This window comes from Leptodactylus fuscus, chromosome 3, assembly GCF_031893055.1.
Source record: "Leptodactylus fuscus isolate aLepFus1 chromosome 3, aLepFus1.hap2, whole genome shotgun sequence".
Taxonomy (NCBI): domain Eukaryota; kingdom Metazoa; phylum Chordata; class Amphibia; order Anura; family Leptodactylidae; genus Leptodactylus; species Leptodactylus fuscus.
This window is the reverse complement of record NC_134267.1, coordinates 103,417,561-103,542,100: the sequence shown is the minus strand read 5'-3', so window position 1 is coordinate 103,542,100 and position 124,540 is coordinate 103,417,561. Positions and strand designations below refer to the sequence as shown.

The window sequence follows — 124,540 nt, the reverse complement described above, 5'->3', positions numbered from 1 at the left end:
CCGTAGCAGTCATTGTGTATGTCCTATTTCAACTCAGATCTGCATCCAGAGGACGCAGATCTGAGTTGAAGACATACGCGGCTGAAGGAAGGAGCTGACACAGGTCAGCTCCTCGCTTTGCCGCTGCGTGCCTCTCTTGCTGACACATATGCGGCTGAAGCGAGGAGCTGACATTTGTCAGCTCCTCGCTTCGCCGCCGCCGCTGCTACTGGCTTGTAGACATGATGTGATGTGTGCACAAAAACTGGGCTGAAAAATTCGGCTTATACTCGATTATATACGCTACCTGGAAAAACAACATATTTGGAGAAAAATATCAGGAAAGAATAATAAATAAGTAGCCTAAAACTTGCTTAAGTGCATTTATATTCCTGCTTATTGCCTTTGTAAAGCGTTCTAACATTGTGTGATATGGGCATTGCTTCAAGGGCTTTTCATATTAAACAGCTATCCTTAGGGTACAATATATCATTAATATTAGAGCAGAGGTGGCCCAAGAACCAGCAAAAGTCATGTCTCTGGCAAAAACAGTGGGGCAAATTTGTCACACATTAAACACCATTTTACAACAGCATAGTATGCATAATAATAGGTGCAATCTTTGGTTCATCATTGTATTTATGCCTAAAATTGCAACTTTATCCTCATTTGCCTTGCCCCAGGGCGGGTTGTAGGAAATGACGGGAGAGGAGATGGTGTTTAACAGACAAACAAATTAAAGATTTGCAGCAAAAAACTTGTATAAATAATGGATATAAATTACACCAGCCCCTGACTGTTTCCGGTTTTAAGCTCTACCGTCTTATACTTTATGACTTGTTAGTATAGCTCGCCCAGTCACCCCATATCTATGCAGTAAGAATGTATCATTTTCCCTGTGTGGTACTTTTATTCTTGCAAAAATCCTCTTTTGCCAAAATTTTTCTAAACATACTTATTTTTTTTTATCATGGCAAATGTATTGTGCGGTTTGTTATGCTTATGAACATACCAATGTGTAGATATAAACTTTTACTGTCAATTGACTTTATAATTAATAAAAAAAAATATTCTTCAAAAATATTCCCTTTAATTTGTCTCATTAAGTATCATTAATTGTTCACTTGTATTTGACTATAAACCATTTTATTTGTGTGTTTATTTTTTGTATATTCTGTATGACCGTACATTGTTTATTTAGACGGAAGACGTCCTAACAGTGTTGACTTTATCACGGGATAACCCTGTTGATGGTTACTAAGTTTGTTGACGTCTGTATAAAATCAGGGCCCAGAGGACTGAAATGCTGACATCATCACATACAGTATTAACTTTGAAGACCTTTATAGTTACATTTACAGAGTTTAGCTGATGGCAACCTTAAAGCGACAACTGTGAGATAAATGCATATGTTGGACACAATCTCTCGCAGCACTGCTGGACTGAAGTTTATAACTGCTGGATATTAATTATGGGCAAGGACATTGAAGGGGTTGTGCAGGACTTTGCTCTCATATCATCATGCTGCAGCTCAGTTCCGTTCACTTTAATAGGATAGAGATGAGGCATTGCCATGTGATCAGTGGACATGTCACTTTCTGAGAAAAAGTAAGCAGCCATCTTTGTTAACGTGACACATTGCACTTTGTGTCAGTGGTAAGTTCTGGTCTATGTGTCTTGTCTTTAATCATGAAAAAATAGAAAGTTTGGTTAAAATTTTGGGGAAAAAAAATGCCATCTTCAAATTTTGAAATTGCATACCACTCAAATTACTTACTAAATATAATTTATCCTATCTCTGCTTTATGATGGCAACAAACTGTAATCATCCTTTCATTTATTTCTAGATATTATAAGGCCTACAAGTCGCAGTAATTTTCAAAAATATATCCAAAAATTTTTCAAGGGACCAGTTGAGTTCTTAAGGGTTTTTGAAAAACCTCTGTAATACGCTCCTAAATCGCCCCATTCTCAATATTACACTCGTGAAAGAAATAGCATTTAGGAAGTTTCTTAACCCTTTCAGCATTTCTCAGCAATTGAAATGCAAAGATTGAGAGTTCTCAGTAGTTGATACCTTTTTTAATGGCTAGCAAAAAATGATGACAGATTGCAAGCTTTTGGGAATGCCAAGTCCTTTCATCAGGCATGGTATAACACAATATCTGAAGGTAAGCATATTTATATAGGAATAGAGTGTTTGATGCACAATCCATGGAGAGCAGTACAAGCAAATAAACAGAATCATTTCAGTTCAATTGTACTGCTTCCCATCAATTGTGCGCCAAACCTTCCATTCCTGTATAACTGTGCTTGCCTTCAGATATTGTTATACCATGCCTGATGAAGGGACCTAGCAGTCCCAAAAGCTTGCAATCTGTCATCATTTTAGCTATTAAAAAAAGGTATCAACTACTGAAGGCTCTCAGTCTTTACATTTCATATCCACTGGCTAATACAGTACAAAGATATATTTTTTCTTATACAAAATGGAGGTGAAATTTCCATATTTCAACTTCTGTCACTATATTTAGCCCTAGAATTTACACATTCACAAGGGGTTTAATTCCACAATCTGTTATGCAATGTCTCCCAAACATGAAATTATCCCTCATGTGGGTCCAAACTAATAGATGGACACACAGTAGGATAAAGATAGGAAGGGGCGCTATGGGGATTTTGGAGGGCAAATTTTGTTAGAATCTGTTTCAGGCACCATGCTGCATTTGCAGAGCCTCTGAAGTACCAGAACAATGGAAATGCCCCCCCCAAATTACCTCATTTTAGAAACTAGACCTCTCAAGGAATTTATCAAGGGATATATTGAGCACTTTGACCCTACAGGTATTTTACAGATTTTTTTTTTTTTTTACCATTGAGACATGAATGTTGCTTATAGGAGGAAGCTACATATGCTGGATATAACAACAATATAACAACAATAAGAGGGGAAAAAGAAAATTATAGATGGCAAGTCAGTGACCTTTCCCTGTATTGTATTTATATTATCCCTGTTCTTGATTTTTTGGCTTCTTCTGTGGGCAATTTCTGTACAGGTCTGAAACCTTTATCGGAGTTTGATTGACAGCTGAAGGTAGAGTCAGATCAATACAAAAGTAACCATGCGCACTTAGAACATCATGTATTATATGTCTTTTAGTGTGTCAGATATGTTATAACAGTACATTTATATAAATGCCAACAATGGAAAGCTGACACAACAATTTCTGCAAGAATATGAAGAAAATATTATGGCAGGCTTTGATAATAGAGCCGTAACTAAACATCAAATAGAGTTCCTTGCAGTCAGCCACCCCAGGATTGCATCATTCTATCTATTGCCCGAAGGTTCAAAAGACTCTTGAACAACCTCCTGGAAGACCTATTGTAATTGCCCTGGGGTGCCTGACAGAAAACACTATGAAGATAACACAATAATCTTCACCGTTGCCACCTCTGTCTTGGTGAACTACTCGTCACCTGCAACATAGAGAGTTTGTATATGGTCATTAGGCATGACCTTGGCTGTACGGCAGTAGAGTATTGCAGGGAGAGAGGGGTCGGTTGGCGTCTTCAAGGTGGAAGGGGTTGGTAGGTCGGGGTTTTTCGGCGGTCGGGGGTGGGGGTGGGCCATGTCAAAAGTTTGCCATGGGGCCCGCCATTCCTAGTTACGCCACTGTACCTGTACCTGTGTTGTATTCTATTTTAGCGGTGGTTCTTGTTTTCAATTAACCCCTGAGGTTCCATTATCTTCATGGAAGAACATATAGGGTTTACTCTAGTCTAGAAGGTTTCAGAACACCATACCAAGCTCTTGACTAACCATTTATTGAGTCTTTTTTGGGGGTGTTGGCGTGGCCTTAGGCCAGTAGCCTCATCCCTGGCAGGCTTTTGGGTTGTTTTTGGCAAGCCTTGCATCCACTAGCCAGTATGTTTTTTTTTAACCTTATTTGTATTTTGGATAGATTTCTCTTGCAGCATTGAGGACACCCCCAGTGCTGTTTGAGCACTGGGGCCCACCCCCAGTGCTGCGAGAAAACTAATTTACATACTGACGAAAACTGGATTATATACTGAACGGCGGCGTGGAGAAGACATCGAAAGGTAGGAGAAGAATAGCCTTTCTTAAGGCTATTCCTATGTATTATCGAGAAAAAAAAGCATTTTAATGGTAGAATCTCTTTAAATAGAGAATTAAATTAATGTAGACCATATACTGTATGCAAACTGTAGAAGGTCAAATCCTGCCTACACCTCTATCAAGGTTCAAATATAAAGTAGAGAAAAAGTGATAGGGTCAGAAATATTAAAGAGGACCTTTCATCAGATTGGGCACAGGCAGTTCTATATACTTTGCGAAGGGTAGAAAAAAAGAGGATAATGGTCCGCAACACTCCAATCTTTAAAACTCGTAACTTTAATTCATCTTCTTAAAAAAATAGATACATAACACAAACGAAGTGGTAGAAAGAAAACATATAGAGTGAAGTAAAAACCGCTAACGCGTTTCGAGGTAGGTAGACCTCTTTATCATAGTTCTATATACTGCTGGAAAGCTGACAGTGTGCTGAATTCAGGCTTTCCCGATCTGTGCCCCGGGTAAAGCGCTATCAGTCCTGGTACCATAGCACTTTACAGTCAGAAGGGCGTTTCTGACAGTCAGTCAGGTACGTCCTTCTCCACAGCAGCGCCTATCACGCTGTACTGTGTGAGCAGGAAGGAATGCCCCTTCCCTCTGCTCACACAGCTCGTCCATAGACGAGTATTATCAGGAGGGGAGGGGGGTGTTCCTCCCCGCTCACACTGTACAGCGCGATAGGCGCTGCTGTGGAGAAGGACGTACCTGAGTGACTGTCAGAAATGGCCTTCTGACTGTAAAGCGCTACAGTACCAGGACCGATAGCGCTTTACCCGGGGCACAGATCGAGAAAGCCGATAGTGCGCTGAATTCAGCACACTGTCGGCTTTCCAGCAGTATATGGAACTGCCTGTGCCCAATCTGATGAAACGTCCTCTTTAAATAATATTTAACCAAATAAATAAAACTTCGCTTTTATTATTGCTCATAAAATCCAGGCAAGGTACACACAAGCACTCAAGTACTATCAAACAGTGAAGTGAAGTGAGTGTTATTGAAGAATTAGGACCATGTGTGGTGTACAGTTGTAAATACTACTCACAAGGACATAAAGCAAGGCCAACCTCATGTGACCCGTATATACAGTATATATCACTGAATCACACTTGCGGGCAAATAATACTATGTATACCATAAATTTTGCATGTTTTTGTACACTGATCATTGTGGTATTATATGTATTGCATCCTTAGTTCCATTTATTAATACACATCTTAAGAAAAGGTTAAATCTTCTAGGTGTCTTTGTTTTGTTGGAGTCTAACCAACACCGTGTTCACAAGCCTGGTGAAGATTCGCGTGGTGGCACTGCGTGATCAAGCTGGTAAAGAGGTCACCACTACAACCATTTCTGTATTCCTTAGAGCCCCCCCAGCGGATTCCCTTAGAAGGGGTGTTACCTGCCATATGCGGATGCGTGGGCAGCATAGTATAAACATGATATGAACCTATCCTAATTCATTTTCCTCCAAACAATAGAGTGATGAATGAATATTTATCTTTAACCTCTTCTCACACTATATATAATAGTATGTCATGGAGCAGGCTAATTTTCCACACTGTGGCTTAATATTATATCATGGTGTGAACTGTAAGAAACCGCTGAAACATGCTTGTAACACCTGTGGTTGGAGCTGAGCTCCGATTCCTGTTCTTAACCCCTTAGATGCCACGATCAAACATGACCACGGCATCTAAGGGATTTGTCTAGCAAACCGGTACTTGAATGCCATGGTACCCCTTCAGCGGCTTGTTCTGCTACTCTAGTTCTATCATCTTCAGTCCTTTTACTTCAGAGCATCTGAGAAAATTTAGACAAAAGATTAGGTTCACATTTAGGACATTTTCAAAATCAGGAAAAATAGCATAATAACTAGAGAGCTGATTTTTCACAATGCTGGGCATGATTTATCTGGAAATGAAAAAAACATATCTGCGAACATTACAATTTTCATTTTGCATCATCCACTGCATATTTCTTCTACCAATAAATTTTTTGAAGGATGAAGTTTCCAAAATGAGGTCACTTCTTAGCACCTTAGGGGCTATGCAAAAGCATGAGAAATTGATTCACATTCAGTGATGTTTCATTGGACAGGTTGATTTCACGGAAGTGTCAATGACTCTGAGTTACATTGTCTTCTTTAAATGTTCCCTTTATTTTTTTGAGTGGTGTATATTGTTAATGTAGTTATAAAGTGGCACATTTCAGTTTTGAAAAATGGGGCTTCGTCCTTGAGGTCAGGGCCCCACATAGAGAAAACACTGCGATTTGGCTGCGGTGTATTCCATCCACGTATTGCAGAAAAATAATTGCTGTGATTTCAAAAACGCCCACGTTTTTGTAAATCGCAACATGTCAATTATACCTACTGAAACGTTGGAGGGTTCCATATAGGTATAATAGAAGCAGAAAGTCCACAGAGTAAAATTCTGAAAACTTTCTGTGAAAAGCAATGTGGGAAAAACCGCAATACATTTCCACCACAGTTTTTCCCACAGCGCTTTTTGGCTGTGGCTCGCTACAATTTTGGATCGTATCCCTAAGTGGTTACAAAATATATCATCTCAATCAGTTCTCTACCACCCACTATACCTGTAATTGTTTTCTATTCACCACTTTTTCAGAAGGGTAATGGTTTCCAAAAATATTCATATTTGTTCACTGATCTTCCAGTAATATTCATTTAATTTATCAACACATTTCTTCTTATGCCAACCACATCTAATTTGTAACATCCCTGCATTTTCATGTTTATCTCATTGTTGGGTTTTATATTCTTAGGTCCTTGGCTGGATTATAATATATTGTGTTCTCATTACAATGATCTTCTTCAGCATTAAAATAATAATCCAGACTGTTTCCACTGATCCTATGTGTGTATATGTGGCCACCTAGTGGTTATGATGTGTATTGCAACCTGTCAAGGATTTTACTATTATGTCACAATATTTCAAATGTATTTGTGATAAAATGAATCCTTAACCAAATTCAAGCAATGGTAATGGTGGACACATCTGTTTGTTGTTGATAACCTAGTGCTGGTAAAGGGAAATGTTACTGATGATGCCAAAGTGGAAATTAAATATAAGATTTGTCATAACGTGAAGATACATGCAGCAACAAAAATGCTGATAAACAGTTGCAGAGATAGATTACGCTAGGTTCACACCTGCGTTCATGTCTCCGTTCTCTGGTTTCCGTCTTCTGCATGGCAGAAGACGGAAACCATAGACCGGGTCCGGCCGTGAGCGGCAGTGAGCGTTTTAGGCTCTCCGACGCGAAACCGGATTTTTTAATCCGGACACAGAGTAGTGCATGTCCGACTCTGTGTCCGGATTATAAAACCCGGTTTTGCGGCCGAGAGCGCAAAACGCTCACTGCCGCTCACGGCCGGACAGCTTTCTCACCCATTCAAATGAATGGGTGAGAAAATCTCCTGCAGGCTTCCGTCTCCTGCATCTGTTTTATGCAGGAAACGGAAACCTGCAATAAGGACAGATGAACGCTGATGTGAACGAGCCCTTAGCAGTAAGGTAGTGAGTGGTTGTAACAGGAACTAGTAATGGGTAAGTTGTATCGGAAATCATGGAAAAGACATCGGTCACTAGGTGCTGGTACAAGATGTTTCTGGTGCACAGGTACTTCTGGTGGCAGAGAATAAAGGTGATGACAGGGGTTGACTGTCATGTGGCTGTGAGGGTAGATACATATGCTTTCCAGCAGATGCTGTTAGGAAAATGGGTGATGAATTAGGTGAATTATGGGCTGGTGCGGCTTAAAACTGAAAACCGTGACAGTCAAAACTTACTGGAGCATGATACTGATGGCCAGTGACTTATGTGCATCATGAATTCCAACAGTAATATAGAACTTTTATTCCCAAATCCCATACTTTGTCAATCGCTGTACAGTACTCACCATACTTGTGAAGTTGACTGCTATTCAGTGTTTTTTTTATGTGATTGTGCAGTGATTTTTACATATTAACCGTTTATTATCCATGAAGCGGACTCACATTACTACTAGTATTGCACATATTTATTGTGATTATGTCGTCATCTATTTTTACAGAAAAAACTTTTTTTCTTTTCGTGCTTTTCCTTCACACATCTTGTGTATATTTTAACAGTTTGTATGGGTCCTATTTGTGCTGATTTTCCATGTTGTAATGTATCTCATGGCTTTCAGTACCACTGTTATGCCGATGACACCCAAATCTACATCTCTGGGCCAGACATTACCTCCCTGCTGGCCAGAATTCCAGATTGTTTAGCGGCCGTACCCTCCTTCCTCTCCTCCCGCTTTCTCAAACTCAACATGGAGAAAACAGAGTTTATCATCTTCAGCCCATCCTGTATGGCCCCTCCACCTGACCCATCTATCAAAGTTAATGGAACCACAATTACCCCTGTCCCACAGGCCCGATGCCTCGGGGTAACCCTGGACTCTGACCTATCCTTCAAGCCACATATTCAAGCCCTCAACACCTCCTGCCGCCTCCAGCTCAAGAACATCCACCGAATTCACCCCTTCCTCACCCAGGAAACTACCAAGGTGCTCGTCCAGGCCCTCATAATCTCCCGCTTAGACTACTGCAACACCCTTCTCCATGGACTCCCAGCAAACACCCTCGCCCCCCTCCAGTCCACCTTAAACTGCGCTGCTCGCTTAATCCACCTCACCCCCCGATCTTCATCAGCTGCTCCCCTCTGCCAGTCCCTCCACTGGCTACCTATAGCGAATTGAGTTCAAGCTACTAACGCTAACATACAAATCCATCCACAACCTATCCCCTCCATATATCTCTGAACTAATCTCCCGCTACCTGCCCACACATAACCTCAGATCCTCCAGTGATCTCCTACTCCGCTCTTCTCTCATCCACTCCTCACACAACCATCTCCAAGATTTCTCTCGTGCATCCCCCATACTCTGGAACTCCTTACCAAGACACAGAAGACTGATCCCCACAATCACAGGCTTCAAGAAGGCCCTGAAGACTCACCTATTCAGGAAGGCCTACAACCTCCAATAACACTATCACCGCACTGCCATCTGTACAGTCTCCCCCCTCTCCTTCTGTCTCTACCCCCCTTCCCTCATAGATTGTAAGCCCTCGTGGGCAGGGCCCTCTACCCCACTGTGCCAGTCAGTCATTGTTAGTATTATATCTACCTGTATATTCTAAGTATTGTATGTAACCCCCAACTTGTATGTAACCCCCAAATGTAAAGCACCATGGAATTAATGGTGCTATATATATAAATAAATAAATAATAATAATAATAATAATAATAATAATAATATGTAGATTATGAGCCCCATATAGGGATCACAATGTACTTTTTTCCCTATCCGTATGTCTTTTTGTAGAATAGGAGGAAATCCACGCAAACACGGGGAGAACATACAAACTCCTTGCAGACCCCAGGACTCCAGTGCTGAAAGGCTGCAGTGCTAACGTCTGAGCCACCATGTTGCCCCACGTTGTAATGTATTTATTGTGATATATGTAGTACATACATGCCCAGATCCGCGAGGCCCTTTTACAGAAGACTTCTAAACTCCTGTTGTATACTAAACGGCGATAATATGATAGAGCTAATAAACCTCATACTCTCCTGGCTCGCCAGCTACGTGATCAGCAAGAGAAGAACTCGGCCTATGCTTTGTGACGTCCCAATGGCGCGATCGTATATGATCCTGAGGAGATTGCCCGTTTGTTTTATGCCTATTATTCTAAGTTGTATTCCCTCCCAACGGACCTCCCAGCTGACCCCTCGGAACGCTCTGCGCTTCTTAGCGACTTCCTTAATTCCTGTAATTTGCCCACGCTCTCTTCTGCTGACCTAGCCTGCCGTAATAAGCCCATCACGGCTGACGAGATTTCTCAAATCCTCCAGGAGCTTCCTAATGGGAAGTCCCCCGGCCCAGATGGTCTTACATACCTGTATTACAAGGTATTTGGCACAGAACTGGTTCCACACCTTGTTTCATTATTTTCGGCTTTTATGGCGGGTGAGGCCATTCCGGACTCACTTTCTCACTCCTTTCTCATACTTATCCCAAAACCTGGAAAAGATCACCTCGATTGCCAAAACTATAGACCCATCTCACTTTTGAATGCCGATCTTAAGCTGTTTACCAAACTCTTTGCGTCCAGACTAAATGAATGCCTCCCTTCTTTGGTCCATAAAGATTAAGTGGGATTTGTCCCCTATCGCCAGGGTGGTGATAACACCAGAAGAACTATTGATCTTATTGATCTGACCTCGCGTTCTGCCTCGGAGCTCTTGGTACTCAGTTTGGATGCGGAAAAAGCGTTTGATCGGTTGGGCTGGCCATTTTTAATTCTAAACTCTGGCCTCTTATGGTTTTCAGGGGCCTTTCTTGTCGGCTATCAGGTGTCTTTATTCATCTCCTTCCGCTATGATTAAGCTCCCGCTTGCTAACTCCTCCCGTTCCACCTGGGTAATGGCACTAAACAGGGATGCTGGCTATCCCCTCTACTTTTTGAACCTTTGGCGGTTCCTATTCGGTTGTGTCCCGATATCTTGGGGGTTTGAGTTCGCGATCGAGAGTTTAAGCTTTCCTTATTTGCTGATGACATCCTTCTTACTCTTACTAATCTTCTTCTGTCTCCCTCCCTAACCTTCACACTCTCCTTTCTCGCTTCGGGCGTCTGTCTGGTTATAAGGTCAATACCTCTAAAATGGAGGTCCTACCGATCTGTGCTCCCCCTTACAGTATATATATAATGTTTTGCTCTCCTCCAGTTACACTTAGGGAGGGAGACTTGTGCCGCAGTTGGGACTAAGGGAAAACAGGTTATCTACATAACCAACCATTCCCTGTCGTCCCACCAGCGGTACAATATGGGGAGATAGAAAGTAATCCCCGTAGGGTGGGATTACTCAACCGAGCTTAACACTGTAAGGCCGAAAGCAGAGGCCTGTGCAGCCCAACTAGATAGCCTGTAGTACCTCACAAAGGTGGAGTCTGAGCTCCATGCCGCAGCAGCGCAAATCTGTTCCAGCGGCAAAGCGCATCTCTCAGCCCACGAGGTTGCCACTGACCTCGTGGAGTGCGCGGTTAGGAAGGCAGGCGGAGGAAGACCTTGGGAAAAAAAATGAAATCTTAATGGCCTCCTTCACCCACCTAAATATAGTGGGTTTAGAAACCCCCAGGCCTTTTCGCCTCCCCAGGAAATTTATGAGCAGGTTTTCTGCTCTTCTAGAAGAGCGGGTGCGCTCTATGTAAATTCTCAGGCATAATGATAGGTCCAACGAGTGAAATTTAACCTCTTTCGCCGTGGAGGGAGATGGATGAAAAACTGGTAATGTAACCAACTGGCACCTATTGGAGACGGAGGGTACCTTGGGCCTGAATCCAGGGAGGTACCTCAGTTGGACTCTATCCTCGGAGAAGATGGTATAAGGCTCTTAGGAACAGAACGCCTGCAAATCACCCACCCTCTTGACCGATGTTATGGCCAGGAGGAAAGCCACTTTATAGGTGAGGAACTTTAGTTTTGTGTCTTCTAGAGGCTCAAATGGTTTTTCACATAGTGCCGACAGGACCGTGCTGAGGTTCCACTTGTGGACGGGAGCAGTTACTGCTGGTCTCAACCTTCCAGAACCCTTCAAAAAACGTGCTTACTAGAGAGTATTGAGATAATCGCCTCCCCAGATAGAGGTTGCAGGGGGGCCGCTGTGGGGCATAATAGAGGTTACAGGGGCCACAGTGGACCTTTCAAGCTCTATTATGCCCCACAGTTGCACACCCATGAACTATTATTATACTCAGGGGTCTTTTCAGACCCCCGAGTATAGTAATCGGAGCCCCAGGGGAGATGAGGGAACATAATAAACAGTGTTACTCACCTCTCCAGGATCCGATGTTAAAGAGGACTTTTCATGGGTTAGGGCACAGGCAGTTCTATATACTGCTGGAAGGCCGACAGTGCGCTGAATTCAAAAAATCCCCAGACCCCCCGTTCCCCTGGGGGTATTCCATACCCCCCAGACCCCCCGGTAAGTAGGGCCCCACCAATGGTTGGTTATGTAGATAACCTATTTTCCCTTAGTCCCCACAGCGGCACAATATGGGGTATTTTCTGCCCCTGTGTGCTGGTAGGACAGGCGGAATTTTAATTAGCCAAGTTGAACACCTGGCTGGTCCCTATAAGAGGGCACCAAACCCCTCCCCCTACGTGTTAATACAAAGTAATATAGCCCGACAGCTTTACTCATAAGTATATACATATACACACGATAACGTTGTTATTATACATACAGTCCTATGAAAAAGTTTGGGCACCCCTATTAATCTTAATAATTTTTAGCTCTAAATATTTTGGTGTTTGCAGCAGCCATTTCAGTTTGATATATCTAATAACTGATGGACACAGTAATATTTCAGGATTGAAATGAGGTTTATTGTACTAACAGAAAATGTGCAATATGCATTAAACCAAAATTTGACCGATGCAAAAGTATGAGCACCTCAACAGAAAAGTGACATTAATATTTAGTAGATCCTCCTTTTGCAAAGATAACAGCCTCTAGTCACTTCCTGTAGCTTTTAATCAGTTCCTGGATCCTGGATGAAGGTATTTTGTACCATTCCTCTTTACAAAACAATTCAAGTTCAGTTCAGTTTGATGGTCGCCGAGCATGGACAGCCCGCTCTCAAATGATCTGAAAACAAAGATTGCTCAACATAGTTGTTCAGGGGAAGGATACAAAAAGTTGTCTCAGAGATTTAACCTGTCAGTTTCCACTGTGAGGAACATAGTAAGGAAATGGAAGACCACAGGGACAGTTCTTGTTAACTCCAGAAGTGGCAGGCCAAGAAATATGTCAGAAAGGCAGAGAAGAAGAATGGCGAGAACAGTCAAGGACAATCCACAGACCACCTCCAAAGAGCTGCAGCATCATTTTGCTGCAGATGGTGTCACTGTGCATCGGTCAACAATACAGCGCACTTTGCACAAGGAGAATCTGTATGGGAGAGTGATGAGAAAGAAGCCGTTTCTGCAAGCACGCCACAAATAGAGTCGCCTGAGGTATGCAAAAGCACATTAGGACAAGCCAGCTTCATTTTGGAAGAAGGTCCTGTGTACTGATGAAACAAAGATTGAGTTGTTTGGTCATACAAAAAGGCGTTATGCATGGCGTCCAAAAAAAACAGCATTCCAAGAAAAACACTTGCTACCCACTGTAAAATTTTGTGGAGGTTCCATCATGCTTTGGGGCTGTGTGACCAATGCCGGCACCAGGAATCTTGATAAAGTTGAGGGTCGCATTGCTTCCACTCAGTATCAGCAGATTCTTGAGAATAATGTTCATGAATCAGTGACGAAGTTGAAGTTATGCCAGGGATGGATATTTCAGCAAGACAATGATCCAAAACACTGCTCCAAATCGACTCAGGCATTCATGCAGAGGAACAATTACAATGTTCTGGAATGGCCATCCCAGTCCCCAGACCTGAATATCATTGAACATCTGTGGGATGATTTGAAGCGGGCTGTCCATGCTCGGCGACCATCAAACTGAACTGAACTTGAATTGTTTTGTAAAGAGGAATGGTCCAAAATACCTTCATCCAGGGTCCAGGAACTGATTAAAAGCTACAGGAAGCGACTAGAGGCTGTTATCTTTGCAAAAGGAGGATCTACTAAATATTAATGTCACTCTTCTGTTGAGGTGACCATACTTTTGCACCGGTCAAATTTTGGTTTAATGCATATTGCACATTTTCTGTTAGTACAATAAACCTCATTTCAATCCTGAAATATTACTGTGTCCATCAGTTATTAGATATATCAAACTGAAATGGCTGTTGCAAACACCAAAATATTTAGAACTAAAAATGATTAAGATTAATAGGGGTGCGCAAACTTTTTCATAGGACTGTATATACCCTGTTTCCCCAAAAATAAGACAGTGTCTTATATTAAATTTTGGTCCTAAAGACATGCTATGTCTTATTTTCAGGGGATGTCTTATGTGCTAAGATTGCGCAAAGATTGTATAAAGAAAAACATTGCAGCTGGCTGAACGCTGTGTGCGGTGCTCTAACAGTAGATACAACGTATTGCAGCGGTGTCAGCAGCCGGCATATCTGTGCACACATTGCGTACAGTGTTCAGCTGGCTGCAATGTTTTTCTTCATACAATCTTTGCGCAGAAAGATTATTACCATATTATTGGGGGATGTCTTACTTTGGGGGGGGTGCCTTATATTAGGCAATTCAACAAAACCTCTGCTATGTCTTACTTTTGGGGATGACTTATTTTCGGGGAAACAGGGTATGTACAGTATATATAATAAAATATCATGGAAGTCAATGGGAGTATTTTTACACGTGTATTTTGCCAAAATATACGCTCGTTTACTCCGTGTGAACAAGCCCTAACATCTCGGTGCTTTAGTTTTTTTTGCGAATGAGTTGTACAGACAGGATGTCACTAATGGACATCAAAGGTGATGTCCCGGGTCCTCCCCTTAGCTGAGGGCAACTTCCAAAAGAAAAGCCCCAGGGTGCCGCAGGGATGAGACTACGGCCACCGAGACAGGATCACATGGGATAGGTGAGTGTTGTTTTTTTAAATTTTTCACATTCCCCTGCTACCATAATAAAATATCCTGGACAACCCCTTTAAGGCTAAGGACCCACGTAGTGACCAGAGCAGAAAAAATGCAGAGGAAACGTATTACGTCATTTTCAAAGCATTTTTCAAAGCATTTTTGTTTTTCTCTGCGGTTATCCTTCCCTTATTAAATCTATAAGGAAAACGCTAGTGTTTCTGCAGGTAAATTTGACATGCTGCGTTTTTGAAAAAAAAAAACCAAAAAAAAAACTGCTTTTCTGCAGTGTATTTTTTACTGCAATGTGTGGATGGGATTAGCCAGAATCTCATTCACCTTGCTGGTACTGTAAAATGCAGTGTTTCTGCATTTCCGCAAAGTGGAGCCTAAGAAGGATGTTCCACATTATTAAGCAGGCCACAGGTTTCAAGAAATATGGGAAAGAAAAAAATCTCTCTGCTGTCGAAAAGCGTAAAATAGTGCAATGCCGTGGGTAAAATAGGAAATTTTTAGATATTTCATGAAAATGTAATCATGATCTTCGTTCTGTGAAGAGATTTGTGGCTGATTCAGATCACCGATGTGTTTCTGTAGATAAAGGTATAATGAGAGAGGTTTCTGCCAGGCAACTCATCGGATTAAGAGAATAGCTGCTAAAATATCATTACAAAGTAGCAAACAGGTATTTGTGCATATATGAATATGTAATTATATGTATAGAAACCAGTATTGGTAGTGCTGGATAGGCGAGGGGGACAGACTGCATCCTACCTCAGGACGAAATGCAAAATGTTCTGCAGCCATAAACTGAGAGGAAACCATATATGAAAATAATACCAAAAAGGGGGCACCCCCACTAAATAGGATAAAACGTAACCTTTATTTATAATGTTTTTTAAAAATTAAAATACCCCAACACAGTATTCGGCCCCTACAATTCTTGCAAAGGGCATATGTGTAAGTGTGTCTATCCACTCTACAGATTGAATAAGAGTGAATTAAATTGCTCCCAGACTCACAGGGTGTGTTTCTAACAAATGCTTTACACGTCTTCTTGTGACTGAGATTACACTTGCTGCACACTATATACTATATACCTCTCATCCTTATACCACTCAAATCCTTATTCACCAGCGTACAGCTTCAAATAGTATTGTGGGGTTAATACAAACGACACATTGTAATCAGTATTAACACTCTATAGACTGTCCTCTGGTTTGCTGGATGAGAGGTATATAGTATATAGTGTGCAGCAAGTGTAATCTCAGTCACAGGGAGACGTGTGAAGCATTTGTTAGAAACACACCCTGTGAGTCTGGGAGGAATTTAATTTACTCTTATTCAATCTGTAGAGTGGATAGACACACTTACACATATGCCCTTTGCAAGAATTGTAGGGGCCGAATACTGTGTTGGGGTATTTTCATTTTTAAAAAACATTATAAATAAAAGTTACGTTTTATCCTATTTAGTGGGGGTGCCCCCTTTTTGGTATTATTGTAAAATTGGTAACCCTTGATCCAGTGTGTTCGAAACCATATATGAAAGCTTATCTAGCCAGGGAACTCATTGTCCAACAAGACCATTTCAATGTTTCATGAAAACTCAGGTACCTTTTTATTCATAATTAATAAATATTTAATTCAAATAATCAAAAAAAGACGAAAGTATCCTTGCTTTCTGTAGTTTTCGGAAAAATTATTTGCAGGGAAATGTACTTCTGGCAACTGGAAAAGGTTTGTTCATTTATTTTTCTTTGATTTCCTTTCATCAGTTTTTCTCAGGAATGTTATTCCTATTTCTGTGACATCATCCCCCTTCAGTCTGTCTTGAACAAAAGTGACATCGGCTGGTAAATGAATCTATAAAAAACAAAAATTTTTTTTATTAATATTTAGTTATTCCAAAATTAAGGGTGCCTGTGCATGTAATGGAACTAAGAAGCAATAGCTATAAGAGTTTACTGCAAGCTTGCCCAGCATTGTAACCTACTTAGTAGCCACATAGCAAAGATATGTATACATATCTCACAACCGCAAGTAGCTTAAGCTGTTAGCCAGGTGGCACAAAATACAGCTATCTGTATGGATAGGCACCCTGAAGAAAAAATTACCATACATTGTCAGTTCATGGAATTTGACAGTGACGGTAAAGTGTTAGTAATTTGCTTTTAAGTTTCATCTTAAAGGTGCAATCCAGTTTATTTAAAAAATATATGGGCCAAATTACACTATGCATCAATGCAAAACACTTCCTAAAGTATATCCTGTTTAAGTTTAGCACCAATTATCTAATTTATTTTCACATCATTAACCACAGCTGTGACGTTTCATTTAGGGGTACACAGAGAATGGGAGCAGGGAGATGCATCATGGGAAATGTAGTTTGTTCACAGATCCACTGCACTTAAATAACAGTGGTACAAGGACCAGCAAGTAAAATAAAATCAAGAAAAGGCTGCACAAAGGAACAATAAGTATTTAGCACTGCTGTGGAAGTATTTGCAGATTATTTCTGGAGGCTGGATAACCCCTTTAAGTTAATATCAAACTGTGTGATGCTTCATTTTACCTATGAGGGTGATGTAAGAGATTTGATCTTTGGATGCCAGACTGTTCATAAACTACAGATGATTACTGGAAATCCCAGCAGTAGGAACACTGCAAATATCTTATTTTTAGGGAACCCTTTTAATAAAAATGAATTGTTCACGGCAGACTGGGGAGCTAAAGCAGTGCATTATACTATGCTTCCAGTTACTAGGTTTATAATATTCCTTATGATCTCTTTATACAATCTGGCTTTCTATCTCAGACCTTAATTTCTAACTGTTGGGGTGTAATGCCTTGGAGAAACCTGTAAAATATGCTAATCAAACACATTTATAATGTCATACAGAGAAGATACAGTATAATATTTAAGGCCAATGGTATTAAGAATGGTATTGGTACCATTTCCAGGGCTCCTCTTAGGACTCCGGTGAGAAGGTTACAGTAGCTCAAGGATGATCTGCCAGAGGGAAGCTCTTCAACAAAGTCAACTAGTGGATTTTTATCCAAAATGAGAGAAAATCCATTTCCGTTGTCATTGCCGCCAATTGTTGAAGGGGTGATCCCAAGGTACATCTTGAAGGCCACCTGTGTATAAAATAGTTCATATGATACACAAGGTACTATAGTAAACACAGTGAAGTCACAGTACAAAGATAATCGATTTAGTGAAATCACAGGAATTATTCAGTGGTGTAACAGAGAGATACTAAACATGATATCATAGTACGTATAAAAATGTCACCATACAATTCTGGCAAATGAAAGAGGAGCTTTCATGTCCTCAGAGATTGCGGTATTATATACCACCAGAAAGCTGACATTGTGCTGAATTCAGGGACTCTCTTCCTGGGATGAATTCAGTTTGATCCAAGTGGACTAGGGACATCAAGAATTGCTTCAGGCGGTTGGCCATAATTTTCATACAGGTCTTGAGGTCAATGTTTAGCAAAGATATTGGTCAACAACCCAAGACAGCGGATCTTTTTCTTCTTTGGGTATCAATGTAATCTTCACCTCTTGTTTGGGGAGCTTCTCACTCATCAGCAGAACAGTGCAATTTTGAGAAAGGTGGTGTAGGAGTTCTGCCTGAAAGACTTTGTAGTAATACAACGGAAAGCTATCAGGTCCAGGACTTTTCCCTTTGGGAAGCTGTTCATGACCTCCATGACATCGGTGAGAGAAACAGGTACTGTAAATGTGGACGTGCCATCAGTGGAAAGAGAGGGGAGCTGGAGACAATAAAGAGAGGCAACAGTCTTTTCTGATTTCTAGGCCAGTGTGAGAGAAAAGCAGGTAGCATCATAGTTGTACAAATCAGAGTAGTACAAGAGGAATGCAGATGGTGCCTGAGTTGTCCTTGATGACAGTGATACAGCATTTAGATTGGGCTTTACACAATATAGACAACATAAGTTTACTGCCTTCATCGCTATGACTGAGCGCCCACAACCTGGAGATGGAGATGGGGCGACACAGGTAGACGTACAAGCCACGGGAGAACAGACTGTGCCAGCACTGTGACCAGGGGGCCCTAGAAGACGAGACCCACTTCCTGCTACACTGCACCAAATACTCAGCTGTGAGGGCCGTCTACTACCAAAGACTCTCTGCCCACATCCCAGACTTCATATCTGCAGATGAGAAGAGGAAACTCTACATCCTACTGGGAGAAGAAGAGGCCACTGTGGAGATCGCTACCCAATACATGTCCAGCTGTCACCAAACTAGAGGAAGATGAGACGCACGGACTGTTATACCCCAAACCACCCACCCCACTCCACCTCCCCATATAGCGGTCACCAACTAAGAGGAAGATGAGACTCCATGGACTGTTATACTGTCCCACCCCACCTCACCTCCCCATATAGCGGTCACCAACTATGAGGAAGATGAGACTCCATGGACTGTCATACTCCAAATCAGCCACCACCCCCCACCCCACCCCCATACTCTCCCCCTCGACTCCAACTCCCCCCCCCCCCACACACACACTTTACTAGCTTTGGCAATGCCAAATATCCATTCGGATGTGCCAATAAAGCCTATTTGATTTGATTTGAATAGATCCAGTGGTGGAAGTGGAAAAATGCTTGGAAGTGCAAGCATTGATATGATTTTTAGTTCCTCTTGGAAACAGTAGAGTTCGGGTTGTGAGGAGATATTTATGCATTTCTGGATTCTCTCTGTGGATGCAATCTCTGAGAAGATTTTATCCAATGTGGCCTGTGTCTCTTTAATCATTTTGGTGGTGATAGAGATAAGGATTCCTCTGAGAATGGATTTGTGGGCTTCGAAGGTGAGTCTATGATCTCCATATGGTCTAATAGAGTTCTAATTCAGTTTCCAACACCAGTCTTCAGGTGGAAGTTGTTGCAGTGTTATGGTGGTCCACAACAGAATGTGGTCTGAGACAGTAATGTGTTCAATGCAGGATCTAGGGCTACAGTGTTGGCCAAAAGTATTGGCACCCCTGCAATTCTGTCAGATAATACTCATTTTCTTCCAGAAAATGATTGCAAGCACAAACTCTTTGGTATTAATATCTTCATTTATTTTGCTTGCAATGAAAAAACACAAAAGAGAATAAAAAAAAAAGTCAAATCATTGATCATTTTACACAAAACTCGAAAAATGGGCCGAACAAAAGCATTGGCACCCTCAGCCGAATACTTGGTAGCAGAACCTTTAGACAAAATAACTGCGAACAACCGCTTCCGATAACCATCAATGAGTTTCTTACAATGCTCTGCTGGAATTTTAGACCATTCTTCTCTGGCAAACTGCTCCAGGTTCCTGAGATGTGAAGGGGGCCTTCTCCAAACTGCCATTTTGAGATCTCTCCACAGGTGTTCTATGGGATTCAGGTCTGGACTCATTGTTGACCACTTTAGAAGTCTCCAGTGCTTTCTCTCAAACCATTTTCTAGTGGTTTTTGAAGTGTGTTTTGGGTCATTGTCCTGCTGGAAGACCCGTGACCTCTGAGGGAGACTCAGCTTTCTCACACTGGGCCCTACATTATGCTGCAAAATTTGTTGGTAGTCTTCAGACTTCATAATGCCATGCACACGGTCAAGCAGTCCAGTGCCAGAGGCAGCAAAGCAACCCCAAAACATCAGGGAACCTCCGCCATGTTTGACTGTAGGGACCGTGTTCTTTTCTTCATACCAGAGATTGGACTATATCTTTGCATCTACAGACTTATCTTCTTATACAGTGTTGGTCTTAAAACACGTTCACAATCAGCGTGTATAAAGCAGATCCCATTCATTTCAATGGGAGCTGGCATACGAGCGCTCCCCATTGAAATGAATGGGCTGCTTTTTTCTCTATGGGCCACTTCACACGGCGTAAGCACTCGACTCATTCCGAGCCGTAAACGCGAGCGCTTCTAAACAATTCCCATTCACTTCAGTGGGAGCGCTCGTAGAGAAAAAAGCAGCCCATTGATTTCAATGGGGAGCGCACGTATGCCGGCTCCCATTGAAATGAATGGGATCTTCTTTATACGTGCTGATTCTGAACATGTTCGTTCAGAATCAGTCAGCGTATCCGAAGTGTGAATGCACCCTAAGAGAGAACTCTGTAGAGGTACAATTTGGTGCTGGTGCCATCAAGGAATTTGGGTTCGGTAGACTATCCAGGTCTGAGTTCTCTGCTGCCTACCTATTACTAAGTTCCTCAGGTGCAAAAATGTGTGCCCTAATGGTGGATTGTGCGATTTCATCTTAAAGAACTTCTGTAGATCCACCTGAGCATTTCTGCCCCCAGGGGTGCCAGGAGGGTAAGTGTATTTATTTGTGCCGATTTTGCCTATTCTGGTTGGCTGTGGATCAGTGGAAGCCAACAGTTTAGCTCTAAGTTGGACTGAATTGCAGGCACTAGCCTCCCATCCAGTTCAGCGGTTAGTTTCTGCCCCCTATTTTTTACATTATTTTTATGTTTTTTTCTTCTTTTTGAATATCGGAGAAAATGAAAACAATACAGGAGGTAAAACGTGTGTTTTTCACAATTTTTCATGTTTTTTTTTTCATGTAACATTTTGAATGTAGTTTGTACATCCACCTGTGTTCGTGTGGGTTTTATCAGGCACTCCGGTTCCATCCCACATGCCAAAAATATACTGATAGGTAAAATAGTCATCCCGTAAAAACAAGTGACCCTTGTTTGTGGTTGAGCACCTAATTCCGCTACTTCACAATGCTTCCTTGCTTTATGTCCCTTGGTGAGAAAAGCACATTGCATTGTCATTTTTTTGTTATTTCCGTTTATTTTTTTATTTTCATACATTACAATCCCATAAGGTCATAATAGACATTTGGGGGACATTCTAATGTTTCTTGATGATTTCCCCTGTACATTGTGCTGATACAGTAGCTCCAGGTACAGAAGTGGTTAATTGTGTATCTGGGAGGAATGACAGATTTCTCTTCACTGGTAATAAAATAATTGTTAACACCTTTCCTATTATTATTATCATTATAATTACTGTATCCCTTTATCCCTTTGCATCACTTGGATTTTGGTGGGTGTAAACTTTAATCCCATGAAGTTTAGCCATATACTTTAAGGTCAGGTCATATGTTTGCATCCATCTGTTAGAGTAGAGCAAAGTGAGGTGATGCACACGCACAATGAAGTTTATTAATGATGTGGTGCATGAAGCCTATAATACTCATGACAACTCATAATCACTTATCCTGGCTCCATTATTCAATAACCATCACCTATTAGCCATATTAGTAAAACAACACACTCAACAAATTAAAAGTCAATATATATGCTATACAGCACATTTCATACATGCTTGTAGGATAGCTTTACTGTAAAATGACATCAGGTCTGCTTACTTGAAGACTTGACAAACAGGTTTTATGCTTTGAATTGCTTCTGTAGGAGAAGCATATATTACTTAAGGGCCGTCACTTTCCTACACATTTTAAACACCATGGATGTCTTGCGAAATTTCTTCAAGCTTTGTGCTGAAAAGAAATCTGCCATTGGTTATGGCTTTTTGACTCTTCTCACTGCCGGTGGACAGCAGTTGTTCTCTCTGGTGGTTTTCCAGTGTCCATGTACTGAAGATAACTTGATGTATGGATTTGTTTTTCTCTTTGCTCCTGCAATAGTTCTTATGATTATTAGTTATTTCCTCAGCAGCAGAACTTGGAAATTTTTTACAGGATGCTGTCTGAATCCGAAAAAGATGTGCCCTAACGGTTACCGTAGCCAAGGGCTGTATGTTTTTTTACAGCTGACACTGAATACTCTGATAGTTCCTGTCATGTGGATTTCTATAGCCCTCCTTCACGGATCTTTCTATACATGTGCAATGAGTGGCTGGCGGAACCCAGAGTATATGCAGTATCTCTGTAGGAATAAATCTGAAGGGTGCAAGACACAACTCTACAAAGTGACTTGTGGCAAAGCAGCAATGCCCTCCAATGATTCACAGGAAATCGTTCTGGTTCTCCAAGCCCAATCTCAGGTGTGTAATAGAAACTTTTTAACATTCTGTATATGTATCACAGTTTGGCTTCTGAATTTACTTGTTTTATGTAATTTTCTATAGGACTGCAGATAAAACTACTGCATTCTCCTATCTGAGCTTCTAACTTAGCTCTGCTTTATCTGAATCTCTGTCACAGTTCTATCATGCGGCATAGCTTGTTCTAGACAAAAGGCAGCGTATTTCAATCTGATTGCATTCATAGTCTGATAAGGCTTTCGGCATCTCTATGGTCTACGACATTAGGTTCTAGTAATTATAGAACTGGTAAGAGGAAGAGGTGCAACATATTCTTGTTTCCTTGTGAAGACATGACTAAGAAGATTCTCACTCCTGTCTCTTTTACTTTAATCTCTAACATCTCAGTTTACATTGACATGAAAGACTTGTCACACTATAAGATAATTAATAGGCAGAAGCTTTTGCTTCACTCATTACGTAGTACATACGTATCATTTCTAAGAAGATGGTTAAATTATTAGGTCCAGAAATTCAATGTGAATTTTTATAGGTTCAAACTTAACAGGATTTTCCAGGCAAAAAATGTTTGATGACCTGCCGTTGGGGATTCTGACACCTATGTCTTCAGGTCCTATTCCAATCAATAGAAGATGTGCTGCAGTAATCACTAACTGCTACTTCACGGTGGACAGCGCTGTCTGTTTCCAGATCTGTGCACTGTGTTTTAAACACATTGTTCAGTTTCAGACAAATATTGAGAGACAGATGTTATTATTTGTATAATGAAATGTTCTACAATTTTCAATATACTTTCTGTATCAATTCCTTACCAGGCAGATATCTGATTACTGTGCTGTGACTATAACAAGCCATGCACCTGTATGTGCATCACATGACCATGGACTGTAGATCACATGACCATGGACTATAGATCACATGACCATTGACTATAGATCACATGACCATGGACTGTAGATCACATAACCATGGACTATAGATCACATGACCATGGACTGTAGATCACATGACCATGGACTGTAGATCACATGACCATGGACTGTAGATCACATGACCATGGACTGTAGATCACATGACCATGGACTGTAGATCACATGACCATGGACTGTAGATCACATGACCATGGACTGTAGATCCCATGACCATGGACTGATTTTTATCCTTTTATCCACTGGGACAAAGCAGAATGAATGATATCAAACAGAGATCTAGAAGGCCATTAGGAATTGATACAGAAAGTATATTGCAAAATTGTACAATTTTTCATTATAGAAACAATAACATTTGTCTCTCAATATTGGGTTAAAGGGAGTGTATCATTGGGAATTTTAAATTTTAACTAAACCTATCTTAATGTAGCCTTTAGAAAGGCTATTGTAGGTATACCTGCTGTTTATTATTTATTATTATTTTATTATGCTTACTTATATAGCGCCATCACGTTCCGCAGCGCTTTACAGATATTGTCAGTCACTGTCCCATATAGGGCTCACAATCTACAGTCCCTATCAGTATGTCTTTTGGTGTGTGGGAGGAAACCAGAGTACCCGGAGGAAACCCACGCAAACATGGGTAGAACATACAAACTCCTTGCAAATATGTTGCCGATATGTTTATGAAAAAGCCGATTTCTTCTCATACAAATTAGTTTTGATGGAGCACAGGGGGTATTCTTACTCCTGCTATTGTAAGAAGGAAGTAAAGAATAGGTGGAGGCTTCTACTACAATCAAGAAGGGGGCAAGGATGCAGGTCCAGGCCAATGACGCAGAGGTGCTCAGAGCACAAGGGGAACACCTCCTGTGCTCCGTGAACACTAATTTATATAAGAAGAAACCATTTTTTTCATGAAAACAACAGCAACATAATTGAAACAAAAGGTATGCCTACAATTGCCTAAAGGTTACATAAAGATAGGTTTAGTTAAAATTAATAAATCCCAATGATAGACTCCTTTTAAAATTGTACAACTCTTAACTTTGCTATGGCTACTGAAATTCTCTGATTGGCAGGCTTCTGGATGACAAGCCTCCACCAACCTGATGTTAGGTGATAAAAATGTATTCCTGGAAAACTCATTTAAGGCTAAGGCCCCTTGTTGTGGAAAAACAGTGTTTTACCTGCTGTATAAACAATTGTGATATTTCAGTCCTCACAAGATACAATAGATTGATAATGTCACTCTAGTTCATTTCACCTTATCCAAGAATGTAGCACTACAGGTTTTGACATGTAAAATAATTCAGTTTCAGTGCTATAAAATGTGTCTAAACCGTGTTATTGATGCAAAAAAAAAAAATAGTCTGCCTCATTTCCGTGATATGTAGCATTCTGCCAAGGCTGGATTTATATACAGTGTGGTCTTAGGCAAAATTAGAAGTGGGTCCCCAAATGCTAAAATAGCATCAACACCACAATATTCACTCAATTGAGAAGGCATTGCAGCACTTCCAGTAGTATTACATAAATATATATATAGTTGTGTAATAATACCGCTATACCAGGGAGAATTATTACCACTAAACAGACAAATCCTGAATAAAACATTCTTGCAAATATCACTGGCACCAATAATACACAATATACAAGGCCCAGATAGCACACCACCTCCACACAATGACTACCACATAGTGACGCAAAGACAATAGTAGTGAACTACAAAGGAAATGCGCTACCATATGTACCCCAAAAAGTAATAGAGTATACTTCTATCCTCATAGAAATTGGATCAATAAAGCAAATTTAATTATACTTCCTTTCTGCTCCCAAAACAGTAACAACAACCCCCATATTGCCAATACACAATACAAATGACCACAGATTTATAAATAATAAAGCCCTTTATAAGTAAAAGCCCCCTTTGTAAATAATAGTTGCTGTTGCCACTTATCAGTATTATTTATAATGGGTACTATTTAGAAGGTAGCATTATTTATAAGCAGGGACTACTATTTACAAGGGGTCATTAATATTTAATGGAGGGATAATATTTCTTATTTATAAATAATAATTCCCCTTATAGATAATAGTCCCTGCTTAAAACTAACAATGCTCCTTAGAAATAGTAACTAGAGATGAGCGAACACTAAAATGTTCGAGGTTCGAAATTCGATTCGAACAGCCGCTCACTGTTCGAGTGTTCGAATGGGTTTCGAACCCCATTATAGTCTATGGGGAACATAAACTCGTTAAGGGGGAAACCCAAATTCGTGTCTGGAGGGTCACCAAGTCCACTATGACACCCCAGGAAATGATACCAACACCCTGGAATGACACTGGGACAGCAGCGGAAGCATGTCTGGGGGCATAAAAGTCACTTTATTTCATGGAAATCCCTGTCAGTTTGCGATTTTCGCAAGCTAACTTTTCCCCATAGAAATGCATTGGCCAGTGCTGATTGGCCAGAGTACGGAATTCGGCCAATCAGCGCTGGCTCTGCTGGAGGAGGCGGAGTCTAAGATCGCTCCACACCAGTCTCCATTCAGGTCCGACCTTAGACTCCGCCTCCTCCGGCAGAGCCAGCGCTGATTGGCCGAAGGCTGGCCAATGCATTCCTATGCGAATGCAGACTTAGCAGTGCTGAGTCAGTTTTGCTCAACTACACATCTGATGCACACTCGGCACTGCTACATCAGATGTAGCAATCTGATGTAGCAGAGCCGAGGGTGCACTAGAACCCCTGTGCAAACTCAGTTCACGCTAATAGAATGCATTGGCCAGCGCTGATTGGCCAATGCATTCTATTAGCCCGATGAAGTAGAGCTGAATGTGTGTGCTAAGCACACACATTCAGCACTGCTTCATCAAGCCAATACAATGCATTAGCCAGTGCTGATTGGCCAGAGTACGGAATTCGGCCAATCAGCGCTGGCCAATGCATTCTATTAGCCCGATGAAGTAGAGCTGAATGTGTGTGCTAAGCACACACATTCAGCACTGCTTCATCAAGCCAATACAATGCATTAGCCAGTGCTGATTGGCCAGAGTACGGAATTCGGCCAATCAGCGCTGGCCAATGCATTCTATTAGCCCGATGAAGTAGAGCTGAATGTGTGTGCTAAGCACACACATTCAGCACTGCTTCATCAAGCCAATACAATGCATTAGCCAGTGCTGATTGGCCAGAGTACGGAATTCGGCCAATCAGCGCTGGCTCTGCCGGAGGAGGCGGAGTCTAAGGTCGGACCTGAATGGAGACTGGTGTGGAGCGATCTTAGACTCCGCCTCCTCCAGCAGAGCCAGCGCTGATTGGTCGAGTTCCGTACTCTGGCCAATCAGCGCTGGCCAATGCATTCTATTAGCCCGATGAAGTAGAGCTGAATGTGTGTGCTTAGCACACACATTCAGCTCTACTTCATCAGGCTAATAGAATACATTGGCCAATCAGCGCTGGCCAATGCATTCTATTAGCTTGATGAAGCAGAGTGTGCACAAGGGTTCAAGCGCACCCTCGGCTCTGATGTAGCAGAGCTGAGGGTGCACAAGGGTTCAAGTGCACCCTCGGCTCTCCTACATCAGAGCCGAGGGTGCGCTTGAACCCTTGTGCAGCCTCGGCTCTGCTACATCAGAGCCGAGGGTGCGCTTGAACCCTTGTGCACACTCTGCTTCATCAAGCTAATAGAATGCATTGGCCAGCACTGATTGGCCAGAGTACGGAATTCGGCCAATCAGCGCTGGCCAATGCATCCCTATGGGAAAAAGTTTATCTCACAAAAATCACAATTACACACCCGATAGAGCCCCAAAAAGTTATTTTTAATAACATTCCCCCCTAAATAAAGGTTATCCCTAGCTATCCCTGCCTGTACAGCTATCCCTGTCTCATAGTCACAAAGTTCACATTCTCATATGACCCGGATTTGAAATCCACTATTCGTCTAAAATGGAGGTCACCTGATTTCGGCAGCCAATGACTTTTTCCAATTTTTTTCAATGCCCCCAGTGTCGTAGTTCCTGTCCCACCTCCCCTGCGCTGTTATTGGTGCAAAAAAGGCGCCAGGGAAGGTGGGAGGGGAATCGAATTTTGCCGCACTTTACCACGTGGTGTTCGATTCGATTCGAACATGGCGAACACCCTGATATCCGATCGAACATGTGTTCGATAGAACACTGTTCGCTCATCTCTAATAGTAACCCCTGCTTAGAAATAATAATAATGGGGCCGGTGCCATCGCGGGACTCACTCATGCCATTTGGTATATACTTTTCTGTGCCATATTATTTGTATTCATTGCTATACTATTGCCTTTCTAGTGTATTTGCTGGACATTTATGCGTATTTGATATGGGGGGGGTTTATATTACATAAGTGCTCGGCAGCAAATGCCCCGTTTTTCTATAAAAAGACAAAAACAATCTTATATTCACCCTACCACAATTCCCTGATGAGTGGATACCTTGCTTTTATAAATACACGCTTTAAGTGCCACTTATGTTGTTGTGTTATATCAATACCTACCACTGACCAATTCAAAAAAATAACTTTTACAATAACTTGATTTCTACTACCTATGCTCCAAAAATCCTTAACATAATCTTACAATGTGTCTGTGTTTTTTTTAACCAGGTTTGCTGATTTTTATTTTTCATCTTCTCTTGGAATAAAACTGCACTTCCTGAACAACCCCTTTAACTTTTATTAAAATTGTAATTGACCAATTTTTTTTAGATATTAAATAAAGCCAGGGCCAGTTTTAGACAAAAGTGGGACCCTGTGCAAAATGAAAAGTGGGGCCCATAGTCACATTCTGTTAATTCAATGTGCTGCAGTGCATGTCACTGATACTTATAGCGATGTTTCCAAGGTTTTTAACCCTTTCCCGACATCTACCGAACTAGTATGGCAGATGCTGAGTGTTTAAAGATAGGGGTCACTGGGGATCCAGATTTTATACAGCAGACACCCAGGGCTAATGCCCATGATCGGTGTCCTCACTGATTGCGGGAATTAACCCCTCAGGTGCTTCAGTGAAAGCTGACCAAGGTGCCATTTTAACGGTGGTGCATGGACGACGCCATTTCACTGGGGATCGCTGGCACCCTGAACAAGCTCCAGGGCTGGTGTCCCATTGCTATGGCAGCCGGGAGCCTTTTGAAGGCTCCCAGGCCTGTCATTCAATCTATGTAGCCTGCAATAGAAATGCCATTTTTTTTTTTGCAATGCATTGTAATACATTAGCATTGTAATGCATTGCTCTAGTGATCAGCCCCCCTGCTGTTCAAGACCCCTAAAATTTCAAGTCACAGAACAAGCGGACAGAAAAGTACTTCATGATCTACTTTCCTGTGTGTGTGTGACTCGTGCGGACACTGTGCGGAAAGCACACGGGCCCCATTATAGTCTATTGGGTCTGTGTGCTTTCATAAGCTCACTGTTTGTCAATGTGTTCAGTAGTCTGTTCGGGGGGGGGGGGTGTTGTGGGATCCCCATGCGGACTCCCCGAACGGATTACCGAACGCAGATGTGAACCAGGCCTTATACTTTATTCTCATTTTACTGTTACTTGAGCCTGCTGTTTTGTACTAATGCATGGAAATTTATTTAAGATTTTATCTACTGTCTGACAGTGTGCTGTTTTCTGGCAGCTTAAAAGCCAATAAACACATTTGAAACATAAATGAAAAATCATTGTTCACTACTTACCATAAGCTCTGACTGTGCAGTGTAGTGGAATTCTGCCTCCTGAGTTACAGTAATAGAGACTCCCATACTGTAGATTCCTGTAAGTGACTAAAAAGCTCCAGCAGCAGCAGCAGGTAGAACTACTGTGTTCTATTCCTTAGTATCCTCATCCAGCAGCAAGTTCCGCAATGCTGTGTCTATTATAATGAGTAGGATCCTTACAAGTAGTTACAGGAGAGTATAGCATGCATACCTAAAGCTGCTGAAGCTTTACAGTCAGTTGCTGCAGTGTGTACAGCATTGAGATCTGGGCTCCTGAAGTATTACAGTTCTAATCCACTGCATTGCCCAACTTTTAGCAAGTAGTGGAGCTTATAATGATTGTCATTTATTTGTGGGTACACTTTAAAAGGGTTATCCAAGGACTTAAAGTTAACTTATCTGGTACAGGTGTATATTGCAGCTGGACTTGGGGATTCTGTACTGTTTCCATGTCCTGGCCATGTGATCCTAGCCCCTGTCCCCCGAGTTGTTCTGCCTACCTCCCTCCTGTTTGTACAGGTAATTACCAATGCTATGTGGGCTCACTAACTATAATAGAGCCAGCCTCCCATACACAGGTACACAACATACATATGTATTACAGTGTGGAGGTCGGCCTGTAATTGACATCATAGGTAGACCTCAACTATGAAAGACATAATGAAAAAACGATTGTCTCATTTGGAAAAAGACCAGAGGAAGGAGATGGGGGCTGATTCCAATCACGTGACCATGAATCGGAGCCAGCCTATAACCCTTGGGTCCAGTTGTAACAAATGCTTAAACCAGCCAAGTTAATTTAACATCCCTGAATAACCCATTCCAGTGATTTCAGTGGAGACCTTCATCAATCCCAAATATTAATTTTAATCAATTCCAAATATTTAACATTAATAATAAATCTCCTGATATGTCACAGTGACTCAGAAGATGTGAAACTTTATTATGATGACCAGTGTGAACCAGCCTAGCTATTAAACATAATGTGTAACTTTATATGAATACCGTTCTCTTGAATTTTTCAGGTTATAGGTTGGTGCCTCATTGCTGTTCTGGCCTCAATTTCTCTTCTATGTACATGTTGGTCCAGTTGTAATTCTAAAGTAAGTTATATCCAAATGTCATTCTGGAGAATTTACGTTGAAAAAGAAAAAGAGAGGTTTGATCAACTGGCTAAAGAATATGCAAACAACCTTGCAGAAAGAAATCTTAGAAGTTTCTTTGAATGCAAAGAACCAGCAGAATTTGAGTTGCCCAATAACAAGGCTTGGGAAAAGATCTCTGAACTGTATACATTTAATCCAAATCATCAATACTATAGTACCCTGCACAAGTTTGTGGAACATGGCGACAATTTCAGTGGAAAAGAAGAAATGATGGACTTTGTAGATGCTGATGTATGATATACTTTGTGACAAAAGGGAATGGGCATTTACCTTGTATTCTGTACTGAAATATATTAGAAGAAATAATCAGATTGTTTTCCTTAGAAGCAGTGCCATTTAACTGAGGCAGAATACCAGTCTTAGAGAATTGTATTTTTCTGTTTGTAAATGTATTATTATTTTAATTACATAATCTTTATTGAGTCTTTCAAGTGTAAAAATGCTGCAATACATAATAGAACCTTTATTAATTTTATACAATGCAAACTCCTATCCTGAACTCATATCCACTTGACCATCCACTTATACAGCACTGTAAGTCTTACTATAGATTACAATTGGGATAAAAAGCTCTCTATCCACCTCCGACCCATTTAAAATATCCCAACAATAAAATCATAGTGCGGACTGGAATATTTTTTCTACTGCTCGACCTTTCGTCTCTCCCTGGAGTCCGGGATCATTCAGCCGTGCACCCTGAAGATTGGTGAGCCTATGTTTTAAATTTTCTCTTTTTTACAAATAAAATCATATGGTTGGTCCTCAACTCTATCTGCATTTAATCCCAATCCCAGTATTCTCACAGTCCTGATACATTTTGAGATATCTCCACAAAACGTGCGCAAGGTCTGCATCTCACACTTTACATTTCACACAGCAAGCCTCGCCATTTGCATAGAATGTATTGGGATTTTATGCAGCCTATCAATTCATTAATTGTGCATAAAATGTATTGACATAAAATCAATAAATCACATTTGCAAACATATATGTGGATGTATTCATATTTAATTAATATACAATTTGGCATCCACAACCAGGCCTATTAATTATGTCCCCACTTTTAAGGCATCCTAATAAGTAGCTGATACTGAATTTTATAGATGGATGCGAATAGAGTATTTTGGTAAGATCAAGAATGCCAACTTTCTCCTTTCAGCTTTACTTTATATCTAAGTGTACAATATTACAAACTCATGGACACGCCTAAAAATATCAGTATTTTAAACAGTTTGTAATAAATAATAAATGAGCCAATGTTTGTTTTCCAGGAGAAGCTTATGCAGGTTATTGTGCTCACAATTACTATCATTTACACTACAATATAAGTTTTCAGTGCAAAATCAAGTGTGCCCATTACATGTGTTGAATGTATGGTAAATACATTGTGTCATCCTTGTTCCAGCACTAGCTCATACAAGGCATGAAAAGTCAAAATCTTTGTTGCATGTGCATGCGTTTTTTATGCAAAAATTTATACTTTTTTTTCATTTTGTTGGTGGAGAGTGTTGGGAATTTAGGTAGGCTGCCTTGACTTGTCATATTTACTATATCCCTCTCTAGGAAACTGTCATGAGATGGTGTAGATTTTGTTTCTGGCATACAGGACATCTTCATGGTCTGCCATAATTGTTAGGCTGGAGCCTCTTAATAATTCTGGTGCATCTTATGCCAACGTTCAAATGGATTAAGACTATCAGACAAAACCGCCACTCTTAATAATATCGCCCCACTTTGCCTTGAAGAGAAGATCCATTTTATGGCGCCATATGAAGCATCACACAGCAGTAAATGAAGGGCCTTTTTTTTCTTATGGTCTACAGGTACTCCATTATAGACTTGCCAATAAACATGATGGATTCCACATCAGAAAGCCAGCAGACCTCATTGTTGTCAGTATTCTAGAATAAAACAGAAAAAACACAGTGCCACATAGCAGTAGCATAACTAGGAATGGCAGGGCCCCGTGGAAAGCTTTTGACATGTGCTCCCCCCCGACCGACACCAACGCCGAAGACCTCAACCGACCCCCTCCTACGCATTTCTGCACGCTCTATTATGCCCCATAGTGGCCCCTGCACACACTATTATGTTCCTCAGGGGCCCCTACACACAGTATTATCCCCCATAGTGGCCCCTGCATACAGTATTATGCCCCACTGTGGACACCCATAAACATTTATTATACTCTGGGGTCTTTTCCGACCCCAGATTATAATAATTGGAGACTGAGGGGGAGAAAAACATAAAAAAAGCATTGTTACTCACCTACCTCCCGGCTCTGTGGCAGTCCTCCGCTGTCAGCCTCTGCTATAGTCCATCTTCAATGACGTCAAACGTCACATGACCTGGGACGCAGGCCGGGGTCATGAGACGCCAGACGACTAGACCTGAAGCCTGCCTGGATCGTAGAGAGGTAAGTAACAGTGTTTTTTATGTTATCTTACCTCTCCCGGGCCTCGATCATTATACTCGGGGGTCTGAAAAGACCCCCGAGTATAATGATAGTGTTTGTGGGGCCCAAGGTGTCACTTACCCATCCCGGCCCAGCCAGGATGGGTAAGTAAATAGGGCCCGTTACCGGCTGGAGTAACTCCAGCCGGTAACAGCCTATTAAGGAAAAAAAAAAAATGCAGCTGTAGCGGCTGTCGCCGGGCCCCTAATGTCCCCGGCCCTGTGGCAGCTGCCTCTGCTGCTACGGCGGTAGTTACGCCACTGCCACATAGTGTGATACTGTAACACAGGGAATACTGTGTAGGAGTGAGCCGGGGAAAGGAGAGTGCAGGTAGACAATAAAAACAGTCACAATGGACTCTCACCTTGTTAAGTTGTGTATAGCCACAACAATGTTAAAGAACACTGTATTAGAATACTTTTATGGAGCTGCAGCAGAATCCTCAATCATCATGGAGTGGATCCAGACAAGCAGAGCATCACAAATCACCATAGATGCCTATATGCCATTTTGTATATACTTGCAAAAGATGGATCCCCTGAAATGCATAGTGTGAACTTGGACTGCAATAAAGGATCCCTTTGTGTGAGTGCAGATGACCTTCTCCTTTGGAATATAATTCCTTTGTTGACTTGTAGTCGGTGAGTCTCCCAGATATTATTAGTGTCTGTCATATCAGTGATTAGGCAGATGAGACACCTTCTAAATTTTCATTGTTTTGGCGCTATGAATTATAGAAATAACAATACAGGTGTAAACCTGGACAAAATGAACTCACCTTCATGCAGTAATGATGACTCTAACTGGCATAAGAAGTGTGAAAGAGTTACTAACATGGCTGCCTTTTATGACAATTTGTCCCTGGTGCCCTGCTCTTACCCAGTCAAAACCGCAGGACAGCTCAGATGAATGTGTTTCCTCACTTTTACTCTAACTTTGCTACATAGCCATCTCTTTGCTACATAGCCATCTCTTTGTTACATAGCCATCTCTTTGTCACATAGCCATCTTGACTGTAGACTAGCTTTGATTTAAAGGGTTTTGTCTGGAGACCTTTACATACATCATCACACATCATTTGTGAACTAAGTAGTATATTCAAACAATAATTTTCCAACAAGCTGTAACACAACATCAAAGAGTTACTTAACTGTGTTGTCATATTGAAGACCTGTAGATGAACAATGCATAGAATAAGCAAGTGCTGCATTAAGATAATGACATTGCTGATTACATAAAATAGAGTCTGAGGATATACGTAAGATTAACTTTATAGGTTAGGCGTTACCAAGTTGAATGACGTTGCAAAATGCTATTAAACAGTTAATCCTGGATACAAAAAATGTCATTTATGCTAGGCATCAAATAGACACCTGCAGCCATAAACCGATGTGGAAAAGACGACAGCAAAAACTCATCATATTTATACCTATACAGAAACCGCCAGCGTTTTAATAGGTATAACTGACATGCTGCAGTTTACAAAAACGCAACGGTTTTTGAAATTGCAGTTTTTCCATTTTGCCATTCACTTTGCAGGTACAGTATTTTTTGTTGTGGTGTTTGCTCCGTGGCCAAATGCTGCATATTCACAACATGGGGCTCCAGTTTTAAAGGGATTTGGGTTGAGATTTGTAAAACCATTCGTCATCAAAGTTTGTGTTGGATTGTACATTATTAGGGTCGGGATACTCATATTTAGAAGAAATCATGAAAGTATGGGACTTTTTATAACAATAACATTTTTCCCATGCTTCTGTCTCTAATATGGTAATTTAGTTAAGGGTCCGATTTACTGCTGAGATCCCCTGTTCATCAATTTTTACATAGTGAGCTGTTGTATAAATACTCATTTAGAAGCAAAAAAAAATCTAAAGGCTGCTGGTTATTCTGTGCCAAAAATTGCTCTTAGTGAATAGGTCCACCGTATAAAGCAATAATACATATATAAGGAGGCTGTATACAGTCAAAGATGGAGGTGCAAAGTGTTCACTGATAACGCTTGAAATTATGTTTTTGTTATATCTGTTTACTTATGCGCTTGCACTTTACTGTATTGCAATTTGCATTGCCTATGTATGTCACAGGAAGAGGTTGACTAAAACACATCTTAGACTACATTCAGAGTCTCTGTTTGGAGCCTCCAGTAAGGAGCCCGTCTAAAAATTGAGCACAAAAAAAAGGTTTATAAGCATGAGTTTTTCATCTGGCAATGTTGAGGAGAAAACTATGGATCCGATGTTATCAATGATACAACAAATTCCTGTTTATTGATTCATCCATGCCTCTGTCCCATCAGAGCAACAGACCACAAGGACAGACTACGCAATCCAAGTGTCAAAGTATCTTCGAGGAGGAGGCCACACATTGCAGAAAAACTGCTTTTTTTTTTGAAGATGTTGCTGCAATTTTTGAGCCAAAGCCAGGAGTGGATTTAAGCAAAGAGAAAAGTGTAAGAGCTTCCTTCATATTTCTCATTCCCTTTCAAGCCACTCTTGGCTTCGGCTCAAATAAAAGTATCAAAATCTGCAACAACCAAAAAAATATAAACTTTTCAACCATGTGTTCCCTCAGCCTACACCATTAAGGTTCTCTTTAGAACACACATTTTTTTTTCCTATGCTCTAGCTAATTGAAGACTACAGTTCCCAACATTTAACATGTTTAACATCCTTTATTCAGGGGGAAAAAAAGTTATAAGTGGGATAACTACATCATTTTCAGAAGACTTGCCACCAAGATCACAAGCTGTTTAAGATGAATAAATGTATAAGGTGTGGTGGAATTTACTAAAACACTGATGAGCATCTGTTATTTTAACATAAGAAGGAAAATATTAGTAAGCTACATAGTATTAAGAATAATTATGAATCACATTACAAGGAAACCATCTATAAATCCATTGTTCTTGATTTTTTTTCTCTTGTGAATCACTTTCCATTGTAGGATGTAGGAATTTAAAATCATAGAAGTCAAAGCAATGAAGCAAAGTTAGACTAAATACATATGGCATCTGTACACTTATATATATATACCGTGAAAATCCGCTATCATTGACCAAGTGTGCATACCATATGTTTACATACCATTTTTTTTAACTGTATAGGAAAGTGCAAGGGTCACAGCAAAATTATGTATACCATGTGGCATCCACTACAATAATCCCTATGGGTGATAGATGACACCGTATGACATGCATCACAGGCATGTATAAGACACACAGTACAGAATACATCCTGTGTATGTGACTTCTCAAATTAAATTTATACACAACCTTAAAGGGGTTATCCAATGTATAAAAAATATTGGTCATATGATAGTACTCCTTAATATAAGCAAAATACTAAAGCACATCACGTTAAACATATGCGCCATTTAGCTGATTTACCTTCAGGTCATGCGACCACATCCGTGACGTTTTGTATTTCGTTTGCACACTTCCTAAAAGCACAGAGGCCTGGAAACTAGAGATGAGCTAACAGTAAAATATTCAATATTCGTTACTCGTTTCGAATAGCCGCTCAATATTCGACTATTCGATCGAATATCGAACCCCATTATAGTCTATGGGGAAAAATGTTTTGTTTCAGGGATCCCACCATTCGACTCAGGAGGGTCAGCAAGTCCACTATGACACCTCAGCAAATGATGCCAACACCTCTGCAATGCAACTGGGACAGCAGGGGAAGCATGCCTGGGGGCATCTAACAAGCCCAAGTCACAGTTTTACCCCACCATCACAGCCTAACAACTACACACTTTCCACACTCAAAAAAACCTCTATCAAAGTGGGAAAATACCTGGAAACCTTCTTTCTTCCCCAAATGGATGGACAGAAACTCAAATTTAAGCTAAAGAAACATTAACAAGCACCCCTTTAAATCACGTTGCCCATGACAACCACAGATGGAATAGGCAATGGGAAATCCAAAAGCCCCCACCCTTAACTGTCATTGTGGATGTGTGTGTGTGTGTGTGTGTGTGTGATGTGGTGAGACCTTATAAAATTCACTTTTCTGGCCCTTAACGTGAGCCCTTCCAAATTAGGGTAGAGGCCCTTAAGCTGAGCTACCAGCAGAGATTGAGGGCCTTTAGGTGACTTCAGCCTCTTTCCAGCAGAGTTTTAGGCTCTTTAACTTAGTTCAGCCCTAGCAGAGTTTTTTTTTTTTAATGTAGATTGTGAGCCCCACATAGAGCTCACAATGTACATTTTTCCCTATCATTATGTCTTTTTTGGAATATGGGATGGAAATCCATGCAAACACAGGGAGAACAAACAAACTCCTTGCAGATGGTTTTATGCCCTTGGTGGGATTTGAACACTAGGACTCCAGCTCTGCAAGGCTGCAGTGCTAACCACTGAGCCACCGTGTGGCCCCTACCAGCAGAGTTTTTTGCCCTTTGGGTAAGTTGAGCCTTGCACCAACAGAGTGTTAGCCCCTTTAAAATTCTTAGCCCCTTAAACGGTGGTTCCAGAACCATCACTCTCATTGTGTGGGATTGATGCAGTGGATTGGACTGAGGACCCAGACATTGACCTTGATTTTGATTGGGAAATTGATAACATTTTGGCATCAAGTCCTGGGGGTAACTTTTATTTAGAGGACCGCAAAGGTGGAGAATTGGCTGCAACCACTACTACCGGTAATGGTCCTCTAATATCAGACTCTACATTACCTCTACAGTGTTCTGATCAGGTGTTAATAGTCTAAACAACATGCTCCAGTACTTTAGCTGTAGGTCAGAAACCACTTTCCCTTCCAACACCAGCTTTAACCAAGCTTCACCAACATCATTCTGCTGAGATGGAGCCACTAAAGGAAACCGTGCCTTCAAAGGTATGTTCTGGAGCTGCGACTGAGCCAAATCTAAACAGAGTCCTTTGGAACTGAACAAAATTCACCAGCAGTGTTTTTGGCCCTTAGGGTGAGTTGAGCCTTGCACCAGCACGTGTTCTGTAACATCAGGCGGGCCCTCAGTTCTGCGCTAAGTTGCACAAAGTTCCACTTGACCACCAATGCGTGGACAAGTGCATGTGGCCAGGGATGCTGCATCTCAAACGCGGCACACTGGCTGAATGTAGTTGAGGCTGGGACCGGGTCGCAAACTATGGTGGCCTGCCTTGTCTCCCCGCCCAATATTCCTGGCAGGAGTGCTGAAACACCACCCTCCTTCAAAATGAACAGCCACTGGATAGACCCATCATTTTCATCTCCAGCAGTGTCAAGCACCCTGACATGAAGTTTGATGTGTGTGCTCACCCTCTACAATTCTTCCTCCTTAATTATGTTCCTACTAGGTTCAATTCACACTAATGCCCTCAAACTCTTCTGGTTAGAGGCTCAATCCACCCTGATTCCCCCAACTGTGCTGGTTAGAAGCTCATTATAAGTCATGCCAAGTAACACACTGGCACACATGGCTGACTTTATGTTAGGTTGCTTTTCAAGAGACAAAGGCATAGTTCACATCATGGAGAGCAAACAATAATGGATTTTTGCAATCATCGACCCCCGATGTAAGTTAAAAATCTCATCCTTTGTTCTGGTTCAGGAGAGCAAAAAATCGCACAAATGATATGTAGATGTGGAGGCGAGTGTTAGGATTGTGCAGAGACTGCAGCCATGATATGGGTGTCGCTGTCTGTTCCTCTGCACAGTACAGGGTTGCAAGGGTTAATCTGCCTTGCAGCAGCCGGGCGTGGCCGACTGGTTGATCGACATGTGTGTCGACCTATGGACGCTCAGATTGGGCAGTTGGGCCATTTGCTGGTGACCGCCCCTTGCCTATATAAGGGGGCTGGTCTGGACTCCCGGTGCTCTATGATCACATTCCAAAACCTGAAATGATGTGTGTGTGTGTGTGTGTGTGTGTGTGTGTGTGTGTGTGTGTGTTGTGTATGTGTGTGTGTGTATGTATGTATGTATGTATGTATGGGTTCCAGCCTGTAAACAAGAATTGCCCTAGCTAGTAAATTGCCCCTGAGATAGCAATGCCACTGTTAGTCAGGCAGCATGCTGCCTTGTGTGTTTGTGGTAAAACTCAGTAGGGTCAGCTAGCAGTACTTCTCAGACAGGGTGACTGGGAGTGGGCTTGGCAGTAGTTGCCTGGGTGGTTGGGTGGAACTACTACACACAGGGTTTACTTGGTCTCTGGCTTGTCCTGGAGTTCAGGCTAGCCAGTTTGTTTATTTGTGCGGCTGCTCTGACTGCACAGGCCTCTGTGAATGATAACAGAGCACACCTGGTCGTTTATTTTAGCTGCAGTGACAGGAACTGTTAGACTGTGTTCACACCAGGTTGGTTAGTAGTCAGTGGCCCAGAGGACTTCGTAGGGTTTAGTTTGTTTTATTTTTTTAATAAACCCTGCTGACCATAACAGCGAGCTAAGCAGGAAAAAAGGTGGCTAGAGGCAGAGGCATGTCCAGAGGCAGCAAGGCCAAAGATTTTCCATGTACTAGCTACTCATGCAAAACTCGCCCATGTTGCCAGACTTATGCGAGATCTCTCCATGTCTTTGAGGAGTCCACCAAGAGGGTCAGCTTTGATGACGCAGTACTGATTTTAACAATCCCGCTCCTGTGTGTGATGCAAGAATCCCTCATCACCATCAGGGATAACGCATTGTACGCTGAGTAGTCGGGCATAGGAGCAGAACCATTCCTGCAGGATAGTCAGTGCACACTCCTGTCCACTTCACAGCGTATATTGATGGAGGAAGAGGAGGATGACGAAGTGGCAGATGATTTAATTGTCACACAGGAGGCTAGCGGCACCCCCTGACCAAACTACTGCCACTGAGGTGCCTAGTGTCACCAGTCACATGATAAATTTAGTGCGGTTTGCACACTTTGCAAGTCTAAACTGAGTTCACAGTTGAACTGAAAAGAGCAACCTTACCACCTTTTGCGTGCGCTGTCATTTGGAAGGCAAGCCCTGGGCTCAGTGGGAGAGAGCAAACGCAGGGCAATCGTCGCCCAGCGTTGCCGACATTGCCTCTTTCACTATGTACACCAGCCTGGACACCTACACATCTGTCTCTGACACATTGGGGAGTTAACTCTCATCCTCCCTTTTGGTCTGCACCATCATGAGCCTCTTTCCAGCCACTCCCCATCTCCCAGGCGTTTCATTGCAGGCAGAAGTATAGCGCAAGCCACCCACATGCCCAAGCCTTTAACGGCCTCATTTAAAAACTGCTGGCCCTGGGGATGTTGATGTTTATGCTTCTGGATACCCAGGCCTTCCATCACCAGATGGCAGCTGGGGCACCTCCCTATGCTAGGCCTAGCCGTTACTACTTTTTTTGGTGTGCTATCCCTGCCTTGCACCTGAACGTGTCCCATAACATCAGTTAGGCCCAGAGTTCCACGCTTTGCTGCAAGGTCCACTTGACCACCGACGCATGGACAAGCGCCTGCGGTCAGGGATGCTGCTTATCTTTAATCACAGGCCGGGTGAATGTAGTGGAGTCTGGGTCCGGGGTGCAAACTGGGGTGGCCTATCTCCTCTCCCAGCCCAAAATTCATGGCAGGGTTTCTCTGAAAGCCTACTCCTGCTCCACAACCTCGACCCCAACGACGAGCTGGAGACGCTGTACCACTGGCGTGGGGAGATGTCAGCAGGCCGTGCTGAAGCTCATCAACTTGGGGGACAGACCGCACACTGCCTCCGAGGTGAGGGATGCCATCCAGGATGATATGGCAATATGGTTTTCCCCGCTGCACCTGGGCCCACGCATGTTTGCATATGTGATAATGGCCGGAACCTGGTAGCAGATCTGGAGCTTGCCAGACTCAAACACGGCTCCTCTAAATGTGATTTACAAGTGGTCCCTACTAGGACCTTATTTTCAATTCCCCATATGTTCAGTCACCCATATTTTATTATCTATGCATGTGGCTATGAATTTCCTCACCTTCCATTTTCCACTGTCATTGACCCTTCATCAACCACTGGGTTGTGGGAAATTTCAATCTTCAACTTTTTTTGTATCTAGCGAACACCAATGTCATTTATATCAATTTGTACTTTGCACTTAGCTTCGGGTGGGGGTAGACCCTTAAAAATCGGTTTGACCATACATTTCCTGACTGAATGAACGACTGTCTCCCACTTAGCTTCAGGGGGTAGACCTTTAAAAATTGGATTGACCATACATGGCCTGACTGAATGAACGGCTATCTCCCACTTAGCTTTAGGGGGTAGACCCTTAAAAATTGGATTGAGCTGATATAGCCTGATTGAATTGCTGTGTCTCCCACTTAGCTTTGGGGGGGGAGACCCTTAAAAATTGGATTCAGCGTACATAGCCAAACTGAATTTCTGTGTCTCCTTGGTAGGTTTTGGGGTTACACACCGTGAAAAACTGGATTGAGTGTACATAGCCTGACTGAATTTCTGTCTCTCCCACCTAGATTTTGGGGGTACACAGCGTGAAAAACTGGATTGAGCGTACATAGCCTGACTGAATTTTGGTGTCTCCCACCTAGGTTTTGGGGGTACACACCCTGGATATTTGGATTGAGCGTACATAGCCGGACCTAATTGTTCTGTATCCCTTTTTTGGGGTTACACACTACCTGAAAAGGTGGTTTGCACGTATATAGCAAGAAGTAACTGCTGTGGATTCCTGCTATTTTGTGGGGGACACCCCTAATAAACGCTGGTTTGCACGTATATAGCAGGAAGTAACTGCTCTGTATTTCTGCAAATTTGTGGGGGAGGGGACATCCCAAAGAAAAGCTGGTTTGCACGTATATAGCAAGAAGTAACTGCTGTGGATTCCTGCTATTTTGTCGGGGACACCCCTAATAAAAGCTGGTTTGCACGTATATAGCAAGAAGTATTGATGTTGAAGTATTGAGTAAGTATTGAGTATTGAGTAAGTATTGAAGTATGCTATTGATTCCTGCTATTTTGTGAGGGGACACCCCTAATAAAAGCTGGTTTGCACGTATATAGCAAGAAGTAACTGCTGTGGATTCCTGCTATTTTGTGTGGGGTCACCCCTAACAAAAGCTGGTGTGCACGTATGGTGTGCAACAAGTAACTGTTCTGTATCCCTGTTTTCCACCATCCGTGGAAAGCTGGACTCCTGTCCCTGCAGTGTATAGCTCTGAGAGGAGCTGTTGTTGTTCTTTGGTTTTTCCCTGCCTATCTCAAGCTAATGCCTATTTAGCCCTCAGCAGATATGTCTCTCTCCCTATCTCTCACCGCAAAATGACACGAATATGGCGGCGGCTGTTTTTATGAATGGGAGGTCACATGTTTTCGGCAGCCAATGGGTTTTTAACATTTTTTTCAAAGCCTCCGTTGTCGTAGTTCCTGTCCCACCTCCCCTGCACAGTTATTGGTGCCAAAAACACGCCAGCGAAGGTGGGAGGGGATAGAAATTTTTACTGCGTATGCCGCGTGGTATTCGATTGGGAACGAATACATCGAACGGCCTGATATTCGATCAAATACCTATTCGATCGAACAGTGTTTGCTCATCTCTACTGGAAACAAAACATGACTGTGGCATGTGATCTGATCTAAGACACTCTCTCATCTCCCCCATCCCTCGAGAACAGGTCACATGCCACGGTGACATTTAGTTTCCAGGCAAATGAAGCGTCAAAGATGTGGTCACGTGACCTGAAGGGAAATCAGCTAAATTATGCATAATTTTAATGTGATATGTATTAGTGATTTCTTCACATTAAGGAATATTGTCATAGGATCAATATTTTTTTATAAACCGCATTCCCCCTTTAATCTATCACAACAAATACAACTGTGGAGCAAATCTGGCAATACTTCACAAACAACATATAAATATGTATACTAGAAGTAATGGTACTGTATGTGCAGAGCTTTTTTTGCTTTAGGCTTCCACAACATGAATGTTCTAGTTATAACAAATATAGTTGCATTCAATAAATAAATCTAGCCTGGAAGATCTTACCCCACTGTCTTTCATGTTCCTGAAACAAATAGTTTTGTGTAAATCCTGCAGTAACGCTGGAGTTACTCTTCTGCTGATCTGCTCCATCTACAGCTGGAAACTACCTGATCACATGGGCATAGCCAAAGATACAGATGGCACAGCAGGGAGACTCTTGTCCCAGCACTTTGGCTTACAGCCATTCACAGGAAATGGGGAAGAGCATGGAAGACCCTAAAGACACTAAAAAGACTCTAAAATATGGCCATATTACTCACTACAAAAACAGCCTGACCATAATTTGTATAATATATGGCATGTGCATGCATTTATAGTACCTTTGCAATTATGTCCACTGTTTCACTATAGCTGCGACACTTCTTTATGCCAGAGTTAGCCAAAAAGTCTTCTACTAATCGAACTCCAATGTTATATCCCCTGAAAATAGAATGAATAATTTGGATAAAATTAAAGCGTGCAATTAAATAAAAGGCTAGTAGAACTGTACATTATAAAAATGGAGACGTGACATACTATATAATGTATGTCATGCATAATTGACAAGTTTTAGGTTCTAGCAATTAAAGCTGTTTTGTTGTGTGCTTAGGGTCCATTCACACTGAGGAAAATGGTGAGGAATTTGGTGTAGAATTTCAGCGCTGATAAAAAAAAAAAACCTCCCATTGACTTCAATGGGTTCCACTTTCTGCTAGCAGCTTAATGTTTTGTATTCTGGCTTTTCATTGGTCCACAATCCTAGCAAGGTCCACCTGAAGTGATTTGCCCTAGCATAGGGGGTTGTTTGTGGATTTTGTTGAGTTTCAGCTACTATCTAGCACCACTTTCTGATTTATCCATTATGGTACCAATTCTCCTTATGATTGCTTACAACCCCATCATTAACCACAGCAGAGAATCCCTAAACTTAGATTCACACCTGCACCCAGTCTACGTTTGAGGTTTCTGTCCCCAAGCAGACCCCACAAATGGAAACCTGAATGCAGGTGGGAACCTGTAATAAGAAATAAGAAACTCAGTCTGGCCTTTTATTGCATGGTCACTAGAGATGAGCGAGTAGTACTCGATCGAGTAGGTATTTGATCGAATACTACGGTATTCGAAATACTTGTACTCGATCGAGTACTACTAGCTGTTCGAAGTTAAGATTCGATGCAGAACCAGCATTGATTGGCAGAATGCTATACATTGCCAATCAACGGTGGTTCTTCTCTTACCTTTAGAAGTCTTCTCCCTGCGCAGCGTCCCCGCGTCCTCTTCCGGCTCTGAATTCACTCTGCCAGGCATCGGGCCTGGGCAGAGCCGACTGCGCATGTCCGCTTGTAGTGCGGGCATGCGCACTCGGCTCTGCCCAGGCCCGATGCCTAGCAGAGTGAATTCAAGGCCGGAAGAGGACACGGAGACGCTGCGCAGGAGGAAGAATCCAGCCCGACCCTCACTCATGGACTTGGTAAGTAGAATTTGATCGAATGTTGCCTACCCCTGAAACGAGCATTTCCCCCCATAGACTATAATGGGGTTCGAAACCCGTTCGAACAGTCGATGTGTGCGGCTGTTCGAATCGGATTTCGAACCCCGAACATTTTAGTGTTCGCTCATCTCTAATGGTCACCCATTCAGATGAATGACTAGGATTATCAGATGTGAAACTCATGGTCACAAGAGTTGACTTAAAAAACCTAATCAAAAAAAGTGTTTGTAATAAAACATTTTGTAAATTATTTCTACTTTGAATTTGTGTGAGATTAGCAACATATGTGGTTTTATTAAGCATATCGTCAAATAAAAAGATTAATCTATCAAAAATTATATTGATATCATTGGGAACGTAACTGGTCTCTGAAAAATATAATACAATTACTATTTACTTAATAAAAGAAAAAAAACATTGTATCATAAAATTTGCATTATTGTATTACAATACTTGTCCACAAAGCAAGATGCCTGCTAAATATGACATAGACTATATACTTACATTGCATCCAAGTATTTGTTAACTTCCTCATCGCTGTCATAATCTTTGCACAATTCTGCCACTAAAGCACCATAAGTGAGAACAAAGAGATCTCTGCTCTAAAACAAAAGAAGAAATTGTGATATAAGTCATGCATATTTGTATATAGCATAGATAAAGGAATAGCTTGAAGCTCTTGGGTCCAATGTCTGATCTTTAAATGGAGCCCTACCTTGTGCCCTTTATGGCGAATAAAATGTATCAATATTCTAAAGGTACATTTGGGCCCCCATCAGGGTCCAGGATACACTGCTTATATAGCACCCCCCTATAGCTACAAACATAGTCATGTAAACAGCTGCTGTGACTAACATAATCTACATATTCAGAATATTCTTGTGTGAATGATGCAGTTATAATCTCTCTAGAATTTTCTATATACTGTATGCCAGAACAATGTATTTTCTCTTCCATAGATTTTCATATAAAAACATGCTTCATTATATTTGCAGTTTAGAGTCCAAGAATATTTACGAGTAATATTTTTATATATGACCTCCGCTGTGTCCTTATCCCACCAAACATTTTTTATGTTCCAAATGATCCATAATTTAAGTATCTGACCACAGAAGCTCCCTACTGGCCACTTGCCATGACAGCTATAAAATGTATCATCCTCGACTGCTAAAGGAATCATAAACAAGATAATGCAGCTCAGTAAAATGGAAAGTCTCAGCAGGAAAACAACTCGGATTAATAATAATATATAATCACATATACACAGTGCAGCTTTGGCAGTATTTATGGCTATACCTGGCATTGTCAATACTTTCCTTTATCCCTATCTTCCTATCCCTTTCTTTTAGCATCTACTCCTAGACTGGACTGAAAAAAAGACACGGATAAAAGTTCACCAAACATGCACAGTGCATGAATAACCGTGTATTTCTGTGTAGCCCTGTAGTCAATGTTGGAAATATTCTACCCCTGGAGCAATTAGCGGCATAAGGGTGAATTCACACTGAGTAAACGCTAGCTTATTCTGAACGTAAAACACGTTCAGAATAAGCGGCGTCTAAAGCAGCTCCATTCATTTCTATGGGAGCGGGGATACGAGCGCTCCCCATAGAAATGAATGGGCTGCTTCTTTCACTCCGTGCAGTCCCATTGAAGTGAATGGGGAGTGCCGGCGTATACGGCAAGCTCTGCTCATGCCGGAGCGTACACGCCGGCACTCCCCATTCACTTCAATGGGACTGCACGGAGTGAAAGAAGCAGCCCATTCATTTCTATGGGGAGCGCTCGTATCCCCGCTCCCATAGAAATGAATGGAGCTGCTTTAGACGCCGCTTATTCTGAACGTGTTTTACGTTCAGAATAAGCTAGCGTTTACTCAGTGTGAATGCACCCTAAGAGACATATGAATAGTCCTATAAAAGCTTATGGGTGACCTGTTATGGTTATGTACAGTACATACACTTGTACCATTTTACAGTGATTTGGCTTCCATGCTATTCTACCAAACAAGAAGTTATATTGTTGTTAATATAATTTTAAAAAAAAAATTATATACAAATTGTTATTTTGTTAGTTTATGCCCTGTGTGGACCTGGCCTAAGGCCCCAAATGGCAGAGATGCAGCGTTTTTTTGCAAAAAAAAAATATGCACAGCGCTCAACTGAGGGGGCAACACATAATGTTTTTTTTTCCCACAGTATTTTTTTGCAGTGGCCCACTGTGTGAGGACAGTGCCTAAGGCTGAGACCCCACTTGGCATAAACGCCACGATTTTAAAGTCGCATCTAGAGATTACCATCCACACAATACTGCCCTGGTTTTGGAAGTTACAGCATGTCATTTACACCTATGGAAATGCCGGCGGTTTACCTATAGGTATATTTGAAGCAGAAAGTCTGCATTTCCACCGTGTTTTTTTCCCACAGTTATTTTAAGGAAAATTTAAAGGTATCTGATCCATTTAGTACAGGTAAGCAATGAATGAAAGCTCTTCCATCTACAATATGAAAAGACTACAAGAAATCACAAGCTATGCAAGAAATGTACTTACAATGTTATGTGCTGAAGCAGAGGATGAGATAGCTGGTAAATGCCAGTCCTGAAACAGTTAATGATAAGGCAATTTGGATTAATCACCCTAAGCCTTGGTGCACACACAAATTTGCAGTTCAACAGATGAGTTACTTAACAATTACACCTCCATTGAATAGTACAATGATTACCTATTTATACAAAAGTCACAATGGTTTCCAGTTTGGCAGATCTTTGTGTGACTATCTGTAGAGAAGTGTTTTTTTCCATCAGTAAAATGAGAAAATTACTGTCTGTTTTATGTTTTTTACCTACGCAAAATTCTGCAAAATATCATTCAGTTTAGAAAGGCAGCACCCAACATGATGAGAAAGGTTTTCTAGATCTCTGCTTGCTGTCATTCATTCTGTTACTTCTAGTGGTTGGAATTCTGACCATGGTCATGTGATTTACGGTCCATGGTCATGTGACAATAACACAGGTGCACATCTCGTTATAGTCACAGCACAATATTCAGACATCTGCCTGGTAACGAGCTGTGCACCTGTTTGTTGATCACATGACCATGGACTGTAAACCACATGACCTGTGAAAAGCACTATGGGAAAAAATGCAATGCATTGCTGCCGAGGTTTTTCCAGTTGGGCTTTTTTTTCCTGCGGCTATGTGGGGCTTTAGCCTAAAATGATTTAGACTAATAATACCCTTTATCAGGGATAAGACATTCCTGCTATAAGATTATGTTAAAATTTGTGGCAAAGTCTCAGTCGCAATGTCCGACTGTCGGAGGAAAAAGTACATCTTAAGGCTCGTTCACACCAGCGTCCAATCTACATTTTAAGGTTTTTGTCTTCTGTCTGTAGAAGACAGAAACCTGTCAGACTGTGTCTGGCTGTGGGCACCGGTGAGTGTTTTGTGCTCTCGGCGGTGAAACCGTTTTTTTTTTTTAACCGGACACAAAGTCCTGCATGTCCGACTTTGTGTCTGGTTAAAAAAAATGGTTTCGCCGCAGAGAGCACAAAATGCTCACCGATGCTCGCGGCCGGACACTTTTCAAACCCATTCATATGAATGGGTTTGAAAAATGACTGCAGGTTTCGGTCTCCTGTCCAGTTTCGGGCAGGAAATGGAAACCTGCAAACAGAGACCCGGGGCGCAGATGTGAACAAGCCCTTACATTGGAAATCCTGTCCTGATGCCTGATGAAGGGAATTATTACCAAAAGCATTGGTTATTCACAAGACAGGCTTGGAGAGATAGGAAATAAACCATACATGGAATTAAACCAAACTGGAGTCCTGTTGTACTTAATCTCTGGATTATAATTGCGGGAAGGTGGCCATTCCCACCCAAAGGTGCACCCAGTTATCTCTGCAACTAAGGCTGGTTGCACATTACTGTAAATTAAAGGCACAGGAGGCGAAAGGAGGACACGCAGGTGTCACCCATGTGCTGGCTGTGCAGCGGCCTTGCATCCGTAGCCCGGTTTATTAATTGAAAAGGAGCCATGGAAGCAACGGCCACAAAAAAGGACAGAAATAGGACATGATGTGACCGTGTAATTCACAATGATGTGCATAGAAATAAATGAGTCAGTGTGCTATCTGTGAAATACATGGATTGCACACTGATCACAGACACAGTTATCTGCAAGGGGCCTAATGGAGAGTGCTGCCTGGTCCTTATACATATAAATATAACCACAAGTCATTTGGGCGCTAACATCACAACATCTATTAACACATCATATCATACTGTATGACCATAACAGCCTTGGCCTTGTGGTTATAATGTCACAGTAGAGAGATAGTGAGATAAATGAGAAATATGATGTATTGATAGACAACTGTAGCACTGTTAGACTGGCCAATAATTAGCTGGGCTGCATGAATATGGTTTTTTTTGTTTAGTCCTGCATTTAAACAGGCCACTTGTGTTACTGACCCACAAGAGACACTATGGGTGTTGCCCTCATTGCAGTTAATCCTTAGCAATTAACCCTTTGTTGGCCATACGGTGCTGGTTGTCTGGTTTTATATGGTGTGGTATTAGGAAGGGGTCACATGGAAAGGGGTTTCTTGACAGTTAAAATAATCCAGTGAAACCACCAACTGGATTCTAAACCCTTGAACTGACAGGAACCAAGCCCCTCCTAAGTTATTTTCACTTATAGGGACCAGGTGGAATATAGGGTCCTGGGTGTGTATGTGTTTGTGTAGTGGGAATATTAAGAATGAATTTTAGCAACTTATTTAATAAAAGTTAGGTTTTAGCCATCAAGTAAGGGGTACCCTTTATGATAACAGTTGTATTTTGGTACCACCAACCCAGTGCATGTTATAATGTCACAGTAGAGTCATACAGACCATGGAATTATTTATTGATCAATTTATTACAATCATCATAAAATAAATACATAAATAAATAATCTGCAGTTTTGTGTTTATTCGGTACATGTGAAATTGATATATTTGTAATAAAAAAAGAAATGTGTAATAATTTTATCATCAAGTGGTCATAGGAGAATCTAAGTCATAAAACTTATTCTGATTTAATAATATGTCATCAAAACTTTTTGGAATTTCATACAGTTATGGAAAAAAAATTCTCTAAAATAATGTAAATTATAGAGTACATTATAAATTCTTATCAAATGAGTTTCTAGGATTAGAAAAACTTGACTTCTTCCTTCCAATAACAGTATGATATCTGTCCATGGGTTCTGTCTGTGATTGTAGCTGGGCTCCATTAGTTGTATTGAGTTTGGGATGCAAGACCAAACACGACCTGTGGACACGGGTGACACTGTTCTTGCAAGAAAGCCTCCGTGTTTTTCTAATCCCCTTTAATTTAAAGTGTGTTGTATTTCTTAACTTCAACCAAAGGTGGTTGTACATGTTACTGAATAGTGTGCTGGCGAGGAAAAATACACAAAGGATGCGCTACTAACGGAACGTTAAGTATATATTCAAGTGGATCCCTAAATCTTCCTCTTGGTCGCAGGGGGATCACTCTTGAATGGCAAGTCACAGTTCCTTACAAAGAATATTTTGCTTATATGCATGTATGCTTTGTATGTCAGTAAGAGGGCCAGAGATTAGTGACGCAGGCAGCAAGAGAGGAGGCAGCGAGAAGAGGCCAAGCCGAGAAAGAGTTTACCTGATTTTGTGCCTTAAGTACTATCATGGTGTCTATCATAATGATATGTGTATGATAGTGGTGTATGATAGACATCATGATAGTACTTAAGGGATAAGAATAGATGAGTGTTCCACCATCTCTCAAGGAAACAGTTGTCATCACTAGAGGTGGTGGTTACGTTGGACACAGATCTGATGAAGGGGGTTGCATCTTAGCGCACCTTGAATAACCTCGAAATGCATTATCCAATAAACATTTGAATTTCCCACAATACTTGATCCTAGTCCATAATTAGAAAGGAGTGCGCCACTGGCTTTGTTTTCTACAGAATTGGATTGATTCTGCCATTTGCATGTTACTGAATAGGGTGGACTTGTTTTTTTCCCAACTGGATTTTAAATGTTGAGACTTCCTAGTTTAGATTGTGGAGACTGAGTACAGAACAGATGCAGCAAACTATAACTTGACAGTCTAATAACTTACAAGCAATAATGTCAACAAATGATATGGAAAAAGCCATTGTAAGAGTCCATTTGAAGTTCTGTGCCACAGTGTATGTAATGCTTTGTATAGACATGGTCGTTTAACTCTGCATGAATTAATTGCAAAGGTGAATATAAAAAATGTTGTAACATACCTTATTAGAGAGAAAAGTCTAGTCCTGCTTATATCAGATTGTTTCCCTGCTCCCCCTCCCTCTGCTAAAAAGACTGTCGGGCTAAGGCCGCACATAGCGTGCCTCAGTAAATAAGTGCTGCGGGGAAAACTGTGGCAGCAACGCATGACGGTTTTTCCTGCAGTGCTTCACACTGGAACCCTCTACAGACTTTCTGCTTCAATTATACCTATAGGGAAACCCCTGTGCAAAGGTTTTGGAAATACTGTGGTTCTATTTGGGTAAACTGCGGCGATTACGCCACATGGGGCCCCAGCCTAAAATCAATATGTACAAATATACCAAATGTATACTGGTATTATAGGAATACAGCTGCAGTGAATTATGAAGTTTATGTATCTTCTGGTTATGGTAAAGTATTCATTTAGTATGCATACTAGACAAATCACTTGACTGATGTGGGATTTTCATGCTTTTTAGTTTCCACAATGCAAGCTTTGATATACTACATTCATCCCAGAGTGTTAATTTCTTTATATGTTTGTGTCATGAATCTTTCAGAAATGTGTTTACTCAATGAGCATGTTTTACTGTAAGAAAAATGTTTGTTAATGTCATAGCTATGTACAAGTATTATATACATATTCAACCTCAGATGTGAGGATAAGAGACTCCCAGCTATGTATTTTACAATTATGTATTTGGCCCTGGCGAGTTATTACTTGGCCAGAAATCTCATACACAAGATACTGTGTGTGCCTGTTAACAAAACCTGTTTAAATTACAAGAAGTCAGTTGTAAACAAATGGGGATATGGTTTTCTGATAATATTTGACTAGGAGGACATGCCACAGTGGCACTGGTAAATTTTGCGGGTGTGCCAAGCGGACACGAACGCTCAAGGTGCAAACTCACTAGTGTTGAGAGCAGGGCAAAAGTCCAGGAACTGAACTCATTACCCAGAGGCTATTGGGGTGTCATCCTTGGTGTCTACACAATGGGGACCTCACTACAAACCCCATAATACCATTGACTTGACTCTATGATCATCTGGCGAGGAATTATGACTGTTCTTAATTATTTGGTTTCAAGGATGGAAGGTTGGAATTCCCCCCTAATCACATCACTCTGGGTGGAGACTGGGGAGAGATATATTGTTTACCCCTCAGGAGACAAGGAGTTCTACTGCTGGAAGCCGCATGATGAGATGGAGGATCTCTTACTGATTAAGCATGTGCCCTGAAGTCTAAGAGACAGACTTCAGAGATTTATTTGGTATTGTTTCCATTTCTACCTTTTATGCCTATTTATTTTTATGTATTGTATTCTACTTTATCTGTATCTGTGTTATGGTCAGCAGGATTTATTGAAAAAGCCCTCTGGGTTACTGACTGTTAAAAACCTGGTGTGAACAGTGTCTGACAGTTGATGTCACTGCCAGCTAAATTAAACAACCAGGTTTGCTCTGTTACCAATCACAGAGACCTGTGCAGTCAGAGCAGCCGCACAAATAAACAAACTGGCTAGCCTGAACTCCAGGACAAGCCAGAGATCAAGTAAACCCTGTGTGTAGTTGTTCCAGCCACCCAACCCCCAATGCAGCTTACTGCCAAACAAACTCCCAGTGTGAACACTGAGGGGAGAAGCTAGTTAAGGCCAACTGAGATTCTACCACACACCATACAAGGCAACCTTTCAGGTATCAAATTTGGTTTGCTCTTAGAGCGCTGGGCATCCAGACCAGCCCCCTTATATAGGCAAGGGGCGGTCACCAGTAGATAGCACAGCTGCCCAATCCGAGCGTCTATAGTTCGACACACCAGTCCATCAAAGACTCCATCACACCCGGCTGTTGCAAGGCAAATTAACCCTTGCAACCCTGGACTGTGCAGAGGAACAGACAGCGATGCCCATCTCATGGCCGCAGCTTCTGCACAATCCTAACAATCTGCTTGTCAACCACATATGTATATTTCTGTATGTGAAGTGGATAGTACCAACCAATTCAGGGTTAATAAATATATAAAATTTAGAAAGCTCATTTCGTATTATCCTACAAGACCCGGATACACTTGCAGGGCATGAGTGTAAAGTAAGGAAGAAGCGTGATCGCCAGGTGTACCAAGCTGCTTGGTAAGGTGGTATCCTTCACAGTAGGAATAAAGGTCTAGCAATTATAGAATATTTATTATATATCATCATGTTTATAAACCTGGGGTTACACATACTTTTGTCACAACAGCCTTAGCAGCAAATGAAATTTTGCCCCTATATCATTTATTATTCTGTCACGTTATTTTCATATTCAGTATTGTAGCTGAATGTATTTCTATGACTGCAGCTGCTGCACATTTGTTATCACATGTCAAGCTGTCATCTGTTTGCAACCTTATCCTTAAAGGGGTTGTCCCATGAAAAGCATCCTATCTATACTGCTAGTTTATGTGGATTTAAGACTTTTCCTAAATACATTGCTTTATCAAAACTGCTTTGTTTGGCCATTATCTTATTTTATTCACTTCATTGTTTACACTCAGTTTCTATGGCCACGGGGCTTATCTGCTCAGTTCCCAAGAAACTAGCTTCCTGCTCTCGGGGGGGGGGGGGGGGGAGGGAGGAGCTGAGTGCTCAGCAGCAGCTCTGAGCTGTGTATGTCTGACAAGTAATGGAGGTCCTCAGATAGGGGAGGGGGAGGTGAGAGCTCCAGCATTTCTGATTCTGGTTCAATTGAATTTGGCTGATAAGGGCTGAGATAACCTCTGTATGTAATGAAAGCTGACTAAAATCCAGCTCTGCTACATCAGCTTCTACATCAGCTTCATACTGTGGTAATGCATTTACAACCAATCCCTCATTACTAACTGCAAACATAGCAGATAGCAGAGCAAGTGAAACCCTGCCTACCAATGTGCCGGGAAAACCAGGGAGTGAACAGAGCACACAGCCTGCAGGTTGGTGAACAAGGGTTATGGGAATACCCCTTTAAGAAAAATCCACTGTGACTCAATGCTATGGCACAAAAACACATTAAAAAGTTCATGAGGCAAAACCTTTTTCTAGGACCTTTTTCAGGCTGAGACATAAATAAATGCCATCCATACTGCTTCACAAATAAGAAGATATAGGAGTGTGTCATTCATTGATGTACATGAATTAAATCTTATATAATAAAAATTATTTTCTGTTGTCTGTTCTTTAGACACATAAATTAGGCAATTATGAAGGTTTTAGACTTCCTTTCGGCTCTTTATGACATTTTTGTATTCACAAATGCACCAGTGGCTTTCCTCCATATCACATCAGATTATCTGCATTAGCCAAAAGCTTGCAGATCCTTCATTCTTAGCCTCACAAACATATACACAGTTTTAGACCAGCCATTATTGTTTTAGACCAGTCTTCCATAACAACGATTAGAAAAAACACCAAAAAACACCGGCTACTCTTCCGAAGATGAATATATATAAAATTTAACTTTTAATATAAATCCATTAAACAAATAAACAAAACATATCAAACAAAAAAAAAACCTAAAAAAACTCCAACGCGTTTCAGAACACTAAATCCCTTGAGTATTGTTGAGTATTTGTAGGTTTATTAGTGTTTATATAAAATGCACTGTGAATTGTGCAGAATGTATCGGGTAAAAAGACAATGGCAGAATTATTTTTTTTTTATTCACTTCCAGAAAGAGTTAACAAAAGTTAATCAATGATATTCATGCACCCTAAAATGCCACTAAACAATGAAACTTGTCCTACAAAAAATAAGCCAGTTACATTAGAGGAAAAATAAAAAGTTATGGCTCTTGGTATGCAATAGAGATGAGCAAACAGTGAAATGTTCGAAGTTCGATTCGAGTAGCCGCTCAATACTCGACTGTTCGATCAAACGCCAAACCCCATTATAGTCTATGGGGAAAAATACTCGTTTAGGGGGAAACCAATGTTTGACTCAGGAGGGTCACCAAGTCCACTACGACACCTCAGCAAATGATGACAACACCTCTGGAATGCAACTGGGACAACAGGGGAAGCATGCCTGGGAGCATCTAACAAGCCCAAGTCACAGTTTTACCCCACCATCACAGCCTATCAACTATACACTTTCCACACTCAAAAAACCCACTATGAAAGTGGAAAAATACCTGGAAACATTTTTTCCTTCCCAAATGGATGGGCAGAAACCCAAATTTTACTCTAATGAAAACTTAACAAGCACCCCTTTAAATCACTTTGCCCATGACAACCACAGATGGAAAAGGCAATAGGAAATCCAACAGTGTAGCATGTATGGAGCAAGGTGGCACTACTTGAAAGAGCAATAGCCTGGATGGGGGCGATGAAAAAAAACGCTATATAAGGGTGGTGCTCTAAGTGAAAAGAAGTCCAAGCAATATGAAAAAATAGAAAAAACTTGGCACTCACCCTGTGCGTTGAAAAGTCCAAACATTATTGTAGATGTCCAGGTAAAAACATACATGGGAAGAGACACCCAGTGTGCCATCAGTGAAATGTAGCGTCCCTGTCCGCATGCACTTGTCGGTGGTCAAGTGGACCTTTGTGCAAAGCGCGGAACTTAGGGCCCGCCTGATGTTGAGTGACACGTGCTGGTGCAAGGCGGGGACAGCACACCGGGAGAAGTAGTGATGGCTAGGGACGGCATAGCGAGGTGCCGCACTTGCCATCAGGTTCCGGAAGGCCGGAGTTTCCACAAGCCGGAATGCCAACATCTCCTGGGCCAGGAGTTTGGAGAGTGCGTGTTCAAGGCTTGCTCATGTGGGTGGTTAGCGCTGTATTTTTGCCTGTGCTGAAATGTCTGAGAGATGATGGGTTGCTGGGAGAAGGCGCATGATGGTGCAGGAGAAGGAGCTGAGACAGGAACAGGAGAGGATGAGGGAGAAGTCCCCAAAGTGGCGGAGCCAGATGTTGCGGTGTCCTGGCTGGTGCTCTGGACTGCAGAGCCTGGGAGAGGCAGTGGTGGCAACGCCGAACGATGATTGTCCTGTGTTTGCTCTCTCACACTGAGCCCAGTGCTTGGATTCCAAATGACGGCGCATGGAAGTGGTCGAAACGTTGCTCTTTTCATAGCCCCTACTCAGTTTCAAGTGGCAAATTGTGCAAACCGCACTATATTTGTCCTCCGCGCAAATTGTGCAAACCGCATTATATTTGTCCTCTGCGCATTCCTTGAAAAATCTCCACACCATCGAGGAACGTGCCTTCGATGGGGGAGTTTTTCTGGGCTGGCTATGATAGGGAACATCTGGGTGTGGCCTGGCTTCGGCGAAGCAGCTGACCTCTGCCTCTGGACATGCCTCTGCCTCTAGCTACCCTCTTTGGTGCTGCACCTCCCTCAACATCGACATTGCTTTCCCTGCTTGACATCTCCCCTGTCCAGGTCGGGTCAGTGTCTTCGTCGTCCACCACCTCCTCTTCCAATTCCTCTCTTGCCTCTTCCTCCTGCACACCGCACATGGCAACAGGCTGCCCTGATGGCAACTGTGTCTCGTCATTGTCACTGAGGGTGGGTTGCTGGTCAAACACCACAAAATCAACAGGAGATGGAGGAGACTCCAGTGCTTTGGCATCTGGACACAGAAAGTAGTCTGGTAGCTCCGTGGAATCGGGAAATGGAGGGACAGGGAGAGGGACAGTTAAAGGACCAGAGAACAGCTCCTGGGAGCAGGGAAAGTTGGGATTACTCTGCTGGGAAGATTGGGCATTTTGGGAGGAAGGCTGACCAGAATGCTGTGAAGGAGGAGGAGTTGAGGTAGAGGCTGACTGGCTAGTGGATAATGTGGTGGAAGCATTATCCGCCAGCCATTGTAACACATGTTCCTGTTGCTCGGGCCTACTTAAGTTTGTGCCTTGCAACCCTACTTAATGTGGCCAGAAAGTCGGGGACTGTGGAGAAGTGCAATGCTTGCTGTCCCTGAGAGGTAAGCATGGAATGCGCTGTGGCTTCACCGCGACCTTGCTCCCCAGCAGCATTCCCACGCCTCCGACCTCGCCCACGGCCTCGTCCATGTCCCTTACCGGTAGCCTTGCACATTTTTATATGGTTTTGATGGTTTGGTGGGTACACAGCGTGACAACCTGGATGAAGCGTATATAGCCTGAGAATTAGAATGTATATCCCACTGCTTTTTTGTGGGTACACACCGTGACAACCTGGATGAAGAGTATATAGCCTGAGAATTAGAATGTATATCCCACTGTTTTTTTGTGGGTACACACCGTGACAACGTGGATGAAGCATATATAGCCTGAGAATTATACTGTATATCCCAACGCTTTTTTGGGGGTACACACCGTGACAACCTGGATGAAGTGTATATAGTGTATATGGGCTGAGAATTTCAGTGTATACCCCTTAGTTTCGGGGAGGGGGGGGGGCACGACGACACACTGTTGAACCCTGGATTAAGCGTATATAGGATATATGGGTGTACAATTTCAGTGTATCCCACTTAGCTTAATCCCCACTGCGGATGGGATGCAACAACAGAAAAATGTACAAAAAAATGGTTTATTTTACATTCACATATTTTAACTCCTTCCTTACTGCTGTGAGTGCAGTAAAAAAGAAAAAACATGCCAACAACATCTCTTTAATGCCAGGCCATTTCAGGTACGATGTGGCTTTTAGAGTTTTTAGAAAGAATGCCACTGGATAAACTTTGTCACTTTAATGCTTTTGCCAGCTGAGTCACGTTGGTTACATTGCAAATGAATGAAAGTGAACTGATAGGTGTTTGAAGCAACAACAGAATCATCATAAGCCTAGTCCTCACACATATATGTTTCTGCTCAATACGCTATCCTGCTATTGCACCTTGCAGTTCTTGGTCACACTGGAAGTTGGTGGGATGGATACATGATGATATCAATAAATATGCACAACCATTGGAGTAGACTTGTTGGAAAAGTATGTTATACACGTCCATGCTCCCGTGCCAGAAGGGACACATTACAATGAAGGCATATCATGCTTCTAAAAGAACATTGTATTATGTAAACAATGCAGTAATTCAGTGCTTGGGTGTCCAGTAATATATATCCCTTGAGTCTTCAAGTAACAGCATGGACCTCGAGATCAAATTATGTCCAGAGCTACATGGTACACTAGCAGCATTTTACATTGTCACTTTAACAAATTTATTAATAGACATCAAGAGAAGCACTTTGATATTTGGTTCAATATAGTCTATATTCTACACATTGAGGATGGAATGAAAATGTCAAAGCTAACAGCATTTCTTCACAACACCCACGCGTTTGTACTTTTAGTAATGTTGTCAATTGGTAGGCAAAGGAAGCATCAATATTTAACAATGTACAACTAAAAGCATCTGGATGTGACACAGCAATTTTAACAGCAATATTCTAGTTCTTCATAGCTACATGACTTGAATATAATCCATAATAAGATGTTTTCTGCAGAGTTCAAAGTAAATTAAATGTCCTTGAAGATTTCATAATGTAAGTAAAATAATCTTAGTCTGGCATGCATAAAATGGTTTCTATATTATGTCCAAATGTGTAACAAATATATGCTAAATGAAATACCCCTGTAATAAAACTGACAGTGCCAAGGTCCTTTGCACTCTAGCATTGACACAACAGCCAGCTGACCAAACTACTTTTATCCAATGTATCAATGTCAACCACATTGGATAAGGTGTAGCTGCCATCTCTCAGAACATCACTTTTAGTTTTTTAAAGGGTTGTATGCGAGATTTATAGTATAAGTGAACTCATCTTCATTTCTATATAAGTTTTATGGCCACTCAGCTACAGTCATATTGTAAAACTTAGCCTAAAGTACTCTAAAGAAGATATATAGCAGTGGCTTCTCCATCTCTAAGAATTAATTTGCTATGGAGATACCACATTGTTGTTATTGAGCTGCTGGTCAGCTTCAAGTATGTTTTTATTTTCAGCAGGTCATTTAACCCTTCCACTGCATGTATCTCCAGAAGCAAAATATTATTTTAAAGGGTTTGTCCCATCACAAGGATCCTATCTATACTGCTTGTTAATGTGAATGTAAGACTTTTCCTAAATACACTGCTTCAGCAAAACTGCTTTGTTTGAAAACTCTTACTTTATTCATTTTTTTTTACACATCCCTTGACTTATCTGGTCATAAGTCAAGTGATGCATCTGCTGCTCTGAGGGGGGAGGGAGGAGGGGCTAAGTGCACAGGAGCGAGTCTGGAGGGGGGGGTAGTTTACCCTTTGGGGGAAAAGGGCCGCCAATACAGACCCGGCATCCGCTGTAATAGAGAGGCGGATGCCGGGGAGGGTTAGAAGCCGGCACAGATGCCTGCAACATCGCTATGCTCCTGCCCTGCATGAAGCCAGCAGCGGCAGGAGCAATGCTGCTATTCCGGGGGGGGGGGGGGGGGCGGAGGAGCGTAATAACAGCATCGCTTCTGCCGCTGCTGGCTTCATGCAGGGCAGGAGCATGGCGATGTTGCAGGCACCTGTGCCGGCTTCTAACCCTCCCCGGCATCCGCCTCTCTATTACAGCGGATGCCAGGTCTGTATTCGCATTGTGAAGACTAGACTGGTCTCACCATCTATGAGCATGCACGCAGGGCCAGCGGCATCTCGCCGCTGGCTTTGCATATGTAACCCCGCCCACCAATGACGCAACAAAGCAGGAAGACAGATGATTTTACAGCAACGAAGACTGGTGAGTATGCGACGTGGGAATACCCCTTTAATCTATCTACCATTTTTGCCACAAGCACATTTTTCACAACATGTGGTATGGCACATGTGAGAACTCATCATGGAATAGAGAAAGAACCACAACTTAGAATTCAAGGTTAGGGACCAGTTAGGATTTATGACAAGGTATTTTATAGGGTTGTCTTTTTCTGCACTGGAGGTGCAATAAAGGGGCACATTAGGGATTTCAGTCAGCTAAATACAGTAAGGCAGGTATGCCATATGCATCAACCACTGAAAAACTGAAATACTACAATTTGAAGATAAAAAGAATACTTCCCCACATTTAATGTACAGATTGAGACATATCGCAATGTTCAATGCAACAATAAGAACAGAGGCAGGTTGTAAGTCAGGGCTGCAACAATCACAGCACAATGGAATCAATAACTTTTATTGAAAGTTCTTAATAAAATAGGATACACATAGTGAAAACAATTGCAGACATCCACTAAGTGCTATACATACAATTAGAATCAAAAGACCCACAATAAAAGGTATATAATGTATTCTCTCCAAAATATCTAACTATGAGGTCCTTATCAGTGATCCTATCCTTGTATATACCTTGGAGTTCAACTCTATAGTTGATCAAGCAAAGTCAGATCAACAAGAAGGAATGGGACTACATGTGTCCTCAATTTACCCTTGTCCCTTTGTTTTATTGCCTACCCAAGGTCCACAAGGATTACACTCCCCTTAAAGGTAAATCAATTGACTTGGGCATCGATGGTATCACACAGCAGGCCAGCACATATTTTGATCAGGTCCTATGACCTTTTGTGCTGGCCCTACTGTCTTATATTCGAGACACCATGGATGCCCTTAGACAGATTGAGGGCATCCATGTGCCATGTGGAATCCTTCTGGCTATCTTTGATTTTAGGCTCTGTATACCTGCATACCTCACGATAAGATACTTCTTAGGGCCATGGGGCCTACATCTCAACTCTCGTAACGAGTTCTTTTTGACCTTAATGGAGTATATTCTATAACTTCTTCATTTTTGACGGCTGTTTATACCACCAGATAAGGGGTACCAAAATGGGTAGCACGGCCACACCCACTTATACCAACTTATTTTTTTATTTTACGTAACCAAGAGTTGGATGTCCCATGTCCTTTTTGTGTTAGATACATGGATGATATCTTGATCTTCGGTTAGGCCCTCCTGATTCCTTTTGGAGTTTCATAACCATTGTGAATCAAAATAATCTGAACCTGAGACTAACAGCTATACTTGATAGACATAGTGTTGTCTTCTTGAATCTACTTATAACCATCACTGAGAACGGCACACTTGCTTGTACCTTATTTTGGAGGGAGACAGCTGCATATTCTCTACTCTGGTCGGATTGTTACCATCCTCTCCCTTTAAAAAGGGAGATTCCAAAGGGACAGTTCCTGTATCTTCCACTCCCTCTGCACATGGTAGCTGGAAGGACTAACAGGCAGCATGATCTAAAGGCTATGAGTTTTTGCTCTATACCACTGAATTAATCAGAGATATTTCTGGGGTTACCATTGTCACAATATTAGAAGCCAATGATTATTGCTTTAACCCTAGACTAACAAGCACTGACATTTTGGACAAACTAGTGGCTTATTCTCAGCACCCTATTTATCTATAGCAGAAATCTATCTGGGTTCATTATCACTATATTTTCTGAGTTTTATTGGTTAACTTATTGAGATTCACCACCTTTGACAGCAGGGAGCTCCAATTTATCCATCTCCCTCCATCCTAATCATTAAGTCAGGAGAGTGTAATAACATGAGTTGTTGTATGTGAACTCCTAACATAATGTTTGTGGTTCCTACCACCTTCGGCGATTGTGTTAACATAAGAATGCATAGGAAAGCATAGTTTTCTGAAAGAATAACCTCTAGGTCTAATAGCATATACAGGAGCTTTCCTGGTTCATATACAAAATTTAGTGTAAAAACGAGATGTGAAATGAGTCTAAAGGGTTAAGTAATTTAGTATATAACATCAAAACGGTAAAGTGATGCTTTCACCTTCACTTTACCGTCACCTTTAAAACAATGTGATCAATAGGATCCAGTGTGAACAAGCAGTGCTCTTCTGAACTTAGGTCTAAAGTTAAATGTATTTGAGGTCTGCCACTTCATAAATAATTCATGTCCCGTGTATTCTGAAAATACTTGTTTTATTAAGATTGTGACAAGAATTCGCACAAAGGACAGTCAGAACACAAAAAGTTAAACAAATAGACATCATGCAATGATGGTCTGTCATTTGCTGTACTTTGTAAAAAAAATATGAACTACCTGCTTCACTGGGATTTTCATAAATTGGACACCATGTTAATCTTAAACATAAAAGATGATAAAAGTCAATTTCCACTTCTTTACGTGATGTCACTCTGGGTAAAACACCAGACACTTGGCCATTACTACATATTTAGTGTAGTTAATTTGGTCTCCACCAGTCTCACGACTACACTTGGGATGTGTTGTGTGTCCATTAAAAGTTTCAGAGGCATCTCGGTTACATATTCCTTCACACTCTTTGGTCTTCATCATTAATAGAGATGAGCGAACAGTAAAATGTCCGAGGTTCGATATTCGTTTCGAGTAGCCCCTCAATATTCGACTACTCAAATCGAATATCGAAACCCTATTATAGTCTATGGGGGGAAAATGCTCGTTTCAGGGGTAGGCAACGTTCGATCAAATTATACTTACCAAGTCCACGAGTGAGGGTCAGGCTGGATCCTCCGTGCAGTCTTCTTCTTGCAGCGTCCCCGCAGCGTCTTCCGGCTCTTCATTCACTCTGCCAGGCATTGGGCCTGGGCAGAGCCGACTGCGCATGCCCGCACTACAAGCGGACATGCGTAGTCGGCTCTGCCCAGGCCCGATGCCTGGCAGAGTGAATGAAGAGCCGGAAGACGCGGCGGGGAAACTGCACGAAGGAGACTTCTAAAGGTAGGAGAAGAACCAGCGTTGATTGCCGGACTGTATAGCATTCGGCCAATCAATGCTGGTTTTGCATAAAACTTTTACATTCGAACAGCGAGTGGTACTCGATAGAGTACGAGTATTTTGAATACCGTAGTATTCGATCGAATACCTACTCGATCAAGTACTACTCGCTCAAGTACTACTCGCTCATCTCTAATCATTAACCATCTCAGGTGACCCATTCCCACATCACAGCTCATTTGAGTATAGAGTGGTACACCTTATTTCATATCTATTCTTATCTGAGATGTTGCGAAAGTTTGCAAGCTCTATTCTTATCATAGTACTATCTATCTACTGCCAATAGGCACACATTGGTAGGTCCTCTTCTGGATGCTGTTTGGGGCTACTTTAGAGCCTATTACCACATGTGATCCAGATGCGTACAGTATACATCAGGACACACCTCTTAATGAATGAATTCAGGTGTTTCATTCAGTCCCAATGCCACAGATGTAGAAAATAAAGCCTAGGCATGTAGTCTGCCTTTAGGCTAATACCCATATAGTGGACTGCAGCAAAAAAGCACTGTGGCAACGCATTGTGTTTTTTCCTGCAACGCTTTTCAAAGAAAGTCTGTGTGTATTTTTTGTTATGTGTGGATGGGAATTGCTAGTGACTGTAGTCACTGTAGTGGCTTTGCGGTGACTGTGAGGGTCCATTCACACTGAGTTTTTTGGCAAGAATTTTGGCGCTGAATCCGTGTCAGAATTGACGTAGAAAAAACACCTACCCATAGAGTTCTATGGGTTTCGCAAGCTTTTTTTTTCTGCTAGTGAAAAAAAAAGCTTCCTTCAGGCAGTTTCCGCCTACAAAAACCAACACAGTCAATGGGATAAGAACAAAAAAATATTTGTGACTCACCTCCATATAAGACTTGATCCTAGTACAATATTTTTCGGGGTGCACGGGTACTTCAGACTTAAGGGAGTAGCATAGTAAACACGTAGAGAAGGAAAAGCCAGCAGCTCTCCGAAAGTCGTATAAAACGACTAGCGGTTTTTCCACGCGGTTTTTGCCAATACCAAGTGGATTTTCCGCCTCCCATTGACTATGCAGAGAAGGAAAATCTGGCAGCTCTCCGAAAGTCATAAAATATAACTTTTAATTCCAAAAAATTTAAATTTCAATGCATAAAAAAAAAAAGTGACAAAAAGAAAACTAGAACAAAACCTCTCCTAATTTACTAATTAGGAGAACAGTGCCTCTGTATGCCGCCCTCTAGAGGGCAGCCTCCTTAACATCATGCATGACTCAGTTAATAAGCCTACTATCATGATGCGGATTTAATTGCCAAATTAGTATTTCTATTCCAAAAGGAACATATTACCAGCTGTGGACAGCGCTGTTTCGGTCTTTTGGACCTCCTCAGCATAGTGCAGGGATACTGATTTGGCAGAGTGAGAGACTATAGACCAGGGTCAGGGGATAATCATACACATTAGGGAGAGTGTGTGCCTACATAGGAAGTACGGAGACTTGCATATTTTTTTACCCAGAGTCCCTAGCGGAGCAGGAATGACTTGTAAGTCTCCGTACTGCCTATGTAGGCACACACTCTCCCTAATGTGTATGATTATCCCATGACCCTGGTCTATAGTCTCTCACCCTGCCAAATCAGTATCCCTGCGCTATGCTGAGGAGGTCCAAAAGACCAAAACAGCACTGTCCATAGCTGGGAATCTGTTCCTTTTGGAATAGAAATACTAATTTGGCAATTAAACCATTTCATTTGTACAGAGCCTCTAAAGTACCAGTAAAGTGGAATCCGCTTCAGAGAATAAGATTTTGAAAACTGCACCACTTAAATAATTTAAGTGTAGTGAGCATTAGTATGCCATATGTGAATGCACAGCGGATGGTGAAAAGTGAATATGTAAGCTGTGTGGGGTACATCGGGAACACCAAATTCCCTATTATTTTCCCAATAGCTCCTATGACTCTCTCTGAGGGTCATTTCTGATGTCTTTTCCCTTGTAGCTCTAAAAGGGTCTACCTTGATAAATGATCGCATAGCTTAGACATTCTCTCCCTGTTGCAGCCAGTTGTGTTCTAATGATTTGGCAATTTTTGGGGTCTTTGCCTTCACATTATACAAGCTATATTTTACTTTTCTGGTGATGTAGACATATAAGGGCTTATTTTTTGCAGTATGAGTATTTTGTAATTACACCATTTTTGGCTGCCTATACGTTATTGACTTAATTTTATTAACTCTTTCTTAGTTGATTATAAAAAAACCCATCAATTCTGGCACTGCTTTATAACTTTGAATTGTTTTTTTTCCGCGCAGTGTACAGCAGAAGTAACATGTTACCTTTACTCTGTGGGACAGTACAATTATGGCAATACAGGATATAGATATTGCCCCAGCCCTCCTTGACTAGATCCTATGGACATTCCCAACAACTCAACCTCCAATCTACGACCTCATTACAAAACACTCTCTCAGAGTTTGGGAGTCCGAAATACTCTAGACAATTCATTTCTTCTGACTTAATCGGATCACCACTAATAAAAAAAAAAAACACCCTTGTTTTCCCAGGAAGAAAACTCCTTGGGTCTTTCCTAATTGGCTTAATAAAGCCAAACAAGAACAACAAAATGCCTAGGATGCACATGCCCCCAAACCACACACCCCTCGCCCACTCCCACCCTCTTCCCCCACCCCCAACCATTCTTTGCTTTGGCAATACCAAATGTTTTTTCTTCGGTTATGCTAATAAAGCCCCTTTGTATCTGTATCTTGTATCTATCTTGATTTCTCACCTTCTATCCCTTGAGGGTGTCTCTTCCTTTGCTTCTTTACAGTGTTGCTTTAGCCTTCAACCTCTGGAGATGTACTATTAACTACAATGGCGGCACTTCATTAACACTTCTCTCAAGAAAACCACTTTCTCCCGAGACTCACTAGCATTGAAAATTACTGTGTGCAATATGTGCACAACAGGCAGCTCATAATGAAGATGTACACAAACCTAATTCAGTCTTCTTAGACTTCCCAGCTCTCCTAAGTTTCAAAATAGGAAACAGATTTGAGCTTCACTGATGAGAAGTGGACCCAAATCTGGTAGGCAACCTAAAAGAGTGCCCAAAATACTATTTTGCTTTAAACCAAATTTAAAGTCATGTTCTGGTAGTACCTGGTACCCAAATGGATATCTCAAGCTGTACCGAACTACCTATAACAGAGAATGACAAGGAGCATTAAAGGGGTATTCCCATGTACATAATCATATCTATATTTGTAGATAATTCAAAGTTAAGCATTTTTCCAAATATAAGCAGTGCAAAATTCTGCAGAGTTTTAAAGATTTTCTCTAACCATCTTAGTGGTGACAGTTTGTTGTCTTTATAGGTTGCCAATAGATATGACCACAAATGCAGAAACTTTCTATGGTCAGGGACTTGTCAGGAGCCCAGCTATGATTTTCTTAATGTCGCTGGGTTATCAGCGACAATAAGATATGAGAAGATATCCCGGCCACAATAAGCAAATCATTGCTGATTTCATGACTTTAGAAAAGTTCTGCATTCATGGTCGTATCCACTGGAAACCGAACAAGACAACAAGACTGTGACCACAAGATATTTAGAGAAAATCTTTAAAACTCTTCAAAATGTTTAATTACTTATATTTGCAAAAATGTTTAACTTTTAATTATCTACAAATTTTAAAATAATTATATTCATGGGAATAGCCCATTTTAAATTAAAGTAATTTAAAGGAGTTATGAATTTAATGTGTTTTAAAGTGGATTACTAAGGGCTCGTTCACATCAGCGTTCATCTGTCCTTATTGCAGGTTTCCGTTTCCTGCATAAAACAAATGCAGGAGACGGAAGCCTGCAGGAGACTTTCTCACCCATTCATTTGAATGGGTGAGAAAGCTGTCCGGCCGTGAGCGGCAGTGAGCGTTTTGCGCTCTCCGCCGCGAAACCGGGTTTTATAATCCGAACACAGAGTCAGACATGCACTACTCTGTGTCCGGATTAAAAAATCCAGTTTCGCGGCGGAGAGCCTAAAACGCTCACCGCCGCTCACGGCCGGACCCGGTCTATGGTTTCCGTCTTCTGCCATGCAGAAGACGGAAACCATAGAACGGAGACATGAATGCAGGTGTGAACCTAGCGTAAGTGTGGTTTTAGTAAAGTTTAGTAGATTTGGTTTTTGGTTTGCAAGTTCTCTTCCCTCACCTCACATCTATTCTCAGGTCTTACCTGAAAGTGCGGGACAAGTGCTGGTCAGCTGTGCCAAGCAGCAGCAGGTTCTAGTAGTTTCTACTAATCTGCCCAGCACCCGAGTTCGTCAGCTGATTGGTCCGATGGCTTCAGTGGCGGGAAAATTTGATCTTATAAGGAGGTTCGGAGAACAGCTCAGGGTCTGTCGGTGTGATCAAGCTAAGGAGCCACATTTATCGCTAATAGAAAGCAATGCTATGGCCCCTCAAGACACAATTTCTGTGTATGGCTTACATTTTTCTGATCACAAATGGACACGAAAGGCAGAACACTATGTATTTACTGTTTCAATGGGGATAGTGAACTACAGTATTATAATCAAGGCTTTGGTAGCAAAGTACTCTATAGTATCCCCGCAGGGAGAACATACAAACTATATGGAGATATTTGCAATGTTTGAATTTGAGCCCAGGAGCCCAATGCCTCCCATTGACATGATTTATTTTAGGCATAATACTATATAAAATAGTTTTTTAATTATAACTCTTTGCTGATGTACAGTCATGGTCAAAAGTTTTGAGAATGATAGAAATATTAATTTCTACAAAGTCTACTGCTTCAGTTTTTCTAATGGCAATTTGCATATACTCCAGAATGTTATAAAGAGTGATCAGCTTAACAGCAATTACTTGCAAAGTCAATATTTGCCTAGAAAATGAACTTTATCCCCCAAAACACATTTCAACATCATTGCAGCCCTGCCTTAAAAGGACCAGCTAACATCGTTTCAGTGATTGCTCCATTAACACAGGTGTGGGTGTTGATGAGGACAGGGCTGGAGATCAATCTGTCATGATTAAGTAAGAATGACACCACTGGACACTTAAAAAGGAGGCTGGTGCTTGGCATCATTGTTTCTCTTCTGTTAACCATGGTTATCTCTAAAGAAACACGTGCAGTCATCATTGCACTGCACAAAAATGGCCTAACAGGGAAGAGTATCGCAGCTAGAAAGATTGCACCTCAGTCAACAATCTATTGCATCATCAAGAACTTCAAGGAGAGAGGTTCCATTGTAGGCAAAAAGTCTCCAGGGCGCCCAAGAAAGACCAGGACCAAGTGTTTCAGCTGCGGGATCGGGCTACCAGCAGTGTAGAGCTTGCTAAGGAATGGCAGCAGGCAGGTGTGAGTGCATCTGCACACACTGTGAGGCGGAGACTCTTGGAGCAAGGCCTGGTCTCAAGGAGGGCAGCAAAGAAGCCACTTCTCTCCAGAAAAAACATCAGGGACAGACTGATATTCTGCAAAAGGTACAGGGAGTGGACTGCTGAGGACTGGGGTAAAGTCATTTACTTTGATGAATCCCCTTTTTGATTGTTTGGGACATCTGGAAAACAGCTTATTCGGAGAAGACGAAGTGAGTGCTACCACCAGTCTTGTCTCATGCCAACTGTAAAGCATCCTGAAACCATTCATGTGTGGGGTTGCTTCTCAGCCAAGGGAATCGGCTCTCTCACAGTCTTGCCTAAAAACACAGCCATGAATAAAGAATGGTACCAGAATGTCCTACAAGATCAACTTCTCCCAACCGTCCAAGAGCAGTTTGGCGATCAACATTGCCTTTTCCAGCATGATGGAGCACCTTGCCATAAAGCAAAGGTGATAACTAAATGGCTCAGGGAACAAAACATAGAGATTTTGGGTCCATGGCCTGGAAACTCCCCAGATCTTAATCCCATTGAGAACTTGTGGTCAATCATCAAGAGACGGGTTGACAAACAAAAACCTACAAATTCTGACAAAATGCAAGCATTGATTGTGCAAGAATGGACTGCTATCAGTCAGGATTTGGTCCAGAAGTTGATTGAGAGCATGCCAGGGAGAATTGCAGAGGTCCTGAAGAAGAAGGGTCAACACTGCAAATATTGACTTGCTGCATTAACTCATTCTATTCTCATTTTATTAGACCAGATATGAATAATGATATAAAACAGGCACCACCCAAAATCAAAAGGGTAATGCAAAAGTGTAAAGGAAAATAAGTTTCCAAAAAATACTTTCCCGTAATAATCATGCACTAGTTTTTCATACTTTCCAATGCATATGTTCATAATGGACTTTTTATTAGTTTAGAAACACTGGTACATCTACATAAGTGTGTAAGATAGGACAATAGCAATGGCAACTCCACTAGGAAAGGGACTGATATCAGCTGATGAATTTTCTTAAATGTGCTGAAATATATATAGTATGTATATTACACATGTATACACAGAATCTGTATATATATGTATATAGTGTCCCTCTTCATGAAAAATATAGACATTAGTGTAACATATATATATTACATACATCTTTAATGGCTCTAGGAGGGGGAGGGTTGTGGTATACTTGTAAAAGTGCAAGAAAACATTGCATGTAGCAACGTATTGCTTAAAATTATATAAGATAACACTGTTAATGATTCACCTTAAAATAGCACGAACATGGTACTTAATAATCTCATACTGCTCATATTATCTCATACTGTATATACTAAGTATACACATAATTAGATCAAATAAGTTGGTAAATATGGTTAGTAGAGCATGGGATACATGTATATATCATAATCAGCAGTAGGTGGAAAATGACTATACTATTAATATATTAATACAGTATGATATAAATTGCCATTAAATCATACAAACACAATGCTAACCGGGACCAAACCAAAGATAAATATATCCTGTGTTATATCATCTAGTAATAAAATAATAGCTGTACATGGTCTTACTATTTTGAAGATTTCTTGTTTTCGGTTTGATGACCTTGCCATCTCGAAGATCTGGGAATAGGATGATAATAATGATTACTGGTCTCAGCGGTACTTTGTCTGTATCCTCTGCTTGTTTTTTGTTCATTGCATTGATCTTGCATTTCGCCTTGTCTCTAGTGATGTTGTACACTTTGCTGCTCCTCCTACAATGTGCATGCATTTAGCACTGGAAAGCAAATTGATTGCCAGCAAGATGGTTTAAAAGCACAAGAGCCTGACTCAGATTAAATAATGTGGCTGTTCCATTTACGTAAAAGGAAAAATATACTAAATTACCACTAAGGATTCTGTTCCCTGCAGCTATTTTATGATACATTGTTAGAAACCAAAGGGCCTTAATGGATCTCGAAATAAATGAAAAAGGACAGTAATAACGATGAGGACAATGAAGATGATGGTTATGAAAATAAATTAGAATTGATCAATTAAAATACAAGTTTGTGAATTACTGCTTTTACAATGATCGCTAGAGAAGCTATGTAAAGAATTCTAAAGATTAAATAAAAAGATCTAAATTAAAAGTGAATTTTGTAGACAAACAATTTGTTGGTCATATAGAGATAGAATATAAGAAGCTAAATTCTTTATATGTTTATGAGATTTGGAGGAGGATTCCTGAGTAAAAGGCAGAGAAAATCCTGACAGGTGCTTTAGAAGAGACACTGAGAGTCTTAACTGCCCCGCGCACGCACACACATACACACACACACACACACACACACATACACATACACAGACACACAGTGATGGAAGGCCTTTTTTGAACACACACTAAAGTAAAAAAAATAACTTTCTAAATAATCTACATTAAGGGTATGTTCACACAGCGGAAAAGGAAGATAAATTCTGTGGCGGCTTTCCGCTACTGTTTAGGTCCAGATTAAAGGGGCTCTATCAGCAAAATTATGCTGCTAGAGCCCCACATATGCGTGAATAGCCTTTAAAAAGGCTATTCAGGCACCGTAAAAGTTATATTAAACTACCCCCCCCCCCCGTTTTAAAATAATAACCTAAAAAAGAATGTGCTCTACTTACCGAACGTGCACACTGGGCGGGGATTCAGGGTGTGTCTTCTTCTTCATCCACGCCTCTTCTTCCTCCGACGTCCTCCGGTCCCGTCCTCCTCTGGCGCTCGCGAGCAGACATTGATATAAAAAAAATGGCCTGGGCGCATGCGCAGTAGCAGTAGTAGAAGCCGCATGCTACTGCGCATGCGCCTAGGCTATTTTTTTTATATCAGTGTCCGTTTGCGAGCGCCGGAGGACAGCGCCGCACCTCCCATGAGGCGACCTGAAGCGAGCGCTTCAGGCGGCGCTATGCCAGGGCCTCAGGGAGGGCGGCATTTTTGCTAACCTAAGCCAGTCCAGGACAAGCTGTCCTGGACTGGCTTAGCACGGAGCGGTGGTTTGGGGAGGCCACTGGAGCAGCGCTGCTCCAGCAGCCTCCCCGCACGCTCAGGCAGAGCGCAGGCAGTCTCTGGGCCTGCTCTCTGCTGCGAACGCCGCTAGCACCGCCCCCTCCGCTAAGCCCTGCCCCCGCTCCGCCCCCTCCCCGGCGGGGGGGCGGCTTTCTGCAGGTTCACCCCTGCCGGAGGAGGACGGGACCCGAAGACATCGGAGGAAGAAGAAGCGTGGACGAAGATGAAGACACACCCTGAATGCCCGCCCAGCGTGCACGATCTGTAAGTAGAGCACATTGTTTTTTAGGTTATTATTTTAAAACGGGGTGGGGGGTAGTGTAATATAACATTCACGGTGCCTGGACAGCCTTTTTAAAGGCTATTCACGCATATGTGGGGCTCTATCAGCATGATTTTGCTGATAGAGCCCCTTTAATGGGTCTAATCATCAGGGAGTCTCAAGTCACGGAATCTTCAACAAGATTTAGCAGTGAAGTACCTTCTAATTTGTTGCTGTAGAGTCTGTGGAACTCCTCCATGTAACTCTTGGTGTTATTATTTTGACTTTGTCAGCTCTAGCCTACTGTTCTCCCAGTGCTGGAGATTCTTGTAGGGAGAGGAAAAAAGTGGTACATGTCAGATCAGAGTATAGAAAGGTCATACCTTCCAACTTTCATAGGACCGATAAAGGGACAAAACTTGCATATTTGCATATGCCTCTCACCTCATTCTAGCCACCTTTGGCCGCGGCTAATCCCACTGAGTTCGATATGCCTCCAAACAATATAAAGCCTCTTTAGTGGCTCAGTCAGAGTTTAATGCCCCTTATAACCGTATACAGTATAAGGTTCCCTTTGTAGACTTCACATGGTATAACATCACCCCAGTGACCATCAAACAGTATAATACCCTCCTTGTGGTCCCCACACATTATAATTCTCCTTCATCTCATGACCCCCATGCTATGTAATCTCTCTTAATGTGACCTCCTATATGTATAATACTCTCTTATTGTGGCCCCCACACTGTACAATACCCCCCTTATTGTGCCCCGACACTACAGCCCCGTTATTGTGGTTCCTACACTATAATGCCCCCTTCTAGTGGTCCCCACACTGTGTAATCCTCCGTATGCAAATGAGTTTAAGTTAGAACTTACCACCCAACACAACAGTACAGTAGGACAGCACCAAATATGACTGTACCTTTGAATTGAGGATGGTAGAGAGGTACAATACTGTGCAAAAGTTTTAGGCGGAGGGGAGGGGGATGCTACACAGTATGAATGTTTTCAATAATAGAAGAGTTAATAGCTTATTTTGTCAATTCGTAAAATTATAAGTGAATGAACAAACGAGAAATCTAAATCATATTGTTTGGTGTGACTATACTTTGCTTTCAAAGCAACATCAATCCTTCTAGGTACTTAGCATGGAGGTTCTTCATTACATAGTTGTACAGGTAATTGTTCCATACGGTAATTGTTCCAATTGCTATGTACCAGGATTAAGGAAGAACATAGAATAAGCAACGTTAACAATATAACTATAAAATATTAGGAAAGAAGATAAACATACCTCAACTGGTCTTAAGAAAGCCACTGGTAAAAATAAATAATGGTCCCACCATAATATGTATTACAAAAGAAAGTACCATACAGACATCCAAATACTGTATAATCCTAGAATCCTAGTAACATCTTAGAGGGGAAAATGGTTCTTCATATATTTATAACTGGCAGTACATTGTATCTATGAAAAGGGAACCTAGTAATGCACAACATGAGTAAAGCCATAGTAATACATACATTCTTAATGGGCGGTACATAATATCTGGCCATTATTATGGCTATACTCATATTAATTATGAATGGCACATTATACAAAATACAGAACAACAGTATAAAATGCAATTTTTTTTTTGCAGGAAGCTACTTGTGGCAGAATCACCAGGGCTTATGGTGCCAAATATGTAACATACCAAGGTACCAGTGTATAGATGTATATAGCAGCTCTATGTAGGGCACTGCAGACAATATATGTGAAATAAGCACAGGAAACATTTTGTGGCTTACATGTGACATCTCTCTTCACATTTCCTGCCTGCATTTGGACTGGGCTGTCATGACCACTTCTTCCAGCTGTCCAAATCGAAAGGAACAGTGGTACTGCACACTCTATTTGTAGTGTGGTGCTAGCAGTAATAGGGTCCTCCGACCCGAACAGTCAGTAAAGGTAGATGCTGCTGCACACACTGATATTTAAGGAAATGTGATCATTTATTCAAAGGGCAAATGATTATTACAGTGATTACGCCATGAACATAAAGTAAATCAGCATATATGAACAAAGTGAGAACTAGATCAAGGTATATGACGTTTCGGTCCTGCGACCTTCATCAGAAATGATCTAGAAACAAACATAAAGCAAAATCAAAAATCACAATATGTAATACACAATATAATGTCATGGCTGTGACATAATGAAATAGCAAAAGAAAGTCATAGAACATACAAAAAGCACCCATACACATCAACTAAAGAAAGTTGTGAAATAAGGAAACCTAAGTCGTCAATAAGATATGCAAATAGGTAACATGGATGTTAGAAGTATATGAGAGATAGTAGATTAACCACTTCCGGACCGCCCATAGACTATATACGTCCGGATAGTGGTTGCGTAGTTCTGACAGGACGTACCGGTACCGTCCAGTCAGAACACAGCAGCTGCACGGAGATCGTGCAACTACTGAAGCTGGGATCCGGCTGTAACTTCAGCCAGAGCTCCCATAGAGATGGCAGGGAAGATTTATTACCTTCCCTGCCTTATTACCTCCCCTGCCTCGTGCAGCGCAGTGACCCCTTCTTGGTTTATGTTGCGGCCTTGCAATGTAACTACAGCCTCCTCTTATACACTTGTATAGGACATGGCTGCAATTACATCATACGGTCACCACAATAAGTGTGCGATATAAACAGTGAAGGGGTTACCGTGTCTGCAACTTTTCGTTCCAAAAATACTGAGCAGTGCATTGCAGTGTAGTGAAAGTTGAAATCACGACATTAGGTTGCAATGCAACTTGAATCACATTAGTGAATGTCTCAAGATGACATAGTGACAGTTTCTAAATAGTTTACAGCAGATAGAGGGGTGGATAGGCCAAAATGCTTCAGATTTCACCCAAGGTATTGTAATGGCTGAAAACTGAGGCTACATGTTATACTCTAAGAATAATACACACAGCTAAAGGACCATTGTGATGTGACCCCACAGCATCATAATACAAAAGTGATGTAGACAGTGATGTGCAGAGCAAGGAAATGCATTAGTTATTCCAGTACCTCACAGTTACCAAAAGATCAAAGACATTACCCTCTGAGTCATTTTTGGGATATCAAAAGGAAATGCATGTATACTGCATTCTCCATTAAGTTCTATAACTTGCTAATGGAGAGACACAGATGCTTGGCCATCTCTGGACTCAGTCACCATAAAACAGGGGAGTGTGGGACTGCTGTTCTTGATATAGATGTGGACCCAAGACACTTATTTTATATTTATGGCATGTCCTGCCATAAATCTCCTACATGGGAATACCATCTTAAGATTCACCAAAAAAATTGGAACATGACACCTATTCCCTTAAATCTTGGTGAATTACGGTTTAAAGATCAAGAGGCCTAAACTGTTTCCAGAGTGTTACCTTTATAGTCAAAATCAGCAATTGACATTTATGACAAAGAAAATTGCATGTTGTGCAAACATCCCCTACAGCGGGTACGGAAAGTATTCAGACCCCTTTATATTTTTCACTCTTTGTTCAGACCCTGTGCTCAGTATTGAGTATTTGCACCCTTTTGAGTTAGTACAGGCATGAGTCTTCTTGGGAATGATACAAGTTTTTCATAACTGGATTTGGGGATCCTATGCCATTCTTCCTTGCAGATCCTCTTCAGTCCTGTCAGGTTGGATGGTGAACGTTGGTGGACAGCCATTTTCAGGTCTCTACAGAGATGCTCAATTGGGTTGAGGTCAGGGCTCTGGCCGGGCCAGTCAAGAATGGTCACAGAGTTATTATTTTAGCTGTGTGCTTAGGGTCATTGTCTTGTTGGAAGGTGAACCTTCGGCTCAGTATGAGGTCCACAGCACTCTGGAAGAGGTTTTCTTCCATGATATCTCTGTACTTGGCTGCATTCATCTTTCCTTCAATTGCAACCATTCGTCCTGTTCCTGCAACTGAAAAACACCCCCATAGCATGATGCCGCCACCACCATGTTTCACTGTTGGGATTGTATTGAGCAGGTGATGAGCGGTGCCTGGCTTTCTCCATACATACCACTTACAATTATCGCCAAAAAGTTCAATCTTTGTCTCATCAGACCAGAAAATCTTATTTCTCATAGTCTGGGAGTCCTTCATGTGTTTTTTGGCATACTCTATGCATGCTTTCATATGACTTACAACAGTTCTGGTCTTCCCAAACCTCTTCCATTTAAGGATTATGGAGGCCACTGTACTCTTAGGAACCTTGAGTGCTACAGAAATTATTTTGTAACCTTGGCCAGATCTGTGCCTTGCCACAATTCTGTCTCTGAGCTCCTTGGGCAGTTCCTTTGACCTCATGATTCTCATTTGCTCTGACATGCACTGTTTGCTGTGAGGTCTTATATAGTCAGATGTGTGTCTTTCCTAATCAGGTCCAATCAGTTTAATTAAACACAGCTGGAGTCCAATGAAGGAGTAGAACCATCTCAAGGAGGATCAGAAGGAAATGGACAGCATGTGAGTTAAATATGAGTGTCACAGCAAAGGGTCTGAATAATTATGACCATGTGATATTTCAGTTTTTCTGTTTTAATAAATTTGCAAAAATATCTATATTTTTGTTTTTTTTTCTGTCAAGATGGGATGCTGAGTGTCCATTAATAAGAAATAAAATGAACTTTTTTGCTTTTAGCAAATGGCTGCAATGAAACAAAGAATCAAAAATTTAAAGCGGTCTGAATACTTTCCGTACCCATTGTATTTGCTAGTTTGTGCGTAGCATAATATAAAGTCTTTCTAATGTAGGATTGCAAGTGCAGCGCATAAACTTTGATGGGCTTTTCATTTTAAAGTAATAAATTGCGACTATGACACATAAAGATTTAAAGGAAATTGTCAGGTAGTTTTTCCACCCTAAACAGGCCCCAGCTTGTGCAGCATAAAGTATTGACCTAAGCGATGGTCCCCCTCACTAAGCTTTCTGATGCTGGAAAGTCAGACTATAAGCTCATAAAACCTTAGACCAACATATGCTAATTTTTCTTAACGAATCAGAGGGGTGGGTACAGCTTCATCTAGTCATGCAGCCATTGCCGTAAATCACATCCTGTGAGGCTGGTAGTTAAGCAGGGTATCATCAATGAGGTGTGATTTAGTGTGATGACTACATAACTAGATCAAGCTGCTCCCCACCTCTGTGACTAATTAAGGTAAATTTGCATATGCCAATCTAAGGTCTTAAAGCGTATAAGTTGACTTTTCAGCATCAGAAAGCTTAGTGAGGGGAACCATAACAAAGTTACTGAACAGTTAGTACATGAGCAATGGACGAGTTAAATATGTGTGTTGGGGGGAGATATATTAAAGGGAATATACCACCATTAAATCTACTTTTATTTTTATTTTATTTTTTTATGTAGATTGTGAGCCCCACATAGAGCTCACAATGTACATTTTTTCCCTATCAGTATGTTTTTCTTGGAATATGGGATGGAAATCCATGCAAACATGGGGAGAACATACAAACTCCTTGCAGATGGTTTTATGCCCTTGGTGGGATTTGAGCACCAGGACTCCAGCGCTGCAAGACTGCAGTGCTAACCACTGAGCCACCGTGTGGCCCCGTTCATTAAATCTACTTTTAAACCACTTCTAGTGTATGTAGTTATAGGGCTAGATAGTGCTAAACATACTTTTCTTGTGTCAAAGTCTTGCTGCTGAGAATTTCAGTTCAATTTGCAAATGAGCTGTTTGGTGCAGTCAGGATGGAGCCACATCTGCTGGAGCACCTGTTTTCTTTCGGGGTTGCTGTAAACCCCTGTGCATGGGACATATTCAGCATTTCTGTTTTGAGGGATTGACACTGAGTAGTGACTGCAGAAGAAAATGAATGGTCCAGCAGGTGTGGTGGTAGACATTAGAGATGAGCGAATATACTCGATCGAATACATAGCTCCCGGTGGCAGGGAATGTGGGAGGGGCAGTAAAAATTTGGAAGTGTTTTTGCATCGGGAGCTTTGCGGCGCAGGTATTCGATCGAGTATATTCGCTCATCTCTAGTAGACATCATTTAAACTCTAGTTTATCAAAATTTTCTGGTGCTGTGACCAATTTTTTCATCTTTTTGACGATTCAAGTGCTGGCACTGATCTTCACCATTAACCTCTTCAATTGTGGGCACCAAAGAAATGCAATAGGTGTCTATATCTTATATGGATATCACAAAGTCAGTGCGCTCATCATGGCCTGAGCGCCAAAATACAGTTCCCAGTTTCCATCTGATACTTTGTTCCTGTGGGCTCTGCCTCAATACACTTCCCTGTTATTGTGTCTGGTACTACCTATGTCTGGATGTCCTTATGCTATAAAGTTTGTACCTCTCTGACTATCCTTCTGTCTTGATTAGAGATGAGCGAACAGTGTTCTATCGAACACATGTTCGATCGGATATCAGGGTGTTCGCCATGTTCGAATCGAATCGAACACCGCGTGGTAAAGTGCGCCAAAATTCGATTCCCCTCCCACCTTCCCTGGCGCCTTTTTTGCACCAATAACAGCGCAGGGGAGGTGGGACAGGAACTACGACACTGGGGGCATTGAAAAAAATTGGAAAAAGTCATTGGCTGCCGAAATCAGGTGACCTCCATTTTAGACGAATAGTGGATTTCAAATCCGGGTCATATGAGAATGTGAACTTTGTGACTATGAGACAGGGATAGCTGTACAGGCAGGGATAGCTAGGGATAACCTTTATTTAGGGGGGAATGTTATTAAAAATAACTTTTTGGGGCTCTATCGGGTGTGTAATTGTGATTTTTGTGAGATAAACTTTTTCCCATAGGGATGCATTGGCCAGCGCTGATTGGCCGAATTCCGTACTCTGGCCAATCAGTGCTGGCCAATGCATTCTATTAGCTTGATGAAGCAGAGTGTGCACAAGGGTTCAAGCGCACCCTCGGCTCTGATGTAGCAGAGCTGAGGCTGCACAAGGGTTCAAGCGCACCCTCGGCTCTGATGTAGGAGAGCCGAGGGTGCACTTGAACCCTTGTGCACCCTCGGCTCTGCTACATCAGAGCCGAGGGTGCGCTTGAACCCTTGTGCACACTCTGCTTCATCAAGCTAATAGAATGCATTGGCCAGCGCTGATTGGCCAATGCATTCTATTAGCCCGATGAAGTAGAGCTGAATGTGTGTGCTAAGCACACACATTCAGCTCTACTTCATCGGGCTAATAGAATGCATTGGCCAGCGCTGATTGGCCAGAGTACGGAATTCGGCCAATCAGCGCTGGCTCTGCTGGAGGAGGCGGAGTCTAAGATCGCTCCACACCAGTCTCCATTCAGGTCCGACCTTAGACTCCGCCTCCTCCAGCAGAGCCAGCGCTGATTGGCCGAATTCCGTACTCTGGCCAATCAGCACTGGCTAATGCATTGTATTGGCGTGATGAAGCAGTGCTGAATGTGTGTGCTTAGCACACACATTCAGCTCTACTTCATCGGGCTAATAGAATGCATTGGCCAGCGCTGATTGGCCAGAGTATGGAATTCGGCCAATCAGCGCTGGCTCTGCTGGAGGAGGCGGAGTCTAAGATCGCTCCACACCAGTCTCCATTCAGGTCCGACCTTAGACTCCGCCTCCTCCAGCAGAGCCAGCGCTGATTGGCCGAATTCCGTACTCTGGCCAATCAGCACTGGCTAATGCATTGTATTGGCGTGATGAAGCAGTGCTGAATGTGTGTGCTTAGCACACACATTCAGCTCTACTTCATCGGGCTAATAGAATGCATTGGCCAGCGCTGATTGGCCAGAGTACGGAATTCGGCCAATCAGCGCTGGCTCTGCTGGAGGAGGCGGAGTCTAAGATCGCTCCACACCAGTCTCCATTCAGGTCCGACCTTAGACTCCACCTCCTCCAGCAGAGCCAGCGCTGATTGGCCGAATTCCGTACTCTGGCCAATCAGCACTGGCTAATGCATTGTATTGGCGTGATGAAGCAGTGCTGAATGTGTGTGCTTAACACACACATTCAGCTCTACTTCATCGGGCTAATAGAATGCATTGGCCAATCAGCGCTGGCCAATGCATTCTATTAGCGTGAACTGAGTTTGCACAGGGGTTCTAGTGCACCCTCGGCTCTGCTACATCAGATTGCTACATCTGATGTAGCAGTGCCGAGTGTGCATCAGATGTGTAGTTGAGCAAAACTGACTCAGCACTGCTAAGTCTCTGCATTCGCATAGGAATGCATTGGCCAGCCTTCGGCCAATCAGCGCTGGCTCTGCCGGAGGAGGCGGAGTCTAAGGTCGGACCTGAAATGAGACTGGTGTGGAGCGATCTTAGACTCCGCCTCCTCCAGCAGAGCCAGCGCTGATTGGTCGAGTTCCGTACTCTGGCCAATCAGCACTGGCCAATGCATTTCTATGGGGAAAAGTTAGCTTGCGAAAATCGCAAACTGACAGGGATTTCCATGAAATAAAGTGACTTTTATGCCCCCAGACATGCTTCCCCTGCTGTCCCAGTGTCATTCCAGGGTGTTGGTATCATTTCCTGGGGTGTCATAGTGGACTTGGTGACCCTCCAGACACAAATTTGGGTTTCCCCCTTAACGAGTTTATGTTCCCCATAGACTATAATGGGGTTCGAAACCCATTCGAACACTCGAACAGTGAGCGGCTGTTCGAATCGAATTTCGAACCTCGAACATTTTAGTGTTCGCTCATCTCTAGTCTTGATCTTTGGTTTGGTTAGGATCTTTCCTAACATGAATTCTCAGTAATGGACCCCCAGATTTGTTCTAGACCAGGTGCATCGATTACATTGTGTGATGAGTACATACCAATGCCGTGCCACAACCATATTTCTGAGCTCTGTTCCATGTTTTTGCCTTTTCAGTGTTCACATTCCAGTCTTGTGTTCCTGTTCCATACCCCATGTTCCAATCCTTGCTTCATTGTCCAGTCTCACCAGCTAGTCTTGTTCTGATCCTGTCATCACTGCTGTGTCCGGATGTCAAGAGCTGACGATTTTGTGGATCATGACATGGGGAGCCTTATGCAACAAAGTTTATACCTCTTTGGGGGATTGAGGGTGAAAAACAGTGATCCCTTAAACTAGAAGTTTAGTCATCACAAAACTAGTTGCAGTCACAAGAATCAACCTATTTTGTCAATAGCAATGTAATAATGAGGGGAAAGCCTAGGGTCCACTGAAGCACATTAGGGATGAAATTTTATTTTTTAACACTGTATAATAAAGTGTTCCCTAACAACTGCCCATGGTCTATATCTTCATGTGTACCTGGCGTAGCAGGACAGTTACAGGATTCATATCCTGTAATCAGAGGGGCAGGGCCATGTGACTACCATAGGGTGTTACTGCTACTCTACTTCTAGTTGAAGGAAAAACTATGTGATCAGCAGACGAGATGCCATGATACCACATAATGCTCTTTTAGTTCAGGTCAGATGGGGTGGACAAAGTAGAGCTCAAAGACAAAATGTGCAATAGACTCCTTATGGGTAAGATACTGTCTTCTTTTTTTGTGACTTTAAGGTGTGAATCAACATAATTTTGAACCTGTATACATTACAAAAAATGGTGTTCAACAACTGTGGAACTTTAGGGCTAGTTCACACGTGAACAAAGGGGCGGATTTCGCTTCAAAATCCGCCCCTTTACAATGGTGGTCTATGTAGACCACCGGGCTGCCGCTAGCGGAGAAAAGAAAGGACATGTCCTTTCTTCAGGCGGAAGCCGCGCGGGCTCATCCGCGCGGCTTCCGCCCCCGGCAGCTCCCTCCTATGTCGGCTCATTCATTTGAGCCGACAGCGGAGGGGAAAGCCGCGACCGCGATGGTCGCGGCAGGCGGGTTTTGACAAGAGAGAGACGCGGCTCACCGCGTCAAAACCCGCGCGGGCAGTTCAAGTGTGAACTGACCCTTTACTGTAGGTCAGCCACAGAACTGAGTATCAAACTTGTCAAAAGGTAGAACCGCCACGGGAAACCAGGGCAAGGGAGGATAGCTTTGTATTCTTCTAGATCTATGCATAGTATACAAGGCTTGGATGACACTATGTAATAGGAATCAGAAGCATGCATTTCACTTCTAAGGCTAGGTTCACATCTGTCCTCAGTCAGCGGTCAAGGATTCTATTCATCATTTTTTTTCCTGTTGTTTCTGCTTTCTGAATGTGCGCAGAAAATATAACGGATGCGTTGCCCTGAGACTTGGCTGCCATTTTCAGCTCCCCATGTGCTGCTAGCTCCACATGTCTTGTCTTTCTAGATCCACCCAAAAGACCCAGACAAAAGGTCCCCAACCCCCCTCGAGGGGGCTGTAACTCCTCCTCCTCCAGGCCAGTCAAGGGAGCTTGATTGGTCCTGAAAGTCACCTGATCATACTGGACATTCCTGTACACTGGCAACTCAAATTACAATGGCAAGTATAGGCAGGTGTAGTTCACAAAAACATCCACAAGATGGCGCATTAATAGACCCCCGTGCGCTGGCTCTGGTAAAATAGAAACACTGGTAAATATATAGAAGGAATGAAGGGGGAGGAATCTCTTTACCTTATATGCAAATGTACATACCATCTCGGTCTGCAAGGACTAGTAAAGGGAATGGGACGAGCAGTACCGGGACATTACATACATATTTGTAAATTTTTGGCAGGTCGGAGGAAATCCATGCAAAGACAGGGAGAACGTACAAACTCCTTGCAGAAGTTAACCGTGGTTCAAACCCAGGACCCCAGCGCTGCAGGGCAACAGTGATAACCAAAATGAGGTTTTTTTCACATGGATACCTATGCATGAAGGATAACACCCTGTGGCATTAGTCTTTTCAGTTTAATCCTTCCGTTAAGAGCTTTTCCTGTGGATACGTTAAAGGGATTGCCTAACTACTTTTTATTGATGACTTTTACTCAGCATAGGTCCTAACTCAGTGGAGGCCAACATCTAGGACTGCTGCTGATCAGCTGCTTGTAGTGGCCGCAGTGCTTTTACAAGCGTTCTTACTAGAGATGAGCGAACACTATTCAAAACAGCCGTTTTGAATAGAACGCTCCTATAGAAATGGATAGAAGCGGCCGGCACGCAGACTTTGCTGGCAGCCAGTAGCTTAACCCCCCCCCCCCCCCGCGTGCCAGCTACATACATTCATTTTTATGGGAGCATGCTATTCGAAACGGCTGTTTCGAGTAGTGTTCGCTCATCTCTAGTTCTTACCACTCCATTGTTTACATCACACATGGTCCTTTTCATAGTGGCTATGGAAAGTCATTACAGCCTTGTTTTATAGAAGTGAATAAGACAAGGCAGTATATACATTGTATGGTTGCTATGGTTGAAACAAATGGCCATGACGCTCATACTAGTGCTACAGCAACTTCATACAGCCGATTAGTGGCGGTCTCAGGATTATCACTTACTAAGGAGTTGGACATCCCCTTTAAACAGATTGAGATAACATGCTGACACTAGGATCACACTTTTGCTATCTCTTCGTTGTTAAGTCTGTCAGAGGATCTGAACATTACAATAGCTAAAAGAGCAGTTACACACAAAGCCTGCGTGGACCCCATAACTATTATTAGGTCTGTTGAGTGTCTGTTGTTTTTAAACTGAAACCGGCAGAGGAAAAAAATCCTCCATGTTGGAATTTTTCCTCCCATGATTTTCAGCAGATACTGTGACAGTCTACAAGGGAGACTCTGGCGCAGATGTGAACACAGCCTGACAGTTCTAGTTTTGCAACATCTGGAGGCGGGGGGGGGGGGGGGGGGCACAGGTTGGAGTCCAGTATCCTTTGGATATAGCCATGGCAACCAATCAGCTTTCACTTTCTAAGTTTCTGACGAGTGACTGTTATAGCAACAAGGCTACTTTTTCCTTAAAGTTCAGACAGGACTCCTCTGTTCATGTATGTCTCCTGGTGGGTGCTCGTACATGGTGAGAGGATAGAGGGGAGGGCTAGGGGTGGATTTAGAGGATGAGATGGGAGTGGTGATATCTATGCTAGTATACAATTACACAGGGTAATGCATACTTCCTACACACAATAGGTAGAAGAATTGGGGCTGGTTTGGGAGGCAGGATGTGTGCTGGGCACACCCTGTAAAGCCTGACAGACCACATAACACAGAGGCTGCCAGCAGAGGAGTGTACAGGACGCAGCAGACATGTCTTTAACTTCTCTCATAGCATTCCTCAAAAGCAAAGAATCCATCATCTTCAATGCCATAGTGGCCTTACTGACAGTGGGAGGGCAGCAGCTCTTCTCTTTCTTCGCCTTCAGCTGCCCCTGCAGCCCCACAGAAAATCTGAGGTATGGACTGGCATTCCTGGGAGTACCAGCCTTGATCCTTCTCATTGTGGGCTTCGTCTTCAATGACAATACCTGGAGACTGTTCACAGGCTCTACCTATGACTTCAGCATCCAGGAGAGGAGCCGGCAGAGCCTCCTCATGAAGTATAAGCTCATCTGCTTTGTGCTGGGCAATATCACTGGTAGAGCTCTGGTGGCACCAGTCACTTGGCTGGCAGTCACCCTGTTAAATGGCTCCTACTATGCCTGTGCTGTCAGCGAGTTTGCCAGTGTGGATCGCTATGCTATCTTTAAGAACATGAGTGCAGAGGCCAGGAAGCTGACCCTGGCACAGTTCCCCTGTGCCCAGCTGGTACCAAGCAATTTCTCCAGAGTCCGAGAAGAAGTCTTACTGGAGCTCAAGTACCAATCACAGGTATAAGATAATGTAGGTTTTGGTGCCAGGCTTTATTGTTGTAAGTGGGTGACTGGTAATGTGCCACACAATATAGGCATGGAATAAACGATCTGAAGATTACATAATACAGAAGTTACATGACATTTCCAGAAATAGGAAGACAGTTTGTGTGCAACTATACATGTAGCAGAGCTGAATTTGTCACTTAACCCTTTGGCTGGCTATTCAGTTATCGACTATAGTAAATACACCTACAGCGATAAACTATAAAACTAGGATTGATCTACATTGGTTGTGCATCAGTGGCATTATTATCAGTAACTGTGTATGGCACTTACTATATACTTGCTCAACTCATAGCTCTTGTGAGAACTGTCACAAGGTCGCAGTGATGCCCCCTTGCCAAAATCGATCCGCCAAAAAAAAATTCAAATCATCAACCCTGTGTTGGCGCTTCTAATACACTGTTGTGTGTAAAATACACTATAAAGACTAAAGGGTAGACATGTTCATCTAAAGAAAGGCAAAAAACTATAACTCTCCTCTTAAACCTTTCACAGACATTTATCGATTTTTGTTTTCACTCCCCACCTTGCAAGCCCCATAACTTTTCTATTTTTCTGTTCACAGGGCCATATGAGGGCTAATTTTTGTGGGACAAATTGCTTCATTATAGAATCATTTAATATTCTATATGATGTATTGGGAAGCTGGAAATCTGAATGGGGTGGAATTAGAGGAAAACTGCATTTGTGCAACTTTTTTCTTGGCTTCATTTTTATGGCGTTCATTTTGAAGCCAAAATGACATGCACTGAATTAAATGGATCGGCACAATTACGGTGATACCAAATTTATATAGATTTTAGTATATTTAAACTCATTTTAAATAATACAACACTTTTTTATATTTTGTAAAATGGAGAAAAAAAATGGGACAAATGTAAAGCACTACTGTGGCAAAATAACCAGGGTTGGTTACCACACTCTGACAATTCAGGATTTCTTGGAGTTGGTTCCCACGCTCTGACAATACAGGATTTCTTGGCCTGAGGAAGATGCCGAATCGCCATCGAAACGCGTAGCCAATTTTTATACTGTCATTGGAACTTAATAAACATGGTCTTTTAGCCTATCTCTGCAATTGCATTTGGCTTATTTTGCCACAGTAACACTCTACATTTGTCCTGTTTTTTTTTCTCCATTTTACATAGTAGCTCACCACCTTGCCAGGTCGGTGTCCGGGTAAGAGCTGCAACTGTCTACACAGAGTCCCCTTTGAGGTCTCCTACACGGTCGCCAGGTAGTCTTTTTTACTTGGATACATTTTATATATTTCTGTATACGGGGCTACATAAGGTGTGCTTCTTTGCACGGCTGGATGTCCTTTTTATCTATACAATCTTGAGGAATGTGTTATGTTTTGATCACTTTTTATGAGAGGCAAAAAAACGGCAGTAACCCTGGATATAGAAGACAAGTCTGGGATCCTTCCTGATGTTATAGTAATGGATTGCTGCTTCTGTATATTTGTCTGGGAGCTGGAAATCCACCCCCAAATGGTCCCTCGGTTATCTATCACTGAGCCATTAACAAGGTTAATGCCTGTGGACATGGATTGCAGGCATTGCTACCAGTTCTCTGCTATATAATACAGTAGTGATTTGGTGGCTGCTCGGGTCCAAAGCAGCTGCCATATTTAAAGACCTAACATCCGCTGTGCTATCACGTTGGATGTCGGGAAAGGTTTCATTTCCAGCTACTGCAGCAATACTATTCTTGTAGTCTACTCTAGTAGTCCCTGGCAGGATCTCTTTAATTCTATGCACCTCTGATCATGCCTCCTATTCACATGACTACTGCAGCTAGTCACTGGCCTCAGCACTCTCTTCTGCCTGTATGGCTCAAGGCTGCTAAGGCCAGTGATTGGGTACATTGCTCATGTGAGTAGATGGCACGTGATAAACTGCACATAAATAAACTAAAACCAGTGGAGACTTCCAAAGCAGCAGCATGGAAATAAAAGGTTTTTTTCATATACTGGAGAAACTTTCAAAGTATAGACAACCATCCCACAGCAGATGATTTTTCCTAGGCCGTGCCTGTATCACTTCCAGATAATGTGAAGTGTTCACTTTCCTCCCCTGTGAAATGTATTGTGGTTGGAAGTACAGTTGGCATATTAGATTTATACAATGGTAATGATAACCTGGGTTCTTTATTGAGCATGGTAGCTCCTTCTGGGTGCTGGGGGTTACCCTTTTAGAAATTTATTTATGTGGCTATTTCAAATGCTCTGGGGATAATATCACTTCTTAAAGGGGCTCTATCATTGGGAAAAGTAATTTTTAACTAATCACATCCTTGCATAGCCTTTAGAAATGCTATTCCACACCTACCTATAGTATGTAAATTGCCTCAGTGGTTTCTGAATAAGTCCGTTTTTATTAATATGCTAATTACACTGGTGCACGATGCATCGTGCACCCTCTTTGCTATTGTTTCCTATGGGTGTATACAGCACAGGCTGCTGTTGCTGATGACTCAGCTTCCTGTTTGCCTCACACACATAGGAGATAATAGGAGAGAGGAGGCTGCTGGGAACTTCCTGTGCTGGCTGGAAGCTCATTAGCATATGAATAAAAACGGACTTATTCAGAAACCACTGAGGCAATCTACATACTAAAGGTAAGTGTGAAGTAGCATTTCTAAAGACTATGCAAGGATGTGATTAGTTAAAATGACTTTTCCCAGTGATAGAGCCCCTTTAAGGAGTGAGCACCTTCACAGGCAGGATAATATCACTTCTTAAGGAGTGAGCACTTCACAGGCGTATGGAGACTTACAAAGCCGTTTTCGCTCCACTGGTGGATTATGGGCAGCAAGCAGAGGCACTGTTTTTCTATTTACATCTTGGAAACAGATTTGCATATTTTCCGGATTATTATTTCAAATACCACATACTGTACTTCCAGCATTTGAAGCAATGCTGTAAATCAGTGTCTAACATAATGGAGTAGAGGGAAGAGGGACAGAGCCATTCGGATTAACTTTGAAAAGCGAGACTCTATGTCCTGTGAATTACTATGGCACAGTTCAGACTTGTCTGGCCTCTTGAGCCAGGAATATGAATTTTGATTCTCTGTTTATTCTTCTACGACCATACCATTATAATATTTGAGATGTTGTACTTTATTAGTGAGTCATTGCTGTTACTGTGGCCAGAAGCCTGAAAAAACAGGTATATATGAACCCAACCCAACCCAGGATTACAGACAATTAGCTTCACAAGTAGGGTAATCCTCAGGTTCAGGGTGATATATAATAGGGATATTTTTCTATGCATCCATATGCTGAGTTACTGCATATTAGCTCTAATTCAGGTAAACTAACTATGCATACCCTAAATGTAACCCTAACCCATCTGATTTATCGTGGACACAGCGGGTAGTGCTAACATGCTAACAATCACAGGAGGCAGCGCCATCTACTGGATCCACCAGTGAAATGAAATGATGACTGTGGCACTGGTTTCTGAAAATCTTGGCCAAGTAGTAAATGTCCACTGGGGAAATTTGGCCAACAATACATTTACTCTGCTGTGTTAAGGGGAATTCAATATAACATATTTAACATTAAGGCTAAGGACCCATGTAGCGATCCGCAGCAAAGAAGCTCTGCTGTAATAACTGCTTCGGCAGCGCATCAGGGTTTTTCCCAAAGCGGTTTTCACAAAAAGTCTGCAGAGGTTTCTTATTATACCTATAGGGAAAATGCCAGTGTTTCCAAAGGAATAATTGACATGCTGCGATTTCTACTGCAACATTATTGGAAATTACAGCGTTTCTGCTGTGCATATTTTTTGTGGATTCAATAGACTCTGCAATGATTGTAAAATGCTGCAGCGTTTATTCCCCAAAGGCCCCGGCTTAAAGAGGTTTTCCCATAATGACATTTATCCTCTATCCAAAACAATGAAGAGAATGTGGTCCTGCAAGTGCCCCCAAGTGCCTCATGTGAGTTGAAAAGTTTTGTGAATGCATGTCAATTTCTGTGGTTAAGCATATGCACCACTGCTCTATTCACATAGGGTATTTACAGGCTCTCTTTCTCTTAATCACTAAGGATCCCAGAATTCAGAGGATAGATAATATGTTGTAATTGTGAGACAATCCTTTCAGAGAGTAATACTGAGTTCAAAGTAGTGTTATTCATTTATGTGTTGATGCCTTGATCATTTCACCTTCAGAAGTGTAATTTGCTATAAATAAGACATGAAAAGATAGGGAGTGTAGTCAGTGCCTAAGTTGGTTTAGAGAACTAGAGAAAGTAAAAGATCATTTGTTATACTGGAACCCAACCTAAGTGTTGCTACTTTAGAGGATGTAATTGTTGGATGGGGTCATTAATCTTAGCTTTGATGTGTGTGATGTGGGGTGTCAACATGTATTACTTTCCATTAGTATGGCTTTGAAAGCCTCTGACCCTCATGTTGATCATACAAGCACTAATAATTAAAAAGATATGAGGTGATTAACATGCTATGCTGCAGCCCAGTGGAGAAGATCGGAGATGAGAGAAATTATGACACTGGCTATGCCACCTGCTAGGCCGGGGACACTGCTCACACACTCCAATCTCTCTCCAGGGCCGTGCACAGCCAAGGAGGGGTCCTACAGCACTACCTGATGGAGATGATAGTGGTCTTGTTTCCTCTGCGCACTTCTAGTTCAGAGAGGGGACCTCTCCTAGCTGAGCCGGTATGATGGTGTTCAGAAGGGCCCTTGATGGTAATACAGGCAATGACTCAGGAGTCTAGTGTTGCAGGGTTAACCAAAGAACTCTTTATTAACAGTATCAACAGTTTCACCAGCAGCTTGCAAACGGTGTTACATACAGTTCAATTCCCAGTGCCTTGGTCATAGGAGGATTGCCAGGGAAAACACAGACTGCAGAAAAACACTTCCACTACTCCTCTCATACCACTCCCAGTATCAGTGGATAGGGGACAAAGAGTCCTGCTAGGGACCTGGGTACCTGGAAACTAGGCCCGAATGAGCTACTCCTGTCAGGGATCTCTGTTGCTCCTACTGGCACGGATGGCAGATGTCTCTCAGAGACGCATCAGATTTTCCCCCTGTCTCAGGGACTGTCTCCGGATGAACTTGGGACATAAAGAATTCCTCCTAGGTGCTGAACTGGTGACCGCTGGAAATCTGTCTAAGTTCTCCCTCTGCACAGCACTGCAGGACATGTGCAGGATGGCTGCTCACACTAGGCTGCAAACACTAGACTGAATTTGTAACTGCCACAGGAGATTATAGTCTCTTTACAACCCTGGCCAGTGGCCTGTGATTGGCCAGGGTTGAACCAAGGCACATATTTGAACTGCAGAGGGGGAAAATTACAGAGAAAGTTGCAAAACAATTTACATTTAACACAGAACATATAAGCCAGGACAAACCAAGACAACCTGCAGGTATAAAGGACAGAAACAAAAAATAGCAGTTCACTCCGGGATGCTGCCAACTATAGTACAGTAGCAGTGTAGTGGATGGGATTTGTTTTACATTGCACAAACAACACACCGCATGCCAATTACTGCTGCATTTTTTCTTGCCAGCTGGGCCCCATGGAGCAAGCCGCATCCAAAAAACAATGCGGAAAAGACCACACCTGAAATGCATTGTTTTTTTTTCCACAACGTTTTTCACAGGAAAACTCTGTAGACTTTCTGACTCTATTATACCTATACAGAAAAGGCATTTCCAAAGTTCTAATTGACATACTGCGACTTACAAAAGCGTGAGCATTTCCATTGCAGATTCTTTTATGCGACGTGTGGATGGGAGTAGCCAGAATCTCATCCACTTAGCAGGTAATGTAAAATGCAGCGTATATTGTTGCAGCATTTCCGCTATGGTCAAAGCTGTTTTTTTAAATGTTGGACCTTAACCTCAAGCTTTTTTGTTGTGGGTGGGTCTGCTGTGACATCCTGCAGCAGACAACAACTTGTTTGACTTTAGTCTTAAGGACGCTAAGATGCAATTCATCATATAACATATATAATACCATTTAAGCACTCATATGTATAACAGGCTGTCCTATGGGCTTATCTTGAAATCTTGCATAAAATGTCTGCTCGTGTATATATTATTAGATCTGTTTTAGGTATTTTTAGGTAGAAGTCCTTCGTGAACAGATACATATACAGTTGCAGCATTCATATTGTAGAAATACTAGATTGACCACATTTGATATAGTACAGAAAGATATTAATCTGATAAAATTCCAGTGTTAGATAATGCCAGTCAATCAATACAGCTCCTCCACCATGATCAGAAAGATGTGTACCCCTGCCGATCTGCCTAACTGAAAAAAACCATATAGTTCAGAAGAACCACATCAATATGGATAAATAATAGGAGGAAAAATGTGTATTAGATATTGCCCTACACTACCATTAGCAGGATGAATGGATGAGTGAGAGGTGTTTATATATTGAAATGATATTTTTTTTTTTTATCAACTCTTTATTTAAAGATTGGCACAACAAAAAGAATAATACAAACATGCAATGTATAACTTCCAGGAGGGGAGTCGCACGATGGAACCCCCCAAGAAAAGAAGGCCAACATTTTTAACATTTTATAAAAGAAAGAGAAAGGAAAGAAAAAAAGGAGGGAGGGAAGAGGGGGGTAAAACAGTGTAGACAAAGCATTCGAGTAGCACCAAACCTGACATCTGAGCTTAGCAAACCAAAGCCAGGGAGACCAGGTCCTCAGGAATGAAGAATGGTTACCCGACGCCCAACTCGAAATCTCCTCAAATCTACAAACTTGGTTGACTCTAGCTACCCACTCAGCGTGGGAAGGAGCAGTGGTCTGCAGCCACTTCTGGGGGATGAGGAACTTTGAGATCGCAATAAGGTGCGTCTTAAGATCTCTTTTGGAGGGAGAAAGCTGGGCGTCGGGTAGAAATGATATCTTGATGCAGATGAAAGACATGGCTAAACACTTCAGATAGCTGCTAACACTTGTTTGACTTGAGCTATTCCCTCATACACCTGCATGCTTTGTTTGTCTGAATATACATATTTTCTTAATAGGAACAAGGGAATAAGCCTGTGCCAGACACCTATGGCATCATCTTATCAGCTAGGAGAACTAAGGGTTGAGCACGCTCAAACTCAACATGTCTGACCCTTTTTTACCTCTGAGATCTGGCATCAAATGAGTCAGGGTAATCCCTTACACATTTAGATGGTTGTTTTCACAGAAATCAGCAGGGTTGGCTGTGTTTCATCAATTGTATATGATCACAAGGCTGTTTAACCCCTTAGCGACCCTTGACGTAACTGTACGTCATGGGTCGCATGGGGATGTATGGAGCGAGCTCACACGCTGAGCTCGCTCCATACACGGCAGATGCCGGCTGTATAATACAGCCAGGACCTGCCACTAACAGCAGCGGTCGGTGCCCGAGCCGATCGCTGCTGTTAACCCTTTACACACTGCGGTCAAACGTGACCGCAGTGTGTAAACGGCGCCGGCGGCATGGGCGCCGCCATGTTTCCCCGATCGCCGCCCTCCTGAACGTCACAAGAGGGCGGTGATCGGTTGCTATGACAGCCGGAAGCCTATTGAAGGCTTCCAGGCTTGTCTCTGCACAAGATCTATTAGACGATGCCAGAGGCATCGTCTAATAGAAGTGCTGGGATTTTCCTATTCACTGCAATACTGTAGTATTGCAGTGAATAGTATGAGCGATCAGACTCCCTAGGTTTCAAGGTACCTAAGGGGTCTTATCATAAATGTAACAGAAGAAAAAAAAAAGTTTTTAAAAGTATTAAAAAAATAAAAAAAATATAAAAGTTCAAATCACCCCCCTTTCCCTAGATCAGCTATAAAAGTAATTAAAGAACATTAAACATAAACATATTAGGTATCCCTGCGCTCCAAAATGCCTGAACTATTAGAATATTAAAACATTTATCCCGTACTGCGAACGGCGTAGCGGCAAAAAAAATAAAAACAGCCAAAAAGCGTTTTTTTCAACACTTTGCCTCCTATAAAAAATTGAATAAAAAGTGATCAAACCATCGGATCTTTCCCCAAATGGTATCAATAGAAACGTCATCTTGTCCCGCATAAAAAGACACCACAACCAGCTCCATACATGGAAATATGAAAAAGTTACAGGTGTTAGAACATGATGACACAAATTTTTTTTTCTATTTTGCAAAGTTTATCATTTTTTTAAAAGTATCAAAAAATTTCAAATACTATATAAATTTGGTATCACCGCGTTTGTACTGACACGTAGAACACAGGTAACATGTCATTTGTACCAAACAGTGAATGCTGTAAAAATTAAACCCATAAGAAAATGGCGCAAATGCATTTTTTCTCCAATTGCGCCTCATTCTGAATTTTTTTCCAGCTTCCCAGTACATTGCACAGCATATTGAATGGTGCCATTACAAAGTACAATTTGTCCCGCAAACAATAAGCTATCATGTGACTCTGTGAACTGAAAAATGAAAAAGTTATGGCTCTTGAAATGTGAGGAGGGAAACGAAAATGCGAAACCAAAAAATGGCCTGGTCCTTAAGGGGTTAAAATAGACTTGCATTTCACTTATCCTTTCTTGTTATATCTTACAGGTCAGTGGATGGCTCTTGATAGCATCCGTGGCAATCTTCTTCTTCTTAACCCTATGTGTGGCTAGGAGCTGTTCTCCTCTTACTTACCTTCATCTGAAGTACTGGACTAGCTATGTCAACAATGAACAGGCTCTGTTTGAGCAAGCTGCAGATCAGCACTCAAAAGTTTATGCAATGCAAAACATCAAGAAGTTTTTTGGGTTCTCACCCGGGAGCAAAAACATTTCTGAAATTCGCATCCCTTCACGTTTGGATTGGAGGACCATTTCTGGCCTTGACCTGTTAAAAATAGTCAACCAGGACCATTGTCATTACAGTCTTCTTCATGCATGGGCAGATGAAGACCCAACAGATGGAAAAGTTATTCCCATTGATGTAGGACAAGTTCCTGCAGATCCAAGTCCCCAAACTGTGTCTTCATAAAATTCTTATAGTTTCTATATTTGTCAGAAAGGTGAAGGTTCCTGGACATTTACATTAATGGGGGCACAGTTGTAGATGATTCATTACTCACATGAAAAGAGACTGTGGATGGAAAGGATTGGCTTTAAGCAATACAAACTTTAACAGTTGTCATTTGTATATTTACAACTAACCAACCAATAGTTCATGACTTTATATTAAGATAGAGTTAAAAACTCCAGTTCTAATTTATTCTCTATTTTAATGCACAAAAAATTGCAAATAAAGGTAATAAATTAAAGAAAATATGAATAAGATGTTTCACTTGTAAATTTGGAAAACCTCACCAAAAACCACATCACAACTTCATGCATTTTTCCAGTGCAGTTTTGATTCAATTGTAACTGCATTACAACTGCACCATGTGATTTCAACCCACACCATCCTATACGTCAAAACCATTTTGGAAATCGCAGCATGTCAATTATACGGAAATGCCGGCGGTTTCCCTATAGGTATAATTGAAGCAGAAAGTCCACCGAGAAAATCTCTTCAGACTTTTTGTGAAAAACGCTGCATGAAAAACCGTATCACTTCCATCCTGCACCCCTATCAGCTTTTTTTTACAAAAACGTGAACCTCTGCTCAATAAATTTACTCTGGTATGAGATATGCCAGAAATCTACAACAGGTCAGAGCCTCTTAAATTCAGGTGCCTCTTGTGATGGCTTTCCGCTCCGGGTTAGGCCCAAATGAAAGGTGTGGCGAGGCAAAAGCCGTGGCTGAATCAGCCGCAGAATCCGCCTGAAGAAAGGGCAGCTCGCTTCTTTTTTCCACGAGCAGTAACAAACCGCTTGCGGAAAAAGGAAATGCCTGGCTCCCATTGATTTCAATGGGAGGCGGCAGGATTTTGATGCGGATTCCGCGTCAAAATCCTGACCATTTTACCCCGTGTGAACTAGCCCTTAGACTGGCATTCTTCCATATAAAACTTAGAACAGTGTGGCTTCCGTGTGACTATTGTCATAATAAGTATAAGACTAACCCTGCATTCACACGACCAAGTTTCAGGAATCCCTGCCTCCCACCGACATACTGTCCAGTACTACATTCATTACTAGCCAGGAGCTAACGACACTGCTAGGAGTCCCTCTCCCAGCATACTGTTCAGACCAGTAAATTCGTCCATAACATGAACCAAGTTTTACGACTGAAACTCGGTGGTATGAATGAATCCCCCCCCCCCCCCGAATGGAATACAAGCGCAATTGCAAGCGGCGTGCAGTGAAAGCACACGGACCCCATTATATATATATATATATATATATATAAAATCTGTGTGCTTGCCATGAGATCTCCACACGAGTCATGCGCACAGGAAAGTACTTTACAATCTACTTTTCTGTCCACATGTTCCGTTATCCGAGATCTTGCTGCAAGCACACGGACCCCATTATAGTCTATGGGGTCTGTGTGATTTCACTGAACACCGCTTGCAAATGTGTTCGGTATTCTGTATGGGGGGGGGGGTCCCCATGAGGACTCCCCGAACAGATTACCAAACGCAGATGTGAACGAGTGGTAACACTGTTTCAACATTTGCACAGAAATTCTAGCCCATTCTACTGCAGCAGCCTCAAGCATGTTTGACTTCTGTCGTCGTATCAGTTAGGCTCCGTTCCCACAGAGTAACACACCGCTCATTTAGACACGTAAACATTTGTCAGAGAGAGGCGCTTCAAAACAGATCCCATTGACTTCAATGGGTGCCGGCTTACGCGCACTACCCATTGAAATCGATGGGTTATAAAGCCTTCCATTGATTTCAATGTGTAGCGCGCATAAGCCGGCACCCATTGAAGTCAATGGGATCTGTTTTGAAGCGCCTCGCTCTGACATGTGTTTACATGTCTAAATGAGAGGCGCATTACTTCGTGGGAATGGAGCCTTAAGTTCACACAGTGCTTTTTTGCTGAAGAACTGTGTGCAGGTTTTTAATTGCAACTCACCTGTATGCTAATACTCATTAAACTGAAAACCTCTTGTGTATGGGTCTCATTAGCATACAGGTGAGATGCAAATTAATGTACACTAGACATTATTGCAATGGAAAATTCGCACACAGCTGTTTGGCAAAAAAAGCTATGTGCGAACCAAAACTGAAAAGGGTTCAACACTCTGTGGCAAACTAAGAGAATGGCATTAATACTGAACCCTGTGCTCCTGGGATGAACAACTAGCTTCTAAAAAAAAAAAAATCAATCAATAGAGAAGAATACATTTCAAGGTTTTAAAATACAACATTTCTGCATCAATAAAGTTTATTTTTATCACAATTTACAATTTAAGCTAAGTCCATTGAAAATGTCTTTGTACAAATAAGGGGGAACAATGACATTAGGTCATTCTAGGTAAGCGAAAAATCAATAAAAAAGGCTTCTTGGAAGCAATACATAACCATTACATATAGATTGGACTATAACTATTTGACCTTTGTCATTATCAATTTTAGGATCTCGTAGTGGTAGGCTGGCGTCAGCACTGGCACTCAGCTATGCAGCAGTAACCTTTTCAGCAACTTGTCTTACAGTAGCTCTTCTCTGGGATCAGATCACACAGGCTACATTTTGCTTCCCAAAAGTATGAATGAGACTTAGGCACCGATAACACTTGAACTCTGAGTTGTCCTTTCACATATTCAGTTTGCCATCAATATCTGATCACTGGAAATTATGACTATTCCTCTACAAAAAGTGACACTTGCTATGGAGGGGTTGGAGTGACCGCCTGTATGGCATATGGCAATCGTGTGATCTACATCGGTTTATGAATTCAGGGAAAAGAGGCTGATTTCATGATATAATCCCTTTGAGATTCTGCCACAACATCTTGATAAATTGGTTTGTCTCATAAGGTCACCCTCATTTAGAATACGTGTGAATACATGCTCAATGTTCGACCAACAGTCCTTAGAGTTACGGAAACAGCCAAGCCAGCTGTTTTCAAAAACCCCTATTGACTAGCCCTCACTCCTATTGTTTATTACTTTGTAAGGTCTGTTTTAGTCTGTACATGTACCCTATTATTTGTAAAGTGCTGTGGGATACGTTGGCTCCCATATAAATAAAATGTATGGGGTATTCTTTAACTCTGGACTGTTAATACAAAGAATAGCTATCACAAATCTATCACACGTGACTGAACATACTATTGATGAGTACTATCGGAAACTTTATGAGAAGAACTGTGAGCATGTCTAGTCTTGAATGTACATGCCTTGCCAAGATCAGCATCTACCAGTCCAGTCATGTTTTTACAACTGACAGTACTGTCTCACATTTATTAAAAAATCATGGGCTGTATGAAGAGAGGAAGTAACTTAGGAACAGCCATTGCACAAGAAGCTCAATGATACACACCACCTAAAACACTAAAACATCCCCCTGTTTTGCTGGCATTCTGCATCCACCACCACATTGGGAGCAAAAGTAGAACATCCCCATTATCTTAGGGAGCCTTCACACGGAGTAAACGCACGTGTATTTTTGCAAAATACACGTGTAAAAATAAGACTGCCATTGACTTCAATGATATTTTTTACACGTGTAAAAATACGCCTGTAAAATGCCATTGAAGTCAATGGGAGTCTTATTTTTACACGTGTATTTTGCAAAAATACACGCGCATTTACTCTGTGTGAAGGCTCCCTTAGCAGGGATCTTAGCATTCGGACCACCACAAATCAGCAATGCATCCTCTATCCTATGAATAGGGGATAAATCATTTTCACAGCATAAATAACTATAAACACAGCAATCTTTTGTTCCTCAATTGTAGAAAATATGAGAATGAGTAGCTGCCCTATGCAGAGTACAAGGTCGGAGAGTGGTATCTGAGCGTAAGCCCCCTAACACATCTCCAGAGACTAGGGCCACACAATGAATATGGCCGCAACTCCCATCACACAACCAAAGATCGCTTTGTTGCTCTGCTCATGCTATTGAAAGGAAGTTGCACTGCAACCCCAAAAGTGCCACAACTGTCGCAAAAAAAAGTCAATGTTCAACTTTTTTGCAAAAGTCTCGGTCAAAGCGCCCTCTGGGTCACAATACGACTCCAGTCACACAACAGGAATGGCAACCAAAGGCCCCGTGAGGACATAGCCTAATCCATGTGCATGTAAACAGACCACTAGGGGGCGCTGAGAGGGCCTTTACTATGATGGGCAGTTGTTCGCCCTTGTGTCCATTGACTATAGGGCTGTGACCATCAGGGGGTAAGGGTCATGTATTTGCAAATGATAGAACATGGACTACATGATGTGGAATGAGGGTCTGTCAGACTGGGCTGATCGGCACTGGGACGCTATACACACGACTGCATGCACAGCATCTGTTCTGAGCTGGCGCACCTTTGTAACGTCATACACCGCGACATTCAAGGCTCAACCAATCAATGACCTGTGCTCCTCACATCCATAGAAATAATAGTAATACCAACTTTACTCAACGACTAAACGCACAAGCTGAAAATCAACCATATGCATGCGTCCGTATAACTGAATGTGTTGTCGCCAAGATCACGAGCTCACTACGCCAGCGTCTCTAGCAGCTGAAGGGTGAATGGGGCGGAGCTGGTACGCAGGCCAGAGCAATCGATGTCCGAGCAGTCGATCCTTCCTGAGCGTGGCCGGCTAAGCCTCAGCTGCAGGCAGTCACCGGCGGAGTCCTAACACCTCTCACGTCCCGCCACTGCTGGTCGCTTCCATGGCCCAATAAACATGACGGACTACGCCGAGGAGCAGCGCAATGAGCTGGAGGCTCTGGAGTCTATTTATGCTGACTCCTTCACAGGTGAGCGGCTCCGGGACACCAGGGGCACTGCCTGGCAGCTACACCCCGTGCCGGAGCCTTGTCACCAAGTCCAAAATGGAGCACATAGGAAGTTTCTGCTGGTCATCCTGGAGTGCGCAGCCCAAGCTGGATGGATGGATGACTTCTATGTAGTTCTGGGGAAGGAGGGTGATCACTGAATGGAAGTTTTATTACCATGATCATAGTTTCTGAATATGTCATATGGGGGACCTGATTCCTCTGGGGTTTAGCAGCACCTCATACACATTGTGGGTCAATTATATTAAAATGATCATTGAGCACTCCTAAGGATAAGTCATCAATATTAGAGGGGGTCTGAGGCTTGGGACCCCCACTGATTATTATTATTATGCTTACTTATATAGCGCCATCATATTCCGCTGCGCTTTACAGATATTGTCAGTCACTGTCCCATATTGGGCTCACAATCTACAGTCCCTATCAGTATGTCTTTGGCGTGTGGGAGGAAACCGGAGTACACGGGGAGAACATACAAACTCCTTGTAGATGTCATCCTTGGCAGGATTCGAACCCAGGACTTCAGCGCTGCAAGGCTGCAGTGCTAACCACTGAGCCACCGTACTGCCCACTGATAAGCTGAGTAGCTATTACATAGGATGGAGAAGGAGGCAGATGTGCACACACAGCCTGACATTTTCACTGGGGGTTACGGGGGTCAGAATCTTTGGTATTGATCATCAATATTTTTAGTCAAGGAAACTCCTATAATCCTAGCAAGAACGGTACAACTGATTACTCAACAGAGTGCACACAGCCTGACATTCTCAGCCTCATATGTCTCATCCTATTTTTATAAATGAGTGTCAGGTCACAGAATGGTCTGAGGTAGTGTACGCTGCAGTATTTTCTGCCCAGACCATAGGTTTGTGTGTCTCTGTAGTACACATGGCCCAAAAGTACAGACATATAAATAAAGTCCATGTAGAAAAGTGTTAGAAAATCTTGACAAATGGGATCCATCTTCAAAGACCAAACAAAGCTTCTTGATTTGTACATGACGATGAGCAATTATGACTTTGAATCACAGTTGATTAAAAATTTAACTTCAATTACAATTAATTACCAACAATTTTAGGGGGCATTCACACAGAGTTTCCGTGCGCTGATTCTGACAATTCACGTCAGCATCCGCGCGGAAAAAAAGCCTCCCATTGATTTCAATGGGAGGCTTTTTTTCCACACGGATTCCACGTCAGAATACGCACCAAAATACTCCCATGTGAATGCCCCCTTAGGACACTCACTTTTGTAAATCCCACGCCACCTATTTATGTGCTATGCCAAACCACTGAAATTGGGTTTTGGTTATTCACATTTTAGCAATCCTGATTGGATAATATACAGTTAGTGGTAAATACTATGGCCAATGGCAGTGTGAGACGGCATGGATGCAAAATAACTGAAATAACTGATGTCAGAATGTTCACATCTATTAATCGAGATTTCAGTTCTTTTGCAATTAGTTGCTCAGTGCTATTCATATGTGTGTCAGAAATCATGACATCGGGGGGCCACACGGTGGCTCAGTGGTTAGCACTGCAGCCTTGCAGTGCTGGAGTTCTGGTGTTCAAATCCCGCCAAGGGCGTAAAACCATCTGCAAGGAGTTTGTATGTTCTCCCTGTGTTTGCATGGATTTCCATCCCATATTCCAAAGACATACTGATAGGAAAAATGTACATTGTGAGCTCTATGTGGGGCTCACAATCTACATTTAAAAAACCCCAAAAAAACTGAGTTTAAAAAAAAATTAACTCCCTGTTAAAATGCTGCATTTTCAATATCTTTACTCAAAAAACCCCTGTAGTCAATCTGTTATATTATTATGGTGTTATAGAGCTTAGTAAGCCCTTACATCTATATATTGTACTATGGTAGGTGAATTTTTTTTCATCATGTCATTTCTTTTACTTTCTTGCAGTCTTCTCTACATCCCCACAAAGTTTCTCCATCACTGTGTCCTCAGAAGCCGGAGAAGAAGAAGAAAGTATGTTTGTATAGAGTGGTATTGGGTTTGCGTATTTTATTTTCATAAATAGTCATTTGTTGTAGAAGAAGTAAAATACATCCTTTTATTTATTTATTTTTTTGTTATGTGTTGACATATGGATTTGGGCTAGTAAAACTGTATTCACACAGAAGAATTTGGAGCTGAATTTGAGATTGATCCTGCTTCAAATTTCAGGCTGGTTCTGCCTGAAATCTTCCTTCCATTCATTTTAATGGGAGGCAGATGCAGATTTTTTTTTTCTGCTAATACGAAAAAATTGTCCTGCCTGTTCTTTAGGTAGATTCCATCTGAAGATCCCGGTGTAATTATAGAGCGGTATATCGTGGAGTGGGTTTTTTCAAAAATTGTTTTTGCTTTTTCCATAAAAGAAAACGGTACTATTCCGTTATCGGGCCAGCAGCAGCGCATTTCAGCACCAGCTTTCGGGACAGCAGTTCAGTTCAGCAGCGGGAATTACAATGACATCCGAGGACTGCTGGCCCGATGCTTGTGCCCAGTAGCCAGTACATCAATGACCCCCCCCCTCCATCTCCTCCTCCTTCCAGTGCTGCCCCCCAGCTCTCCTTACATCTACCCCGTACCCTCTCCCCGCCACATGACTAAGCCGATGCTGGCCCGATGATAGAGGCCGTGCTTGTGTGTAGTAGGCAGTACATCGATCGATGCCCTCATCCTCCTCTTCCTTCCAGTGCTGCCCCCCAGCTCTTCTTACATCTGCCCCGTACCCTCTCCCTGTAATAGGCCTCACCGTAAATCTTGAGCAATGAATGCTACTAGATAGCCGCCGGACGCTGCAGAAAGTTTGTCCCTCCGGCTCGCTGTAGCTCACCGTTCCTATAGTCGGCGTGTTTCTTGTCAGGGCCTGGATTGAGCCCCGGTGTCTTTCCTTTCGGTCTCGGTACTAGCGCTGAGGTGAGGCCTAGTCGTGTGGCGGGGAGAGGGTACGGGGAAGATGTAAGGAGAGCTGGGGGGCAGCACTGGCAGGAGGAGAAGGATGGGGGAGGGGGGTCATCGATGTACTGGTTACTGGGCACAAGCATCGGGCCAGCAGTCCTCGGATGTCATTGTAATTCCCGCTGCTGAACTGCTGTCCCGAAAGCTGCTGCTGAACTGCGCTGCTGCTGGCCCGATAACGGAATAGTACCATATTTTGTTTTACAGATGTAGAAATAACTTTGAAGTTTACTTATGTGGAGTCCTATCCAGATGAAGCTCCACTATATGAAATAGTTTCACAAGAGAACCTTGAGGATAGTGATGCTTCTGCTGTGTTAGCCTTATTAGAGGAGCAGGTGAGTTCCACACTTCACCATAGTGTTGTTTTTGTGCAGTGTTTATCCACATGTGCCTCAGAGGTCACAGTTATGCCTGTACAGGTGCCATGCATTCCTGTAAATGTATTTTTTTGCATTGTAAAAAGTCTCATGTATACTAATACGCAAGACACTTTTTGACATTTGAATATTAAAGCTCTGTCCCCCTGGGGCTTAATCTCTCACTTTGCCCTGCCCAGGCCCTTGCATACTCACAGGAACATAGCAAGCACTTTAATGACATTAATTGCAGTATATTTTTACATGTTCTCTGCAATTGGTAATAAAAACATGTTAACATATGCTGTAATAAAATCAGTGGTGTGCAGCACTTCTGCCTCCAGCCTGAACAATTAATGTATGAGCAGAGACCATAGCTGCTGCATGTCCGTGTGTAATTGACTGTAATCTATTACAGCTGTTAACCTGTTTCTCTCCAATGACAGAGGACAGGTTAACAGATGCTGTAATCAATAACTCCTTGCTGATATCCACCTCTAATTCCTGCAGTCAGAGACCAGATTCTGATCGTGTGCATTTAGTCCATCTGAGGTCACCCGTTCCCCCTTTAAACACCTCCAGACACAGTCCTTTTCTCTTCACTTCCCTTGCCTCTTCTATATGTTTCTGGTACTGCTCCTGTGTAGTGAAAATGTGAGAGCTGTCCGTTGTGTAACACACTTGGGAGCCTTGTGAAGACTCCAAAGTCTTATGAAAATAACCTGTTGTAGGCTCGATAGTTATACAGTGATTCTGCCATAAACTGCAATACAGTTGTTGGGCTTTTATAAAATGCTTATAAAAATTCAAATACCCCCCCCCCCCCCTTTCGAATATTTATATCTTAACATGAACACTGTAGTGGTGAAAAACATCAAAATAGCGTAAAAAATGATCGAAATGTTCATTTCGACATTTCCCAAAATTGTATAAGTAAAAAACTACATTTGTGGCGTGCAGCAAAAAGACACTGTACGTGGCTGTCAGAATATGACAACTAAAATAATTTTTTACATTTTTCAAAGACTTGAATTTTTATTAACGTTTTAGACTATAACATACTGTATAAATTTGGGTGTGCTATAATCACGCCATCCCAAAGAAAATAAGGAACGTGTCATTTTGTAGCACATGCTGAACGTTGTGTGTTTAAAAAAAAAAAAAAAAAAATCTGTAGTGCCAAAGATGTAAAAAATGCTGTATCTTGTCACAGAAAAACAGCGAGGAATTTTCCCATAGAGAGAGATTAGAGAAAAAAATGTATGCAAAGTAAATATAATAAGAAAAAAAAAATCACCGTGATGTATCGTGTAAAGTTGTGCCCCTCTTAAATCGACATGTTACACAAGCGTCCGCTGTGGCGCATGGGGTTGTATGAGATTAGAAAAGCATAGCTGCTTACTTACAGAAACTGTGCCACTGTTGCACATGGGCAGAGGCTGGTACTGCAGTTCAGTCCTATGTCCACCATTTAATCCCTTGAGTGCATACTTAGATAGGCAGGTAAAAAAAATATATACTGACACCTTGTATAGAACTGTTTTTAATTCCACCCGAATAAAGCAATCTGTCCTGATAGCTGTTTCAGTTGTCAAAAACCAAGTACCTTTCTGTATGTATCCTGCTATTAGATTAGAAATGGAAATCCTTGTACTTTTTAAATGAATATTTCATCTTGTGATTCTAACAAATGCATAGGCACGGTCACATTTCCATGTAATGAGTAATGCTAGTGTTGTCTCTTGGCAGTTGAATAAACTGATAACATAAACTCTGAACCCTGAAATCTTTTGTAGGTTCAGGAGAACCTGGGGATGGTGATGATCTTTACTCTAGTGTCTGCTGTCCAAGATAAACTCAATGAAATTATAGACCAAATAAAAACTAGAAGAGAAGAGGAAAAAGTAAAGAAGGAAAAGGAGGCAGAAGAAGCAGAAAAGGTAAATGTTACTATAAAGTACACTAATAAATGTTCTGGAGCATCTTTTCTTAAATCTATGTTGCATGTTCCTCTGATATTCCTTCTAGAAAATTATGAATAAAATGACAGCTGTGTATAACAATTTACCTTGTCCATGGAATGCGCCCCAACACTTTCTGACACTATCAGCATTGATTCTATGGTATCAGGGGCTCACCCACAACTGGTAACTCCTTCATGTCAATTCATTCATAAATGTAAAGGATGAAAAACAGAGAAATTGTACAACGGAGGGTTCAATGAAAAGATGTTCCAAACTTTGCCATGATTGGTTCTGTGTAACCTCTTAGGCTAGGTTCACACAGCGGAAAATGAAGAGAAATTCCGCTGTAGCTTTCTTCTGCTGATTAGGCCCAGATGAATGATCCTAATAGGCAGGGACTCCGAGCCACTGAGTCTGCGTCAGGATCAAGCAGGAGGCTAATTTTTCCGCTGTCTCCTTCTGTGCTTAACGGCTTCAAAAATGTTTTTAAAAGATTTTTTTTTTTTTTTAAAATGTAGCTTTGACTCCCATAACTTTTTATTTTTCTGTCTGGAGTTGTGTGAGGGCTTGTGCTGGAAGCTGCTAGTGGACATACAGTGTATGCAGTGCTGCCCCTATTCAAGTAATGGGAGCAGCACAGAAGTTCCCTCTATTGCTGGGGTAGGCAACCTTCGGCTCTCCAGCTGTTGTAAAACTACAATTGACATCATGTATACTTGCTCTGGTGTTCTTGGAACTCCCATGGAAGGGAATGGAGCATGCTGGGAGTTGTAGTCTCACAGCAGCTGGAGTGCTGAAGGTTGCTGACCCCTGCTCTATTGCATAGCGCTCGTTCTCCGCAACTGCAGGGAATTTTGAATAGGACTGGTGCTGCCTTTCCACAAGTAGCCTTCAGCTTATCTGTGAAAGGTTCAGATGTTTGGACTCTGACAGATCAAAAATTGATGTCCAAACTTGTGGATAGGTAATCAGTATGAAGAATAAATTTTAATAAATAATAAATAAAGAATAAATTTGGGGCTGGAAAACCCCTTAATAACCTTCATTACTTTTGTGGAAGCTTAGGCCAATCAAAGGCCTTAGGAAAGGTCACGGGTAGAGATGAGCAAACACTAAAATGTTCGAGGTTCGAAATTCGATTCAAACAGCCGCTCACTGTTCGAGTGTTCGAATGGGTTTCGAACCCCGTTATAGTCTATGGGGAACATAAACTCGTTAAGGGGGAAACCCAAATTCGTGTCTGGAGGGTCACCAAGTCCACTATGACACCCCAGGAAATGATACCAACACCCTGGAATGACACTGGGACAGCAGGGGAAGCATGTCTGGGGGCATAAAAGTTACTTTATTTCATGGAAATCCCTGTCAGTTTGCGATTTTCGCAAGCTAACTTTTCCCCATAGAAATGCATTGGCCAGTGCTGATTGGCCAGAGTACGGAACTCGACCAATCAGCGCTGGCTCTGCTGGAGGAGGCGGAGTCTAAGATCGCTCCACACCAGTCTCCATTCAGGTCCGACCTTAGACTCCGCCTCCTCCGGCAGAGCCAGCGCTGATTGGCCGAAGGCTGGCCAATGCATTCCTATGCGAATGCAGAGACTTAGCAGTGCTGAGTCAGTTTTGCTCAACTACACATCTGATGCACACTCGGCACTGCTACATCAGATGTAGCAATCTGATGTAGCAGAGCCGAGGGTGCACTAGAACCCCTGTGCAAACTCAGTTCACGCTAATAGAATGCATTGGCCAGCGCTGATTGGCCAATGCATTCTATTAGCCCGATGAAGTAGAGCTGAATGTGTGTGCTAAGCACACACATTCAGCACTGCTTCATCACGCCAATACAATGCATTAGCCAGTGCTGATTGGCCAGAGTACGGAATTCGGCCAATCAGCGCTGGCTCTGCTGGAGGAGGCGGAGTCTAAGGTCGGACCTGAATGGAGACTGGTGTGGAGCGATCTTAGACTCCGCCTCCTCCAGCAGAGCCAGCGCTGATTGGCCGAATTCCGTACTCTGACCAATCAGCGCTGGCCAATGCATTCTATTAGCTTGATGAAGCAGAGTGTGCACAAGGGTTCAAGCGCACCCTCGGCTCTGATGTAGCAGAGCCGAGGGTGCACAAGGGTTCAAGTGCACCCTCGGCTCTCCTACATCAGAGCCGAGGGTGCGCTTGAACCCTTGTGCAGCCTCAGCTCTGCTACATCAGAGCCGAGGGTGCGCTTGAACCCTTGTGCACACTCTGCTTCATCAAGCTAATAGAATGCATTGGCCAGCACTGATTGGCCAGAGTACGGAATTCGGCCAATCAGCGCTGGCCAATGCATCCCTATGGGAAAAAGTTTATCTCACAAAAATCACAATTACACACCCGATAGAGCCCCAAAAAGTTATTTTTAATAACATTCCCCCCTAAATAAAGGTTATCCCTAGCTATCCCTGCCTGTACAGCTATCCCTGTCTCATAGTCACAAAGTTCACATTCTCATATGACCCGGATTTGAAATCCACTATTCGTCTAAAATGGAGGTCACCTGATTTCGGCAGCCAATGACTTTTTCCAATTTTTTTCAATGCCCCCAGTGTCGTAGTTCCTGTCCCACCTCCCCTGCGCTGTTATTGGTGCAAAAAAGGCGCCAGGGAAGGTGGGAGGGGAATCGAATTTTGGCGCACTTTACCACGTGGTGTTCGATTCGAACATGGCGAACACCCTGATATCCGATCGAACATGTGTTCGATAGAACACTGTTCGCTCATCTCTAGTCACGGGATGTCACAGGTAGTGATGTCCCGTGTCCATTGCTGAGGCCACTGATAGATGAGTATGGTTTTGGGCTTTTTTTATGGACACAATTATAGTCAATCCATCAACCCTTTTTCCATTCTTCTGGTCCAAAAGAAGATAAGAATGGTTGTGAATGTAGCGTTACGTGTAAATTCTTTTAAGATTTTATTATTCTTTTTACAAATGACAGAGCTAAAAGGCCGCCTTTATGCCTCTACTTTCATAAGTATCCCTTCATCACATTACAGGGGACCAGCAGGGTAGCCTCCCCATCATACTAATAACAGATGCTGTGGTTACATTTGGCCTAAGCATTTAAAGTGTTAAATAACAGTTTAACCAAATTAAACAACGGTTGAAAGTTTTATTTTGTTTTTGTTTTGTTTTCTAGTCTTGGCTGTTGCAATTCAGTGATAGCTGTAGATTTTTGGCACTAGGTGCGAAGTATGTAGTATAGTACTGTTTTAGAAGCACTGGATGACAGGATAAGCTTCTTTAAATTTTGGGAATAATATGTGTCAGAAACCCGAGCATGATTTTCTTATTGTGAACAGGTTATCTGGAAGGCACAGTACTTTCCAGAGAAGATAACCCAGCCACAATAAGGAAATGATGGCTGAGTTTCAGACAATAGAAAGTTCTAGACCATAGACCGTTCTTGCTTTAATCATTGTATCCATTGACAACCTATCAAGACAAAACTGTTCCCAATAAGATGGTTAGGGAAAAAATTTTAAGACTATACAGAATTTTTATTTATATTTATTTGCAAAAAAGTTTTAATTGACCCAAATTTCAATATAGTTGTGTTCATAGGCAAACCTCTTTAATGGGATAATAGGGGTAGAGGAACTCCTTGCTGAGGACTTGGGTCTGCAGTCTACCTGGAAGTGCTTGGTTAGATCATTGCTAAGTGTGTGTTCACATCTGCTCCCTGGTCTCCGCTTTCAGCTTTCCATCTTCTGCTCAAGAAACTGGACAGGAGACGGAATCCGGGAGTCACTTTTCAAACCCATTCATTAGAATGGTTTTGCAGAGTGTCCATCCGTGAGCATTTTGTGGTCTCCGCGGCAAAACGTTTTTTTTTTTTTTTTAACTGGACACAAAATCGGACATGCAGGACTTTGTGTCCGATTTAAAAAAAAAAAACGGTTTTGCCACGGAGATCACAAAACTCTCACGGGCAGACACTGTCTGGTGGGTTTCTGTCTCCTGTTGGCAGCAGACGGAAACCTGAAAGTGGAGACCGGGGCGCAGATGTGAACCCACCCTAATGGGAACTTTACAGACTGTTTTCTATTAATTTTTATACATTAATAAAATATATTACAAAAATGTTTACCACACAACCCCTAACACAATAATGAAATGAAATGGGAGTTACACTTTGAATGCAATAAAACATGATTGTAAATATTACTCAGTTTATCTGAACAGACTTGGTCATTTATATGTAACTGATCATTTATGTAGAAACGTTTCCATGGAACTCCTGTAACCATTGAAAATTTTCTGAGTTGGAAAGCCAAATTTGATTCCGAGATGATAGAAATGAAGAGGAAAAGACAAAAAGAAGAGGAACAAGCAGGCAAAAGTAAATTAACCGGTAAGTCCGTTGCCACTTGCATTGTATCCATTGATTGTAACATGGTCCCACTAGTTTCACCCAATTGAAGAGAGAGCCATAGAAACATGTGTTATCGCACAGTATAAAGTAGTCTCATTTTTTCATCTCTCACACAAACTTTTGGCAGCGATGTAATGCAAACTTTAAAACTGACATTTATGGAATGATCAGACATTGTTCTATTGGCTATAACTTGGCAGATCTCATTTATAGAAGTATCAGAAAGTACAATCAGATGTCAGGACTAGATTATCTGTGTAACAGGACTTTTCATTTTGAAAAATATTTATGTTTGTTGAAAAATTGTTTTGTGCAGGAAAGCAGCTTTTTGAAACAGATCATAACCTGGACACCTCTGACATCAAATTTCTGGAAGAAGGTAAGTTATCAATGTTATACGCACAATGTCTGCTCTCTATCTGTGCATATATTGCCACAGGATTTTTATACATACTGCCTCAGGACCTGTATCACCGAGGGGGAATTTTAACTTTTGTAACGGAGGAAAAATAAGGCGGCTTCCATCTTTTTATATTAGAAAGAATGGGAACAGATGCCAGATGGAGGGGACTCCCTCTGTATATGACACGATATCGCCATGTATGTGCGTTGTTCGTATTCTAGAACAGATGTTAGCAAAGAACATTTATAACATTCCCTAATTCATATTTGCTATGGAAGTTAGAGAAACTCCATGAAACAGCTGTGTTTGGCTGTCTCTAACTCCAGAGCTCCTCACGAAGGAGGAACATGGGGCTATAATAACCTTTTAATATGTTTTTCTATGCTGTAACATGCAGCTATAGATATCTCCTAGCTATTGACGGTGCTACATCGGTATCAGTCATTCTATCTCCTTTAAAGTCCATTACTCTTATCCTATGATATTAGAGAGGACCCTTCATGTCCTCATAGAAGTGTGGCTTTATATACGGCTAGAAAGTCCACCATAGACTTGTACTGGGGGTGTTCCTCACAACTCGGCGTCTTCGCTGGCGGGTAATGAATGCTCCCTCTCACAATATAAGGCTGTGTTAGCGTATGGGGGGGGGGGGGGGGTGAGCTGTTCCTCACATCCCAGCGATTCTAGTAACCATAACAAATAATCTGTTATGGTAAAGACAATACCCATATCTACTGTGTCCAAAAAGAAAACAACGGTTCCCAGCCCAGAGAAACAACATGTGGATTAGGAGAAAAACATTGTCAGGTGCACGAAAAAGAAACCTCCCGGTTCAGACGAAAACTAGAAATATATAAATATTTGAGCACTAAGTTAATTCAATAAAATGTAGATGTAGAAAAATATGTATAAAAATACATAGTGCACAAGAAACCAGAAAAAGGTAAAAATGGAAAAACACACTAACGACATGTAGTCACAAGGACAATGAAAAACACGAAACATAGTGATACACTAGCTGCCTACGCGTTTCAAGGCAATAACACCTTACTCATTTTTACTTTTTCTGGTTTCTTGTGCAATAAAGACTACGTTTTATTGAATTAACTTGTCATTGGTGCTGAAATATTTTTGTATACCCATATCTACTGGGGTACTTAGTGTCCTGTCCATCAAGTAGTCAAAGCCTGCTCACCAGAATACAGGAAGTGAAAAGAAGAGAGAGCAGGCAAATGGCAAAACCCCTTTAACTCTTGACTTAGTGGTCAGGAGAAAGAGCTACCCATACCTATCTCTTCCATATTTGGTGAGATGAGAAAACCCCATTAAACTTGAAATTACGAGGTAGTGTAACTTTTCGGGGTAGTGGGAGAGCGGCTAACTTATTTGGCCTAGAAGTAGATTTATTGATAAAATATATATATTTAGAATTGTACTTATGAATAGCCACTAGCCATATGTAATAGGAACATGTGCTTAAAGGAGTTTTCTAATCTAAAAAATATTGGTGACCCATCCAAAAGATATGTCATTAATATCAGATCAGTAGGAGTCTGACACAGCAACTCCTCAGCAATTAAGCAGTTGATGCGCAAAGAATGGCACAGGAAGCAGACAGATCTGTCCTCTTTTTAGTGGCCAAACCAGGTTACTGTAGATCATCTCCCTTTACTTGAATGGGAGAAGAGCTGTAGTTACCTGGTTTGGCCACGACACAGGAAAATGAGCTGCCTGCTTCCAACTCCATTCTCTGTGTTTCAGCTAATGAGAACCGCTTATCTGTAGGCATATCTCCCAACTGAACTTATAATTGATTATATCATCTTAATATAGGCCATCAGTATTTTTTGCATAGAAAAACACCTTTCTCATTAAAAGGGAATCTGTGTAGTAGTAACATAGTCGTGTGTGTTATTCTATATGTTGTACATGTATCAATGTTTCCTCTTTACCTTGCAGCTGGTAATAGTGTTGAAGTGGATGAATCTCTATTCCAAGAATTGGATGATTTAGAATTGGATGATGAAGATGACTTGGATTACAACCCCATAGATTTAGAAAGTGACTGATCAACTTGTTCTCACTGCTCTATAAAAGTCAGGAAAGTCACAGTATCTGTGACTAATACATATACATCCACTGCTGGTAAACTGTTTTTTTAAGTCATGTTTTAATTATCAGGAGATTTTTCTTCTGAACACTGCAAAAATCACACTGAATAAAGTGACTTAAACTCAGTCGATTGCAAAGTTTTTAATTTCTTTGTTTTGTTGAACTAAATGGAAAAATAGCACTCTACCTGTATCCCAGGCACTGGGTCATTGTAGCTTTATATGTGATTTTATATTTTAAATGCACAAATGCCACAAAGAAACATGTGACAGCTCAGCCACAAATTTATTATAAGAAATTTGATGTCTTATGGTTTTACATATCCTAACTCTATATATTACTTAAGGCTTCTTGTGTTGGGTTAGTTTTAGCTTTTAATGGCATATTTTTGGAGTTTATAAAGAATCGTAAAAAAAGTAAATAAATAAAAAAAAAAATACACACACACACACTAGCATCTGCCCACGACTTCGTCCGCGGGTTGTTCTTGGGGACATCCTGAGGATATATATGGAACTGCTGTTGGCTATGATGCGCCCACGCCTTGGCTCTACTACATCTGTGGATATGCACACTATACTGCGGTTTATGTACATCTCTGCATATGGGGGGGCAATTGTGCCCCCCACCCCACGGCCCCCTCGATTCGGCAACATCTCTGCGTATGCATAGTATACTGGTGTGTATGTGCATAGGGGGGACAATTGTCACGTGGCCCCACGCCTGGGCTCTGCATATGCGCAGTGGACTATGGCGTATGGCCTTCTGTGCATATGGGGGGGGCAATGGGCAACCCCCCAGCGCCTTCCCCCCGACACCACCCGGGTATGTATATAAATAACACTCTAGCATTTATTATCTTTGTCAATCTGGTACTGCAATAGCTTATTAGATCCATTTAGGTCACTACAAGTTTTGCACAATGACATTTTAAAAAGAATGCATATATTTTTGTGTCACAGCTTTCCAAGACCCTTAAAACTTTATCTTTTCGGATGATGAAGGGCTTGTTTTTTTTCCTGCTACTACTACTGAGTTGTAGTGTATTATGTCTGGTAGTGATATACTGGTAAGCAGGATATTAGGCTAACTTGAATGTCAGGCCTGAGGACTTTTGCAAAGCCTTCAGCAACCCCAACAACTGTACAGTCACATTTTAGGGATGCTTGTGAGGTTACAAAGGTAAATTCACTCTGTGCTAAATCTATTCAGGTGCTGTTCGTTGCTCTTCACTGTTGTGCCTAAATCAGGGGTGCATAATTTGTTCCCCATCTGTGCTAGACTGAAACACAATTGACAATGTGTTTGTGAAAAATACTTGTTGATTAACAACCCTATTTTTTTTTTTTGTAGTAATTTTTGAATGCTTTAACGTGCCAAAGTGGTTTAGAGGTTTTTGTTAATGGTAAATTTAAATTTTTTTTCATAAATTGGTCAAATTAAAATTATTTTTTTTCTAATTTGTGCCCAAATTTCCTAAGTTTGAAATTATTTGCTTCTGATACAGATTGGTATTCCACGCAAATTTTTTTTATGGGAATTTATCACTGCCCCCAGCTACTTTAAACCACTCCCATAGTGCTGTATATCCTGCTAGCAGAATGTAAATGATTTCTTGTGTTTCATAGCCCTAGGGATGCAGAGAAAAAGTACTTTTATTCTTTATTCAAATCAAAAGAGGATCTTGGAGCACAGGGGAAGTTTTCTTCCATTACTGAGCACTGCTGCATCACACGCCCATCCTGGATTCAGCTCGCCCCCCTGGGCAGTGGAAGGATCAGCTGACACTAGATCAACTCACATTGCCTAGGGGGACGAGCTGAATGCAGGATGGGGGAGTGTTAAGTAATGAATTATTTGATTACTTTTATATCTGTTCTAGGGAAAGAGGGTGATTTGAACTTTTAGTTTTTTATTAAACTCTAAAGTAGCTGAGAGGGTGTGCATGCTCCACCCTATGGTCTGATCCAAGTGCAGCAGCAGGAGTATCTGCACAGCAGCAAGGAAAGTCAGGATCCAGTACTGTTAAATACAGGAGAGTCAACAGCTGAGAATGCTGGGAGAAATTGTACGCCGGTGAACACTAAGCACCAGCATCACATGGGGTCTTTGCTCTTGACTGATATTCTGTTCATTTTTTGGGTGCATTTCCATGTTCAGATATTCTGATGTAGCTTTTGAAGCCAAATCCCGATGTGGAGAGAACATATAATGGACAGATATTGGTACTTCTATTTGTCAAAACCCTCCTGGTTTTGGTCTTAACCTCTTGGCATTGTGTGCCTTAATAGTATGGCGCAGCCACTACGGGGTTCATGCAAACTGCTATACTATTAAGCAATGAACATGGTACCCAATCATCTACTGACTGGGCAACATGGAGAGCAGATATCAGCTGATACATACAGCTGACAGCATGGTATATCACCAGAGGTTGGAAAGAAGTCACATTGCCTTCTTGCATGAAAACTGGGATGCTATCTGCTGGAGATAGCTCGAACGCAGCATTCCGCTATCTGTGGTGGTCCCATTGACAGTGTGCACTGTTCCTTGTGCTGCTGTACTCAAAACTAGGGTACAAAGCATCTCAATTCTCGTGATTGGTGGAGGAACTTTCTGCTACTGGAAAAAACTTTTGAGCTTTCTACAATCATGAACAAATTAAATATTAAAAAAAAAAATGAAGCCATCAAAACATATATATGGTACATAATATTTATCAATTAATGTAAGTGGTATGGCTGTCTGATTAGCAGTGCAATTCAGATATTGAAAAAATGTGAATTTTAACAAAATTATCAATAAAAAAATCTCTCTAAAAGGATTGTAAGGTTATTACTATAGAAAGTGACACGTCCGATTTGAAAAATGGAACTTTCTCCTTGAGATTGTTTGACCATGTCCTTAAGGGATTAAAAACGGCAACAAAAAACAAGATGGAAACCCAGACTAAAGGCTGTTATGAAGATCACTGAACTCTAGGATGCAGTTTCTTCATTGAGCTCCCACAACATCTTGATAGGTAGATCTCCCATCTTCTCTTTGTAGACTTTGTCAAAAATCTCATTCTGTGCCACAGTCATTACATTTTTCCAGTCACCAACAATCCCTAGTATAGAGTATAAAGGACACATTAGCCATTGTTCAATGATTCATATGATTAAAGAGGACCTTTCATGAGTTGGGGCACATGCGGTTTTATACACCGCTAGAAAGCTGACAGTGGGCTGAATTCAGCGCACTGTTGGCTTTCACAATCTGTGCCCCCGGTGAAGAGTTATCGGGGCTGAGCACTGTCAGGAGGGTAGGTAGGCGTTCCTCCCCGCTCTCACAGTACAGCGCTATAGGTGCTGCTGTGAGGAAGGGCGTTCCTGACTGACTGTCAGGAATGCCCTTCTGAAGGTGAAAAGGTACGGTACCGGCACTGATATCTCTTCATGTGGGTCACAGATTGTGAAAGCCGACTGCGCGCTGAATTCAGCGCACAGTCGGCTTTCCAGCGGTATATGGAACTGCCTGTGCCCAATCTGATGAAAGGTCCTCTTTAAGCACTAAGTGTGTTTAAGGCCGGGGCCACGTGGCGTAAACAGTTTTACAGGCACTGCAATCCTATCTACACATTGCGGAAAAATACACGCACGTGCATGCACACACGAAAAATACCGTCACAGTTTTAGAAATCACAGCATGTCACTTATACCTATGAAAACGCCGGTGGTGTACTCTATAGTTATAATGGAAGCAGAAAGTTCTCAGAGGAAACCTCTGTGGACTTTATGTGAAAAGCGCTGCGGGAAAAACACGGTGCATTGCTGCTGCTGTTCTTACCACAGTGCCTTTTTGCTGCGGCCCACTTCATAGGGCCTTAGCCTTAATCTTTAAAATGATTACATCTATAAAAATATTGTACTCTCCATTGACCATCAAACCGTAAAGCATTGTGATTTCATCCATTCTTACATCCAACAGTCTACTAAAAAGGTTTAATTCACCCAGGAGGTAAACCATTGCTTGGCAACTGTGTATGCCAAGCACCCATAAACATGTATGCTAGATATCAGTGACGCCAGGATTTGCTGACCTCTGAGGTCAGTGACTGGCTGTATCATTATATGCTGATATCATTATATTCTTTCGGATGGTTTCATAAATCTCTTTGCCCGTTTTTATATTAGACTAAAAGCTATTTTTTTTCTTTTTTTTTTTTTTTTCTTAGTTTTTTCTCTGTCTCTTATAACTTATTAACTTATTTTTCTTTACCTTTACGTAGAAAATCTCCTTTACTTTGGTCTATTATGGAATTAGGAATAAATTTATAACTGGCAAGAGGATCATCTTTCATGTTCTTAAAAGTTGCTTTTTCCACCACTGTGTCTACTGCTTTCTCATCAAGGTTTACATCCAGAAATGTACATATTTTCAGTACAGCAGATCGTAGGTCCTGAAACAGACATGAAAAAATAACCAGAAAAAGCACAAGTAAGGTGATAGGAAATCATTTCAAAACAAACATAGCAGACACGTTCAATATCTATGCCAATAAAATTTCCACATCTGATGGCCAGGGCTGCAACTATGAGGACAAGCACTATGACTATTGATGAGCGAATTTCTCAAAAATTTAATTCAGCAGCTTTGCTGAATTTCCCAAAGCGATTCAATTCGATACAAATTAATTTACGGCGAATCATTTAAAAAAAAAAAAAACAGCTTTTTTCCTGGCTGCAAAGAGCCTGGGCATATGCATTTTAAGATAAGGACATGTCAGAATAGCCTTTAGAAAGGTTATTCTACTCCTACCTTTGCATCACTCCCCCCGCGTTGTCCTGGTCCTCTTAGTTTGTGTAGGAAAAGAATAAAGATGTCTGCTGGGCATGCGCAGAGCGCTCGTGTAGGAATAGAACAAAAGAGGGCCACCAAGCATGCGGAGTCTGGCAACTTTGTATAAATACCAAAGTAGTTCCTCATTTGGGAAGTGGAAGGAGGTTGCAAAAGCAGTTGCAAGTCTCAATAAGCTTAAAAGTGGGGGTGATTTCTCAATTACCAGCTGCATAATTCCTCTGTTTTAGTGAACTCATCAATGTTATGCACCCAATCTGAGAAAGTTTGGCTACTTGGACTAGTTGAGTGCATAACTTTAGCACTTAGTAGGTAACCAGAGAAGGACGGAGTCTGGTGTCATCATTATATTTGGGTCAAAAAACCTTTGCCATATTTGCAGTACCAAAAAATGTGTCCCAGAAAACCTCCCATCTGATCACACCTTCAGCAGCAATCATTTTGTGTTACGACTATTCTTGCCAGATCAATGGGAGATTTACCAGATGTACCAGTGTGTTATAATTTTAAACATGTTTTCTTGAATTCAGACACAGGACAAGAAACCGTTGGATCTAGAGTGTATGTGTGCAACCTCAGGTTTAGAGAAAGTAGAGAAAGTTCTCTTTAGGTTCTGTTTCCAATTCCTGGTTTAGTGGTGAGGCTATGAGAGAAGATGGAGTTGTAAAAAACTGAAATAAGTCTCTGTGTGGGGCGGTTGTTGGATGTGAGGGCCTCAAACCAAGTGGTGACATGAAGTGTAGAGAACTTGTGCGTTCATTGACATTTGGAGTCTGAGATATACCAAATGTATAAAGTCAAACATTCCAACACTAAGATTCTCAATTACATTACCGTTTTCTCCTGACAGCATGAGTAGGAAAATGCATTTATGACTCCTTTTCTTGTAATAAATAAATACCTAACCGAGGCGGAAGATAAAGTGAATGGTATTTCACTGTGTGTTATTAGGTCTCAACTGTAGTGTCAGGGTCATTTGCCATCTTACTTCCCTGAAAAAGGATTGTGGAATAAGAATCAGGACCATTTGTATGGTATATGTAAATTTAGGGATAATGAATGATCTAAGTAAGTACTTGTGCCCCATCTAGGAGTCATATGGCAGGGAGAGATAATAGTTGGGTTTTCACTTTTTTCAACAATGCTAAGTAGTTAGCGTGGAACAGTTCCTTTGAATCTTTTGTGATCTGGATACCCAGGTAGGTGAGATGTGACGGTCGCCATTGAAATGGAGAATAGATCAGTAGGGGGCCTGGTTGGAGGTAGGTAGGGAGATGTTTATTGCCCTTTATTTATTGTAATTGTTTTTATAGTTCAACAACGTGCCAAAATAATCTAACAGTCTTATGATGTGAGGAACTGTAACATCTCTGCCTGTTCGGGCCTCTGCGCCACCCTCTGCTCGTGTGCTGCGGCGCCGGAGGCGTGTGCAGTTTGACAATCTGCTTAAGGTTTTTAGTTGCACCGTGTGAACACGGCTCTAGTCCTTAATTGGATTTGCACCACACCCGTCTTCTGCCAAGGTTGCCTCTGTTCATTAAGTGGTTAATCTGTCTTGCCTGTGATTGACAGCTTTTCTTCCTGTCAGGTTCTGGGCGGGTTCTTCCTTCCCTATTTAGTCTTGGCTCACAGTCACACTGGTGCCGATTATTGCCCTTGCTTTCTGGTATCGCTTGCTGTTATATACTTGTATGCTAATCCTTGACCTCTGGCTTTCCTACTGACTATTCTCTTGACTCCGATTTGGCACTGCATCGCTCTCTTGTTACCGAACCCTGGCTACCTGACCTCCCTTTGTTGTTGTACGTCTTGTCTGCGTTTTGTGTTTCACGTATTCAGGGAGGGATTGTCCTCGTGGTTGTCGCCTATCACCTAGGATAGGGTCTGGCAATAGGAAGGGAAAGCGGGGGGCTTCAGTTTAGGGCTCACTGTCCCTTGTGCCCCTCCCTCCAGGGTTCAGCAGCAGCTTCTGGGGAATTATCATCTGGCTATTCCATAACAGGAACAGAGGTAGGGTTAGAAATGAACATCAGCAAATCATCAGCAAATGCTGCATTATAGTAAATTCTATCTGGGTACCTTCAATTTGAGGTTGGTCTCTAATGGCTTGTAATAGGGCTTCTATAACAAGAATGAAAGTAGTGGGAGACCGAGGGCAGACCTGCCTGGTGCGATTCACTATAGAGAATGACCCCCACAAGATCCCATTCACCCTGATCTTTTCACTCGGCTCATAAGGTGAACAAATTGCTTTAATAAATAAAGAGGGGAGGTCGAATTTACCGTATTTTATGGACTATAAGGCGCACTGGACTATAAGGCGCATTGCCCATGAGCGCCTTATAGTCCGTCTCGGTTCATATATAAGGCGCACCGGACTATAAGCCGCAGTCCGGTGCGCATTATATCTTATTGAAAGCGGCGGCAGGCAGACTTTGCCAGCGGCCGCTTAACCCCCCGCGTGCCAGCCGCTTCTATTGGAAGCGCTCGGCAGGCGAGGAGGGGCTCTATCAGCAAAATCATGCTGATAGAGCCCAACCGTAAACGTTAGATTAAACTACCCCCCCCCCCTCCCGTTTTAAAATAAAAGCCTGAAACAGAATGTGAAACTTACCGAGCGGTGCAGGGTGGGCGGGCATTCAGGCCTCCTCTTCCTCCGATGTTCCGTCCTCCTCCGGCGCTCGCAAGCTGATAATGGCCAGGGCACATGCGCAGTAGAAGCATTATGATATTGCGCATGCGCCCCGGCCATTATCAGCGAGCGCCGGAGGAGAAGGACGGAACATCGGAGGCAGAGGAGGCCTGAATGCCCGCCCGCCCGCCCTGCACCGCTGGGTAAGTTTCACGTTCTGTTTCAGGCCGGCGTGACAGCAGGGCTGCCGGACACTTCCTATTCATTTCTATGGGAGCAGGCATGCGAGCGCTCCCCATAGAAATGAATGGACTGCTTTTTTCCATTCATTTCTATAGGGAGCGCTCGCATGCCGGCTCCCATAGAAATGAATGGGAAGTGTCTGTCCATTCATTTCTATGGGGAGCGCTCGCATGCCTGCTCCCATAGAAATGAATAGGAAGTGTCCCGCAGCCCTGCTGTAACGCCGGCGTGTACGGCTGTGATACACGCCGGCGTTCGGTAGTGTGAATGCACCCTTACGGTGCCTTTTATGTATGTATGGAAGCGGCACACAGTCTTTGCCGCCGCTTCCATCCATATATAAGCCGCACCGGACTATAAGCCGCACTTACGATTTCTGAGGAAATCGTCGGTTTTTATGTGCGCCTTATAGTCCGGAAAATACGGTAAGTGCCTGCTCCATAAATTGCCAGTTGATTCTGTTGAAAGCCTTCTCAGCATCAGTGCCAAGAAGGACTAGCGACGATCTATGGCGTAAGGTTTATTGAAATATATGTATAACTTTGCAGGAGTTTTGGTTACCTTCTCTCCCTGAAATGAATCTGAATTGTTCAGGATTTATTAATATTGGAAATAAAGACTGAAGGCGAGTCACGAGCAACTGCCCAATTTCTTTTTTGAATGTGGATGGGAAATTGGGCAGTAGCTGCCACGTTTCTCAAGATCTTTCCCTTCTCATTTACTCATTTACATACTAACAAAAAACGGGATTTTAGACAAACGGCGGCGTGGCTATTCCGACGTGTTAGAAAAAAAAATGGTTTGAAAGATAGGATCCCTTTAATGAACGACAACCAAAGAGGAGACCACTTTTGAAAGCATACGATAAAAAGGGCAAGACTAGAATTTGCCAAAATTCATGTTGACAAGCCGCAAACCTTCAGGGAGAATGTCCTTTGGACAGAGGAGTCAACACTGGAGCAGATTTTATGTCTTTGGTCATTTAAAATCCCAACTGAATTCCAAAGCTGTCAAATCTACCTTATGTACACACACATTACATTTTATCAAATACATTGAATACCTTTTTCATTTCTTCATATGTCACAAAAAATATGTTGAAATCCTCTCGGTGTGTATACCAGCCTCTAACATGATCAAACCATGAGCCATAAAGGACTGTAAAAGAACAATAAATTTATCTCTATAGACCTATAATATATATAAAAATGTCAAAATTTTACAAATTTCTCTTGTTTTAGATCACTATATGGGTTTTATAGAATTGATATAGGACAGATTCTAAACGGAGTCTTAAAGCAATCAATAGATAAGCAAGAAGGGTGTTACATGTCTAAATCAAAAACAATAAATAGAAGGGGTCTTAAAGCACTGTTACTGACACAGTCCGGCCTTACACACAGCCGTGACATTTGTCACAGACCTAACACAAGTGTACAAAAAGTCCTACACCATATAGCAGTAAATAATGGGTGTTGCATAACTATTATAGTACCCATGATTTTGAATGGTTCTATGAACATGCCACTATGTTCATTTTCACAGACAAAGATAGAGCCTCTCAGGTTTTTTGGTGGCTGTGAAAATAAACCAACATATGAATGGTCTCATGAAATGCAATGTGTTGTCAAAATGGACGTGTAACAGATGCTGCTAAAATGGCCATCACGTGCCAATTTTTCACTGTCTGCAGCCTGCTAAGGGCGTTCCCCCTGTGCTCCATGCACACCTGCGTCATAACCTCTCACCGCACCTTAGTTAAGTTTGTTCATGCCCCTCTTCATCTTCTGATCTTCTGCCTTGCATAGGTATCTGATGCTATACGGGGATAAAATCTCGCGCATGCGCAGTCGGCTCTGACACTTTGGGTTTAGGCATCTTCAGTCAACCATTTTGCTGTGGTCTTTTACACGAGTGTACTTTTTAAAGGCTATTCCAACGTGCCATTAGTTGAAAAGGTGATTTTCTAAAGATAGACTCCCTTTAAAGTTTATTCTTAGAATACCACTTGAGTGGGTATGTTTATTTTGTGTGAAGTGATGTTAATACTAAAAATATTAATATTGAGTTTATTAAGAATATTGAATATATAAGATAAATAAATTAAATAAATAATTATATTGCATTACCTTTCCCAGACATGAAGCTTTCTATGAATGTTTCCCAATTTGTTGATTTTCTGCTTTGTATCAGTTTTCGGAAGTGGTAAGAAGACAACATGACATCTTTTGGATTTCGACACACATATATAATCTGGAAAAAAATTGTAAAAATGAAAACCTAATAATTTGTAACAATATCAAAACAAGGTGATTGCTTCACATCGCATTAAAGAGGTTGTAACAAGATTTGAAGTTATCCCCTAATGATAGGATAGGGAATAACTTACCTATGGTGGAGGTTTGACCACTGGGACCCCCCACAGATGCCAAGAATTGGGGTCTCATTCTCATTCGCAGTACCACATTATCACATTATCTGAGTTTTCCTTTTTCCATTAAGGAGAACTTATTTGCATACATTTGTGGTCTTTTAGACTCTATAGACCGTATGGGGGCCTATCCTAAGGAGACATAATACACCTTCCGACCTCTCAGCATCCAAACCAGTACCTTTCTTCACACTGATAAGAAGCAATCCCAGACAAAGCCTCTAGGTTTAATAGAAAATCAGGCATTGATCTATAAGGAACTATTTTCAAATGTGTCGCAACACCTACACAAAGTCACAAAGTCATCAATAAAGTTTACATTTGACCCTGTCCCTATCCTGCCCATACCTGATTTTTATAGAGTAAAATACACTGACTGCCTCTCTAGTGATATCTGTTACATGCCAAAATAATAGCAATAACGATTACTAGAGATAAACGTATGAAACATTTCTTACAGACGGAAAAAGTTCCATCAAACCATTGTATGTGGAATATGTGTTCATTCCACTGTAATCTACAAGTATTTCAAGGGGTTGTCTGGGATAAAATGACACTTTTACCCTAAGCTAAACACTCTTCCCCTGCTCCAGGAACATTTTTTGATTTTTCGGTGATGTTCCGGAAACTAAACATCATCAATACTACCCCCCCCCCACCCCCCTCCCAGCCATCATATTTACATCACTTCCTTCAGGTCTCCCATGCCTGAGCATGCCCGCACTCTATTGTGCAGGTGCTGGCAGACTGAAAGAGGAGAAGGACCCAGACTCCCAAAGTTGCACACGGCTCTATAGCACAGATGCTGGCAGACATCAAGAGGAGAAGATGCCGGCTGCACAAATAGTGATCTCCTGTGCCCAGAAGATATGGACAGGAAGACAGGTAAGTATGATGGTGTGGGTGCTGGGCTGAGTTAGTTAGTAAGGGCTGGTAGTGGGAGAGCTAGCTAGGGAAACAAGGAGGGGTGTGTGAGAGAAGGAGTGGGAGGAAGTGGGAGAGGGAGCCTAGTGTGAGTCAGCTCTGAGTGAAGAGCAATTCATCCTGGTAGTTGTAGGATAAACAGGAAGCTACACCAAGTAAACAAATGCAGAGGATGCTATGAGCTCCCTGAGAAACCCAGAAATTACTGAAAACACTGCTAAAGGTATATGGGTGTACTTATTAACCCATTAATAGCACTAAGTGACCTTTTTTTAAAAAACAAATATATATATTTTTTGCCTGGAAAACCCGTTAAACCTATTTAATCCATATCTATGAAGCACAAGATACTCTTTAAATTAGCATTTTAAGTATTACCAAGTAAAAACTATTTCCATTCTTTTTATTAATTCTTTTCTTCATTTTTTATTGTTTGTCCCAATAAAATGGCCCCATAAACTAGCAGGTGGAAGCCATACCTGTCCGTGGTTATTACAGTATATCTGCACTACTGTATAAGACACTGAAGAGGAGACAAGACTACTAGGCCGAAGCATTATGCAGTTGTTCTAATGATTTGTGATACTGTCAGCCTTGTAGCTGTGTTGGTTCCTGCACGATATCTTCTATAATAGTACAGATATACAGTATGAACCACAGGCTGCTTCGGTGTCGTAGTTCATTGATATAAGGATGGTAGTAACTATGTAGTCCTTTGTCATGTTTTCGCTAAACATGGCTCCCCTAGGAATACATTTCATCAAATATGTTTTCTGGCTTATTGTTTTCATGCTTATAATTTTACGGTTTTGTGTGTCCTGTCTATTTGCTGTATGACAGCTGGAATTGTTGTGGAGAACAATTGTATCTAAAATAATTGGAAATTCCTAGAAAAATTTGACGTTGAAACAAACAGAAATCTAGGTATAAATTTCTTTCAAAGACCAATATTATGCACTGTGAAACAAAAAGCCATGCATACATTATAAAATCATCCATCAATGGATCAATTCAAGAAACATTGTAAGACAATACTTATGTGGTTTACTTTTCCCTTCCTGAGTCTCAGATCTCTTGGCATTAGATAATATGGCAGGTGAGATGAGAGGGGATGAGGAGATGGACGGCTATTGAAGTCAGGATAGTCAGCTTTAAATTCCAGGCATGTTATTCTTGTCCCATTTTCACTATGTGCTGTACCATTACGATGGCCTTCATTGAATATTAGACTTAGAATTTGGGCTATCCAAACTGTGCCTGCAAAATAGTTTTGATTTAGTATTGTATTGATTTTTAATAATAAGCTATAAAACAAGTTTTTAGTTAACGTATTCTAGCACAATATACATATACATAAGGTGGAAGTGCAAATATTAGTACACAAAGTATTATTTAATACACAAGGTTATTCTATCATAGGCACATATTTACTGTTGAAAATGCACTAGAATTTTGGCATGCTTTACACCACTTTTATTAACTTTTTAGACACTTTCTGCATCTAGAGTGCTGAAGGGGTACGGTTTTTCAGAAAAGGAGTGGAACTTATCTACAGGGGTAGGGCTTATTATGCAGCATTGTGTGGCAATAATACAGCAAAATTGTGGTGCATTTTTGTGGGATACTATGCCAATTGTGTATTAGATGTACCCGATTTATCATTCAGCATCAGCCACTGTGATAAATATGGTTTAAGATACATCACGGTGAAGTAGAATTAATGAAAGTTACCGCAAATTGTTACATTACAACTTGCTAGCAATAGCAAATCTAACATTGATCAAACCAATCCTTTCCAGGGTCAGATTTTGACCTCTGTTAGTCTCCCGGATGTGGAGCATTAACATTTGCTGTGAACATTTAAAATCAATGAATACTGGATTTTAAAGCTTAAAAATAAAATTTTTCTTCTTTTACAGTTTTCTATTCTAAATGTAAGACATTGACCTGGAGCTCCTGGAAATCCGTAGCCAAGGAGAGTTGCCGACATCCCTGCAACCTCTGACCTATATTGTTACGGTTGGGTGCAAATCCAGGAACGCGGGAAGAAACAGATTGGGAAACTTTCCCTAACAGGTTCCCTGACTAAACCTGCCTTACCTCAGAGTAACGTCCTTCCAAGGACGCCCCTCACTGGAACCTAAAATAGATTCCCTATAGTAACCCTAACAGTGGGCTGAGATGTAAAAAAGAAACAAACCGAGTGTTACTAGTAGTGGCAGATAACACAGAACAATAGCTGTTAAGCGTAGTTAGACAAGACCAGTGGTAGATATTGGTGAGCAATAGAATACAAAAATAAACAAGGAAACTAAACAGGCAGGGAACAGGAAGGGTAAAGGAAAACAAAGCTTAAAGGGATTCTACCATTAAAACCTTTTTTTTTTTTTTCTTGTGGCTAACACGTCGGAATAGCCTTTAGAAAGGCTATTCGTCTCTTACCTTTAGACGTGGTCTCCGCTGCACCGTTCCTTAGAAATACCGTTTTTTACCGGTATGCAAATGAGTTCTCGCAGCGATGGGGGCGGTCCCAGCGCTCAAACAGCTCAACAGGAAAATGGTCGCTAACAATACTGTACAAACAGCCATTTTCCTGTGGCCTGTACGCCTGCGCAGTCTGCTCTGCCCAAGGCCCTTGGCCTAGAAGTTACGAGCCTGCGCCGGATGAAGATATTGAAGATGACGCTGTGGATGCAGAAGGAGGTGGCGCTGGAGACGCTTCTCTGGCAGCAGTGGGGACGCCCCCATCGCTGTTTGAGCGCTGGGGCCCGCCTCCATCGCTGCAAGAGAACTCATTTGCATACCGGTAAAAAACAGTATTTCTAAGGAACGGCACAGCGGAGATTACATCTAAAGGTAAGAGATGAATAGCCTTTCTAAAGGCTATTCCGACGTCTTATCCACAAATAAAAAAGGTTTTAATGGTAGAATCCCTTTAAGTGCTGTAGCAAGTGTACAGATAAAGTTATATAAAACCTGGAAGTTTTCAAACAAAAACTGAATGCTATAGCAGGCACATAAACATGGGGGAGGGGACCTCAATAGGAAAAGAGATACAACCCCACCCTCCACAGATAAGAATGACTGGCCAGACAGTCTGCCAGTCAAACCGACACCAAGGAGACAACTTAACCCCTTAATGTACTAAATACAGCCAGAGGAGTCTCTGACACACCTCCGGGGCACGCGCGGCATAGCAGGAAGGCCGCGGTGTCCCCGAATCCTGACACTAAACATTTAAAATGTAAGGTTCCAAAAGTAAGTTTTTTTTTTCACAAACTACTCCAGTATAATAAAAACTTTCTTACACTTGAGGAAAATTTCAAGTCGTGAACTTACCTGATTTTGGGTAGGTAACAAGAAAAACATCACTGTCCCTTATTAACACATGTTCTATAGCATCTATAATTTCAGGGGATGTAAACTGGTAGTCAAAGTATATGCC

At 41.9% G+C, this 124,540-nt stretch overlaps 5 protein-coding genes across 5 annotated transcripts in view; 3 read left to right on the top strand and 2 right to left on the bottom strand.

Annotated features, from left to right (window-relative positions):
- Positions 1–16,458: 16,458 nt before the first annotated feature.
- On the bottom strand, positions 16,459–80,060 carry TRAPPC3L (trafficking protein particle complex subunit 3L). Its single transcript, XM_075266874.1, has 6 exons — positions 79,965–80,060; positions 47,005–47,052; positions 44,958–45,055; positions 43,303–43,402; positions 17,668–17,853; positions 16,459–16,578 (listed from the first exon to the last, which is right to left on the bottom strand). The coding sequence occupies exons 1-6, from the start codon at positions 80,058–80,060 to the stop codon at positions 16,459–16,461; spliced, it is 648 nt and encodes a 215-aa protein (XP_075122975.1).
- LOC142196664 (calcium homeostasis modulator protein 5-like) lies at positions 22,214–30,819 on the top strand. The gene is made up of 2 exons (XM_075266645.1): positions 22,214–22,753; positions 30,442–30,819. The coding sequence occupies exons 1-2, from the start codon at positions 22,214–22,216 to the stop codon at positions 30,817–30,819; spliced, it is 918 nt and encodes a 305-aa protein (XP_075122746.1).
- A 3,227-nt stretch (positions 80,061–83,287) lies between the features above and the next one.
- CALHM4 (calcium homeostasis modulator family member 4) lies at positions 83,288–92,942 on the top strand. Its single transcript, XM_075266644.1, has 2 exons — positions 83,288–83,873; positions 92,520–92,942. The coding sequence occupies exons 1-2, from the start codon at positions 83,313–83,315 to the stop codon at positions 92,940–92,942; spliced, it is 984 nt and encodes a 327-aa protein (XP_075122745.1). The 5' UTR covers positions 83,288–83,312.
- Positions 92,943–97,575: 4,633 nt separating this feature from the next.
- RWDD1 (RWD domain containing 1) lies at positions 97,576–110,154 on the top strand. The gene is made up of 7 exons (XM_075266643.1): positions 97,576–97,774; positions 99,736–99,801; positions 100,987–101,117; positions 102,935–103,078; positions 107,358–107,490; positions 107,828–107,890; positions 109,874–110,154. The coding sequence occupies exons 1-7, from the start codon at positions 97,702–97,704 to the stop codon at positions 109,981–109,983; spliced, it is 720 nt and encodes a 239-aa protein (XP_075122744.1). The 5' UTR covers positions 97,576–97,701; the 3' UTR covers positions 109,984–110,154.
- Positions 110,155–113,004: 2,850 nt separating this feature from the next.
- LOC142197640 (amine sulfotransferase-like) overlaps positions 113,005–124,540 on the bottom strand; it is an 11,587-nt gene continuing 51 nt past the window's right edge. The window contains exons 1-6 of the mRNA XM_075268109.1: positions 124,435–124,540; positions 122,144–122,352; positions 119,870–119,993; positions 118,804–118,898; positions 114,287–114,467; positions 113,005–113,135 (exon numbers count right to left, since the gene is read on the bottom strand). The exon at positions 124,435–124,540 is cut by the window's right edge and continues 51 nt beyond it. Of these exons, the coding sequence (XP_075124210.1) occupies positions 113,005–113,135; positions 114,287–114,467; positions 118,804–118,898; positions 119,870–119,993; positions 122,144–122,352; positions 124,435–124,540 (846 nt within the window). The remainder of the gene's footprint in view (positions 113,136–114,286; positions 114,468–118,803; positions 118,899–119,869; positions 119,994–122,143; positions 122,353–124,434) is intronic.

Bases quoted from the DNA above. Each gene is read 5' to 3' on its own strand.
- TRAPPC3L (XM_075266874.1), bottom strand. From the start codon at position 80,060: ATGGGGTATGGAACAGGAACACAAGACTGGAATGTGAACACTGAAAAG. The intron at 47,053-79,964 runs GTATGTACTCAT...TAACTGTTTCAG, and splicing joins ATGGTTGTGGCACGGCATTG to GACTGGCATTTACCAGCTAT. The intron at 45,056-47,004 runs GTAAGTACATTT...CTTTTGTTTTAG, and splicing joins CTGCTTCAGCACATAACATT to AGCAGAGATCTCTTTGTTCT.
- RWDD1 (XM_075266643.1), top strand. From the start codon at position 97,702: ATGACGGACTACGCCGAGGAGCAGCGCAATGAGCTGGAGGCTCTGGAG. The intron at 99,802-100,986 runs GTATGTTTGTAT...TTTGTTTTACAG, and splicing joins AGCCGGAGAAGAAGAAGAAA to ATGTAGAAATAACTTTGAAG. The intron at 103,079-107,357 runs GTAAATGTTACT...TCATTTATGTAG, and splicing joins AGGCAGAAGAAGCAGAAAAG to AAACGTTTCCATGGAACTCC.
- CALHM4 (XM_075266644.1), top strand. From the start codon at position 83,313: ATGTCTTTAACTTCTCTCATAGCATTCCTCAAAAGCAAAGAATCCATC. The intron at 83,874-92,519 runs GTATAAGATAAT...TATATCTTACAG, and splicing joins AGCTCAAGTACCAATCACAG to GTCAGTGGATGGCTCTTGAT.
- LOC142196664 (XM_075266645.1), top strand. From the start codon at position 22,214: ATGGATGTCTTGCGAAATTTCTTCAAGCTTTGTGCTGAAAAGAAATCT. The intron at 22,754-30,441 runs GTGTGTAATAGA...TGAATTTTTCAG, and splicing joins TTCTCCAAGCCCAATCTCAG to GTTATAGGTTGGTGCCTCAT.